The following is a 144,179-nucleotide window of genomic DNA, read 5'->3' on the forward strand; positions in this document are numbered from 1 at the left end:
ATAAAATTAATCATGTAATAAAACATTTTTCGTGATAATTCCCCGGTCTCCGTTTTCTCGTTCGAGTGCTAAATGCAACTTAAAAATCTTAATGCGTGAACTTTTAAAAATACCATGAAATAAATCCTATCATGATATAATAATTTATAAAATGCAAAAAAATAATTAAACGCTTAATTTAAATAAAATCTAGATTGCATGAAGTCAGGTTACGTGAATTCAATTCATGGACCTTACACATATTATTGGAGACGCCTGGAAGCCGGAAATTGTGACTCCACTGACATATACGATGTGAACTACGTGGAACTCCCATGACTTCGGCTCATATTATTGGGAGATATCATGGCGAACGTCCACTAAGGTTCAAAATTGATGGGTCGGGCTCGACACGTGAAGAAAAATGAGATTGAAACATCCACTACTCGTTTTTTAAATGTATTAGAATTTTTTTTACAATGCTTCGGCCAAACACTATACATATGTATATATATATTTTTGACACGATTTAAAATAAACTCATCAACTAATTATTTTAAAATCCAAAAGAAATCAATCAAAAAATGAAATCGTAAATCGTCAACCAAACCTTAATTTAACATTCTCCAAAATAAATCATAAACATCATAATATCTCAAAATCCCTCAAAAGCATAAAAGAACTAAACGTTATAAAATCAGTAAAGTAGTATAAATCATAAACTTAATTTTATTAATGGAAAACTAGCGACGGTCTTCGGGTTGTGTGCACCTTCAGTCCATCCAAATTTTAAATGACACCTTAAAATACACTCATTAATATTTATTAGACGTAAAATTTAGCTCCCCGAATAATTTTCCACTTCGTATTTAAACTTGACGTACATCCCGGTCTTAACCCGAATTGGACTCGAACTTAACAAAATCTTACCAAACTTGAACCATTAACCATACCTTATACAACCCAAATCAAGTCAATTAACACCGTTGAACAATCCTAACAGCCTATTGAATATTTCAGTACCAATTTATCAAAACTTAGCCCTAACCAACCCTCTTGTCCTTAGACCCTTGCCCTCATCCAACCAGCCTACACCCTATGTGGGGACCCGGACGCTAATTCATTTTCTTAATCATTATTAAGATTCAACATAACAATTAAGTAGTGTGGGATATAAATTTTTTTTTAAAATGCAAGTGCGGAAACGTAATGTAATCAATCTGATATACATGTCAACATAAAAGTACAAGTCTTGTACAACATCTGTTTATCTCAAACTAGGGTTCAACAACTCTACATCAAGTGCTGAATCCTATTCTACTTCTGAGACTGGATCTCCACGCTAACCGTAATCTCTCATCCTCTTCCTGATCCTGATCATGTCCCACCTGTTGTCATGCACACATACAGACACAAAAACAGCCGGATAACTCCTGTGAGAAATACATCCCAGTATAAATAATGAATACATGCAATCATATAACAACTATAAAAGCATGAAACAGATATCAATAGCATGTATCAATTCAGAAAGACATGTATCGATATAAAGCTATAAATAAACTCTGGACTCGTTATCTCAGACTCGACTCATTTCTAATCTAGGAATCCCGATTTCTGGACATTGTCTCATATATCGAATCTCAGCAATAGAAGCCGATCTGCTCCTAAGAAAACATTGATATAAACCAAACATCCAGTGTCTTGGCATATCCGCCAAAGACTTGGCATATCCGCAAATGACTAGGCATCTCCGCCCATGACTCAATACATGCTTTGCTATAAATCAATAGACTAAGCATATCAATCTCATTCAATTGCAAACATCAATGCAATAAGGTAAAGTATGTAGTTTTATGGGAAACTCGAGTCCAATCTGACTCGGGTCGATCTCCCGGTTAACATTGATTTATACCTTTTTTTTCGGTTAATCTGACTCTGTCAAAGTCTCTGATTCAAAGCCTGTCAATATCAATCTGGCGATGACAATATCGAGAAGTATAATATCAATATACAACTCCAATCAATATTGGATATAATTAGAACTCTATCAAATTCTGTTTCAACGGCATAACGGTACAATCTCAATATATCAAGCGATACAATATCAGTCAGATATCAATTCCAACATCTAATAATCAATAACAATACAATTATGATATCAAATCGATATAATCACAATCAAATCAACTCTGAAAATTCATAACAATTTCATACGGTATCCATTCTTTGATCCGGTTTCGATTATACGATGTTTACTATGTCAAGAACATTATATATGAATCATATCCGATTCCTTCAATATCATAATTTCAAATCATAACAAAACGTATTAAAACATACGTACAGTTGAAGCTGTCGCCGATATAAATACGGTACTGAAGTCGGATTGAAAATAGGACGGACTCCGCAAACTTCAAATTTCTAAAATAAAAGGCGTAAGAATTTTCTACAACTTTTCTCGTTCCTTTTCTTGCTGCTGATTATTTCTCGTTTCTGCTGAGGAATAAAGGGAAATGAACAAATATATATCTGTCATGCATGCCAAGAAACGTGGCTCACTCCTTTGTGCTGCACGTCTCGCGCATATGCGCGACTGTCCTCGACGCATATGCGCGAAACATTCTGTCTCGGCGCGTAAACCTCACGGAATCTCGCGCATCTGCGCGCCCTCACTCGGCGCATATGCGCGAGGTTCTTCACAACTCTCTGCCATACTCGCGCACATGCGCGGATCCCTGTCACGCATATGCACGAGGTTCTCTGCCTGCCTCGCGCATATGCACCCGGAGGGGTCGCGCATATGCGCGAGGGCTCATCCTCGCACATAAGTCCAATCTTCTTTTCACCTATTCCGGTCTGATCTATTCCGTCTATAATCACATCACAATTATCAATAAATCATTTCCGATTACAATAATCAGAATTCTCGGGCATTACACCCTAGCCTACCCTTCTTGGACCATGACCGACCCATAGAGACCCTACTGGACCAGCCCTAAAGCAGCTAGCACTTGCAGCCACCAAGCCGTCCCCTAAAGCCATGCGCGCGACCTCCCTTGAACCTTACGGCCCCTCCTCCTTGCACCAGCCTCCCTTCCAGCCAACTAGGACCACCATGCGAGCCTTAGGACCCCTGGACATAGTCCTTAACCAAGACCGAGCTGCACCCTTCAAGGAACCACAAGCCAAAAACCCTAGGAATCTAAAATCCCATATTTTCGTTCATCCTCTTGCCCTAACCTTCCAGTCCTTAAACATGCATCTCATGACCCTTAAAAACATGGAAAAATGACCAATCTAGTAACCCTAACATGGTAGCCTCTTAGTGCATCATAGGCAAGAGTTTTAAAAGATGAAAACTCTAGTTTTATCGTGTTTATGCCATGAAAACGAAAATAAAATAAGTGTATCATGTTTTTCATTAAATCATGTATCAAAACATATAATATGGTGTGAAAGATGAGTAAAAGAATATTAAGGCGTACCATTGCATATTTCACGCACGGAAAACAACTTGTGATGCGATGAATGTTGGTGAAGAGACGGGAGAAAAAGCTTGCTGAATTTTTCTTCAATGTTGAGTGACTTTTCTTCCAAATTTTTGTGTGGTTTGTGTTGATGAAGAGTCCAAGTAATCCTAGGTGATGGGCGTGTAGTTTGAAGGAACTAAAAGAGCTTGGAAGCTTAATTAATTGATATAAACACATGGTGCAGAATTAGGCTCATTAACCTAGTATAATAGGCTCACTAAGCCATTAGATAATATTTAAAATATTTTGTTTTGGAAAGTTTGCAAAAATATTAGCCGAGTTCTCAAAAACTCCATATTTTCAACAAAAATCAAACATCGATTTAAAATACGACTCGATGCGTCAAAAAATCTTTGTTTAAAACACAGTTTATGAATTCTAGTAGAAAAAAATAATTTAAACATGTAAACATGCATACCACATTTAATTAATTCAATTAAAATAATTTAATTAAAACACATAAGAAATTAGATAACTTGCAGGCATGTGGCTCATATGGACTTTCAATTTTTTGGGACATTACAGAGATGATATTATTGGGTCCTCCTCTAACGTTAGGCAAAACTACGTGAGGATTTCAAATGGTTGCTACGTGATTTTATCTTTTGAAAATTATGATTGACTGATATTATTCGGGATCATATTTGTCAATTGGGCCTTGTATATATAAACAATAAGGAAATAGGCACTACAAGAAATTTCCTAATCAACAACACACATACGACAACGGTTTTCACTAAAACCGTTGTTAAAAACTTTTATACGTTTTCTTTTGTGGGTCAAAGATAATGGTCTGGGGGTCAAAGACAACGGTTTTTAAGGTCAATGATAACAGTTCTATAAAATCGTTGTCTTTGAGCTTTTATCTTTAATCAGTTTTTTTGGACAATGGACAACGGTTTTCTAAAACCGTTGTCGATTAGCGTGTCTTTTGGACAAACAACAATGATTTGTTGAAACGGTTTCCATATTTAGCGACAATTTTAATAAAATCGTCGCTAAATTTAGCTACGGTTATATCAAACCGTCGCTTAATTTCAAAAATTGCGACTGTTTTGCTTAAAACTGTCGCTAAATTTAGCGACTGATTTGAAACCGTCGCTAAATTTAGCGATGATTTAAAGTAAAACCGGCGCATTGTTTAAATTAGCGACGGTTTAACTAAAATCGACGCTAATTTTATTGACGGTATTAGCACAACCGTCGCTATATTAATAAGCAAAACCGTCGCAAAATTTAAACATGCGACAATTTTGAAATAGCGACGGTTTTAACAATAACCATCGCAGACTTTTTATAAATACCCGTATTTTCTATCCATTTTCTTCCACCCCACTTCAAAACATTTAAAATTTTTCTATCTTACACAATTTTACTACTTCACAACACTTAAAATTTTTATGTCTTACACTATTGTAGTTTCGATACAAGTTTTATTAGATTTATTAAATTATTAAAAATATTTTTTTTATTTTTTACTGAAATTATTAGCGACGGAAATCATAAAAAACTATCGCTAAAATTAGCGACGGACTTTAATAAACCATCGCTAATTTTAGCGACGCTTTATTATTTGTGACGGTTTTTAAAAACCGTTGCAAATTGTAGCGACAACAGCGGTAAAAAACCGTTGTCTTTGAGCAAACCCTTTAACCACTGGGGCTTTAACAACGGTTTTTCAAGACATATGACAACGATTTTTCACCATTGTCATATGGCTTTTTCTTGTAGTGAGGATTTCCTGTTTTCATTAGAGGGTGGTGAAAATGTCAATATAATGGAGACAATTCACAAAATCAAAAGTCCTTTTTTTGTCTTACAGAACAATTTAAAGTAATCAATAACCTTTATTATGTTTCCATTTTAGTATATCTACGATGTCGCGCGAAATCATTTAATGTTATACTAGATCAAAACAAGATAACTGGACTTAACTACAACGATTGGCTGAGAAACTTAAAAATCGTTTTAAACTTTGAGAAAATAGCATATGTGCTCAAGAAATCTCCTCCGAAATAGGCTGCTATCAATGCCTTTTCTGAAGAATTGGACAAGCTTGAGAAATAGTGGGACCATAATCTGCAAGCAAAGAGCAATATGCGGGCTTCTATGTCAAACGAGTTGTAGAGGTGGTTTTAGGAAGTTGTGAATACTGATAGCATTTATGTCCACCTGCAAGAGTTGTATGGTGAACAAACATGTCAACTGAGGCACACTACCATTAAATAGCTCATGACATCATGCTTGTAAGAAAGGGCCTCGGTCCATGAGCATGGTGTGAGGTTGATTGGGCTTATTGAGAAGTTGGTGGGCTTGGACCATGTTATTCTAAATGAGTTGTCCACGAGCATTCCATTGTTGTCGCTTCCATCATCGTTTGATAAGTTTTTGATGAACTTCAATATGAACAAGTTGGATGTCAACATTGAAGAGTTGGTCAATATGCTTACAAGTTATGAAGCCACCATCAAGAAGGAAAAACTTGTTTTCCTCTTGCGCTCTTCGTTAGGGACAAAGAAAAACCCAAAATGGAGGGGGGTGTGGAACTTTCTGCTCCTTCAAAGAAAAACAAACCAAGTAAGAAGTAGACTTCAAGCACTTCTAAAGGGACTATAAATCATGATAAAGTAAAAGATGTTTGCTTCCACTGTAAAATCTTGAACATTCAAATTGCAATTGAGAGGAATATCTTACCCAAAAGGATTTTAGCAACTATATGTTTTATATTGAATTAAACTCAATTAATTAAACCTCTTGTGTATAAGATATTGGATGTAGATCTCATCTATACAATGATTTGTAGGCGATGACAAAAAGTAGATGCCTGAGGAAGGTGAGACATTCTTGAGAATGGGCAATGCAGCAAGATTTTCTACAAAGGCCACATGAGACATTTATTAAATATTAAACAATAATTTAAAGTTGTTTTTAAAGAAGTTTTATATCTTCCAGATTTTTTTAAAAACATTATTTTTATTTATATGTTTGATAAAGATGTATTTTCTTGTTTATTTAGCAAATATATTTGCAATATTTACAAGAATGAATGTTTGATTGAAACAGGAGAAATACAAAGCGAAATATATAACTTAAAAATAAAAGATATTTCAACCAACCAAGTCCAAGTAAACATGATATCAACAACAAAAAATAAAAAAAATCAAGATAGTCTAAATCAAGCACACTTAAGGTACGTTAGGCTAGGACTTATTTACCAAAGAAAGATGCACAAGCTAGTGGGATAGGACACGTGTAATGCCCAAGATTGTAGGTTGATCAAATGAAATTATGAAGTGTTGCATGAGGTATAGACCGCACTCGCACAGCAACACCTATCGCACCCGCGATCATTTACCCTGAATTTTGGAATGTGTTGCTGAAGAGGCACCGCACCCGCGCCTTGATACCGACCGCACCCGCGGTTAATAGGCAGAAAGTTAGAGTTTCGCACACGAACCAACACCGCACCCGCGGTCGTCTCTTTTTGAAATCTGGATGGAATGCCGTGAGCTGAGCGCACCCGCGGTGAAAAGCTACCGCACCCGCGGTGCGACGTGTTGAGTGAAAAATAAAACATGTGTCTTTTCCATGAATTTAACATGTATGTGTCTTCATTTCCTCACTATTCCAGCATAAGAACCGAGAGCAATTCCAGAAAAAGGTGCAAGGTTTCTTCGTAGCTTAAATTGTTGGTTTTGCAAGATCCAACCAACCGTAATTGAATCTGAGCTTAGATTCTTGCTCCTCTTTACAAGGGCTTCCAAAGGGTATATGTTTTAATGTTTTCCAGCATGTTTTGATATTCATGTGTTGAAGAAATTCATATATGCTTGATAGTATATGTTGTTGAGATGATGGAACTCATATATGTGCTACCGGATTGAAAAACGGATAGGATATGAGATTATTGTGAAATTCCAGCAGTTATTGAGTAAAGATTATGCAAATATCAACATGGTAAATTATGTTCTTGAGGAGTATGACTTGTTGAGATTATATTCAAATGGATATGTGAGTTATTGTCATTGATTAATGTTGTTTGAGTTGATCGGTATCGCAAGATTACGCCGTTATGCCGTCGAATCGTATCGAGATTGATTATTGATTCGTATATGTGTTGAATTGAGTTAGAGATTGATAGAATGCATCTTGAATGTATCGCTTCAGAGTTGATATTGACGTATTCGACATCGAAACTTCGACTACGACAAAGACTGTGCAACGAAAGGTATAATTCATGTGAATTCGGGAAGATACAACTCCAATTAGATTTGATTTGAGTTTCCCAAAGTCACATACTAGATTGTTGTTTATATCTTGTTATGTTTATGCTTTGTTTATAGATGTATATTCAAGCATTAAGATAGGAGAGTCATTGGCAGATTTGCCAAATTTCTAGATGTTCGGTGGTATCGACGCACAGGAGCAAATTGACTCCGATTGTGGACATTCGATACAGACAGGACCGAAGTCTAGGAATAAGACGTACCGTCACCCTGATTGGGAGGGTAGGTGGCAGACTGTGACGTCTTATAAACACCGGGATCCTTAGAAATAGATACGAGTCGAGTCCAAGATCTGAATTGATTTCAGTTGCATGCTTTTATTGATTTTGTTTCATAGATTATGGAACCTATTACTATTGATTTTATTCATAATGGTATGTTTCATGATTTATATTGTGTATATGCATGTATACCATGTTTTATACTGGAATTTGTTCTCACCGGAGTTTCCGGCTGTTGTTGTGTCTGTATGTGTGCATAACGACAGGTGGGACAGGATCTGGGTCGCGACAGAGATGAGAGATCGAGATAGCGTGGAGAATACAGGCCAAGAAGAAGGACTAGTGATGTAATGCTAGACATGTATTAGATCGTAAACACTAGTAGTATACTTGTAGTTGAACATGTGAATGTTATTTGGAGTTCAATAATATGACAACATTGTGTATGGTGTATGATTTATATACATTAGTTTATAATGTTTCAAAGAAATTTTTTTATGGCCCACATTTTCTAGCAAAGATCCAATTAATCCCAAAAAAGGAATTGAGTTAGAGCCCGGGTCCTCACAACAGGTGGTATCAGAGCGATAGATCCTTTAGACTGAGATAGAGTAGAATGAGCAGGGTAGATTGAATTTTCTTCCTTGCTTTTGTGGTGCTAGCATGATTTATTGCTTTCCCTATTACATGTTGTCTCGTTATCTGAGTTGATTTATAGCATGTATTTGCAAAGACTGAATCAGAACCGATTCTGGATCAGAGGTATATGATCAGAGGACGGCTGAGACAGATTATATAGATTGTATACTACTCTGTTTGATAATCAGATATGCCACCTCGACGAGTACCGCAACCAGCAGCAGGTCGAGCACCAGAACAGGGCAGTACATCTAATAATCCGACGGATGTGACCGCTACACCGATGGAGACCTTGCTGAAAAGGTTTCAGTCGTTTCGACCACTGACACTGAAGGGCACAGAAAATTCAGTTGAGTGTGAAAGTTGGCTCGATGATATAGAGATGTTATTTGAATCTCTCGACTACCCCGACGAGCGACGAGTGAAATTGGTTGGACATCAACGGCAAGAAGTAGCAAAGAATTGGTGGTTGACTACGAAAAGAGCATCGGAGCACCGTTGCACGCAGATTACTTGGAAGGTGTTCAAGGCTGAGTTTTATCTGCGATTTTTCCCCGTGTCCTACCGAAAAGACAAAGGTGCTGAATTTGCCAATTTGAGACAGGGACAGCTGAACATTGAGGAGTATGTTTCTAAGTTCTCTGCATTGCTCCGATTTGCTCCTCATGTCGCAGAAAATGACGAAGCCGTTGCGGATCAGTTTATCAATGGCCTGAATCCAGAAATCTTTACCTTGGTGAATATCGGTAGGCCCAATAATTTTGCTGAAGCATTGAACCGTGACAAGGGGGCAGATGCTGGATTGCTTAGGCAACGAAGCACTTCCTATGTCGCTCCTACTCCGAGACCGCCACAACCTTCAGTTCAACCCCCTCTTAGATTTGAGAGCGGTGGTAGCAGCAGCGGAAAGAAAGACCAGTTGAAAGCAAAGGGCAAACAGTTTAGGAGATCAAGGAGCAGTTCGTCGAGCTCCAGTGGGTCTCGACAGAGAGGTCCTGGCCAGAGTACAGAGTATACAGGTGTATATTGCAGTTCCTGTGGAGGCCGACATGCCACCGAGCAGTGCAGGGTGTTATGGGTCGCTGCAACATCTGCAAACAGCAGGGACACTTTGCCAGAGTTTGTCCCCAGAGAGGTGTACAGCAGGTTTAGAGTGTAGGAGCATCTGGTTCAGTAGCTCAGCCTGAGAGGCAAGCTTCATCTGTTCATTCCTTTCAGCCCACTCCTACACTGACACAGCCCAGAGCTAGAGGTAGCCAGACTCTGTGAGCCAACCTCCCAGACAGCAGGCTCGAGTATTTGCACTGACTGAAGAACAGGTCCAAGATGCACCAGATGATGTGATTGCAGGTAACTGTTTTCTTTGCGGTTATCCTGCCTATGTATTGATAGACACGGGTGCATCTGATACTTTCATATCTGAGCATTTTTCATTGTTGCATTCATTGCCTGTCGAGTCATTATCTACTGTAGTGTCTATTTTTTCTCCGTTGGGAAGTGCTCTTATATCTGTGTCTTCAGTTAGACATTGTATACTACAGTTTGGGGGTCACGAGATTGATTTAGATTGTATTGTGCTTGGGTTAGCTGATTTTGATTGTATTGTTAGGATTGATATGTTAACCAAGTACCGAGCCACTGTAGACTGTTTCCAGAAGATTGTCAGGTTCAGACCAGAGATGGCTGATGAGTGGAAATTCTACGGTAAGGGTTCCAGATCAGGGATTCCCTTAGTATCTGTTTTGACGATGACTAGATTATTGCAGAAAGGAGCAGAGGGGTTCATTATATATTCAGTAGATATAGTGAAACTGAGTCCGTCATTGGAAGATCTGCCAGTGGTACGTGAGTTTGCGGATGTACTCCCAGACGAGATTCCAGGGTTACCTCCAGCCCGAGGGGTTGATTTCAGCATTGATCTTATACCAGGTACAGTCCCTATATCTCGAGCTCCCTATAGAATGGCGCCTATTGAATTGAATGAATTGAAAGAACAGCTCGAAGATTTATTGGCCAAGTGTTACATCAGACCGAGTATATCTCCTTGGGGTGCTCCGGTATTATTTGTTCGAAAGAAAGACGGTTCGATGAGATTGTGTATTGATTACGGACAACTGAACAAGGCCACAGTGAAGAACAAATATCCATTGCCTCGTATCGACGAATTATTTGATCAGTCGCAGGGATCCTCTGTCTATTCCAAGATCGATCTGAGATCTGGATATCACCAGCTGAGAGTCCGAGATGTTGATATACCAAAGACAGCGTTCCAAACCAGGTATGGACATTACGAATTTATTGTCATGCCCTTTGGTTTAACGAATGCTCCAGCGGTGTTTATGAGTTTGATGAATCGTATCTTTCAGAAGTATCTAGATGAGTTTGTTATTGTTTTTATTGATGATATTTTGGTATATTCCAAGAGTGAGATTGATCATGCCGAGCATTTAAGAATTGTGTTGCAGACATTGAGAACAGAGAAATTGTGTGCTAAACTGTCAAAGTGTGAGTTTTGGTTGAGACATGTTGTCTTTTTGGGTCATATCATCTATGGAGACGGTATTTCTGTGGATCCAAGTAAAGCTGAAGCTGTGATCAGTTGGCCTAGACCGACTTCTGTACCAGAGATACGCAGTTTCATGGGTCTAGCAGGATACTACCGACGATTTATCAGAGATTTCTCCAGTATCGTGAAACCGATTACCCAGTTGACACAGAAGAATGCGCCATTTGTGTGGTCTGAAGCTTGTGAGTCTAGCTTCTTTGAGTTGAAGAGACGACTGACCAGTGCTCCAGTATTGACGATACCTTCAGGTACTGGTGATTTTGTGGTATATTGTGATGCATTTCAGAGAGGGTTAGGATGTGTTCTTATGCAGCGAGGGCATGTGATAGCATATGCTTCGAGACAGCTGAAGCCACACGAGATTCGTTACCCAATTCATGATCTTGAATTGGCGTCCATCGTATTTGCTCTGAAGATATAGCGACACTACCTCTATGGCGAGAAGTTTGAAATCTACTCTGATCACAAAAGCCTGAAGTATCTGTTTTCTCAGTCAGAGTTAAACATGAGACAGCGTAGATGGCTCGATTTGTTAAAGGATTTTGATTGCAAGATCAAATACTATCCAGGAAAGTCGAATGCAGCAGCGGATGCCTTGAGTCAAAAGGTATGTTCCCTATCCATATCGACGATAGGTGTTTCGAATATTGTTGAAGATTGCTGTTTGTCTAGATTAGCGTTTGATGTAGATAGTAGACCACTACGACTTGCTACGATTCAAGTTGAGCCAGATTTGATTTTGAGAATTAAAGCAGCACAAAGAATTGATCAGAATATTCAGAAGTCGATTCAGATGGTCGATCATGACATCAATCAGAATATCAGGTACATGATCATATTCTTCTGTATGTGAATAACCGTCTTGTAGTGCCAGATGTTTCAGATTTGAATCAACTGATATTGTCAGAAGCGCACTCTAGTCGGTTCAGTATTCATCCTGGTGGCAGAAAGATGTATAACGATTTGAAGACACAATTTTGGTGGAAACAGATGAAGTCAGATATTGCAGAGTTTGTGTTTAAGTGCTTGAATTGCCAATAGGTGAAGGCCGAGAGGAAGAAGCCCGGAGGTCTACTTCAGAGTCTATCTATTCCTGAATGGAAATGGGATCACATTTCCATGGATTTCGTTACGAAGTTACCACGATCATCCCGGGGCTGTGATGCGATTTTGGTCATTATTGACAGATTGACCAAATGAGCTTGTTTTATTCCGTACAGAATGACGTACCGACATGATCAGATGTCCGAGATATATATCAGAGAGGTAGTGAGATTGCATGGTGTGCCGAAGTCGATCGTATCATATCGTGATCCCCAATTTACTTCTCATTTCTAGCACAGTCTGCAGCAGGCTTTAGGTACGACATTGCATCTAAACACTGCCTATCATCCCCAGACAGACGGACAGTCAGAGCGGACTATCCAAACATTAGAGGATATGTTAAGAGCTGTAGTGCTAGATTTTGGCACTAGTTGGCAAGATTCACTACCACTTTGTGAATTCTTGTACAACAACAGCTATCAGACGAGCATCGAGATGGCACCGTTAGAGGCGTTATATGGCAAGAAGTGCAGATCTCCTCTGTATTGGGATGATGTATCTGAGGTACCAAAACTTGGGCCTGATATGATTCGTGAAATGACTGAGAAGGTGGAGATCATTAAGAAGAGAATGAAGACGACGCAGGATAGACAAGCCAAGTATGCGAAACATCAGACGTAGACCGTTAATATTTGAACAGAGAGACAGAGTATTCTTGAAGATTTCTCCGTTCAGAGCCGTTGTTAGATTTGGCAAACGCGGGAAGTTATCTCCTAGATACATTGGTCCGTACGAGATTCTTGAGAAGATTGGCGATTGAGCATATCGACTTGCTCTTCCTCCTTCTTTATATGGGATATATGACATTTTTCATGTATCGATGCTGCGTAGATACATGCCTGATGCTTCTCATGTCATTCAGCCTGATGAGGCCGAGCTTGACGATACACTGAGTTATTTTGAGCAACCATTGCAGATTTTGGATCGAAAAGAAAAGCAGCTTAGAACGAAGACTATTCCGCTCGTGAAAGTCCAGTGGAGTCGTCATGGCACAAAAGAAACGACTTGGGAGACAGAATCAGAGATGAGACAGAGATATCCCGAGCTATTTTCATGATGTGAGTATTTATTCAGTTTTGATGATATTGTTTCTGTTATATACTTTGTATTGATTGCCTGCGAGTTCGAGGACAAACTCTTATCTAAGAGGGGGAGAAATGTAATGCCCAAGATTGTAGGTTGATCAAATGAAATTATGAAGTGTTGCATGAGGTATAGACCGCACCCGCACATCAAAACCTATCGCACCCGCGATCATTTACCCTGAAATTTGGAATGTGTTACCGAAGAGGCACTGCACCCGCGCCTTGATACTGACCGCACCCGTGGTTGATAGGCAGAAAGTTAGAGTTTTGCACACGAACCAACACCGCACCCGCGATCGTCTCTTTTTGAAATGTGGATGGAATGCCGTGAGCTGAGCGCACCCGCGGTGAAAAGCTACCGCACCCGCGGTGCGACGTGTTGAGTAAAAAATAAAACATGTGTCCTTGCCATGCATTTAACATGTATGTGTCTTCATTTCCTCACTATTCCAGCATAAGAACCGAGAGCAATTCCAGAAAAAGGTGCAAGGTTTCTTCCTAGCGTAAATTGTTATTTTTGCAAGATCCAACCAACCGAAATTGAATCCGAGCTTAGATTCTTGCTCCTCTTGACAAGGGCTTCCAAAGGGTATATGTTTTAATGTTTTCCAGCATGTTTTGATATTCATGTGTTGAATAAATTCATATATGCTTGATAGTATATGTTGTTGAGATGATGGAACACATATATGTGCTACCGGATTGAAAAACGGATAGGATATGAGATTATTGTGAAATTCCAGCAGGTATTGAATAAAGATTATGCAAATATCAGCATGGTAAATTATGTTCTTGAGGAGTATGACTTGTTGAGATTATATTCAAATGGATATGTGAGTTATTGTCATTGATTAATGTTGTTTGAGTTGATCGGTATCGCAAGATTACGCCGTTATGCCGTCAAATCGTATCGAGATTGATTATTGATTCGTATATGTGTTGAATTGAGTTAGAGATTGATAGAATGCATCTTGAATTTATCATTTCAGAGTTGATATTGACAGATTCGACATCGAGACTTCGACTACGACAAAGACTGTGCAACGAAAGGTATAATTCATGTGATTCGGGAAGATACAACTCGAATTAGATTTGATTTGAGTTTCCAAAATCACATACTAGATTGTTTTTTATATCTTGTTATGTTTATGCTTTGTTTATAGATGTATATTCAAGCATTAAGATAGGAGAGTCATTGGCAGATTTGCCAAATTTCTAGATGTTCGGTGGTATCGACGCACAGGAGCAGATTGACTCCGATTGTAGACATTCGATACAGACAGGACCGAAGTCTAGGAATAAGACGTACCGTCACCCCGATTGGGAGGGTAGGTGGCAGACTGTGACGTCTTATTCACACCGAGATCCCTAGAGTTAGATACGAGTCGAGTCCAAGATCTGAATTGATTTCAGTTGCATGCTTATATTGATTTGGTTTCATAGATTATGGAACCTATTACTATTGATTTTATTCATAATGGTATGTTTCATGATTTATATTGTGTATATGCATGTATACCATGTTTTATACTGGGATTTGTTCTCACCGGAGTTTCCGGCTGTTGTTGTGTCTGTATGTGTGCATAACGACAGGTGGGACAGGATCTGGGTCGCGATAGAGATGAGAGATCGAGATAGCGTGGAGATTACGGGCCAAGAAGAAGGACTAGTGATGTAATACTAGACTTGTATTAGATCCTAAACAATAGTAGAATACTTGTAGTTGAACATGTGAATGTTATTTGGAGTTCAATAATATGATAACATTGTGTATGGTGTATGATTTATATACATTAGTTTATAATGTTTCAAAGAAATTTTTTTATGACCCACATTTTCTAGCAAAGATCCAATTAATTCCAAAAAAAGAATTGAGTTAGAGCCCGGATCCCCACAACACGTTTGACTCGTCGGACATTAACTCAAGTCCTCTCTGAAAGGAAATATGACCAAAACCACTTTCCTAGGGAAAGTGAAATGTGAAAATGATCTGTTGGATTTGATCCATACATATGTGTGAGGCCTGTTAATGGTTAGCACCAGATATGGCCAATCCTACTTCATTACCTTTACTGATGACTACTCGAGGTATGGATATGTATATTTAATGAAATACAAGTCTTAAACATTTGAAAGGTTCAAAGAATATAGAGCTGAAGTAGAGAAACAATTAGGAAAGATTATTAAAACTCTTCGATCTGATCCAGGTAGAGAATACGTAAGTATTGAATTTGAAGACTATCTTAAAGAGAATGAGATTCTCTCACAGTTGATTCCCTTTCCACGTCCAAGTTGAATAGTATGTCAGCACATCGCAATCTAACATTGATGGACATGGTTCGATCTATGATAAGATTCACTGAATTACCACTATCCCTTTGGAGATATGCGCTTGAAACAACGGTAAAGTTGTTGACCAGATCCATACAAAGGCAGTTGAAAAAACTATATATCAGATATGAATGGGAAAACCACCCAAATATTCTTTCTTAAAAGTATGGAGGTGTCCTGCTTATGTGAGGCAGGCAATGAGAGACAAATTGGATAGTAAAGCCAATTTGTGCTATTTTGTAGGATATCCGAAGAATTATGTTGGATATTATTTCTATGATACCAACGAAACAAATGTTTGTTTTCCAAAAATGCCACCTTCTTAGAGAATTAGTTTCTATTGAGTTAAAAAGGTTGTTGGATGATAGAACTCGAAGAGATTTGGGAACCAACCAATTCTGAAATAGTAGAACTCACATCCCAACAGCTAGTTGAAGAAACACAAGCTCTGATCGAGCAAAACTTGCACTGTGAAATCCTCGGTAAAAAGTCAATAGAATTCAAGATCGATATAATCACAAGTGCACGATGTCAAGTAATAATATAGTGTACACGAGTACAAGCATCGTTCCTCCAGAGACTGTATTTCACAATTATTGAAATTAGCAGTGATTATTTAAATGATTGGTGATTATTAGAATGATTAAATATTAACTCAACGAAATGACTCAAGGATTAGATTATGAAAGAAAAAAATTAAATTATAATTAAGAATTCAATGAAAAATGAATTTTTTGGGACTCTTGGTTCACCTACCATTCATGAATTTAATCAATTCAATTCGACAATGATCAATTCTTTTGACAGAATTTCCTAACCGAATGAACATGACCTCTCGAGCTATGCCAAATTAATTCAATACGATGAAGTAATTAAATCACTTTAATTATTTTTCAAAGCTTGAATGCATGTCGATCTATGAAATCTCCTATCTTTTGACCTATTAGACTTTGACTATCAATGTGTATCTGATTTCATAATTTTATGCAAATTGTAAATCCACAGATTATTATACTCGATACCATCACATGATATTCTCTCAAATTCACTCACAATGTAAGGTCTAGAAATTCAAACGACGTGACCTGACTGCATGCAAATATGAGGTATTAGAAAAATGCTTATTTAGTTATTTTAAATGTGTTAAATGCATGGTTATGACACGACTATACTTTTATATTGCATGGTTTACTATATTGCATGTAATAAGGCTTTTAGCGATGTTCGATGCTCAAACGAGGAATGCAGACCGAGGACAATTTAAGAAAATATTTTTTTAAATAATTATTTTTTATTGTTTAATATACTGGTTATTTAATTTGTAATTTTCGAAAATGGGTATTTTATGGAATTTTTACACGTCGAGTCATATTTTAAACAGATAGTCGATTTGTGGCAAAATTGAGGACTTCTGAGGGATCGGGTAATTTTTTTGAAAAAGTATCCAAACAAAATATTTAATGTGCGTGTTATTTGTCCTAATGGGATTATTTTAGTAGATTGTTTGGCCTAGGATTCCATTCCTTTGTATACTAAAATTTGGCTCATTCCTTCAATATTTTATTACCATTCTCAACGCCACAAACCCAAGACCCTCGCCCTTTCACTTAGGCCAGCACCACTCCCACGCCCCACAGCAGGTTTCACATCGGTTTTTGCAAGAAAAATTCAGCAAAGGTTTTCCTCGTCCCTCCAGTGCTCGACCCCGTATCGATTACGTAGTTTCTCGAGCATTTAATCTCAAAGGCCCACCCTATACCTTTGTTTTCTAATCTTTCACATAATAATATGTATTTTTCAATGTTTAGGCACATTATATGAAGGATCTCATGATTTCTTCCCGTTTTTCATTGAATAGCATGAGAAAACTTGACTTTCTTGACATATGGTTCACAATGTTTGTTGTTTGAAGGGGCTGATAGGGTCCAGGTTTAATATGGACGGGAACCAGCAAGGTATAAGTGTCCTAGGAAGGGCTGGAGTCATCGCCTATGTTTCAGGGTAGGGGTTAGGAAGGGAGTAACGGTGCAAGGGTTGTTCCACGCCTTGGGTCAGACCCTAGTGGGTCTGAGACATGGCCCATGGTGGCTCTTTCACAGCTGGTCGTGGTATAGGGGCAGATCGAAGGAGCTAGGGATGGTAAGGGTTCAGTTTTGGCTTGTCTCGGGTTAAACAATGCACGACCGCATGCATGGGGCTATGGACCCGACCCTTGTTTGATCTGTTCAGAAGGATCCAGTTACATCCTAGGGTCTGGTATGTGTCTGGTCCGGGCTGGTTCAGTGTCGGGTTTTGTTTTTGACTTTGGATTGCCACTAGGGTTTCGGCCTTGTAGTGCAGGAAAAATCCAGCAGATGTCCAGTCGAGTTTGAGGGTCTTAAATGGCTGGGACTATGTTGTTTAGGGGCTGGTAGGATGTGGTCAAGTTATGGTTTCAGTTTGAGAAAGTTTTGTTGAGTTCGGGTTGATTCAGGTCAAAACCGGGACTCCAGTGCAAGTTTTTAAATGAATTATAATAGAATTTAATGCATAGGCTCGAGCTTACATCTAAAAAATTATTATAAGTATGTTTAATGTGTTTTAATAAGTTTGGATGGATTCAGGTCAAAGTTTTATGGTCAAGGGGTAAATGGTCAGATTAGGGTTTCATGGGCAAAATGATCATTTTGCACCTCAAATGAGTTAACAGTCCTAAAAGTGTCCTGATAATTGAAAATATATGTTTAAAATGTTTATTTCGAAATGAATATTGAATTTTTACAAAAAATTGTTAAATATACGTTGCATACTTATTTTCAAGAAAATGTATGTATATGCATGAAATTTTATAAGTGATGAATATGATTACATGTTTGAATGAAGTGATTTGGTTGTGACTATACGAACATGAACACGAAACATGTAAGGCCAAGGCTCAGTTGACGGGTGAAAGTGTCGTTAATGTCCTCACCGCATGGTACCATGATTATACATAGATGGATCCATCTACTAACAGCTGATACGAAAGTAACAACTAATGATCTGAATTCAATAAAGGAAAATTTATACGTTTACGATGTCATGATATGAATATGTTTATGTATATGTTCAGGATTTTGAGATCATGAAAGTTATTATAAATACAGTACTTTTCACTGTTGCATGATACATATACGTACTTTGCTAACACCATTGTCATATGGCTTTTTCTTGTAGTGAGGATTTCCTGTTTTCATTAGAGGGTGGTGAAAATGTCAATATAATGGGAGACAATTCACAAAATCAAAAGTCCTTTTTTTGTCTTACAGAACAATTTAAAGTAATCAATAACCTTTATTATGTTTCCATTTTAGTATATCTACGATGTCGCGCGAAATCATTTATATGTTATACTAGATCAAAACAAGATAACTGGACTTAACTACAACGATTGGCTGAGAAACTTAAAAATAGTTTTGAAATTTGAGAAAATAGCATATGTGCTCAAGAAATCTCCTCCGAAATAGGCTGCTATCAATGCCTTTTCTGAAGAATTGGACAAGCTTGAGAAATAGTGGGACCATAATCTGCAAGCAAAGAGCAATATGCGGGCTTCTATGTCAAACGAGTTGTAGAGGTGGTTTTAGGAAGTTGTGAATACTGATAGCATTTATGTCCACCTGCAAGAGTTGTATGGTGAACAAACATGTCAACTGAGGCACACTACCATTAAATAGCTCATGACATCATGCTTGTAAGAAAGGGCCTCGGTCCATGAGCATGGTGTGAGGTTGATTGGGCTTATTGAGAAGTTGGTGGGCTTGGACCATGTTATTCTAAATGAGTTGTCCACGAGCATTCCATTGTTGTCGCTTCCATCATCGTTTGATAAGTTTTTGATGAAATTCAATATGAACAAGTTGGATGTCAACATTGAAGAGTTGGTCAATATGCTTACAAGTTATGAAGCCACCATCAAGAAGGAAAAACTTGTTTTCCTCTTGCGCTCTTCGTTAGGGACAAAGAAAAACCCAAAATGGAGGGGGGGGTGGAACTTTCTGCTCCTTCAAAGAAAAACAAACCAAGTAAGAAGTAGACTTCAAGCACTTCTAAAGGGACTATAAATCATGATAAAGTAAAAGATGTTTGCTTCCACTGTAAAATCTTGAACATTCAAATTGCAATTGAGAGGAATATCTTACCCAAAAGGATTTTAGCAACTATATGTTTTATATTGAATTAAACTCAATTAATTAAACCTCTTGTGTATAAGATATTGGATGTAGATCTCATCTATACAATGATTTGTAGGCGATGACAAAAAGTAGATGCCTGAGGAAGGTGAGACATTCTTGAGAATGGGCAATGCAGCAAGATTTTCTACAAAGGCCACATGAGACGTTTATTAAATATTAAAAAATAATTTAAAGTTGTTTTTAAAGAAGTTTTATATCTTCCAGATTTTTTTAAAAACATTATTTTTATTTATATGTTTGATAAAGATGTATTTTCTTGTTTATTTAGCAAATATATTTGCAATATTTACAAGAATGAATGTTTGATTGAAACAGGAGAAATACAAAGCAAAATATATAACTTAAAAATAAAAGACATTTCAACCAACCAAGTCCAAGTAAACATGATATCAACAACAAAAAATAAAAAAAATCAAGATAGTCTAAATCAAGCACACTTAAGGTACGTTAGGCTAGGACTTATTTACCAAAGAAAGATGCACAAGCTAGTGGGATAGGACACGTGTAATGCCCAAGATTGTAGGTTGATCAAATGAAATTATGAAGTGTTGCATGAGGTATAGACCGCACTCGCACAGCAACACCTATCGCACCCGCGATCATTTACCCTGAATTTTGGAATGTGTTGCTGAAGAGGCACCGCACCCGCGCCTTGATACCGACCGCACCCGCGGTTAATAGGCAGAAAGTTAGAGTTTCGCACACGAACCAACACCGCACCCGCGGTCGTCTCTTTTTGAAATCTGGATGGAATGCCGTGAGCTGAGCGCACCCGCGGTGAAAAGCTACCGCACCCGCGGTGCGACGTGTTGAGTGAAAATTAAAACATGTGTCTTTTCCATGAATTTAACATGTATGTGTCTTCATTTCCTCACTATTCCAGCATAAGAACCGAGAGCAATTCCAGAAAAAGGTGCAAGGTTTCTTCCTAGCTTAAATTGTTGGTTTTGCAAGATCCAACCAACCGTAATTGAATCTGAGCTTAGATTCTTGCTCCTCTTGACAAGGGCTTCGAAAGGGTATATGTTTTAATGTTTTCCAGCATGTTTTTATATTCACGTGTTGAAGAAATTCATGTATGCTTGATAGTATATGTTGTTGAGATGATGGAAATCATATATGTGCTGCCGGATTGAAAAACGGATAGGATATGAGATTATTGTGAAATTCCAGCAGTTATTGAGTAAAGATTATGCAAATATCAACATGGTAAATTATGTTCTTGAGGAGTATGACTTGTTGAGATTATATTCAAATGGATATGTGAGTTATTGTCATTGATTAATGTTGTTTGAGTTGATCGGTATCGCAAGATTACGCCGTTATGCCGTCGAATCGTATCGAGATTGATTATTGATTCGTATATGTTTTGAATTGAGTTAGAGATTGATAGAATGCATCTTGAATGTATCACTTCAGAGTTGATATTGACGTATTCGACATCGAAACTTCGACTACGACAAAGACTATGCAACGAAAGGTATAATTCATGTGAATTCGGGAAGATACAACTCCAATTAGATTTGATTTGAGTTTCCCAAAGTCACATACTAGATTGTTGTTTATATCTTGTTATGTTTATGCTTTGTTTATAGATGTATATTCAAGCATTAAGATAGGAGAGTCATTGGCAGATTTGCCAAATTTCTAGATGTTCGGTGGTATCGACGCACAGGAGCAAATTGACTCCGATTGTGGACATTCGATACAGACAGGACCGAAGTCTAGGAATAAGACGTATCGTCACCCTGATTGGGAGGGTAGGTGGCAGACTGTGACGTCTTATAAACACCGGGATCCTTAGAAATAGATACGAGTCGAGTCCAAGATCTGAATTGATTTCAGTTGCATGCTTTTATTGATTTCGTTTCATAGATTATGGAACCTATTACTATTGATTTTATTCATAATGGTATGTTTCATGATTTATATTGTGTATATGCATGTATACCATGTTTTATACTGGAATTTGTTCTCACCGGAGTTTCCAGCTGTCGTTGTGTCTGTATGTGTGCATAACGACAGGTGGGACAGGATCTGGGTCGCGACAGAGATGAGAGATCGAGATAGCGTGGAGATTACAGGCCAAGAAGAAGGACTAGTGATGTAATACTAGACATGTATTAGATCCTAAACACTAGTAGTATACTTGTAGTTGAACATGTGAATGTTATTTGGAGTTCAATAATATGACAACATTGTGTATGGTGTATGATTTATATACATTAGTTTATAATGTTTCAAAGAAATTTTTTTATGGCCCACATTTTCTAGCAAAGATCCAATTAATCCCAAAAAAGGAATTGAGTTAGAGCCCGGGTCCTCACAACAGGTGGTATCAATGCGATAGATCCTTTAGACTGAGATAGAGTAGAATGAGCGGGGTAGATTGAATTTTCTTCCTTGCTTTTGTGGTGCTAGCATGATTTATTGCTTTCCCTATTACATGTTGTCTCGTTATCTGAGTTGATTTATAGCATGTATTTGCAAAGACTGAATCAGAACCGATTCTGGATCAGAGGTATATGATCAGAGGACGGCTGAGACAGATTATATAGATTGTATACTACTCTGTTTGATAATCAGATATGCCACCTCGACGAGTACCGCAACCAGCAGCAGGTCGAGCACCAGAACAGGGCAGTACATCTAATAATCCGACGGATGTGACCGCTACACCGATGGAGACCTTGCTGAAAAGGTTTCAGTCGTTTCGACCACCGACACTGAAGGGCACAGAAAATTCAGTTGAGTGTGAAAGTTTGCTCGATGATATAGAGATGTTATTTGAATCTCTCGACTACCCCGACGAGCGACGAGTGAAATTAGTTGGACATCAACGGCAAGAAGTAGCAAAGAATTGGTGGTTGACTACGAAAAGAGCATCGGAGCACCGTTGCACGCAGATTACTTGGAAGGTGTTTGTGAAGGGCCTAAAACTCCTTTCTTGAAAATTTGCGAAAAATTTTAAAATTTTCTTTTTAAAAGAACTTAAATGGCCTCATTCATAAAATCACTGGTGAATCAAGTTCAATATTTCAAAATATTGCAGCGGAAGAAAATCAAAGTTTTGCCAACAACAACGATTTAAAAATATCCAACAACTGATAAAAATTGTTTGCGAAGAAAATAACAACTGCTGCTCTGAGGTCCTCGGGTGCCACTACTGCCGACCCAAGCTGGCTCACTGGTCCCCGCCCTCGGCCCTGGCCTCATCAGTACCTACAACAATCAAGTCTAGTGAGCCTAAAGACTCAGCATGCATAAATCGCAGGTAACGAGTAAAAATCTGAATTTAAAATATGCATGTGATAAAATATCCTGTCCTGAGGCATACTGAAAATAATCTGTACTGAGCAATTATAATACGTGCATAACTGAACTGGAAATCACTGTAAAAATATTTGCTCCTTGGAGCCTGTACTGAAATATCTGGTAAAATTTTCTGTTGAGATTATGTTTTACGCCTGTGGCCACTGCACTAAGCTGAACTGATCGGTAACTGGCTACCGGGGAGGCTGAAACTGAACTGAGCTGGCCGGTCACTGGCGACCGGGTGGTACCATACTGAACTGATCGGTCACTGGCGACCGTATAAAATAACACTCCCACATAGTGAATGAACCACAAGCCATATCGCATAAATCTCAAAAATAATCATTTTCTGTTTAATGCACGTAAAATAATTAACTGGCGTAATGAAAATTCCTGTAATTTTACCAACTGGATTGGATTGGATCGTTCCCAGGCTCGCTGCAACCTAACTGTGCCATGAAAAATATGCAATAGCTAAAACATGACCAACTATGCAATTTACGTTCAAAAGATGCGACTATGACGCCTAATGACTTCGCATTTAATCATGACTCAGAGCCAAACTGAACCGACACTGAACTGACGTATAGTCATGATTAAAATACGCTGAAAAATCATAAAATAATGTTCCTATAATGATAGGGTCGAAATCTAGGTGAAATGGAGGCCAAAACACGAAACGCTCTTTCGAGAGTCAATTTGGCACATTGCACCGTAAATTCTCGTACGACCTCAAAAATGATCCAAATGACAAACGGTCAAAAACATGACCTTCCTAACTCAATGAGGCACTGTCCAGTCCAAGGCCACGGGCTAAAAGCCAACCAGGAACTCGAACGAGCCTCTGAACCGACACAGCAACTTGCTGTAATTTCCAGCAGCTGCGACCTAGCTTGCATCGCGTCGTTTGCGAGACTTTTGGCCATTGGGGCTTTAACCACCGACCAAAGCCTCTCCACAACGTCCCAAGGAATGATTTGAACCATGGCTAAGGGCCCTAGGCCAGCCACAATTTGCCTCATTCCAGCAACCACCCGAAAGTTCTCACCGAGGGCCCTCATGCGTGCGTGTGTAGTGTTTATGCTTTGATCGATGTCTTGCGTCGTTCCAGTGGCCATTTGATTGACCATGGCACAATCTAGACATCTAGGAGCATGATATGAACCGTGGCTAAGGGCCATAGGCCAACCAAGATCCACACCAAGCCACAAAAGAAACGAAACCAAATGCTGAAAAATGGAAGGGCCGAATGGGGAAAGGGGCTGTTCTTGTTGATTATTTAAAAACCGATGAGCCATGGACCAAGCCACCAAAAGGGCGACTTAGTCACGTCTTAGACATGCTAGGGAAGTGATCCAACCATGGCTAAAGGCCCTTGAATGGACCAACATGGTCCTAATGCATCCTACTACATGTATACAAGCCGCCTTGGGAGCCTGGAGTCGATCCAATACCTGAAACTCACAAACCAAAAGAAATCGTGAAGCTTGCCATGAAGAGCCGAAATTCTGCATGTGTGTTCCCAAAATATTTTGACATGTATCTCGGTTTTTGCTTGCTAAAACATGATCATGTACTGAAAAATAAATGATAATATGACTTGATTGAGGTTTGAAAGAAATCTAGACATGCCTGGTTTCGTTTCGAAAGAAAACGAAAAGAAGAGACGAGACGGCGCGGAGGAGACGGAGTGGCTTGCTTCTCTACCTTTCTTGGCTCTCGATTTTTCTCCCTTTCTCCCTAGCTGTTATTCACGTTTTTTCTACTGAAAAGGGGTCTTATTTTCGGTGGAGGTGGAGGGGGGAGTGATGGTTATGAAGGTGAGGAGAAGGGTGCACAAAAATAGGATCATATCAAGACCAAGTCTTCATGCATTTGAATTTTGAATTTTGAATTGCTATCAAATGATCTCTTGGGTGGTTCTAGACTATAGTGGCCGATTTTATCATGCCAAACAAGGGTTAGGATAGTGGTCTAGTATTATTTAATTAAGGTGAAAAAATAGCTAAAAGAATTAGCATGCTAATCAACCAAGAATGGGTCAAAGGTGAGTTGGCAAGTCCTAGTTTGTTCTTCTAGGGGTGTGGCCGAAAATGCATGATAAATGGTAGGGGGAAAATTGATTATCTAGTAATTTAATAACCCTTAAAAGCCTTACTAATCCTTTAATTAATTTAGTGAACTAACCCCTTACTTAAGTAACTTAAATGAGCTCATTTCTTAATCACCTCCAATAATTTAAATTAAAATCCTCAACTAACTTAAATAATTCCTTAAACTTCTTTTTTTTTTAACTTAAATGAACTTACTTGCTAGCTAAATTAACTTCTGGAAATATTTCTCAAATCTTAAATTCTATCTCAAAACTCCAACTCCAGTCCGGCCTCACTGAAATAACTGAAATGCTAAAAATCAAACTACTGAACTGAAATAATGAATAATTAACTTCAAATAAATGCATTTAAAATAATCATGCAATGAAGTCAATTAAATTTAAAAATCTAGAATTATACATGGCTTATACGTCTACTGACTTACGGGTTCTACAGTGTTCAAGGCTGAGTTTTATCTGCGATTTTTCCCCGTGTCCTACCGAAAAGACAAAGGTGCTGAATTTGCCAATTTGAGACAGGGACAGCTGAACATTGAGGAGTATGTTTCTAAGTTCTCTGCATTGCTCCGATTTGCTCCTCATGTCGCAGAAAATGACGAAGCCGTTGTGGATCAGTTTATCAATGGCCTGAATCCAGAAATCTTTACCTTGGTGAATATCGGCAGGCCCAATAATTTTGCTGAAGCATTGAACCGTGCCAAGGGGGCAGATGCTGGATTGCTTAGGCAACGAAGCACTTCCTATGTCGCTCCTACTCCGAGACCGCCACAACCTTCAGTTCAACCCCCTCTTAGATTTGAGAGCGGTGGTAGCAGCAGCGGAAGGAAAGACCAGTTGAAAGCAAAGGGCAAACAGTTTAAGAGATCAAGGAGCAGTTCGTCGAGCTCCAGTGGGTCTCGACAGAGAGGTCCTGGCCAGAGTACAGAGTATACAGGTGTATATTGCAGTTCCTGTGGAGGCCGAAATGCCACCGAGCAGTGCAGTGTGTTATGGGTCGCTGCAACATCTGCAAACAGCAGGGACATTTTGCCAGAGTTTGTCCCCAGAGAGCTGTACAGCAGGTTCAGAGTGTAGGAGAATCTGGTTCTGTAGCTCAGCCTGAGAGGCAAGCTTCATCTGTTCATTCCTTTCAGCCCACTCCTACACTGACACAGCCCAGAGCTAGAGGTAGCCAGACTCTGAGCCAACCTCCCAGACAGCAGGCTCGAGTATTTGCACTGACTGAAGAACAGGTTCAAGATGCACCAGATGATGTGATTGCAGGTAACTGTTTCTTTGCGGTTATCCTGCCTATGTATTGATAGACACGGGTGCATCTGATACTTTCATATCTGAGCATTTTTCATTGTTGCATTCATTGCCTGTCGAGTCATTATCTACTGTAGTGTCTATTTTTTCTCCGTTGGAAAGTGCTCTTATATCTGTGTCTTCAGTTAGACATTGTATACTACAGTTTGGGGGTCACGAGATTGATTTAGATTGTATTGTGCTTGGGTTAGCTGATTTTGATTGTATTGTTGGGATTGATATGTTAACCAAGTACCGAGCCACTGTAGACTGTTTCCAGAAGATTGTCAGGTTCAGACCAGAGATGGCTGATGAGTGGAAATTCTACGGTAAGGGTTCCAGATCAGGGATTCCCTTAGTATCTGTTTTGACGATGACTAGATTATTGCAGAAAGGAGCAGAGGGGTTCATTATATATTCAGTAGATATACTGAAACTGAGTCCGTCATTGGAAGATCTGCGAGTGGTACGTGAGTTTGCGGATGTATTCCCAGACGAGATTCCAGGGTTACCTCCAGCCCGAGGGGTTGATTTCAGCATTGATCTTATACCAGGTACAGTCCCTATATCTCGAGCTCCCTATAGAATGGCGCCTATTGAATTGAATGAATTGAAAGAACAGCTCGAAGATTTATTGGCCAAGTGTTACATCAGACCGAGTATATCTCCTTGGGGTGCTCCGGTATTATTTGTTCGAAAGAAAGACGGTTCGATGAGATTGTGTATTGATTACCGACAACTGAACAAGGCCACAGTGAAGAACAAATATCCATTGCCTCGTATCGACGAATTATTTGATCAGTCGCAGGGATCCTCTGTCTATTCCAAGATCGATCTGAGATCTGGATATCACCAGCTGAGAGTCCGAGATGTTGATATACCAAAGACAGCGTTCCAAACCAGGTATGGACATTACGAATTTATTGTCATGCCCTTTGGTTTAACGAATGCTCCAACGATGTTTATGAGTTTATTGAATCGTATCTTTCAGAAGTATCTAGATGAGTTTGTTATTGTTTTTATTGATGATATTTTTGTATATTCCAAGAGTGAGATTGATCATGCCGAGCATTTAAGAATTGTGTTGCAGACATTGAGAACAGAGAAATTGTGTGCTAAACTGTCAAAGTGTGAGTTTTGGTTGAGACATGTTGTCTTTTTGGGTCATATAATCTATGGAGACGGTATTTCTGTGGATCCAAGTAAAGTTGAAGCTGTGATCAGTTGGCCTAGACCGACTTCTGTACCAGAGATACGCAGTTTCATGGGTCTAACAGGATACTACCGACGATTTATCAGAGATTTCTCCAGTATCGTGAAACCGATTACCCAGTTGACACAGAAGAATGCGCCATTTGTGTGGTCTGAAGCTTGTGAGTCTAGCTTCTTTGAGTTGAAGAGACGACTGACCAGTGCTCCAGTATTGACGATACCTTCAGGTACTGGTGATTTTGTGGTATATTGTGATGCATTTCACAGAGGGTTAGGATGTGTTCTTATGCAGCGAGGGCATGTGATAGCATATGCTTCGAGACAGCTGAAGCCACACGAGATTCGTTACCCAATTCATGATCTTGAATTGGCGGCCATCGTATTTGCTCTGAAGATATGGCGACACTACCTCTATGGCGAGAAGTTTGAAATCTACTCTGATCACAAAAGCCTGAAGTATCTGTTTTCTCAGTCAGAGTTAAACATGAGACAGCGTAGATGGCTCGATTTGTTAAAGGATTTTGATTGCAAGATCAAATACTATCCAGGAAAGTCGAATGCAGCAGCGGATGCCTTGAGTCAAAAGGTATGTTCCCTATCCATATCGACGATAGGTGTTTCGAATATTGTTGAAGATTGCTGTTTGTCTAGATTAGGGTTTGATGTAGATAGTAGACCACTACGACTTGCTACCATTCAAGTTGAGCCAGATTTGATTTTGAGAATTAAAGCAGCACAAAGAATTGATCAGAATATTCAGAAGTCGATTCAGATGGTCGATCATGACATCAATCAGAATATCAGGTACATGATCATATTCTTCTGTATGTGAATAACCGTCTTGTAGTGCCAGATGTTTCAGATTTGAATCAACTGATATTGTCAGAAGCGCACTGTAGTCGGTTCAGTATTCATCCTGGTGGCAGAAAGATGTATAACGATTTGAAGACACAATTTTGGTGGAAACAGATGAAGTCAGATATTGCAGAGTTTGTGTTTAAGTGCTTGAATTGCCAATAGGTGAAGGCCGAGAGGAAGAAGCCCGGAGGTCTACTTCAGAGTCTATCTATTCCTGAATGGAAATGGGATCACATTTCCATGGATTTCGTTACGAAGTTACCACGATCATCCCGGGGCTGTGATGCGATTTGGGTCATTATTGACAGATTGACCAAATCAGCTTGTTTTATTCCGTACAGAATGACGTACCGACATGATCAGATGGCCGAGATATATATCAGAGAGGTAGTGAGATTGCATGGTGTGCCGAAGTCGATCGTATCATATCGTGATCCCCAATTTACTTCTCATTTCTAGCACAGTCTGCAGCAGGCTTTAGGTACGACATTGCATCTGAACACTGCCTATCATCCCCAGACAGACGGACAGTCAGAGCGGACTATCCAACATTAGAGGATATGTTAAGAGCTGTAGTGCTAGATTTTGGCACTAGTTGGCAAGATTCACTACCACTTTGTGAATTCTTGTACAACAACAGCTATCAGACGAGCATCGAGATGGCACCGTTAGAGGCGTTATATGGCAAGAAGTGCAGATCTCCTCTGTATTGGGATGATGTATCTGAGGTACCAAAACTTGGGCCTGATATGATTCGTGAAATGACTGAGAAGGTGGAGATCATTAAGAAGAGAATGAAGACGGCGCAGGATAGACAAGCCAAGTATGCAAACATCAGACGTAGACCGTTAATATTTGAACAGGGAGACAGAGTATTCTTGAAGATTTCTCCGTTCAGAGCCGTTGTCAGATTTGGCAAACGCGGGAAGTTATCTCCTAGATACATTGGTCCGTACGAGATTCTTGAGAAGATTGGCGATTGAGCATATCGACTTGCTCTTCCTCCTTCTTTATATTGGATATATGACATTTTTTATGTATCGATGCTGCGTAGATACATGCCTGATGCTTCTCATGTCATTCAGCCTGATGAGGCCGAGCTTGACGATACACTGAGTTATTTTGAGCAACCATTGCAGATTTTGGATCGAAAAGAAAAGCAGCTTAGAACGAAGACTATTCCGCTCGTGAAAGTCCAGTGGAGTCGTCATGGCACAAAAGAAACGACTTGGGAGACAGAATCAGAGATGAGACAAAGATATCCCGAGCTATTTTCATGATGTGAGTATTTATTCAGTTTTGATGATATTGTTTCTGTTATATACTTTGTATTGATTGCCTGCGAGTTCGAGGACAAACTCTTATCTAAGAGGGGGAGAAATGTAATGCCCAAGATTGTAGGTTGATCAAATGAAATTATGAAGTGTTGCATGAGGTATAGACCGCACCCGCACATCAAAACCTATCGCACCCGCGATCATTTACCCTGAAATTTGGAATGTGTTACCGAAGAGGCACTGCACCCGCGCCTTGATACTGACCGCACCCGTGGTTAATAGGCAGAAAGTTAGAGTTTTGCACACGAACCAACACCGCACCCGCGATCGTCTCTTTTTGAAATGTGGATGGAATGCCGTGAGCTGAGCGCACCCACGGTGAAAAGATACCGCACCCGCGGTGCGACGTATTGAGTAAAAAATAAAACATGTGTCCTTGCCATGCATTTAACATGTATGTGTCTTCATTTCCTCACTATTCCAGCATAAGAACCGAGAGCAATTCCAGAAAAAGGTGCAAGGTTTCTTCCTAGCGTAAATTGTTATTTTTGCAAGATCCAACCAACCGAAATTGAATCCGAGCTTAGATTCTTGCTCCTCTTGACAAGGGCTTCCAAAGGGTATATGTTTTAATGTTTTCCAGCATATTTTGATATTCATGTGTTGAATAAATTCATATATGCTTGATAGTATATGTTGTTGAGATGATGGAACACATATATGTGCTACCGGATTGAAAAACGGATAGGATATGAGATTATTGTGAAATTCCAGCAGGTATTGAATAAAGATTATGCAAATATCAACATGGTAAATTATGTTCTTGAGGAGTATGACTTGTTGAGATTATATTCAAATGGATATGTGAGTTATTGTCATTGATTAATGTTGTTTGAGTTGATCGGTATCGCAAGATTACGCCGTTATGCCGTCAAATCGTATCGAGATTGATTATTGATTCGTATATGTGTTGAATTGAGTTAGAGATTGATAGAATGCATCTTGAATTTATCATTTCAGAGTTGATATTGACAGATTCGACATCGAGACTTCGACTACGACAAAGACTGTGCAACGAAAGGTATAATTCATGTGATTCGGGAAGATACAACTCGAATTAGATTTGATTTGAGTTTCCAAAATCACATACTAGATTGTTGTTTATATCTTGTTATGTTTATGCTTTGTTTATAGATGTATATTCAAGCATTAAGATAGGAGAGTCATTGGCAGATTTGCCAAATTTCTAGATGTTCGGTGGTATCGACGCACAGGAGCAGATTGACTCCGATTGTAGACATTCGGTACAGACAGGACCGAAGTCTAGGAATAAGACGTACCGTCACCCCCGATTGGGAGGGTAGGTGGCAGACTGTGACGTCTTATTCACACCGAGATCCCTAGAGTTAGATACGAGTCGAGTCCAAGATCTGAATTGATTTCAGTTGCATGCTTATATTGATTTGGTTTCATAGATTATGGAACCTATTACTATTGATTTTATTCATAATGGTATGTTTCATGATTTATATTGTGTATATGCATGTATACCATGTTTTATACTGGGATTTGTTCTCACCGGAGTTTCCGGCTGTTGTTGTGTCTGTATGTGTGCATAACGACAGGTGGGACAGGATCTGGGTCGCGATAGAGATGAGAGATCAAGATAGCGTGGAGATTACGGGCCAAGAAGAAGGACTAGTGATGTAATACTAGACTTGTATTAGATCCTAAACAATAGTAGAATACTTGTAGTTGAACATGTGAATGTTATTTGGAGTTCAATAATATGACAACATTGTGTATGGTGTATGATTTATATGCATTAGTTTATAATGTTTCAAAGAAATCTTTTTATGACCCACATTTTCTAGCAAAGATCCAATTAATTCCAAAAAAAGAATTGAGTTAGAGTCCGGATCCCCACAACACGTTTGACTCGTCGGACATTAACTCAAGTCCTCTCTGAAAGGAAATATGACCAAAACCACTTTCCTAGGGAAAGTGAAATGTGAAAATGATCTGTTGGATTTTATCCATACATATGTGTGAGGCCTGTTAATTGTTAGCACCAGATATGGCCAATCCTACTTCATTACCTTTACTGATGACTACTCGAGGTATGGATATGTATATTTAATGAAATACAAGTCTTAAACATTTGAAAGGTTCAAAGAATATAGAGCTGAAGTAGAGAAACAATTAGGAAAGATTATTAAAACTCTTCGATCTGATCCAGGTAGAGAATACGTAAGTATTGAATTTGAAGACTACCTTAAAGAGAATGTGATTCTCTCACAGTTGATTCCCCTTCCACGTCCAAGTTGAATAGTATGTCAGCACATCGTAATCTAACATTGATGGACATGGTTCGATCTATGATAAGATTCACTGAATTACCACTATCCCTTTGGAGATATGCGCTTGAAACAACGGTAAAGTTGTTGACCAGATCCATACAAAGGCAGTTGAAAAAACTATATATCAGATATGAATGGGAAAACCACCCAAATATTCTTTCTTAAAAGTATGGAGGTGTCCTGCTTATGTGAGGCAGGCAATGAGAGACAAATTGGATAGTAAAGCCAATTTGTGCTATTTTGTAGGATATCCGAAGAATTATGTTGGATATTATTTCTATGATACCAACGAAACAAATGTTTGTTTTCCAAAAATGCCACCTACTTAGAGAATTAGTTTCTATTGAGTTAAAAAGGTTGGATGATAGAACTCGAAGAGATTTGGGAACCAACCAATTCTGAAATAGTAGAACTCACATCCCAACAGCTAGTTGAAGAAACACAAGCTCTGATCGAGCAAAACTTGCACTGTGAAATCCTCGGTAAAAAGTCAATAGAATTCAAGATCGATATAATCACAAGTGCACGATGTCAAATAATAATATAGTGTACACGAGTACAAGCATCGTTCCTCCAGAGACTGTATTTCACAATTATTGAAATTAGCAGTGATTATTTAAATGATTGGTGATTATTCGAATGATTAAATATTAACTCAACGAAATGACTCAAGGATTAGATTATGAAAGAAAAAAATTAAATTATAATTAAGAATTCAATGAAAAATGAATTTTTTGGGACTCTTGGTTCACCTACCATTCATCAATTTAATCAATTCAATTCGACAATGATCAATTCTTTTGACAGAATTTCCTAACCGAATGAACATGACCTCTCGAGCTATGCCAAATTAATTCAATACGATGAAGTAATTAAATCACTTTAATTATTTTTCAAAGCTTGAATGCATGTCGATCTATGAAATCTCCTATCTTTTGACCTATTAGACTTTGACTATCAATGTGTATCTGATTTCATAATTCTATGCAAATTGTAAATCCACAGATTATTATACTCGATACCATCACATGATATTCTCTCAAATTCACTCACAATGTAAGGTCTAGAAATTCAAACGACGTGACCTGACTGCATGCAAATATGAGGTATTAGAAAAATGCTTATTTAGTTATTTTAAATGTGTTAAATGCATGGTTATGACACGACTATACTTTTATATTGCATGGTTTACTATATTGCATGTAATAAGGCTTTTAGCGATGTTCGATGCTCAAACGAGGAATGCAGACCGAGGACAATTTAAGAAAATATTTTTTTAAATAATTATTTTTTATTGTTTAATATACTGGTTATTTAATTTGTAATTTTCGAAAATGGGTATTTTATGGAATTTTTACACGTCGAGTCATATTTTAAACAGATAGTCGATTTGTGGCAAAATTGAGGACTTCTGAGGGATCGGGTAATTTTTTTGAAAAAGTATCCAAACAAAATATTTAATGTGCGTGTTATTTGTCCTAATGGGATTATTTTAGTAGATTGTTTGGCCTAGGATTCCATTCCTTTGTATACTAAAATTTGGCTCATTCCTTCAATATTTTATTACCATTCTCAACGCCACAAACCCAAGACCCTCGCCCTTTCACTTAGGCCAGCACCACTCCCACGCCCCACAGCAGGTTTCACATCGGTTTTTGCAAGAAAAATTCAGCAAAGGTTTTCCTCGTCCCTCCAATGCTCGACCCCGTATCGATTACGTAGTTTCTCGAGCATTTAATCTCAAAGGCCCACCCTATACCTTTGTTTTCTAATCTTTCACATAATAATATGTATTTTTCAATGTTTAGGCACATTATATGAAGGATCTCATGATTTCTTCCCGTTTTTCATTGAATAGCATGAGAAAACTTGACTTTCTTGACATATGGTTCACAATGTTTGTTGTTTGAAGGGGCTGATAGGGTCCAGGTTTAATATGGACGGGAACCAGCAAGGTATAAGTGTCCTAGGAAGGGCTGGAGTCATCGCCTATGTTTCAGGGTAGGGGTTAGGAAGGGAGTAACGGTGCAAGGGTTGTTCCACGCCTTGGGTCAGACCCTAGTGGGTCTGAGACATGGCCCATGGTGGCTCTTTCACAGCTGGTCGTGGTATAGGGGCAGATCGAAGGAGCTAGGGATGGTAAGGGTTCAGTTTTGGCTTGTCTCGGGTTAAACAATGCACGACCGCATGCATGGGGCTATGGACCCGACCCTTGTTTGATCTGTTCAGAAGGATCCAGTTACATCCTAGGGTCTGGTATGTGTCTGGTCCGGGCTGGTTCAGTGTCGGGTTTTGTTTTTGACTTTGGATTGCCACTAGGGTTTCGGCCTTGTAGTGCAGGAAAAATCCAGCAGATGTCCAGTCGAGTTTGAGGGTCTTAAATGGCTGGGACTATGTTGTTTAGGGGCTGGTAGGATGTGGTCAAGTTATGGTTTCAGTTTGAGAAAGTTTTGTTGAGTTTCGGGTTGATTCAGGTCAAAACCGGGACTCCAGTGCAAGTTTTTAAATGAATTATAATAGAATTTAATGCATAGGCTCGAGCTTACATCTAAAAAATTATTATAAGTATGTTTAATGTGTTTTAATAAGTTTGGATGGATTCAGGTCAAAGTTTTATGGTCAAGGGGTAAATGGTCAGATTAGGGTTTCATGGGCAAAATGATCATTTTGCACCTCAAATGAGTTAACAGTCCTAAAAGTGTCCTGATAATTGAAAATATATGTTTAAAATGTTTATTTCGAAATGAATATTGAATTTTTACAAAAAATTGTTAAATATACGTTGCATACTTATTTTCAAGAAAATGTATGTATATGCATGAAATTTTATAAGTGATGAATATGATTACATGTTTGAATGAAGTGATTTGGTTGTGACTATACGAACATGAACACGAAACATGTAAGGCCAAGGCTCAGTTGACGGGTGAAAGTGTCGTTAATGTCCTCACCGCATGGTACCATGATTATACATAGATGGATCCATCTACTAACAGCTGATACGAAAGTAACAACTAATGATCTGAATTCAATAAAGGAAAATTTATACGTTTACGATGTCATGATATGAATATGTTTATGTATATGTTCAGGATTTTGAGATCATGAAAGTTATTATAAATACAGTACTTTTCACTGTTGCATGATACATATACGTACTTTGCTAACACCATTGTCATATGGCTTTTTCTTGTAGTGAGGATTTCCTGTTTTCATTAGAGGGTGGTGAAAATGTCAATATAATGGGAGACAATTCACAAAATCAAAAGTCCTTTTTTTGTCTTACAGAACAATTTAAAGTAATCAATAACCTTTATTATGTTTCCATTTTAGTATATCTACGATGTCGCGCGAAATCATTTATATGTTATACTAGATCAAAACAAGATAACTGGACTTAACTACAACGATTGGCTGAGAAACTTAAAATAGTTTTGAAATTTGAGAAAATAGCATATGTGCTCAAGAAATCTCCTCCGAAATAGGCTGCTATCAATGCCTTTTCTGAAGAATTGGACAAGCTTGAGAAATAGTGGGACCATAATCTGCAAGCAAAGAGCAATATGCGGGCTTCTATGTCAAACGAGTTGTAGAGGTGGTTTTAGGAAGTTGTGAATACTGATAGCATTTATGTCCACCTGCAAGAGTTGTATGGTGAACAAACATGTCAACTGAGGCACACTACCATTAAATAGCTCATGACATCATGCTTGTAAGAAAGGGCCTCGGTCCATGAGCATGGTGTGAGGTTGATTGGGCTTATTGAGAAGTTGGTGGGCTTGGACCATGTTATTCTAAATGAGTTGTCCACGAGCATTCCATTGTTGTCGCTTCCATCATCGTTTGATAAGTTTTTGATGAAATTCAATATGAACAAGTTGGATGTCAACATTGAAGAGTTGGTCAATATGCTTACAAGTTATGAAGCCACCATCAAGAAGGAAAAACTTGTTTTCCTCTTGCGCTCTTCGTTAGGGACAAAGAAAAACCCAAAATGGAGGGGGGGGTGGAACTTTCTGCTCCTTCAAAGAAAAACAAACCAAGTAAGAAGTAGACTTCAAGCACTTCTAAAGGGACTATAAATCATGATAAAGTAAAAGATGTTTGCTTCCACTGTAAAATCTTGAACATTCAAATTGCAATTGAGAGGAATATCTTACCCAAAAGGATTTTAGCAACTATATGTTTTATATTGAATTAAACTCAATTAATTAAACCTCTTGTGTATAAGATATTGGATGTAGATCTCATCTATACAATGATTTGTAGGCGATGACAAAAAGTAGATGCCTGAGGAAGGTGAGACATTCTTGAGAATGGGCAATGCAGCAAGATTTTCTACAAAGGCCACATGAGACGTTTATTAAATATTAAAAAATAATTTAAAGTTGTTTTTAAAGAAGTTTTATATCTTCCAGATTTTTTTAAAAACATTATTTTTATTTATATGTTTGATAAAGATGTATTTTCTTGTTTATTTAGCAAATATATTTGCAATATTTACAAGAATGAATGTTTGATTGAAACAGGAGAAATACAAAGCAAAATATATAACTTAAAAATAAAAGACATTTCAACCAACCAAGTCCAAGTAAACATGATATCAACAACAAAAAATAAAAAAAATCAAGATAGTCTAAATCAAGCACACTTAAGGTACGTTAGGCTAGGACTTATTTACCAAAGAAAGATGCACAAGCTAGTGGGATAGGACACGTGTAATGCCCAAGATTGTAGGTTGATCAAATGAAATTATGAAGTGTTGCATGAGGTATAGACCGCACTCGCACAGCAACACCTATCGCACCCAGCGATCATTACCCTGAATTTTGGAATGTGTTGCTGAAGAGGCACCGCACCCGCGCCTTGATACCGACCGCACCCGCGGTTAATAGGCAGAAAGTTAGAGTTTCGCACACGAACCAACACCGCACCCGCGGTCGTCTCTTTTTGAAATCTGGATGGAATGCCGTGAGCTGAGCGCACCCGCGGTGAAAAGCTACCGCACCCGCGGTGCGACGTGTTGAGTGAAAATTAAAACATGTGTCTTTTCCATGAATTTAACATGTATGTGTCTTCATTTCCTCACTATTCCAGCATAAGAACCGAGAGCAATTCCAGAAAAAGGTGCAAGGTTTCTTCCTAGCTTAAATTGTTGGTTTTGCAAGATCCAACCAACCGTAATTGAATCTGAGCTTAGATTCTTGCTCCTCTTGACAAGGGCTTCGAAAGGGTATATGTTTTAATGTTTTCCAGCATGTTTTTATATTCACGTGTTGAAGAAATTCATGTATGCTTGATAGTATATGTTGTTGAGATGATGGAAATCATATATGTGCTGCCGGATTGAAAAACGGATAGGATATGAGATTATTGTGAAATTCCAGCAGTTATTGAGTAAAGATTATGCAAATATCAACATGGTAAATTATGTTCTTGAGGAGTATGACTTGTTGAGATTATATTCAAATGGATATGTGAGTTATTGTCATTGATTAATGTTGTTTGAGTTGATCGGTATCGCAAGATTACGCCGTTATGCCGTCGAATCGTATCGAGATTGATTATTGATTCGTATATGTTTTGAATTGAGTTAGAGATTGATAGAATGCATCTTGAATGTATCACTTCAGAGTTGATATTGACGTATTCGACATCGAAACTTCGACTACGACAAAGACTATGCAACGAAAGGTATAATTCATGTGAATTCGGGAAGATACAACTCCAATTAGATTTGATTTGAGTTTCCCAAAGTCACATACTAGATTGTTGTTTATATCTTGTTATGTTTATGCTTTGTTTATAGATGTATATTCAAGCATTAAGATAGGAGAGTCATTGGCAGATTTGCCAAATTTCTAGATGTTCGGTGGTATCGACGCACAGGAGCAAATTGACTCCGATTGTGGACATTCGATACAGACAGGACCGAAGTCTAGGAATAAGACGTATCGTCACCCCTGATTGGGAGGGTAGGTGGCAGACTGTGACGTCTTATAAACACCGGGATCCTTAGAAATAGATACGAGTCGAGTCCAAGATCTGAATTGATTTCAGTTGCATGCTTTTATTGATTTCGTTTCATAGATTATGGAACCTATTACTATTGATTTTATTCATAATGGTATGTTTCATGATTTATATTGTGTATATGCATGTATACCATGTTTTATACTGGAATTTGTTCTCACCGGAGTTTCCAGCTGTCGTTGTGTCTGTATGTGTGCATAACGACAGGTGGGACAGGATCTGGGTCGCGACAGAGATGAGAGATCGAGATAGCGTGGAGATTACAGGCCAAGAAGAAGGACTAGTGATGTAATACTAGACATGTATTAGATCCTAAACACTAGTAGTATACTTGTAGTTGAACATGTGAATGTTATTTGGAGTTCAATAATATGACAACATTGTGTATGGTGTATGATTTATATACATTAGTTTATAATGTTTCAAAGAAATTTTTTTATGGCCCACATTTTCTAGCAAAGATCCAATTAATCCCAAAAAAGGAATTGAGTTAGAGCCCGGGTCCTCACAACAGGTGGTATCAATGCGATAGATCCTTTAGACTGAGATAGAGTAGAATGAGCGGGGTAGATTGAATTTTCTTCCTTGCTTTTGTGGTGCTAGCATGATTTATTGCTTTCCCTATTACATGTTGTCTCGTTATCTGAGTTGATTTATAGCATGTATTTGCAAAGACTGAATCAGAACCGATTCTGGATCAGAGGTATATGATCAGAGGACGGCTGAGACAGATTATATAGATTGTATACTACTCTGTTTGATAATCAGATATGCCACCTCGACGAGTACCGCAACCAGCAGCAGGTCGAGCACCAGAACAGGGCAAGTACATCTAATAATCCGACGGATGTGACCGCTACACCGATGGAGACCTTGCTGAAAAGGTTTCAGTCGTTTCGACCACCGACACTGAAGGGCACAGAAAATTCAGTTGAGTGTGAAAGTTTGCTCGATGATATAGAGATGTTATTTGAATCTCTCGACTACCCCGACGAGCGACGAGTGAAATTAGTTGGACATCAACGGCAAGAAGTAGCAAAGAATTGGTGGTTGACTACGAAAAGAGCATCGGAGCACCGTTGCACGCAGATTACTTGGAAGGTGTTTGTGAAGGGCCTAAAACTCCTTTCTTGAAAATTTGCGAAAAATTTTAAAATTTTCTTTTTAAAAGAACTTAAATGGCCTCATTCATAAAATCACTGGTGAATCAAGTTCAATATTTCAAAATATTGCAGCGGAAGAAAATCAAAGTTTTGCCAACAACAACGATTTAAAAATATCCAACAACTGATAAAAATTGTTTGCGAAGAAAATAACAACTGCTGCTCTGAGGTCCTCGGGTGCCACTACTGCCGACCCAAGCTGGCTCACTGGTCCCCGCCCTCGGCCCTGGCCTCATCAGTACCTACAACAATCAAGTCTAGTGAGCCTAAAGACTCAGCATGCATAAATCGCAGGTAACGAGTAAAAATCTGAATTTAAAATATGCATGTGATAAAATATCCTGTCCTGAGGCATACTGAAAATAATCTGTACTGAGCAATTATAATACGTGCATAACTGAACTGGAAATCACTGTAAAAATATTTGCTCCTTGGAGCCTGTACTGAAATATCTGGTAAAATTTTCTGTTGAGATTATGTTTTACGCCTGTGGCCACTGCACTAAGCTGAACTGATCGGTAACTGGCTACCGGGGAGGCTGAAACTGAACTGAGCTGGCCGGTCACTGGCGACCGGGTGGTACCATACTGAACTGATCGGTCACTGGCGACCGTATAAAATAACACTCCCACATAGTGAATGAACCACAAGCCATATCGCATAAATCTCAAAATAATCATTTTCTGTTTAATGCACGTAAAATAATTAACTGGCATAATGAAAATTCCTGTAATTTTACCAACTGGATTGGATTGGATCGTTCCCAGGCTCGCTGCAACCTAACTGTGCCATGAAAAATATGCAATAGCTAAAACATGACCAACTATGCAATTTACGTTCAAAAGATGCGACTATGACGCCTAATGACTTCGCATTAATCATGACTCAGAGCCAAACTGAACCGACACTGAACTGACGTATAGTCATGATTAAAATACGCTGAAAAATCATAAAATAATGTTCCTATAATGATAGGGTCGAAATCTAGGTGAAATGGAGGCCAAAACACGAAACGCTCTTTCGAGAGTCAATTGGCACATTGCACCGTAAATTCTCGTACGACCTCAAAAATGATCCAAATGACAAACGGTCAAAAACATGACCTTCCTAACTCAATGAGGCACTGTCCAGTCCAAGGCCACGGGCTAAAAGCCAACCAGGAACTCGAACGAGCCTCTGAACCGACACAGCAACTTGCTGTAATTTCCAGCAGCTGCGACCTAGCTTGCATCGCGTCGTTTGCGAGACTTTTGGCCATTGGGGCTTTAACCACCGACCAAAGCCTCTCCACAACGTCCCAAGGAATGATTTGAACCATGGCTAAGGGCCCTAGGCCAGCCACAATTTGCCTCATTCCAGCAACCACCCGAAAGTTCTCACCGAGGGCCCTCATGCGTGCGTGTGTAGTGTTTATGCTTTGATCGATGTCTTGCGTCGTTCCAGTGGCCATTTGATTGACCATGGCACAATCTAGACATCTAGGAGCATGATATGAACCGTGGCTAAGGGCCATAGGCCAACCAAGATCCACACCAAGCCACAAAAGAAACGAAACCAAATGCTGAAAAATGGAAGGGCCGAATGGGGAAAGGGGCTGTTCTTGTTGATTATTTAAAAACCGATGAGCCATGGACCAAGCCACCAAAAGGGCGACTTAGTCACGTCTTAGACATGCTAGGGAAGTGATCCAACCATGGCTAAAGGCCCTTGAATGGACCAACATGGTCCTAATGCATCCTACTACATGTATACAAGCCGCCTTGGGAGCCTGGAGTCGATCCAATACCTGAAACTCACAAACCAAAAGAAATCGTGAAGCTTGCCATGAAGAGCCGAAATTCTGCATGTGTGTTCCCAAAATATTTTGACATGTATCTCGGTTTTTGCTTGCTAAAACATGATCATGTACTGAAAAATAAATGATAATATGACTTGATTGAGGTTTGAAAGAAATCTAGACATGCCTGGTTTCGTTTCGAAAGAAAACGAAAAGAAGAGACGAGACGGCGCGGAGGAGACGGAGTGGCTTGCTTCTCTACCTTTCTTGGCTCTCGATTTTTCTCCCTTTCTCCCTAGCTGTTATTCACGTTTTTTTCTACTGAAAAGGGGTCTTATTTTCGGTGGAGGTGGAGGGGGGAGTGATGGTTATGAAGGTGAGGAGAAGGGTGCACAAAAATAGGATCATATCAAGACCAAGTCTTCATGCATTTGAATTTTGAATTTTGAATTGCTATCAAATGATCTCTTGGGTGGTTCTAGACTATAGTGGCCGATTTTATCATGCCAAACAAGGGTTAGGATAGTGGTCTAGTATTATTTAATTAAGGTGAAAAAATAGCTAAAAGAATTAGCATGCTAATCAACCAAGAATGGGTCAAAGGTGAGTTGGCAAGTCCTAGTTTGTTCTTCTAGGGGTGTGGCCGAAAATGCATGATAAATGGTAGGGGGAAAATTGATTATCTAGTAATTTAATAACCCTTAAAAGCCTTACTAATCCTTTAATTAATTTAGTGAACTAACCCCTTACTTAAGTAACTTAAATGAGCTCATTTCTTAATCACCTCCAATAATTTAAATTAAAATCCTCAACTAACTTAAATAATTCCTTAAACTTCTTTTTTTTTTAACTTAAATGAACTTACTTGCTAGCTAAATTAACTTCTGGAAATATTTCTCAAATCTTAAATTCTATCTCAAAACTCCAACTCCAGTCCGGCCTCACTGAAATAACTGAAATGCTAAAAATCAAACTACTGAACTGAAATAATGAATAATTAACTTCAAATAAATGCATTTAAAATAATCATGCAATGAAGTCAATTAAATTTAAAAATCTAGAATTATACATGGCTTATACGTCTACTGACTTACGGGTTCTACAGTGTTCAAGGCTGAGTTTTATCTGCGATTTTTCCCCGTGTCCTACCGAAAAGACAAAGGTGCTGAATTTGCCAATTTGAGACAGGGACAGCTGAACATTGAGGAGTATGTTTCTAAGTTCTCTGCATTGCTCCGATTTGCTCCTCATGTCGCAGAAAATGACGAAGCCGTTGTGGATCAGTTTATCAATGGCCTGAATCCAGAAATCTTTACCTTGGTGAATATCGGCAGGCCCAATAATTTTGCTGAAGCATTGAACCGTGCCAAGGGGGCAGATGCTGGATTGCTTAGGCAACGAAGCACTTCCTATGTCGCTCCTACTCCGAGACCGCCACAACCTTCAGTTCAACCCCCTCTTAGATTTGAGAGCGGTGGTAGCAGCAGCGGAAGGAAAGACCAGTTGAAAGCAAAGGGCAAACAGTTTAAGAGATCAAGGAGCAGTTCGTCGAGCTCCAGTGGGTCTCGACAGAGAGGTCCTGGCCAGAGTACAGAGTATACAGGTGTATATTGCAGTTCCTGTGGAGGCCGAAATGCCACCGAGCAGTGCAGTGTGTTATGGGTCGCTGCAACATCTGCAAACAGCAGGGACATTTTGCCAGAGTTTGTCCCCAGAGAGCTGTACAGCAGGTTCAGAGTGTAGGAGAATCTGGTTCTGTAGCTCAGCCTGAGAGGCAAGCTTCATCTGTTCATTCCTTTCAGCCCACTCCTACACTGACACAGCCCAGAGCTAGAGGTAGCCAGACTCTGAGCCAACCTCCCAGACAGCAGGCTCGAGTATTTGCACTGACTGAAGAACAGGTTCAAGATGCACCAGATGATGTGATTGCAGGTAACTGTTTTCTTTGCGGTTATCCTGCCTATGTATTGATAGACACGGGTGCATCTGATACTTTCATATCTGAGCATTTTTCATTGTTGCATTCATTGCCTGTCGAGTCATTATCTACTGTAGTGTCTATTTTTTCTCCGTTGGAAAGTGCTCTTATATCTGTGTCTTCAGTTAGACATTGTATACTACAGTTTGGGGGTCACGAGATTGATTTAGATTGTATTGTGCTTGGGTTAGCTGATTTTGATTGTATTGTTGGGATTGATATGTTAACCAAGTACCGAGCCACTGTAGACTGTTTCCAGAAGATTGTCAGGTTCAGACCAGAGATGGCTGATGAGTGGAAATTCTACGGTAAGGGTTCCAGATCAGGGATTCCCTTAGTATCTGTTTTGACGATGACTAGATTATTGCAGAAAGGAGCAGAGGGGTTCATTATATATTCAGTAGATATACTGAAACTGAGTCCGTCATTGGAAGATCTGCGAGTGGTACGTGAGTTTGCGGATGTATTCCCAGACGAGATTCCAGGGTTACCTCCAGCCCGAGGGGTTGATTTCAGCATTGATCTTATACCAGGTACAGTCCCTATATCTCGAGCTCCCTATAGAATGGCGCCTATTGAATTGAATGAATTGAAAGAACAGCTCGAAGATTTATTGGCCAAGTGTTACATCAGACCGAGTATATCTCCTTGGGGTGCTCCGGTATTATTTGTTCGAAAGAAAGACGGTTCGATGAGATTGTGTATTGATTACCGACAACTGAACAAGGCCACAGTGAAGAACAAATATCCATTGCCTCGTATCGACGAATTATTTGATCAGTCGCAGGGATCCTCTGTCTATTCCAAGATCGATCTGAGATCTGGATATCACCAGCTGAGAGTCCGAGATGTTGATATACCAAAGACAGCGTTCCAAACCAGGTATGGACATTACGAATTTATTGTCATGCCCTTTGGTTTAACGAATGCTCCAACGATGTTTATGAGTTTATTGAATCGTATCTTTCAGAAGTATCTAGATGAGTTTGTTATTGTTTTTATTGATGATATTTTTGTATATTCCAAGAGTGAGATTGATCATGCCGAGCATTTAAGAATTGTGTTGCAGACATTGAGAACAGAGAAATTGTGTGCTAAACTGTCAAAGTGTGAGTTTTGGTTGAGACATGTTGTCTTTTTGGGTCATATAATCTATGGAGACGGTATTTCTGTGGATCCAAGTAAAGTTGAAGCTGTGATCAGTTGGCCTAGACCGACTTCTGTACCAGAGATACGCAGTTTCATGGGTCTAACAGGATACTACCGACGATTTATCAGAGATTTCTCCAGTATCGTGAAACCGATTACCCAGTTGACACAGAAGAATGCGCCATTTGTGTGGTCTGAAGCTTGTGAGTCTAGCTTCTTTGAGTTGAAGAGACGACTGACCAGTGCTCCAGTATTGACGATACCTTCAGGTACTGGTGATTTTGTGGTATATTGTGATGCATTTCACAGAGGGTTAGGATGTGTTCTTATGCAGCGAGGGCATGTGATAGCATATGCTTCGAGACAGCTGAAGCCACACGAGATTCGTTACCCAATTCATGATCTTGAATTGGCGGCCATCGTATTTGCTCTGAAGATATGGCGACACTACCTCTATGGCGAGAAGTTTGAAATCTACTCTGATCACAAAAGCCTGAAGTATCTGTTTTCTCAGTCAGAGTTAAACATGAGACAGCGTAGATGGCTCGATTTGTTAAAGGATTTTGATTGCAAGATCAAATACTATCCAGGAAAGTCGAATGCAGCAGCGGATGCCTTGAGTCAAAAGGTATGTTCCCTATCCATATCGACGATAGGTGTTTCGAATATTGTTGAAGATTGCTGTTTGTCTAGATTAGGGTTTGATGTAGATAGTAGACCACTACGACTTGCTACCATTCAAGTTGAGCCAGATTTGATTTTGAGAATTAAAGCAGCACAAAGAATTGATCAGAATATTCAGAAGTCGATTCAGATGGTCGATCATGACATCAATCAGAATATCAGGTACATGATCATATTCTTCTGTATGTGAATAACCGTCTTGTAGTGCCAGATGTTTCAGATTTGAATCAACTGATATTGTCAGAAGCGCACTGTAGTCGGTTCAGTATTCATCCTGGTGGCAGAAAGATGTATAACGATTTGAAGACACAATTTTGGTGGAAACAGATGAAGTCAGATATTGCAGAGTTTGTGTTTAAGTGCTTGAATTGCCAATAGGTGAAGGCCGAGAGGAAGAAGCCCGGAGGTCTACTTCAGAGTCTATCTATTCCTGAATGGAAATGGGATCACATTTCCATGGATTTCGTTACGAAGTTACCACGATCATCCCGGGGCTGTGATGCGATTTGGGTCATTATTGACAGATTGACCAAATCAGCTTGTTTTATTCCGTACAGAATGACGTACCGACATGATCAGATGGCCGAGATATATATCAGAGAGGTAGTGAGATTGCATGGTGTGCCGAAGTCGATCGTATCATATCGTGATCCCCAATTTACTTCTCATTTCTAGCACAGTCTGCAGCAGGCTTTAGGTACGACATTGCATCTGAACACTGCCTATCATCCCCAGACAGACGGACAGTCAGAGCGGACTATCCAAACATTAGAGGATATGTTAAGAGCTGTAGTGCTAGATTTTGGCACTAGTTGGCAAGATTCACTACCACTTTGTGAATTCTTGTACAACAACAGCTATCAGACGAGCATCGAGATGGCACCGTTAGAGGCGTTATATGGCAAGAAGTGCAGATCTCCTCTGTATTGGGATGATGTATCTGAGGTACCAAAACTTGGGCCTGATATGATTCGTGAAATGACTGAGAAGGTGGAGATCATTAAGAAGAGAATGAAGACGGCGCAGGATAGACAAGCCAAGTATGCAAACATCAGACGTAGACCGTTAATATTTGAACAGGGAGACAGAGTATTCTTGAAGATTTCTCCGTTCAGAGCCGTTGTCAGATTTGGCAAACGCGGGAAGTTATCTCCTAGATACATTGGTCCGTACGAGATTCTTGAGAAGATTGGCGATTGAGCATATCGACTTGCTCTTCCTCCTTCTTTATATTGGATATATGACATTTTTTATGTATCGATGCTGCGTAGATACATGCCTGATGCTTCTCATGTCATTCAGCCTGATGAGGCCGAGCTTGACGATACACTGAGTTATTTTGAGCAACCATTGCAGATTTTGGATCGAAAAGAAAAGCAGCTTAGAACGAAGACTATTCCGCTCGTGAAAGTCCAGTGGAGTCGTCATGGCACAAAAGAAACGACTTGGGAGACAGAATCAGAGATGAGACAAAGATATCCCGAGCTATTTTCATGATGTGAGTATTTATTCAGTTTTGATGATATTGTTTCTGTTATATACTTTGTATTGATTGCCTGCGAGTTCGAGGACAAACTCTTATCTAAGAGGGGGAGAAATGTAATGCCCAAGATTGTAGGTTGATCAAATGAAATTATGAAGTGTTGCATGAGGTATAGACCGCACCCGCACATCAAAACCTATCGCACCCGCGATCATTTACCCTGAAATTTGGAATGTGTTACCGAAGAGGCACTGCACCCGCGCCTTGATACTGACCGCACCCGTGGTTAATAGGCAGAAAGTTAGAGTTTTGCACACGAACCAACACCGCACCCGCGATCGTCTCTTTTTGAAATGTGGATGGAATGCCGTGAGCTGAGCGCACCCACGGTGAAAAGATACCGCACCCGCGGTGCGACGTATTGAGTAAAAAATAAAACATGTGTCCTTGCCATGCATTTAACATGTATGTGTCTTCATTTCCTCACTATTCCAGCATAAGAACCGAGAGCAATTCCAGAAAAAGGTGCAAGGTTTCTTCCTAGCGTAAATTGTTATTTTTGCAAGATCCAACCAACCGAAATTGAATCCGAGCTTAGATTCTTGCTCCTCTTGACAAGGGCTTCCAAAGGGTATATGTTTTAATGTTTCCAGCATATTTTGATATTCATGTGTTGAATAAATTCATATATGCTTGATAGTATATGTTGTTGAGATGATGGAACACATATATGTGCTACCGGATTGAAAAACGGATAGGATATGAGATTATTGTGAAATTCCAGCAGGTATTGAATAAAGATTATGCAAATATCAACATGGTAAATTATGTTCTTGAGGAGTATGACTTGTTGAGATTATATTCAAATGGATATGTGAGTTATTGTCATTGATTAATGTTGTTTGAGTTGATCGGTATCGCAAGATTACGCCGTTATGCCGTCAAATCGTATCGAGATTGATTATTGATTCGTATATGTGTTGAATTGAGTTAGAGATTGATAGAATGCATCTTGAATTTATCATTTCAGAGTTGATATTGACAGATTCGACATCGAGACTTCGACTACGACAAAGACTGTGCAACGAAAGGTATAATTCATGTGATTCGGGAAGATACAACTCGAATTAGATTTGATTTGAGTTTCCAAAATCACATACTAGATTGTTGTTTATATCTTGTTATGTTTATGCTTTGTTTATAGATGTATATTCAAGCATTAAGATAGGAGAGTCATTGGCAGATTTGCCAAATTTCTAGATGTTCGGTGGTATCGACGCACAGGAGCAGATTGACTCCGATTGTAGACATTCGGTACAGACAGGACCGAAGTCTAGGAATAAGACGTACCGTCACCCCGATTGGGAGGGTAGGTGGCAGACTGTGACGTCTTATTCACACCGAGATCCCTAGAGTTAGATACGAGTCGAGTCCAAGATCTGAATTGATTTCAGTTGCATGCTTATATTGATTTGGTTTCATAGATTATGGAACCTATTACTATTGATTTTATTCATAATGGTATGTTTCATGATTTATATTGTGTATATGCATGTATACCATGTTTTATACTGGGATTTGTTCTCACCGGAGTTTCCGGCTGTTGTTGTGTCTGTATGTGTGCATAACGACAGGTGGGACAGGATCTGGGTCGCGATAGAGATGAGAGATCAAGATAGCGTGGAGATTACGGGCCAAGAAGAAGGACTAGTGATGTAATACTAGACTTGTATTAGATCCTAAACAATAGTAGAATACTTGTAGTTGAACATGTGAATGTTATTTGGAGTTCAATAATATGACAACATTGTGTATGGTGTATGATTTATATGCATTAGTTTATAATGTTTCAAAGAAATCTTTTTATGACCCACATTTTCTAGCAAAGATCCAATTAATTCCAAAAAAAGAATTGAGTTAGAGTCCGGATCCCCACAACACGTTTGACTCGTCGGACATTAACTCAAGTCCTCTCTGAAAGGAAATATGACCAAAACCACTTTCCTAGGGAAAGTGAAATGTGAAAATGATCTGTTGGATTTTATCCATACATATGTGTGAGGCCTGTTAATTGTTAGCACCAGATATGGCCAATCCTACTTCATTACCTTTACTGATGACTACTCGAGGTATGGATATGTATATTTAATGAAATACAAGTCTTAAACATTTGAAAGGTTCAAAGAATATAGAGCTGAAGTAGAGAAACAATTAGGAAAGATTATTAAAACTCTTCGATCTGATCCAGGTAGAGAATACGTAAGTATTGAATTTGAAGACTACCTTAAAGAGAATGTGATTCTCTCACAGTTGATTCCCCTTCCACGTCCAAGTTGAATAGTATGTCAGCACATCGTAATCTAACATTGATGGACATGGTTCGATCTATGATAAGATTCACTGAATTACCACTATCCCTTTGGAGATATGCGCTTGAAACAACGGTAAAGTTGTTGACCAGATCCATACAAAGGCAGTTGAAAAAACTATATATCAGATATGAATGGGAAAACCACCCAAATATTCTTTCTTAAAAGTATGGAGGTGTCCTGCTTATGTGAGGCAGGCAATGAGAGACAAATTGGATAGTAAAGCCAATTTGTGCTATTTTGTAGGATATCCGAAGAATTATGTTGGATATTATTTCTATGATACCAACGAAACAAATGTTTGTTTTCCAAAAATGCCACCTACTTAGAGAATTAGTTTCTATTGAGTTAAAAAGGTTGGATGATAGAACTCGAAGAGATTTGGGAACCAACCAATTCTGAAATAGTAGAACTCACATCCCAACAGCTAGTTGAAGAAACACAAGCTCTGATCGAGCAAAACTTGCACTGTGAAATCCTCGGTAAAAAGTCAATAGAATTCAAGATCGATATAATCACAAGTGCACGATGTCAAATAATAATATAGTGTACACGAGTACAAGCATCGTTCCTCCAGAGACTGTATTTCACAATTATTGAAATTAGCAGTGATTATTTAAATGATTGGTGATTATTCGAATGATTAAATATTAACTCAACGAAATGACTCAAGGATTAGATTATGAAAGAAAAAAATTAAATTATAATTAAGAATTCAATGAAAAATGAATTTTTGGGACTCTTGGTTCACCTACCATTCATCAATTTAATCAATTCAATTCGACAATGATCAATTCTTTTGACAGAATTTCCTAACCGAATGAACATGACCTCTCGAGCTATGCCAAATTAATTCAATACGATGAAGTAATTAAATCACTTTAATTATTTTTCAAAGCTTGAATGCATGTCGATCTATGAAATCTCCTATCTTTTGACCTATTAGACTTTGACTATCAATGTGTATCTGATTTCATAATTCTATGCAAATTGTAAATCCACAGATTATTATACTCGATACCATCACATGATATTCTCTCAAATTCACTCACAATGTAAGGTCTAGAAATTCAAACGACGTGACCTGACTGCATGCAAATATGAGGTATTAGAAAAATGCTTATTTAGTTATTTTAAATGTGTTAAATGCATGGTTATGACACGACTATACTTTTATATTGCATGGTTTACTATATTGCATGTAATAAGGCTTTTAGCGATGTTCGATGCTCAAACGAGGAATGCAGACCGAGGACAATTTAAGAAAATATTTTTTTAAATAATTATTTTTTATTGTTTAATATACTGGTTATTTAATTTGTAATTTTCGAAAATGGGTATTTTATGGAATTTTTACACGTCGAGTCATATTTTAAACAGATAGTCGATTTGTGGCAAAATTGAGGACTTCTGAGGGATCGGGTAATTTTTTTGAAAAAGTATCCAAACAAAATATTTAATGTGCGTGTTATTTGTCCTAATGGGATTATTTTAGTAGATTGTTTGGCCTAGGATTCCATTCCTTTGTATACTAAAATTTGGCTCATTCCTTCAATATTTTATTACCATTCTCAACGCCACAAACCCAAGACCCTCGCCCTTTCACTTAGGCCAGCACCACTCCCACGCCCCACAGCAGGTTTCACATCGGTTTTTGCAAGAAAAATTCAGCAAAGGTTTTCCTCGTCCCTCCAATGCTCGACCCCGTATCGATTACGTAGTTTCTCGAGCATTTAATCTCAAAGGCCCACCCTATACCTTTGTTTTCTAATCTTTCACATAATAATATGTATTTTTCAATGTTTAGGCACATTATATGAAGGATCTCATGATTTCTTCCCGTTTTTCATTGAATAGCATGAGAAAACTTGACTTTCTTGACATATGGTTCACAATGTTTGTTGTTTGAAGGGGCTGATAGGGTCCAGGTTTAATATGGACGGGAACCAGCAAGGTATAAGTGTCCTAGGAAGGGCTGGAGTCATCGCCTATGTTTCAGGGTAGGGGTTAGGAAGGGAGTAACGGTGCAAGGGTTGTTCCACGCCTTGGGTCAGACCCTAGTGGGTCTGAGACATGGCCCATGGTGGCTCTTTCACAGCTGGTCGTGGTATAGGGGCAGATCGAAGGAGCTAGGGATGGTAAGGGTTCAGTTTTGGCTTGTCTCGGGTTAAACAATGCACGACCGCATGCATGGGGCTATGGACCCGACCCTTGTTTGATCTGTTCAGAAGGATCCAGTTACATCCTAGGGTCTGGTTTGTGTCTGGTCTGGGCTGGTTCAGTGTCGGGTTTTGTTTTTGACTTTGGATTGCCACTAGGGTTTCGGCCTTGTAGTGCAGGAAAAATCCAGCAGATGTCCAGTCGAGTTTGAGGGTCTTAAATGGCTGGGACTATGTTGTTTAGGGGCTGGTAGGATGTGGTCAAGTTATGGTTTCAGTTTGAGAAAGTTTGGTTGAGTTTCGGGTTGATTCAGGTCAAAACCGGGACTCCAGTGCAAGTTTTTAAATGAATTATAATAGAATTTAATGCATAGGCTCGAGCTTACATCTAAAAAATTATTATAAGTATGTTTAATGTGTTTTAATAAGTTTGGATGGATTCAGGTCAAAGTTTTATGGTCAAGGGGTAAATGGTCAGATTAGGGTTTAATGGGCAAAATGATCATTTTGCACCTCAAATGAGTTAACAGTCCTAAAAGTGTCCTGATAATTGAAAATGTATGTTTAAAATGTTTATTTCGAAATGAATATTGAATTTTTACAAAAAATTGTTAAATATACGTTGCATACTTATTTTCAAGAAAATGTATGTATATGCATGAAATTTTATAAGTGATGAATATGATGACATGTTTGAATGAAGTGATTTGGTTGTGACTATACGAACATGAACACGAAACATGTAAGGCCAAGGCTCAGTTGACGGGTGAAAGTGTCGTTAATGTCCTCACCGCATGGTACCATGGTTATACATAGATGGATCCATCTACTAACAGCTGATACGAAAGTAACAACTAATGATCTGAATTCAATAAAGGAAAATTTATACGTTTACGATGTCATGATATGAATATGTTTATGTATATGTTCAGGATTTTGAGATCATGAAAGTTATTATAAATACAGTACTTTTCACTGTTGCATGATACATATACGTACTTTGCTAACACCATTGTCATATGGCTTTTTCTTGTAGTGAGGATTTCCTGTTTTCATTAGAGGGTGGTGAAAATGTCAATATAATGGGAGACAATTCACAAAATCAAAAGTCCTTTTTTTGTCTTACAGAACAATTTAAAGTAATCAATAACCTTTATTATGTTTCCATTTTAGTATATCTACGATGTCGCGCGAAATCATTTATATATTATACTAGATCAAAACAAGATAACTGGACTTAACTACAACGATTGGCTGAGAAACTTAAAAATCGTTTTAAAACTTTGAGAAAATAGCATATGTGCTCAAGAAATCTCCTCCTAAATAGGCTGCTATCAATGCCTTTTCTGAAGAATTGGACAAGCTTGAGAAATAGTGGGACCATAATCTGCAAGCAAAGAGCAATATGCGGGCTTCTATGTCAAACGAGTTGTAGAGGTGGTTTTAGGAAGTTGTGAATACTGATAGCATTTATGTCCACCTGCAAGAGTTGTATGGTGAACAAACATGTCAACTGAGGCACACTACCATTAAATAGCTCATGACATCATGCTTGTAAGAAAGGGCCTCGGTCCATGAGCATGGTGTGAGGTTGATTGGGCTTATTGAGAAGTTGGTGGGCTTGGACCATGTTATTCTAAATGAGTTGTCCACGAGCATTCCATTGTTGTCGCTTCCATCATCGTTTGATAAGTTTTTGATGAACTTCAATATGAACAAGTTGGATGTCAACATTGAAGAGTTGGTCAATATGCTTACAAGTTATGAAGCCACCATCAAGAAGGAAAAACTTGTTTTCTTCTTGCGCTCTTCGTTAGGGACAAAGAAAAACCCAAAATGGAGGGGGGGGGTGGAACTTTCTGCTCCTTCAAAGAAAAACAAACCAAGTAAGAAGTAGACTTCAAGCACTTCTAAAGGGACTATAAATCATGATAAAGTAAAAGATGTTTGCTTCCACTGTAAATCTTGAACATTCAAATTGCAATTGAGAGGAATATCTTACCCAAAAGGATTTTAGCAACTATATGTTTTATATTGAATTAAACTCAATTAATTAAACCTCTTGTGTATAAGATATTGGATGTAGATCTCATCTATACAATGATTTGTAGGCGATGACAAAAAGTAGATGCCTGAGGAAGGTGAGACATTCTTGAGAATGGGCAATGCAGCAAGATTTTCTACAAAGGCCACATGAGACGTTTATTAAATATTAAACAATAATTTAAAGTTGTTTTTAAAGAAGTTTTATATCTTCCAGATTTTTTTAAAAACATTATTTTTATTTATATGTTTGATAAAGATGTATTTTCTTGTTTATTTAGCAAATATATTTGCAATATTTACAAGAATGAATGTTTGATTGAAACAGGAGAAATACAAAGCGAAATATATAACTTAAAAATAAAAGATATTTCAACCAACCAAGTCCAAGTAAACATGATATCAACAACAAAAAATAAAAAAAATCAAGATAGTCTAAATCAAGCACACTTAAGGTACGTTAGGCTAGGACTTATTTACCAAAGAAAGATGCACAAGCTAGTGGGATAGGACACGTGTAATGCCCAAGATTGTAGGTTGATCAAATGAAATTATGAAGTGTTGCATGAGGTATAGACCGCACTCGCACAGCAACACCTATCGCACCCGCGATCATTTACCCTGAATTTTGGAATGTGTTGCTGAAGAGGCACCGCACCCGCGCCTTGATACCGACCGCACCCGCGGTTAATAGGCAGAAAGTTAGAGTTTCGCACACGAACCAACACCGCACCCGCGGTCGTCTCTTTTTGAAATCTGGATGGAATGCCGTGAGCTGAGCGCACCCGCGGTGAAAAGCTACCGCACCCGCGGTGCGACGTGTTGAGTGAAAATAAAACATGTGTCTTTTCCATGAATTTAACATGTATGTGTCTTCATTTCCTCACTATTCCAGCATAAGAACCGAGAGCAATTCCAGAAAAAGGTGCAAGGTTTCTTCCTAGCTTAAATTGTTGGTTTTGCAAGATCCAACCAACCGTAATTGAATCTGAGCTTAGATTCTTGCTCCTCTTGACAAGGGCTTCGAAAGGGTATATGTTTTAATGTTTTCCAGCATGTTTTTATATTCACGTGTTGAAGAAATTCATGTATGCTTGATAGTATATGTTGTTGAGATGATGGAACTCATATATGTGCTGCCGGATTGAAAAACGGATAGGATATGAGATTATTGTGAAATTCCAGCAGTTATTGAGTAAAGATTATGCAAATATCAACATGGTAAATTATGTTCTTGAGGAGTATGACTTGTTGAGATTATATTCAAATTGATATGTGAGTTATTGTCATTGATTAATGTTGTTTGAGTTGATCGGTATCGCAAGATTACGCCGTTATGCCGTCGAATCGTATCGAGATTGATTATTGATTCGTATATGTGTTGAATTGAGTTAGAGATTGATAGAATGCATCTTGAATGTATCACTTCAGAGTTGATATTGACGTATTCGACATCGAAACTTCGACTACGACAAAGACTATGCAACGAAAGGTATAATTCATGTGAATTCGGGAAGATACAACTCCAATTAGATTTGATTTGAGTTTCCCAAAGTCACATACTAGATTGTTGTTTATATCTTGTTATGTTTATGCTTTGTTTATAGATGTATATTCAAGCATTAAGATAGGAGAGTCATTGGCAGATTTGCCAAATTTCTAGATGTTCGGTGGTATCGACGCACAGGAGCAAATTGACTCCGATTGTGGACATTCGATACAGACAGGACCGAAGTCTAGGAATAAGACGTACCGTCACCCTGATTGGGAGGGTAGGTGGCAGACTGTGACGTCTTATAAACACCGGGATCCTTAGAAATAGATACGAGTCGAGTCCAAGATCTGAATTGATTTCAGTTGCATGCTTTTATTGATTTCGTTTCATAGATTATGGAACCTATTACTATTGATTTATTCATAATGGTATGTTTCATGATTTATATTGTGTATATGCATGTATACCATGTTTTATACTGGAATTTGTTCTCACCGGAGTTTCCGGCTGTCGTTGTGTCTGTATGTGTGCATAACGACAGGTGGGACAGGATCTGGGTCGCGACAGAGATGAGAGATCGAGATAGCGTGGAGATTACAGGCCAAGAAGAAGGACTAGTGATGTAATACTAGACATGTATTAGATCCTAAACACTAGTAGTATACTTGTAGTTGAACATGTGAATGTTATTTGGAGTTCAATAATATGACAACATTGTGTATGGTGTATGATTTATATACATTAGTTTATAATGTTTCAAAGAAATTTTTTTATGGCCCACATTTTCTAGCAAAGATCCAATTAATCCCAAAAAAGGAATTGAGTTAGAGCCCGGGTCCTCACAACAGGTGGTATCAGAGCGATAGATCCTTCAGACTGAGATAGAGTAGAATGAGCGGGGTAGATTGAATTTTCTTCCTTGCTTTTGTGGTGCTAGCATGATTTATTGCTTTCCCTATTACATGTTGTCTCGTTATCTGAGTTGATTTATAGCATGTATTTGCAAAGACTGAATCAGAACCGATTCTGGATCAGAGGTATATGATCAGAGGACGGCTGAGACAGATTATATAGATTGTATACTAATCTGTTTGATAATCAGATATGCCACCTCGACGAGTACCGCAACCAGCAGCAGGTCGAGCACCAGAACAGGGCAGTACATCTAATAATCCGACGGATGTGACCGCTACACCGATGGAGACCTTGCTGAAAAGGTTTCAGTCGTTTCGACCACCGACACTGAAGGGCACAGAAAATTCAGTTGAGTGTGAAAGTTTGCTCGATGATATAGAGATGTTATTTGAATCTCTCGACTACCCCGACGAGCGACGAGTGAAATTGGTTGGACATCAACGGCAAGAAGTAGCAAAGAATTGGTGGTTGACTACGAAAAGAGCATCGGAGCACCGTTGCACGCAGATTACTTGGAAGGTGTTCAAGGCTGAGTTTTATCTACGATTTTTCCCCGTGTCCTACCGAAAAGACAAAGGTGCTGAATTTGCCAATTTGAGACAGGGACAGCTGAACATTGAGGAGTATGTTTCTAAGTTCTCTGCATTGCTCCGATTTGCTCCTCATGTCGCAGAAAATGACGAAGCCGTTGTGGATCAGTTTATCAATGGCCTGAATCCAGAAATCTTTACCTTGGTGAATATCGGTAGGCCCAATAATTTTGCTGAAGCATTGAACCGTGCCAAGGGGGCAGATGCTGGATTGCTTAGGCAACGAAGCACTTCCTATGTCGCTCCTACTCCGAGACCGCCACAACCTTCAGTTCAACCCCCTCTTAGATTTGAGAGCGGTGGTAGCAGCAGCGGAAGGAAAGACCAGTTGAAAGCAAAGGGCAAACAGTTTAAGAGATCAAGGAGCAGTTCGTCGAGCTCCAGTGGGTCTCGACAGAGAGGTCCTGGCCAGAGTACAGAGTATACAGGTGTATATTGCAGTTCCTGTGGAGGCCGACATGCCACCGAGCAGTGCAGTGTGTTATGGGTCGCTGCAATATCTGCAAACAGCAGGACACTTTGCCAGAGTTTGTCCCCAGAGAGGTGTACAGCAGGTTCAGAGTGTAGGAGCATCTGGTTCAGTAGCTCAGCCTGAGAGGCAAGCTTCATCTGTTCATTCCTTTCAGCCCACTCCTACACTGACACAGCCCAGAGCTAGAGGTAGCCAGACTCTGAGCCAACCTCCCAGACAGCAGGCTCGAGTATTTGCACTGACTGAAGAACAGGTTCAAGATGCACCAGATGATGTGATTGCAGGTAACTGTTTTCTTTGCGGTTATCCTGCCTATGTATTGATAGACACGGGTGCATCTGATACTTTCATATCTGAGCATTTTTCATTGTTGCATTCATTGCCTGTCGAGTCATTATCTACTGTAGTGTCTATTTTTTCTCCGTTGGGAAGTGCTCTTATATCTGTGTCTTCAGTTAGACTTTGTATACTACAGTTTGGGGGTCACGAGATTGATTTAGATTGTATTGTGCTTGGGTTAGCTGATTTTGATTGTATTGTTGGGATTGATATGTTAACCAAGTACCGAGCCACTGTAGACTGTTTCCAGAAGATTGTCAGGTTCAGACCAGAGATGGCTGATGAGTGGAAATTCTACGGTAAGGGTTCCAGATCAGGGATTCCCTTAGTATCTGTTTTGACGATGACTAGATTATTGCAAGAAAGGAGCAGAGGGGTTCATTATATATTCAGTAGATATACTGAAACTGAGTCCGTCATTGGAAGATCTGCCAGTGGTACGTGAGTTTGCGGATGTATTCCCAGACGAGATTCCAGGGTTACCTCCAGCCCGAGGGGTTGATTTCAGCATTGATCTTATACCAGGTATAGTCCCTATATCTCGAGCTCCCTATAGAATGGCGCCTATTGAATTGAATGAATTGAAAGAACAGCTCGAAGATTTATTGGCCAAGTGTTACATCAGACCGAGTATATCTCCTTGGGGTGCTCCGGTATTATTTGTTCGAAAGAAAGACGGTTCGATGAGATTGTGTATTGATTACCGACAACTGAACAAGGCCACAGTGAAGAACAAATATCCATTGCCTCGTATCGACGAATTATTTGATCAGTCGCAGGGATCCTCTGTCTATTCCAAGATCGATCTGAGATCTGGATATCACCATCTGAGAGTCCGAGATGTTGATATACCAAAGACAGCGTTCCAAACCAGGTATGGACATTACGAATTTATTGTCTTGCCCTTTGGTTTAACGAATGCTCCAGCGATGTTTATGAGTTTGATGAATCGTATCTTTCAGAAGTATCTAGATGAGTTTGTTATTGTTTTATTGATGATATTTTGGTATATTCCAAGAGTGAGATTGATCATGCCGAGCATTTAAGAATTATGTTGCAGACATTGAGAACAGAGAAATTGTGTGCTAAACTGTCAAAGTGTGAGTTTTGGTTGAGACATGTTGTCTTTTTGGGTCATATCATCTATGGAGACGGTATTTCTATGGATCCAAGTAAAGTTGAAGCTGTGATCAGTTGGCCTAGACCGACTTCTGTACCAGAGATACGCAGTTTCATGGGTCTAGCAGGATACTACCGATGATTTATCAAAGATTTCTCCAGTATCGTGAAACCGATTACCCAGTTGACACAGAAGAATGCGCCATTTGTGTGGTCTGAAGCTTGTGAGTCTAGCTTCTTGGAGTTGAAGAGACGACTGACCAGTGCTCCAGTATTGATGATACCTTCAGGTACTGGTGATTTTGTGGTATATTGTGATGCATTTCACAGAGGGTTAGGATGTGTTCTTATGCAGCGAGGGCATGTGATAGCATATGCTTCGAGACAGCTGAAGCCACACGAGATTCGTTACCCAATTCATGATCTTGAATTGGCGGCCATCGTATTTGCTCTGAAGATATGGCGACACTACCTCTATGGCGAGAAGTTTGAAATCTACTCTGATCACAAAAGCCTGAAGTATCTGTTTTCTCAGTCAGAGTTAAACATGAGACAGCGTAGATGGCTCGATTTGTTAAAGGATTTTGATTGCAAGATCAAATACTATCCAGGAAAGTCGAATGCAGCAGCGGATGCCTTGAGTCAAAAGGTATGTTCCCTATCCATATCGACGATAGGTGTTTCGAATATTGTTGAAGATTGCTGTTTGTCTAGATTAGGGTTTGATGTAGATAGTAGACCACTACGACTTGCTACGATTCAAGTTGAGCCAGATTTGATTTTGAGAATTAAAGCAGCACAAAGAATTGATCAGAATATTCAGAAGTCGATTCAGATGGTCGATCATGACATCAATCAGAATATCAGGTACATGATCATATTCTTCTTTATGTGAATAACCGTCTTGTAGTGCCAGATGTTTCAGATTTGAATCAACTGATATTGTCAGAAGCGCACTGTAGTCGGTTCAGTATTCATCCTGGTGGCAGAAAGATGTATAACGATTTGAAGACACAATTTTGGTGGAAACAGATGAAGTCAGATATTGCAGAGTTTGTGTTTAAGTGCTTGAATTGCCAATAGGTGAAGGCCGAGAGGAAGAAGCCCGGAGGTCTACTTCAGAGTCTATCTATTCCTGAATGGAAATGGGATCACATTTCCATGGATTTCGTTACGAAGTTACCACGATCGTCCCGGGGCTGTGATGCGATTTGGGTCATTATTGACAGATTGACCAAATCAGCTTGTTTTATTCCGTACAGAATGACGTACCGACATGATCAGATGGCCGAGATATATATCAGAGAGGTAGTGAGATTGCATGGTGTGCCGAAGTCGATCGTATCATATCGTGATCCCCAATTTACTTCTCATTTCTAGCACAGTCTGCAGCAGGCTTTAGGTACGACATTGCATCTGAACACTGCCTATCATCCCCAGACAGACGGACAGTCAGAGCGGACTATCCAAACATTAGAGGATATGTTAAGAGCTGTAGTGCTAGATTTTGGCACTAGTTGGCAAGATTCACTACCACTTTGTGAATTCTTGTACAACAACAGCTATCAGACGAGCATCGAGATGGCACCGTTAGAGGCGTTATATGGCAAGAAGTGCAGATCTCCTCTGTATTGGGATGATGTATCTGAGGTACCAAAACTTGGGCCTGATATGATTCGTGAAATGACTGAGAAGGTGGAGATCATTAAGAAGAGAATGAAGACGGCGCAGGATAGACAAGCCAAGTATGCAAACATCAGACGTAGACCGTTAATATTTGAACAGGGAGACAGAGTATTCTTGAAGATTTCTCCGTTCAGAGCCGTTGTCAGATTTGGCAAACGCGGGAAGTTATCTCCTAGATACATTGGTCCGTACGAGATTCTTGAGAAGATTGGCGATTGAGCATATCGACTTGCTCTTTCTCCTTCTTTATATGGGATATATGACATTTTTCATGTATCGATGCTGCGTAGATACATGCCTGATGCTTCTCATGTCATTCAGCCTGATGAGGCCGAGCTTGACGATACACTGAGTTATTTTGAGCAACCATTGCAGATTTTGGATCGAAAAGAAAGACAGCTTAGAACGAAGACTATTCCGCTCGTGAAAGTCCAGTGGAGTCGTCATGGCACAAAAGAAACGACTTGGGAGACAGAATCAGAGATGAGACAGAGATATCCCGAGCTATTTTCATGATGTGAGTATTTATTCAGTTTTGATGATATTGTTTCTGTTATATACTTTGTATTGATTGCCTGCGAGTTCGAGGACAAACTCTTATCTAAGAGGGGGAGAAATGTAATGCCCAAGATTGTAGGTTGATCAAATGAAATTATGAAGTGTTGCATGAGGTATAGACCGCACCCGCACATCAAAACCTATCGCACCCGCGATCATTTACCCTGAAATTTGGAATGTGTTACCGAAGAGGCACTGCACCCGCGCCTTGATACTGACCGCACCCGTGGTTAATAGGCAGAAAGTTAGAGTTTTGCACACGAACCAACACCGCACCCGCGATCGTCTCTTTTTGAAATGTGGATGGAATGCCGTGAGCTGAGCGCACCCGCGGTGAAAAGCTACCGCACCCGCGGTGCGACGTGTTGAGTAAAAAATAAAACATGTGTCCTTGCCATGCATTTAACATGTATGTGTCTTCATTTCCTCACTATTCCAGCATAAGAACCGAGAGCAATTCCAGAAAAAGGTGCAAGGTTTCTTCCTAGCGTAAATTGTTATTTTTGCAAGATCCAACCAACCGAAATTGAATCCGAGCTTAGATTCTTGCTCCTCTTGACAAGGGCTTCCAAAGGGTATATGTTTTAATGTTTTCCTGCATGTTTTGATATTCATGTGTTGAATAAATTCATATATGCTTGATAGTATATGTTGTTGAGATGATGGAACACATATATGTGCTACCGGATTGAAAAACGGATAGGATATGAGATTATTGTGAAATTCCAGCAGGTATTGAATAAAGATTATGCAAATATCAGCATGGTAAATTATGTTCTTGAGGAGTATGACTTGTTGAGATTATATTCAAATGGATATGTGAGTTATTGTCATTGATTAATGTTGTTTGAGTTGATCGGTATCGCAAGATTACGCCGTTATGCCGTCAAATCGTATCGAGATTGATTATTGATTCGTATATGTGTTGAATTGAGTTAGAGATTGATAGAATGCATCTTGAATTTATCATTTCAGAGTTGATATTGACAGATTCGACATCGAGACTTCGACTACGACAAAGACTGTGCAACGAAAGGTATAATTCATGTGATTCGGGAAGATACAACTCGAATTAGATTTGATTTGAGTTTCCAAAATCACATACTAGATTGTTGTTTATATCTTGTTATGTTTATGCTTTGTTTATAGATATATATTCAAGCATTAAGATAGGAGAGTCATTGGCAGATTTGCCAAATTTCTAGATGTTCGGTGGTATCGACGCACAGGAGCAGATTGACTCCGATTGTAGACATTCGGTACAGACAGGACCGAAGTCTAGGAATAAGACGTACCGTCACCCCGATTGGGAGGGTAGGTGGCAGACTGTGACGTCTTATTCACACCGAGATCCCTAGAGTTAGATACGAGTCGAGTCCAAGATCTGAATTGATTTCAGTTGCATGCTTATATTGATTTGGTTTCATAGATTATGGAACCTATTACTATTGATTTTATTCATAATGGTATGTTTCATGATTTATATTGTGTATATGCATGTATACCATGTTTTATACTGGGATTTGTTCTCACCGGAGTTTCCGGCTGTTGTTGTGTCTGTATGTGTGCATAACGACAGGTGGGACAGGATCTGGGTCGCGATAGAGATGAGAGATCGAGATAGCGTGGAGATTACGGGCCAAGAAGAAGGACTAGTGATGTAATACTAGACTTGTATTAGATCCTAAACAATAGTAGAATACTTGGAGTTCAATAATATGACAACATTGTGTATGGTGTATGATTTATATACATTAGTTTATAATGTTTCAAAGAAATTTTTTATGACCCACATTTTCTAGCAAAGATCCAATTAATTCCAAAAAAAGAATTGAGTTAGAGCCTGGATCCCCACAACACGTTTGACTCGTCGGACATTAACTCAAGTCCTCTCTGAAAGGAAATATGACCAAAACCACTTTCCTAGGGAAAGTGAAATGTGAAAATGATCTGTTGGATTTGATCCATACATATGTGTGAGGCCTGTTAATTGTTAGCATCAGATATGGCCAATCCTACTTCATTACCTTTACTGATAACTACTCGAGGTATGGATATGTATATTTAATGAAATACAAGTCTTAAACATTTGAAAGGTTCAAAGAATATAGAGCTGAAGTAGAGAAACAATTAGGAAAGATTATTAAAACTCTTCGATCTGATCCAGGTAGAGAATACGTAAGTATTGAATTTGAAGACTATCTTAAAGAGAATGAGATTCTCTCACAGTTGATTCCCCTTCCACGTCCAAGTTGAATAGTATGTCAGCACATCGCAATCTAACATTGATGGACATGGTTCGATTTATGATAAGATTCACTGAATTACCACTATCCCTTTGGAGATATGCGCTTGAAACAACGGTAAATTTGTTGACCAGATCAATACAAAGGCAGTTGAAAAAACTATATATCAGATATGAATGGGAAAACCACCCAAATATTCTTTCTTAAAAGTATGGAGGTGTCCTGCTTATGTGAGGCAGGCAATGAGAGACAAATTGGATAGTAAAGCCAATTTGTGCTATTTTGTAGGATATCCGAAGAATTATGTTTGATATTATTTCTATGATACCAACGAAACAAATGTTTGTTTTCCAAAAATGCCACCTTCTTAGAGAATTAGTTTCTATTGAGTTAAAAAGGTTGGATGATAGAACTCGAAGAGATTTGGGAACCAACCAATTCTGAAATAGTAGAACTCACATCCCAACAGCTAGTTGAAGAAACACAAGCTCTGATCGAGCAAAACTTGCAATGTGAAATCCTCGGTAAAAAGTCAATAGAATTCAAGATCGATATAATCACAAGTGCACGATGTCAAGTAATAATATAGTTTACACGAGTACAAGCATCGTTCCTCCAGAGACTGTATTTCACAATTATTGAAATTAGCAGTGATTATTTAAATGATTGGTGATTATTAGAATGATTAAATATTAACTCAACGAAATGACTCAAGGATTAGATTATGAAAGAAAAAAATTAAATTATAATTAAGAATTCAATGAAAAATGAATTTGTGGGACTCTTGGTTCACCTACCATTCATTAATTTAATCAATTCAATTCGACAATGATCAATTCTTTTGACAGAATTTCCTAACCGAATGAACATGACCTCTCGAGCTATGCCAAATTAATTCAATACGATGAAGTAATTAAATCACTTTAATTATTTTTCAAAGCTTGAATGCATGTCGATCTATGACCCCGTATCGATTACGTAGTTTCTCGAGCATTTAATCTCAAAGGCCCACCCTATACCTTTGTTTTCTAATCTTTCACATAATAATATGTATTTTTCAATGTTTAGGCACATTATATGAAGGATCTCATGATTTCTTCCCGTTTTCATTGAATAGCATGAGAAAACTTGACTTTCTTGACATATGGTTCACAATGTTTGTTGTTTGAAGTGGCTGATAGGGTCCAGGTTTAATATGGACGGGAACCAGCAAGGTATAAGTGTCCTAGGAAGGGCTGGAGTCATCGCCTATGTTTCAGGGTAGGGGTTAGGAAGGGAGTAACGGTGCAAGGGTTGTTCCACGCCTTGGGTCAGACCCTAGTGGGTCTGAGACATGGCCCATGGTGGCTCTTTCACAGCTGGTCGTGGTATAGGGGCAGATCGAAGGAGCTAGGGATGGTAAGGGTTCAGTTTTGGCTTGTCTCGGGTTAAACAATGCACGACCGCAGTGCATGGGGCTATGGACCCCTTGTTTGATCTGTTCAGAAGGATCCAGTTACATCCTAGGGTTTGGTTTGTGTCTGGTCTGGGCTGGTTCAGTGTCGGGTTTTGTTTTTGACTTTGGATTGCCACTAGGGTTTCGGCCTTGTAGTGCAGGAAAAATCCAGCAGATGTCCAGTCGAGTTTGAGGGTCTTAAATTGCTGGGACTATGTTGTTTAGGGGCTGGTAGGATGTGGTCAAGTTATGGTTTCAGTTTGAGAAAGTTTGGTTGAGTTTCGGGTTGATTCAGGTCAAAACCGGGACTCCAGTGCAAGTTTTTAAATGAATTATAATAGAATTTAATGCATAGGCTCGAGCTTACATCTAAAAAATTATTATAAGTATGTTTAATGTGTTTTAATAAGTTTGGATGGATTCAGGTCAAAGTTTTATGGTCAAGGGGTAAATGGTCAAATTAGGGTTTCATGGGCAAAATGATCATTTTGCACCTCAAATGAGTTAACAGTCCTAAAAGTGTCCTGATAATTGAAAATGTATGTTTAAAATGTTTATTTCGAAATGAATATTGAATTTTTACAAAAAATTGTTAAATATACGTTGCATACTTATTTTCAAGAAAATGTATGTATATGCATGAAATTTTATAAGTGATGAATATGATGACATGTTTGAATGAAGTGATTTGGTTGTGACTATACGAACATGAACACGAAACATGTAAGGCCAAGGCTCAGTTGACGGGTGAAAGTGTCGTTAATGTCCTCAGCATGGTACCATGGTTATACATAGATGGATCCATCTACTAACAGCTGATACGAAAGTAACAACTAATGATCTGAATTCAATAAAGGAAAATTTATACGTTTACGATGTCATGATATGAATATGTTTATGTATATGTTCAGGATTTTGAGATCATGAAAGTTTTTATAAATACAGTACTTTTCACTGTTGCATGATACATATACGTACTTTGCTAACACGATTCAGGTGAGTCGATTCTTTAGACTGACTAGGTGTGATTGATGTAGGTGGTCATGTTGATGACGAGACTAGAGGTGCTGAGGACTGAGTGTACTGAGCTGGAGGTGCACGGAAAGCTCGAGGACCTTGTATATTTCTGCAATACATGATTTTTGGAGGACATGTTTAAACACATTTTAAAGGTTGATGATTTTACTGTGTTGAGGGTTTTTGGAAAATTTTATTATTCTTGGTATTTTATGTTTAACAGTAAACGTTTCATTCGATTATACTTATAAGGTTTTTAACTGCAATTATTTTATTCATTAGTTGGATTTTTTTTATAAAATGCATGTTTCAAAAATTATACATACTTTTGTGTACATATATTAGGCCGAGACTTAGTGATTTTAAAAAAAATTCCAGTAGTTTAGTGATAGACGTTTCTATTGGTATCAGAGCAAGGTTTCTTGTAGAGGGTTGTGTCACCGCCAGCTTCAGGAGCTCAGTCGTCAAGCCTCAAGTCTGTAATTTTTAAATGTTTTATTTCTATCACATGCATGTTTACTTGATTATTATGTTTAAGTACATAATGATATGTTTATTTGTTTCGAGGTTAAATGATATAAAAGCTAGATTGAATTGCATGTTGGTTACGTTTAGAATTTGGACTTTATTCAGATAATATGCCTCCTAGACGAACTCCTATTACTGACAGGCAGGATGGCACTTCTGGAGTTGACAGATCTTTTCCGCCACCACCACCAGGAGATCCTACTACCTGAGTTTTGGAAGGGTTAGCACAGCTGATGGAGCGATCTCAACAGGCTCCTACACACCATCATAATCTATATGAACAGCTCAGGAGGCTGAATCCGAAGGAGTTCAGTGCCACCACCGACCCTTTTTTGGCCGAAGGTTGGATCAGGTCTCAAGAGCTGCACTTTCGATATTTATACATTGGGGATGTTGACAGTGTAAGATGTGCCACCTAAATGCTGCAAGACGGCGCATCCTTGTGGTGGGAAGGAGAAGCCCACGTGGTGAATCTAGCTACTCTAATATGGAACCAGTTCAAGGGCCTATTCTATGTCAAATATTGTACTACAGACATCAGGGGGCGTCTGACTATAGAGTTCATGAGCCTCCAACAGGAGGACTCTTCTATTGTAGAGTTCATCCGAATGTTTTATAGGGGTTGTCACTTTGTGCCCCTTATTGCGAGAGACGCTATGGAGAAGCTGAAGCACTTTAAGGATAGCCTCAGACCCATAATCCACAGGGATGTTATGCAAATGAGACCGATAGATTACAAGGCTACCACTGGTTGCACCTATCAGGCTGAGCAAGTACTGAGGGACATTGATGTAGAAATGCAGAGGAAGAGACATCAGACTCAGCAGAGTTCAAAGCCCAACAAGAAACAGTTCACTGGGCCTCCTAGAAATTTGGGGCAGCAGTAGCCCCAAGGTCAGTTAAAGAGGAAGAGGCAGCAGAAGCCCCCTCAAAATTCAGGTACCTCCAAGCCTGAGGAGTGACAGCCATGCAAATAATGCAACCGTTTTCATTACGATAAATGCATGTGGGGAACATTTAAGTGCTTCATCTAAAAAGAAGAGGGTCACAAGGCTGCTGAATGCCCAAAGAACAAGGAACCCACTATTGGCATGGGCTATGTGATGCATGTGATGCAGGCTAAAGAATCAAAAGCGGAGCCAGAAACGACATTAATTACTGATAAACTATTTTCTTAAAATTTTTATATTGCTTGAATTGCATGAAATGTTGAGTTATTTAGTAGAATTGCTTTGGGAACCATGAACTTTGAAGAAAATTGGTTGCATATTCCAATAATATGGATTTAAGGGACGATATTGAATTAAGTTATGATTTTTGAGGTGGAAACCAAAATTTTTAAGGACTTAAACGCATAAAGCCGAGAATTTTGGGGTTATACTGTAATTTTAGTTAGTTCACGGACTGAATTTGAGGAAAGCGGAATTTATTAATGGCCTTAAAGCAATAATTAAAAATTTTGGGGTGAAAATTTGATAAATTTGAGAACATTGGGACCAAAATGCAATTTCTTATACTTTATGTGGACAAAGTGTGTAATTTTGGACTTTTCAAAATAAATTTGAGTAACTTTCCGAGAAGTATGGGTTATTTTTTTTAGAATTTCTTGAATTTATTATGCTCGAATGGTTTTGATGGTATTTTTGTCGCAGGAAAGATATGTAATTCAAGTGTAGCTACCTATGCACTGCTAGAATCAGGAGCTACACATTCATTTATATCCGAGATGTTTGTAAAGCAACTGAGAATTATACCAGAGGACATGGATTTGGGCTTTAGAGTTTCGATTCCTTCTAATTATTAGATGTTTGCTTCGAAGATAGTTAAAAGTTTGGAGCTTCGATTGCAGAAGAACGTTGTACAAGCAGATTTGATTGTACACCCGATGCCTGAGTTCGGCATAACTCTTGGCTTGGGTTGGCTATCTTCGGATGGAGCTTCGATAGATTTCCGGCAGAGATCAGTGTCTGTTCGACCACCCAACAGGAAATCTTTTGTTTTTGAGGTAGCGAGGAACAAGCGATGCAGCATATTATTTCCTGCATTTGTGCAAGAAAACTTATGACGAAAGGCTGCCAAGCATTTCTGGCGAGCTTTGTGTTAGTATCTGAGGCATTCGGTCAGAGACTAGAGGATGTCGATGATTTCATAGACTTTCCTAGCATCTTTCCTGAGGACGGTTCTGGCATTCCACCAGACGGGAGGTGGATTTATCTATTGAGTTTATGCTAGGTACATTGTGTATCTCTAAGGCACCCTATCTTCTAGCACCTACAGAGATGAAAGAATTGAAAGATGAGATTCAAGAGTTGCTAGACAAGGGTTTTATTCGCTCGAGTTTTTCTCCACGGGGCGTACATGTATTATTTGTGAAGTAGAAGGACAATAATATGCGACTCTGCGTTGATTATTGAGAGCTGAACATAGTCACTGTCAAGAATAAGAATTCCCTGCCAAGAATCGAAGACTTATTTGATCAGCTTCAGAAAGCATCAATGTTTTCGAAGATAGATCTTCGTTTAAGATATCACCAGCTGAAAGTGAGAGAGGAAGATGTTCGCAATATGGCTTTCAAGACTCGATATGGCATTACGAGTTTATGGTGATGCCTTTCGGTTTGACTAACACGCCAGCGATCATCATAGGTCCCATTAATTGCGTATTTCAGCCGTATTGGATCAGTTCGTCATAGTCTTTATAGATGATATACTGATCTACTCGAAGAGCATGGAGAAGGGCAGTCAGCAATTGAGAACAACACTGAGTTATATGCAAAGTTCAGCAAGTGCGAGTTCTAGCTTGAGAGAGTGGAGTTCTTAGGCCACATTATTTCTAGAGATGGAGTTGATGTCTATCCCAGCAAGGTCGAGGAAGTCATAGATTGGCCAGTGCCTAAGAGTGTGACAGAGATCCGCTGTTTCTTGGGTCTAGCTGGGTAGTACAAGGAGTTTATTTATTGCTTCTGGACTATTGCGGTACCCATGACCGCCTTGACGAAGAAAAATGTCAAGTTCATTTGGGAATCATAGTGTTAGGAGAGTTTTGAGAAGCTGAAGCAAGCTTTGAGTTCAGCGCAAGTTCTAGCGATTCCATCAGGACAAGGAGAGTATGTGCTATATATAGATGCTTAGAAACTTGGTTTGAGCGCATTTCTGATGCAGCGTGACATAGTGATATCATCTGCGTCCATACAGTAGAAGGTATATGAGAATAACTATCCTACTCATGACCTTAATCTTGCAGCAATAGTTTTTCTGCTGAAGATCTGGAGGAACTAATTATTTGGGGAGAAGTTCAAAATTTGCAGAGATCATAAAATTTTGAAGTACTTCTTCACCCAAAAAGATCTGAATATGAGGCAACAGATATGTTTAGAGCTGGTTAAGGATTATGACTGCGACATTAGCTACCACTTGGTGAAAAACAGTTGTCGTAGACGTCAAAGACGACGGTGAAAAACCGTGGCAAAAGCGACGGTTTTTATATTATTTCCGTTGCTACTTAGCGACGGTTGTATATATCATTTCTGTCGCTACTTTGCGATGGTTATTCACATGGTTTTCACATGATTTCCGTCGCTAATGTTTTGCATAAAATAAAAAAAAATTGCTTTTATAATTTAATAAATCATGAAACAGAGAAAAATTAACACTCTCTTTTATAATTTAATAACTTACAATTTTACTAAAAATTAATATTTATAATCTTAACACTTAAAATGGAAGCGAAAGTTAAATCATGGAAGAGAGAAACTTTCCTTCAAAAAAAGAAGAGAGAAACTGTTGGATCGGTTGACTACTTGAATAAGTGTTTAGAAGGGGGGAGGGGTGTTGAATAAACACTTTCGATTATGTAGCTTTTGAAAAATATAGTGTCAGTTTTGTAAGAAACTGAAACTGGAAATCTTGTCAGTCAATGACAATCAGTTTAACTGGGAAAACAGTTGCGAAAGTAAACTGACTGAAAGATAGAATATGTAATTGAAATAAAATGACACACATGAGTTTATGGATGTTCGGAGATTGAATCCCTCCTACGTCACGCCTTCTATCACAAAGATATGATATTTAGTAAAAGAATTTGATCAATACAAGTTTGTATAGACCCACTTCAATTTTGGACTTAACACCGCCAAAACTGAAACTCTTAGTATACAATTTTCTTACAGTTCGTAAACTGATCTTAGCACAACTTGAATGAATATACAACAAATGACTTGTGCTATTTAAGCTCGAAATTTAGCCTTGAATGATACTGGTATTTCTGATAACTGTGAGCTTGTGAATTTTTTTGAGCAGCGTAACAGCAAGATGAATAGAAGCTTTTCGTCATTTTTCCAACTGCTCTTCTCACCTATTTATAGGCATCTCTTCAATGGTAACAATAAATACAATTTGATTCTTATAGCCGTTGATTGCCACGTAAACATTCTTCTGACATTTGTACACTATAGACTCTGAAATGTGGCATTGCACTACGAGTTGCAGTCTGTTTGTACTATTTTTCGGTTGTCATTCTCAAGTGATGACGTGTACAGCTGAGAGATCAGCTGAAAAACACTCTGCTGGAAAACTCATAACTGATTGATTCAACCGATCAGTTTCCAACTGATCAGTCAGTTTGATTCTGCTGAACTGATAAGTTTTCAACTGATCCGTTCGACGTAGATAAGATTCAGCTGGCTTCAGTTGCTGTTGATAATGTACGCATTAATCTTTAGCTAATGGCAACTATAAGTTGTATGATTTTAGTCAGTTAAGCTCATTCTCTTTTGATCAGTTATTCCAATAGGTATAAACTCTTAGTTTGTCAAACCACCAAAACTTAGTTTCCAACAATTTCCCCCTTTTTGGTGTTTGACAAAACTTGTAATGTATGAACTGATCAGCTGAACTAAAGATTGAACTCTGATTTTATTGTAGATAAAATAACTATTCTAATGTATAGATTCGTATAAAGAATAAAGAAACAAGAATCTTCAACAATTGAACTGAGATCAGTTGATCTTCATGCATTCTTCTTCTTCACTTTTTCTTCTTCTGTTTCTCTCAAAACTTCACCCTTTTTGTCAATCACATCGACTTTTCTTGTTAAAATGCGGACATCTGCTGCAATATTTGATACGGCATTCAACATAATGATTTGCAGCAGGTCAATCCTTTTAGTGACTTTTACTTCAAGAAAGTCAAATCTCCTGCCGACTAGTGCTTGAGTTTGGAAGTGAGATTCAGTCGACAGCCTGTCTTTCTTGATATTATCCATCTAAAGGTAGAGATTGGTCACACTTTTGTTAACCTTATCCAGTCTTTCTGTTGTAAATTCATAGTTTGAATTTAGCTTTAGGGTATGTGCAAGCTGAGTAGATTGTATAGCAGAAATAGCATTCATCATACTGACGAGATTTGATTGAAAGATTGATGAACTGAATATCATAACTGATAAAAGACTAACTGGTATCAGTTGATCAACATCTAATGAATAATCCGATAAGCCACTTAACTGAAACCAGTTGATAAATATTTAAATGAAAGATAGCATACTGAATAATTAATAAACTGATGAAAACAACCATAAGATTGATTAAGATAAATCAATTAAACTAAGTATATTGCGAAAATGAGAAAACTCAGTCTCTTGTAATGGTTTGGTGAAGATATCAGCAGCTTGTTGTTCAGTTGACACATATTCCAGTCTGATAGCTTTCTTCAAAACATGATCTCTGATGAAATGATGCCTGACATCAATGTGCTTGGTCCTTGAGTGAAGAATTGGGTTATATGTAATCGCAATTGTGCTCGTATTATCACAGAATATGGGAGATTCTTTAGCGTCAACTCCATAATCTTTCAGTTGTTGCTAAATCCATAGCAATTGAGCACAACAGCTTCCAGCAGCAAGGTATTTTGTTTCAGTTGTGGAAGTTGCTATGGATGTTTGCTTCTTACTGAACCAAGGGATCAATCTGTGTCCAAAAACTGACATGATCCACTGGTGATTTTACGATCTAGCTTACATCCAGCATAATCTACATTTGCATATCCAACTAAATTGAAAGATGAGTCTTTAGAGTACCATAATCCCACATTTTGTGTGCCATTAAGATATTTTAAAATTTTTTTAGCGGCTGTAAAATGTGATTGCTTAGGATTTGCTTGAAATCGAGCACACATGCAAACAACAAATACAATATCAGGACGACTAGCAGTTAGGTACTGTAATGAACCTATTAAACCTCTATATAGTGTCGCCTCAATTGATATTACCCCTTGATCATTGTTTAGTTTGACTGATGAACTCATGGGTATACTTGCAGCCGAGCATGTTTCCATACCAAATTTCTTGAGTAATTCCTTAGTGTATTTTTTTTGACTGATGAAAGTACCAGTTTCCAGTTGCTTTACTTGCAGATCGAGAAAAAATATCAGTTTACCCATCATACTCATCTCGAATTTTTCCTGCATCAACCTAGCAAACTTCTTGCATAATTTGGGGTTAGTTGACCCAAAAATAATATTATCAACATAAATTTGCACAAATAAATTATGATCATCGTTAGAAAATTTGAACAAAGTCTTATCAACTGATCCCACAATAAAGTCGTGATAAGTTAAGAATTTTGAAAGAGTTTCATACCAAGTTCTTGGAGCTTGTTTAAGACCATACAATGCTTTGTTCAAATAGTAAACATGATCAGGAAATGAGTGATTGATAAAACCTGGAGGTTGTTCAACGTAGACTTCTTGTTGCAACTGACCATTCAAAAAGACACTTTTCACATCCATTTGATAGAATTTAAAGTTCTTGAAGGATGCATAGGCGAGAAATATTCTGATTGCTTTCAGTCTGGCAACTGGTGCATATGTTTCATCATAGTCAATTCTTTCTTCCTGCCTATACCCTTGTGCTAAAAGTCTTGCCTTGTTGCGTGCAACTGAACGATCTTCATTCAGTTTATTCCTGAATACCCACTTTGTACCAATAATAGTTTTGCAAACTGGTCTTGGAACTAAGTCCAAGACTTTGTTATGGGTAAACTGATTTAGCTCTTTTTGCATTGCATTTATTCAGTTAGGATCAGCAAGAGCTTCATCAGTTTTCTTAGGATCAAATTGCGATACAAAAGCGGAATGAATGAACAAATTAAGCATTTGATTCCTTGTCCTTACCGGGTCAGATGGATTACCTATTACCAAATCTGGTGGGTGAGATTTTTTCCATCTGAGTTCACCATTTGTTGTATCAGCAATTGCTTTTGTTGGAAACTGAACAATTTCAGTTGTGGGAGGCAACTGAACTGTTTCAGTTTCAGTTTCAGTTGGAGTTGTTTCAGTTGGTAACTGAATATTATTTGTTCGCTCTACCAACTGACTTTCAGGAACGACTTCCTGTTCAACTGATTGATCCACAATTTCAGGTTTTGGTGTTTGAAGGATGTTACGATTGATATGATTTTCTTCTTCATGATCATCCTCCAAACAGATATCTGTAAATCGATCAACTAGCTCAACTGGATCAGTTGGCTTATCAGTTAGTACAGTTTCATAAAAAACATTTATAAACTCTTGAACATTTAATGTGCTCTTGTTAAAAACTCTATAAGCTTTGCTGACTGAATAATATCCCAAAAATATTCCCTCTGCAGATTTAGCATCAAAGGCTTTTAAATGATTTCTGCCATTTTCAAGAATAAAACATCTGCAGTCGAATATTTTAAAGTAAGAAACCACACTTTTTCATCAATGCCAGATCTCATATGGTGTTTTCAAATGATTCTTATTAATCATTGATCTTTTCTGAGTATAACATGCAGTGTTTACTGCTTCTGCCCAAAACCTTTGAGAAATACCAGAATCAGCACGCATTGTTCTAGCAGCTTTTTTTATGGTCCGGTTTCTTCTCTCAACTATACCATTTTGCTGAGGAGTTCTTGTTGCTGAGAGCTCATGCTTAATTCCAGTATTTTCTAAAAAATTTGAAAGAGTTTGATTGATAAATTCAGTCCCTCGATCAGACCTTATTCGATCAATCCCAACTAATTTTTCATTTGATAATCTTTTGAAAAGCTTGATCAGTTGTGCAGCAGTTTGGTCTTTAGATTTGAGAAATATGACCCAAGTAAATCTTGAAAAATCATCCACAACCACCAGAGTGTATTTCATTCACCATAAACTCATGACTTTTAATGCCCGAATTTTGATATAATATGGCAGTAGTTGTGATGGTTATTGGCTTTACGATATGGTATGAATGGTAATGTTGTTATAGAATGGAATAGATAATGGATGGGTAGAATCAAAGGTGATATTTGAGCTAAATAGGTAATGGAAGTGCAGAAACGGTATGAAAAATGTGGCAGTAGTTGTGGTTTTTAGCATAATGTTTTGTATATTGATCCAATTGATGTGATGCTACTTTCATTAGAAAGATAAGACATAAGGCTATAACTTTCCAGTTTTGAGTTTTGTTCAAATCCTTAGGAAAGATGAGCCAAAAGCTCCCCGAAGTGTGTCGTGCGTATCGTCGTTCCTACAATGACACATGTTGGGAGATTGAGCATAACTTTTTACTCAGACCTCCAAATGACATGAGACCAATTGGAGATGCAAGCCAAGATATAGGGCTACAACTTTCTAGTTTACACTTTTCCTAACTTTGAAGGGAAGAGGCGTTTCGGAAGCGATCTTTGTAGTGGATGTGCGCAGAGTGCGCGCCCGGGCGGGAATTAATGTGCGCCCGGGCGGGTCTTGTTCGGGAAAAATGGTGTTTTGGCCGAGAGTTCAGCGCCCGGGGGGAAAAAGATGTCTGCCCAGGCGGCCAGCGATTTTTAAAACGCGTGTTTTCGAGATTTAAGTGATATAATAGAAGAGTTGGTTCACTTTTCCCTCATTTCTCTCCTCACTTCTCGATTATTCACTCCAAGAGAAGCTATGGTTCTCTTTTTCCTTCATTTTTCCCTTCGATTCTAGCTACTTGTTGGGTTTTTTGAGTAAGAGCAAGAGCATTTTGGGTTCAAGGAACTAAGGTAAGCTTGTGAGTTTAGTTATTGTTGGATTTTGGTGTTGAGGAATTTTGGAGATTGTGATTGTGTTGGTTTGAATTTAAAATGGAATTGAAGCCAATGGCAAAGTAAAGGAGCTAACTCTTTAGCACGCATGTTATGTGTTTGATAAAATGATTCAATAAATGTTTTTATGGCATATTACGGTTAAGAAATTTACGGATCTTGGTTCGAAGCAGTATTGAATTAATTATGAATTTTGTACAGAAACAGCTCTGTTTTGATAAGTGATCCGAGTTCTTGAGTTATAGTAGATTTCAGAGGTTCAAGACTTCTCACCTACACATTTCGATCTTCTTTTGGTAATATTTGAAGGTATGTTACGGTCGGTAACATACGAGGTAAAAGTATCATTTTTATTTTAAATTGAAAACTCTATGGCTCGATGAATTATTGGTGATTTGATGATGATTGTTGTATTGAGATGAGTTTATTATGATATCGAAATGGTGATATTGATTTGCATCATTACATTGCATATTGAGCCACTTGTCGATTCAGATTTGATACTGGCGGAGGTCGCCTTGATTTATTGATTTGTTGGACGTATGGGGCTATAATTGTGGGGCCCTTAGCTCCTAATCGTTATTACAATGCAATCTGATTAGGGTTAATTAATTACAGCGGAAAGAGAGTTTAAAATTTCTTTACAATGAGCCCAAATTATTTTATTTGAATACTAAAAATAGTATTTCATCTCACGTCATAAACATGCCCACACGTAATCAAAATTAATCATATACAAACAACTCATATCCTCGGGACATGCCCCGGTATATAGATACATATACGTATATACCGGGAACAAGACAAAAACATAAAACCTCAGCCCAAGCTGTGACTCCCTCCAGAAGTACCCTCTCCGGTCTCCTGATATCCTGGAGTACCTGCCATTGTCCACACACAAAGACAACAACAGCCCCCCTTGGGGGTGAGCAAAGCTCCGTATGGAACAACCAATCATATATACCACAGATATCTAAACAATGATATATGGTATGCAATGCATGTATGTCGTGGAGGTATCAGGTCAAATGCCCATCCACTGAGCACATGTCAGAATCAATCGAATCGCTATCAAATCAATGCTCGAGCTGGCACATCGGCCAATATGGGATACTCGTATGATAGCGTCGGCAAAGCGCAATCAAATCCCAAATCTTATATCCAATCATATGGGGCCACAATTGTCTATGCTTTACGGGTCATATAATACCGGCATAGCGATTGTGTTCACAAACCCCGGAATCCAATCAAATCATATCAGGGTATCCAAGGATCATAGCTCAACGTGCATGTCATGTATCGATGTATGCATAAAATGATTGTGTTAACAAAACATTTATTTTATACATCGATATCTCAATCTCAATGTCATGTATGCCACATAAATCAACAAATAAGGCATATAGACACATAATCTCATTCCAATCAATCAAATCAATCCGACATATATTATATAATACAGATACATGTCGTATGTTACCCGGTCGCAACATACCCCAATTCTTCGTTTCCAGTTGATGTAGCCTGAAGATATTGATATTACACTTTATCTACATCAATAACATACTCATTCCAATCACTAACATACTCCAAAATCATTAATATGAGTTTCAAATATCATTTGAAACTTCAAAATATCATATCAAATCAAATTCATATCATAATTCAATTCCGACTTCCATTATGAGTTTATTGTCGGTTATTCTACTACATATCAGAAATTCAACTTCAAATACATGATGTTCCAGTACTTTAATATTTAGAGCTGCTGGAACTAGAAAAAATTACCTCAGTCAGAAGCCCTCGACGCGAAGATCACAAATACATAATTTGTTTCGCGTTTAGACAGCGTTTCGAAGTCGATTCGGATAAAAGAAATCACTTTCTCTCGTATTCTCTCGAAGTTGTCGAAGGATAAATGAAGAAAACGAACAAAAGAACTTATTCTTATCCTCTACCGCTTCGGCGCTCGGGCGGTAGAATTCTCGCGCCCTAGCGCGAGAGGTTCTGCCCCCGAGTTTCAAATGCACCGCGCTTGGGCGGTCAAAAATTACCGCTCGGGCGCGGCATGTTCTGTCCAAATGCCACTTGCTCCGCGCTCGGGCGTTCACAAACTACCGCTCGGGCGCGAATTGTTCTGCCCGAACACTCAAAATTTCTACCTTGGCGCTCGGGCGGTCATTTTCTACCGCCCGGGCGCCACTCGTTCTGTACAATTATTTATGTTTGTACTAAATTGGCGTCCGGCCTCTTCAATCGAGCTCTTACAACGTCAATTCATATTCAATATTCATTTTCTCAATTTCCTTGTCATAATATACATCAAATACATAATCACATATCAATTTCTTGAATTATCGATAATCACACAGGATTTACGATAACACGATACACGGTCCTTACATTTCTCCCCCTCTTAAAAGATTTCGTCCTCGTAATCTCAAACATCTCTATATACATAACCTTGGCAAACATACATATGTCACCAGTTATAGTACATATCAAAGCTAAAATCAGTAAAAGGATCAGAATACATCGAATATAATGGAACAGATGTCATAGAATCAAACAAATGCAAATACGAATCTCGCATCTTGCTCTCCAATTCCCACGTTGATTCTTCAACACCATGTCGTGTCCATTGCACTCGTACTAAAGGAATCGATTTATTTCTCAATATCTTTTCCTTTCGATCCATAATTCGAACAGGTTGTTCGGCATAGGAAAGAGAAGGATCAAGTTCCACCTCATCAGGTGCAAGTACATGTGATGGATCCGGTTCATATTTCCTCAGCATAGAAAACATGAAACACATCGTGAATAGCAGATAGAGCTGGTGGCAATGCCAATCGATACGCAAGATCACCAACTCGATCCAGAATCTCATATGGCCCAACATAACGAGGAGATAACTTCCCTCGCATGCCAAATCGATCAGTGCCTCTAAAGGGAGATATTTTCAAAAACACTCTGTCACCTTTCTGGAATTTCAAGGGTCGTCTTCATTTATTCGCATAACTCGTTTGACGATCCTGAGCAGCTTTCATTCGCTGCCGAATCAACTGAACCTTATCATTAATTTCCTGTATCATTTCAGGTCCAGTCAATTGTCTCTCACCAATCTCATCCCAGAATAACGGTGATCTACATCCTCTCCCATATAGAGCTTCAAACGGTGCCAAACCAATACTCGTCTGAAAGCTATTATTATAAGAAAATTCAACCAATAGTAAGGCATCTTGCCATCCCATTCTGAAGTCCATCACAGTCGCACGCAACATATCCTCTAACGTTTGAATCGTACGCTCGGTCTGGCCATCAGTTTGAGGATGATAAGCAGTACTCATAGCCAAACGCGTACCCATCGCTTCCTGAAAACTACCCCAGAATTTAGAAGCAAATCTGGGATCACGATCAGATACAATCGAGACTGGCACACCATGCAGTCTCACAACATTCTCAATGTATAAACGGGCCATTTTCTTATAAGGATAAGTCCGTTCATAGGGAATAAAATGCGCAGATTTCGAAAGCCGATCAATAATCACCCAAATAGCATCACAGCCCTTGGGAGAACAAGGTAAATGAGTCACAAAATCCATAGCGATATGTTCCCAATTCCATTTCGGGATTTCAAGACTATGGAGCAATCCTCCCAGTTTCATTCTCTCGGCTTTCACTTGCTGGCAGACCAAACATTTTGAAATAAACTCAGCAATGTCCTTCTTCATACGTTTCCACCAAAATTGAGGTCTCAATGTCAAATACATCTTTCGACCTCCAGGGTGAATACTGTATTTGCTACAATGTGCTTCTCGAAGAAGGGCATATTTCAAATCAGAATCATCAAGAACTACCAGCCGACCATTAAATTGTAAAGAACCATCAGAAAAAATTTGAAATCCATACTGATGTCCAGCAGATACCAGTTCTTTTGACTTTTGGATCTGAGCATCGCTTCGTTGGGCCTTTCGTATCTTCGATATCAAATTCGGCTCAATTTGCAATGCGGAGACAGTGACAGAATTCCAATTCGAGTGAATAGTCCAGCCAGAAGTACATATATCCTCGTGTACTTTGGCGACACTGACAGAAGCTAAAACAGAATCATAAACTTTACGGCTCAGGGCATCCGCGGTAACATTCACCGATCCAGGTTGATATTGAATCTCACAATCAAAGTCCTTCAAGAGATCCATCCACCTGCGTTGCCTCATATTCAGATCAGATTGAGAAAAGAGATATTTCAGACTTTTATGGTCCGAGTAAATAACGAACTTTTCTCCGTACAAATAATGGCGCCAAATCTTCAATGCAAACACAATGGCAGCAAATTCGAGATCATGAACAGGATAACGTGTTTCATGAGATTTCAATTGACGAGATGTATAAGCAACCACTTTGCCATGTTGCATCAGAACACAGCCCAAACCTTTACCAGACGCATCTGTACAAACCACAAATCCTCCGGTTCCTGAGGGAATAGTAAGCACAGGTGCTGTGGTCAATCTCGTCTTCAATTCAAGAAAACTAGCTTCACATTCTTCTGACCAAATGAATCGCTGATTCTTCTGTGTCAGTTGAGTAATAGGTTTAGCTATCTTCGAAAATCCTTCAATAAAACGTCGATAATATCCAGCTAAACCCATGAAGCTACGGATCTCAGGAACATTCGTAGGTCTTGGCCAATTCAATACAGCTTCGACCTTCGCAGGATCTACAGATATGCCATGTCTCGAAATGACGTGGCCCGGAAATACCACTTTGTCCATCCAGAACTCGCATTTGGACAATTTAGCATATAAGTGACTAGTACGAAGAGTTTGAAGTACCAGTCTTAGATGTTCAGCATGCTCGTTTTTCGATTTCGAATACACAAGAATATCATCAATAAATACAATAACGAATCGGTCAAGATAATCTCGGAAGACACGATTCATTAGATCCATAAAAATAGCAGGAGCATTCGTGAGACCAAAAGGCATAACCAGAAATTCATAGTGGCCATTCCTCGTACGAAAAGCAGTTTTGGGCACATCTTCGTCTCGAACACATACTTGATGATACCCAGAACGAAGATCAATCTTCGAGTATACAGAAGTACCCTGAAGCTAATCAAATAAATCATCAATACGAGGAAGTGGGTAATTGTTCTTCACAGTAGCCCGATTCAGTTGCCTATAATCAATATACATTCGCATAGTACCATCTTTCTTTCGAACAAATAAAGCTGGAGCTCCCCAAGGTGATACACTCGGTCGAATATATCCCTTATCGAGAAGATCCTGCAATTGTTCTTTCAGTTCTTTCAGTTCCAATGGTGCCATGCGATAGGGAGCTTTCGAAATAGGTGCAGTCCCCGGCACAAGAGCAATACTAAACTCGACTGCTCGATGAGGAGGAAAATCAGGAATCTCATCAGGAAATACATCCGGGAATTCTTTCGCAACAGGAATCTCAGATAAAGAAGACTCCTTCTTCAAAATATCAATAGCGTAGATAAGATAACCCTCATCTCCGCTAATCTAAAATCGGGACATTTCCAAAGAAGATACCAATGGAATTTTGGCTTGGGAACCCTTGCCATAAAAATTCCCCTTGGGTCCATCAATCGGTCGAAATCGAACCACTCCATGACAAAAATCAACAGTAGCTCGATTCGTCGTCAAGATATCCATGCCAACAATACAATCAAAGTCGTGCATTAGGAGGACAATCAAATTCAGAAATACCACATTATCCTCATATATCAATACACAATTATGCACAACTTTCTCAGACAAAATAATCTTCCCTGCTGGCGTGGCAATCAATAGGGTATCGTACAACGGGGTACACTCAATATCGTGAGATGCAACAAATGCGTGAGATATGAATGAATGAGATGCTCCTGTATCAAATAAAACACGTGCAGGATAATCGCAAAGCGTGCAAATACCTGCAATCACGCCTCCAGGAGCTTCTCTCGCCTGATCCTCAGTCATGGCATACACTCTCACTTGAGGAGGAACTTGGGCACTCTGACCACCCGGTCCTCGATATCGTGGGACACTCGACTGCTGAAAAGATAGAACAGGAACAGCAGGTCTCATCATACCAGGGCCACCTCTAAATCCTGGCTGGGGTTGAGCAGAAGTCGTACCCCTGTTCGGACACACTCGAGAGAAATGGCCTTCCTGCCCACACTGATAACAAGTACCAAACATACCTCGACACTGCTCGATAGTATGTTTACCTCCACAATGACTACAGTACGGTGCAATCACAGGACTCTCTCTCTGTGATCCGCTAGAGTTCGAAGAAGACGAAGAAACAGAACCAGTCTTCTTGAACTTCTTACCTCTCGGCCTCAAAGTAGGCTGCTGAGCTGACACCAAAGGTGGAGGGGTATACTGTGGACCTCCTCTCCTAAGTCCAGTCTCGGCTGCCTTGGCTCGTTCAACTGCCTCTGCGTAGCTGGTAGGCAATCCAGAAACAACATAAGTATACAAAGTAGAATGTAAACCATTTACAAACCTGTTATATTTTGCCCTCGCATTCCCAGCTACGTGAGGTGCATACTTCAGTAAAGTAGAAAACTTCGAAGCATACTCTGCAACAGACATCGTTCCCTGCTGCAGATTATTAAATTCATTCTCTTGAGCAGTATAATAGGAAGGAGGGGAATACTGCTCCAAAAACTGGGCCTTGAAGACATCCCAAGTGACTTCAATCCCGGCCTATTTCAATCCAATCTCAGCGGCTTCCCACCAAGATTTGGCTCGGTCTTTCAGCTGATACAAAGCAAGTTTCAGTCTCCGAGCCTTGGAATATTCCACAATATTAAACAAGTGCTCGATATCCTTCAGCCAGGCCTCAGCTCTTTCAGCACTCTAAGTGCCAAAGAACCTCGGTGGTTTCAGATCCTGGAATCGAGCCATCACTACATCCATGGACAATCCTTCAAATTGCCCAACAATCCTCTCAGTACTACTACTCGCAGTCTCATTTGTGTGATCCATCTACAAATCAATTGATGAATATCACAAATCAATATCAATCTCATAATCTCATCATCTCATATCATCAATCTCATCAAATACTTACTCGAATCAAATCACATAAGAGCAAGTAATACAAATAATTCAATCACATACGCACAATTCATTTGTGCCTATTAAAGTGTACACAAGACTCAATCGAGCATTCCCAGCTATGCTCTGATACCATACTATGTGGGGCCCTTAGCTCCTAATCGTTATTACAATGCAATCTGATTAGGGTTAATTAATTACAGCGGAAAGCGAGTTTAAAATTTCTTTACAATGAGCCCAAATCATTTTATTTGAATACTAAAAATAGTATTTCATCTCACGTCATAAACATGCCCACACGTAATCAAAATCAATCATATACAAACAACTCATATCCTCGGGACATGCCCCGGTATATAGATACATATACATATATACTGGGAACAAGACAAAAACATAAAACCTCAGCCCAAGCTGTGACTCCTTCCAGAAGTACCCTCTCCGGTCTCCTGATATCCTGGAGTACCTGCCATTGTCCACATACAAAGACAACAACAGCCCCCCTTGGGGGTGAGCAAAGCTCCGTATGGAACAATCAATCATATATACCACAGATATCTAAACAATGATATATGGTATGCAATGCATGTATGTCGTGGAGGTATCAGGTCAAATGCCCATCCACTGAGCATAGGTCAGAATCAATCGAATCGCTATCAAATCAATGCTCGAGCTGGCACACCGGCAAATATGGGATACTCGTATGATAGCGTCGGCAAAGCGCTATCAAATCCCAAATCTCATATCCAATCATATGGGGCCACAATTGTCTATGCTTTACGGGTCATATAATACCGTCATAGCGATTGTGTTCACAAACCCCGGAATCCAATCAAATCATATCAGGGTATCCAAGGATCATAGCTCAACGTGCATGTCATTTATCGATGTATGCATAAAATGATTGTGTTAACAAAACATTTATTTTATACATCGATATCTCAATCTCAATGTCATGTATGCCACATCAATCAACAAATATGGCATATAGACACATAATCTCATTCCAATCAATCAAATCAATCCGACATATATCATATAATACAGATACCTGTCGTATGTTACCCGGTCGCAACATACCTCAATTCTTCGTTTCCAGTTGATGTAGCCTGAAGATATTGATATTACACTTTATCTACATCAATAACATACTCATTCCAATCACTAACATACTCCAAAATCATTAATATGAGTTTCAAATATTATTTGAAACTTCAAAAATTCATATCAAATCAAATTCATATCATAATTCAATTCCGACTTCCATTATGAGTTTATTGTCTGTTATTCTACTACATATCAGAAATTCAACTTCAAATACATTCTGTTCCAGCACTTTAATATTTAGAGCTGCTGGAACTAGAAGGAAATTACCTCAGTCAGAAGCCCTCGACGCGAAGATAACAAATACATAATTTGTTTCGCGTTTAGACAGTGTTTCGAAGTCGATTCGGATAAAAGAAATCACTTTCTCTCGTATTCTCTCGAAGTTGTCGAAGGATAAATGAAGAAAACGAACAAAAGAACTTATTTTTATCCTCCACCGCTTCGGCGCTGGGGCGGTAGAATTCTCGCGCCCGAGCGCGAGAGGTTCTGCCCCCGAGTTTCAAATGCACCGCGCTCGGGCGGTCAAAAATTACCGTTCGGGCGCGGCATGTTCTGTCCAAATTCCACTTGCTCCGCGCTCGAGCGGTCACAAACTACCACTCGGGCACGAAGTGTTCTGCCCGAACACTCAAAATTTCTACCTTGGCGCTCGGGCGGTCATTTTCTACCGCCCGGGCTCCACTCGTTCTGTACTATTATTTATGTTTGTACTAAATTGGCGTCCGGCCTCTCCAATCGAGCTCTTACAACGTCAATTCATATTCAATACATTTTCTCAATTTCCTTTTCATAATATACATCAAATACATAATCACATATCAATTTCATGAATTATCGATAATCACATAGGATTTACGATAACACGATACACGGTCCTTACAATAGTTGAGTTGGCATAGTGTATGTGGAGGTCGCTGCTATGGCCTGAACACTCTCTATAGGCGCACCATAGTCCTGGGATTGTAGAACACATCAACCTACCTCGAGCGGATGAGTCGGTGGATATTGCTGGGAGATTCTCTATCCTTGGGTACCCTATGACCAGATGATTCACTTGATCTTGAGATTTATTGATAGCCCACAGCTTCTGATTAGGCATTGCATTATATTGCATCTTTATGAATCTCATATGAACTATTTGAAATGTTAATTCTCATATGTTATTGATTGTATCATACTGGATTTATACTCACCGGCATGTCGGCTACCTCTTGTTTTCATGTGCTTGACGGTAGGTGAGGCGAGGCTTGGGATGCCAGAGTCCAGCTCCAGGCGAGGAGACACGATTTAAGAGTGGGATTCTCGGGTCTTAGGAGCTATGTGATGATGTTTGGATTTCTTTGGTTCACTAGTTTATTTTGGCATGTTGAAACTTATATTCAAATATTTGAGACATTTAAATTATTTTGAAAATGTTATGTGGATTTGTGAACTACAAATTATGTATTTTACTAAATCGTTTGGTTTGTTACATTTATAATTATTGGTATTAGATATCTTACCCAGGCCGCCACAATAGGTGGTATCAGAGCGTAAGATATTTGGGAACAGGGTAGATCGAGTCAGTTTGAATTGCTTGATCATGTGATATATTTGTTAGCATTTCATTGTGCTATGATGTGAAATACATGATTTAAATTGAGATATTATATTGTTGAGTTTTATTCGATATTTTTGAGATTGTTGAGTCTCGAGAGCCAGAGATGATTGATACAAGATTGAGATGATTTTGATATTGTGATTTTAAATGTATTGATCTATTGTATATCAGACATGGCTACTCGAGGTAGAGGTCGTGGTAGACCTAGACAGAACATACCAGTGGCACAAGATCAAGGCAGTGCTACTCATACTCAGATGGATATAACTCCGACTCCGATGGAGATATTGTTAGCCAGATTTCAGTCTTTGCACCCACCGATGTTGAAGGGTACCGAGAATGCATTAGAGTGTGAGAATTGGTTGGAGAATATGGATCAATTATTTGAATCTCTTGAGTATCCAGATGATCGTAGAATCAAATTAGTTGTTCATCAGTTATTGGATGTTGCTAAGAGTTGGTGGATCATGACAAAGAAAGCTTTAGAGGATCGAGGTACGATTGTTACCTGGGATATTTTTAAATCTGAATTTTATCAGCGTTTATTTCCTACCTCTTACAGGAAAGATAGGGAGCCGAGTTTGCAAATTTAAAATAGGGAAATCTAAATATTGAGGACTATGTTGCTAAGTTCTCGAATTTACTGAGATTTGCTCCTCATGTAGCATCCGATGAAGAAGCTAAGGCCGATCACTTCATAAATGGTCTTAACCCAGATATATTTACTTCGATTAATACCGGAAGGCCTAACACTTTTGCTGAGGCTCTTGATCGAGCAAAGGGAGCTGAAATTGGAATCATTAGGCAGAGAGGTTTTCAGTATTCGCAACGACCCCAACAGCCACAGTTCCGACAGCATTTCAGACAGGGTAATAGTGGCGGTAATAGTGGAAACATAAGAGAGCAGTTCAAGGCTAGAGGGAAGCAATTTAAGAGACATGGCAGTAGATTTTCGAGGTCTAGTGGATCGAGACAGTCTGGTTCAGTTCAGAGTACTAGTTATTCAGCCTCGACTTGTGGTCAGTGTGGTGGTAGACATTATACCGATCAGTGTAGAGGAATCTCGGGAGCTTGCCACTTGTGTAACCAGGTGGGACACTATGCTCGAGTGTGTCCTAACCGTGGCAGTGAAATATCTCAGAGTGGGGGATCATCGAGACAGACACCTCATCAGAATCGTCAGACCCCTTCAGTTCTTTCTTATCAGCAATCAAACCGGACATATCAGAACAAACAGAGTGGTAGCCACAGGGTAGGACAGACACCAAGACAGCTGGCTCGAGTTTTTGCACTCACGGAGGATGAGGCACATAATGCTCCAGATAATGTCATTGCAGGTAATTGTTTTCTCTCAGGTTATCCTGCTAATGTTTTGATGGATACTGGTGCATCACATACTTTCATAGCTGAGCACTTTGTCACATTGCATTCGTTGCATGATATGCCATTATCATCTACATTATCTATTTCTACTCCACTGGCAAAGTGATGAGGTCAGCTGAAATGATAAGTGGTTGTAAATTTCGTTATGAGGATAATGTCATTGAGGTTGATTGTATTGTATTGGAGATGTCAGATTTTTACTGCATAGTTGGTATTGACATGTTGACAAGATACAAGGCTACTGTAGACTGTTTTCAGAATGTTGTTAAGTTTAGGCCTGATATGACAGATCACTGGACATTCTATGGTAAGGGTTCTCGAGCTAAGATTCCTTTGATATCTGTTTTGTCCATGACTCGTTTGTTGCAGAAAGGAGCCGAATGTTTCTTGGTTTATGCAATTGATATTTCAAGGTCAGTACCTAAATTGACAGATATTCCAATTGTTAGTGAATTTTCAGATGTATTTCCAGATGAAATTCCAGGATTTCCTCCAGTCCGAGAGATTGATTTCAACATTGAGTTGATGCCAGCTACACAACCTATTTCTAGAGCTCCTTATAGGATAGCGCCAATTGAACTGAAGGAACTAAAGGAACAACTTGAGGATCTATTGGTTAAAGGATATATAAGACCAAGTGTTTTACCTTGGGGTGCTCCGGTTTTATTCGTGAAGAAGAAAGATGGGTCTATGAGGCTTTGTGTCGATTATAGACAGTTGAAAAAAGCCACAGTAAAGAATAAGTATCCTTTGCCAAGGATTGATGATCTCTTTGACCAATTGCAGGGTTCTTCAGTATATTCTAAGATTGATTTGAGAAATATGACCCAAGTAAATCTTGAAAAATCATCCACAACCACCAGAGTGTATTTTATTCCCCATAAACTCATGACTGGTATTGGACCAAAAAGATCCATATGCAGCAGTTCTAAGCATCGGGAAGATGATTTACAACCTCTGTTTTTAAACGAGGATCTTACTTGTTTACCAAACTGACATGCTGAACAAATTTTCTCTTTTGAAAATTCTATTTTGGGCAAGCCAGTTACAAGATTGTTGTTACTAAGATAGGCAATAGATTTAAAGTTTAAGTGGTTCAATCTCTTATGCCATAACCAGTTTTTAGAAGATTTAGAAGCTACGAAACAAACTGGTGCATAAGAATGTTCAATCCAGCTAACTTTGTATGTATTTCCATATCAATTGCCAGTTAGAATGACTTCATCATTTGAGTTTATAACTGAACAAGTGTGTTTATCAAATTGTACTGAGAAATTACTGTCGTATAACTGACTGATGCTTATCAGGTTATACTTCAAATTATCAACTAGCAATACATCTTTAATTGTAAAGTTACCATGGATAAACTTACCCTTACCCACAGTTTTACCTTTGGAGTTGTCTCCAAAACTGATGTTTGGTCCATTGTATTTAATCAGTTTGGATAACATCTTTGCATCTCCTGTCATATGTCTTGAACATCCACTGTCTAGATACCATGTAGATTCTTTGATTATACCTGTTTCCTGCAATCACACAAAGAATATAATTTTGGTACCCTTATTTATTTGGGTCCTAAATTGATTAGTCCTTTAGGAACCCAGACTCGGATTAGTATAACTGACCTTCCAGTTGCAGTGTTCCAGATAACTTTTTTAGGCTTTTGGTTGTTGGGTGTGTGAAATGAGGAAGAAACAATATGATTTTTGTCCTTTTTCAACTTACTGTTCATTTGATATCATTTCTGAACTGGGTTTTGGTTGTAGTAATTGTATTAGCCATTCCAAGAGTACTGTCTTTTGTAACTGAATCGTTTAACTTACCAGTTACTTGAGACATTTGAACTCTCATAGCCATATCCAATTCCATACCTTTTGCCTTTGTTCATACTTTCGATCTTTTGAACAGCCGGTTTACTTGGCTCTGAAAATTCATTTTTCACAGTTGATTTTACAAAGGTAATATATTTTCCTTTGCCTTCATTCAACTTTGGCTGAGCATCATTTGCAGAATAATCAATTTGACTGTTAAATCCCAAACCAATTTTATCATCAACTGATTTTTGAGCATTATGCATTTTAGTTAAATTAATTGACGACTTGTTCCAAACTTGTATCAGTTCAGAATGTTTTAAAATTTTGATTTTCAACTCACATAACAAGGCTTGATTCTCATTCAGTTCAACTTTCTTCTTTGCGATCTCCTCTGTTAGATTAAATACTTCAACTGATTCTTCAGTTTCAGTTTTATTTTCTTTGGGATCATTTCGCTCAGCTTTGACTTTCTCGAATGAGCGAGCAAGTTTTTGATACTCATTTACCATGTCATGTAGGGTGGTAATGAGTTCCTCTCGTGTAAAATCAGTTGAGCTAAAATAAAATACATGTTCTATAGCTGATTCCAGTTGGACATCATCTACCATTAGACATTTTACCTCTTCTTCATCTTCAGTTGAGATTCTTGAGCTATCTGGTTCTGATTCATCACTATCGATTTCAGCCCATTTGGATTTTCTCACTTCAGCTAAGAGCAGTTCATGCTTCTATCTGAATGATTTCTTCTCATCCTTAGTCCTTCTTCTGTGATCATAGGACTTCTTCCCTTTATCAGTTGACCCTCGACTGTCCTTCTTTGGTTTAGGACAGTCAGCTATGAAGTGACTAGGTTTACCACAGTTGTAACACACATAAGATTCTTCTTTGGTCTAGTTCCTCTGGAATTGCTTCTGAAAATTTCCTTGATTCTTTCTCATGAATCTTCCAATTTGCTTGATAAACAATGACATTGTATCATTGTTCAATTGATCAGCAGTTTTGTTAGCTGAACCAGTTGGCTCTAGTCTGATTGCAGTTAAAGCTGTTGTTGCAGATGGTGTAGAAGGCTCTCCTTCTCTGGTATGCAATTAAAATTCGTAAGTTTTAAGATCGGCAAACAAATCGTGGAGTTCTATCTTGTTGAGATCCTTCGACTCCCTCATAGCCATAGTCTTGACATCCCATTCCTTGGGAAGAACTCTAGTAACCTTCAGTGCTACTTCTTTGTTTAAATACACTTTTCCTAGTGCATTCAGCTTATTGATGATTCCACTGATCCTTTCATCATAGTCATGCATAGATTCACCAAATTTTATCTTTATGTTGTCAAACTTCTGAACGGCAACTAATAATTTGTTTTTGTTTGTCTGCTCATTGCCTTCGCATAACTGGATCAACTTTTCCCATATTTATTTGCTGGTTTTACACGTCTTGATTTTATTGAATGTGACTTTATCCAGCGTTTTGTATAATATATCCTTGGCCACGTTGTCCAAATTTGCTTTTCTTTTATCCTCAGCAGTCCATTCATCTCTGAGCTTTTCAATTCTATGTGGTGCCCCATCGGTGATGGCAACTGCTGTGTTGACTTTCAATATTTTCATCGGACCTTCAGTGATGACATACCACATGTCATCATCTTGTGCAGCTAAGTGAGCCTGTATCCTGATTTTCCAATCATCGAAGTATTCGCTGGAAAACATAGGGATTTTATTGAAAAATGCCATGGTAATCAGTTTAATGAATGAAAGTATTCTTAGACAAGATTTAACAGCGCTCTGATACCACTTGTTGGATCGGTTGACTACTGGAATAAGTGTTTAGAAGGGGGGAGGGGGCTTGAATAAACACTTTCGATTATGTAGCTTTTGAAAAATATAGTGTCAATTTTGTAAGAAACTTAAACTAGAAATCTTGTCAGTCGATGACAATCAATTTAACTGGAAAAACGGTTGCGGAAGTAAAATGACTGAAAGATGGAATATGTAACTGAAATAAAATGACACACAAGAGTTTATAAATGTTCGGAGATTGAATCCTTCCTACGTCACCCCTTCTATAACAAAGATAAGATATTTACTAAAAGAATTTGATCAATTCAAGTTTGTATAGACCCACTTCAGTTTTGGACTTAACACTGCCAAAACTGAAACTCTTAATATACAATTTTCTTACAGTTCGTAAACTGATCTTAGCACAACTTGAATGAATTTACAAAAAATGACTTGTGCTATTTAAGCTCAAAATTTAGCCTTGAATGCTACTGATATTTCTGATAATCGTGAGCTTGTGAATGTTTTTAGCAGCGTAACAGCAAGATGAATAGAAGCTTTTCGTCATTTTTCCAACTGTTCTTCTCGCCTATTTATAGGCATCTCTTCAATGGTAACAATAAATACAATTTGATTCTTATAGCCGTTGATTGCTATGTCAACATTCTTCTGACATTTGTACATTGTAGACTCTGAAATGCGGCGTTCCACTACGAGTTGCAGTTTGTTTGTACTATTTTTCGGTTGTCATTCTCAAGTGATGAGGTGTACAGCTGAGAGATTAGCTGAAAAACACTCTGTTGGAAAGCTCATAACTGATTGATTCAACTGATCAGTTTCCAACTGATCAGTCAGTTTTATTTTGTTCAACTGATCAGTTTCCAACTGATCAGTCAGTTTTATTCTGTTCAAATGATCAGTTCGACGTAGATAAGATTCAGCTGGCTTCAGTTGTTGTCGATAATGTACGCATCAATCTTTAGCTATTGGCAACTATCAGTTGTATGATTTTAGTCAGTTAAGCTCATTCTCCTTTGATCAGTTATTCCAATAAGTATAAACTCTTAGTTTGTCAAACAACCAAAACTTAGTTTCCAACAGAAACTTATTGTGTGAAGAAAATGATTGAGGATGCGGGTATTTATAGACAATTTGGCGATGGTGTTTGTGTACACCGTCGCTATTAGCGATGGTTTTGGCTTGAACCATCGCTATTAGCGACGGTTAAGCTTCATTCGTCGGTAATAGCGACAATAAAACTTAAGCCGTCGCTATTAGCGAAACGTCGCAATTTTTAAATTAGCGACAATTGTTACCATCGCTAATTAAAAAGTTCGACAGTTTTATTGAAAATGTCGCTAAATATAGCGACGGTTGTTTCAAATCGTCGCTAATTTGAAAAATGCAATACTTGTATAAAACCGCGCTATATTTAGCGACGGTTTTTATCGTCGCTAATTTAAATTCGCGACACTTTTACTTAACCATTGTCGTAGCCAAAAAAAACACGCTCATAGATAACGGTGTTTAAAAATCGTTGTCGTAGACACATCAAAGACAACTGTTTTTAAAAACCGTTGTCGTAGACACATCAAAGACAACGATTTTTTAAAAATTGTTGTCGTAGACACATCAAAGACAACGGTTTTAATAAAAACCGTTGTCTTTGGTGTGTTGTTGAATGTGTATTTTCTTGTAGTGTTAAATTTGTTCCTGCATGGTTAAGGGCCGAGTTGGCAAATTTTAAACTCCAGTATTCTATTGATCGATTGTTTACGATTATTTTTAAATGACATATTTTCAGTAGGGTTGCATGCATTCAAATTAATAAAATGTTTATTTTCGAAAAATGAGCTTGTAAAAAAATAAAATAATTTACAACATTTTAGATAAGTAGACGTCACATTCGGAGTACGCAGTCTCAACATACAAATCGCTTGTGATTTCTAATGCAATCCAAGAGAGGAACAAAGCCTATGATCGTGGACCTAATTAGGTGATCAAAGGAGACAGTCGTTCGTAGAGAGTTACAAGAATGGCTATTTCTGCATAACACCGGAATAGTTTGGTATCCAGCGTTTAATACGCGAAGGTATAAACTTAAACAACCTATGTATGGTTTTAAACACACGAATCTCAAGAACAAAAGTTTTGAACTTCCGATGCGTCTTGGGTGCGAGAAGGCAATGACACAACAATTAAAAATGATGGTTGACAAGTTCAATCTTGTGCTCTTCATAATGACAGTCATGATTTGAAACTTCTCCAATGTGAGGGAAGCGAAGGAACCAGCTTTAGCGAGAACGTCCTTTGCAACGATGTTAGCCAGCAGCTGAATTTCTGGCTTCAGTTCCCTATAGGGGTCGAAGTTGGATTTCTTCCCATCAGAAGATAGCAGAGTTTGAATCTCTTCAATTTCAGCTATTTCGACCACAAAGAAATGAGACAAGCCTTCAATTGGAAGTTGGAAGAGGTCTTCATCCACAGTCAGCGTCTGGTTGTTTTTTGTCATGGTTATCTTGCCATCATCAGAAACAGTGCTTTTAGCATAGACCGCTTGAATCTCCGTTGGGTAGATGAATTGGGTTGCCAATCCCAAAAATTTCTTGAGCCAGTCGAGCTTCAAAAATAAGCTCTTTATAGCTTCATTTGAAACAGTTAGAACAGAATCGAAGTCGATGGCCATTGTGTTGAGAATGAAGGATGGGGTTTGGCTTGCCATTTGCTTAGATTTTCTAAAAAGTATTCTATGACTATTTGAATGCTCGAGAGTTTAGAACAAAATATAGTGAACTGAATGTATGGGACACGAATAACGAATATATATATGTTTGTGACTATTCAAATTCGGACACGTGGTAGTCCGAGATTAATTTGAATAAATAGCATTTACTTCATATGTAAATATAGAAAGTAAGTCGATTGAACTACCTGTACCCGAATTTCAAATAATATTCAATGAATAAAATAATCAATGACGTAATCTTGAAAGTCACAAAACTTATTGTGGAATCTTAACTGAATCGATAATCAGTTAACATAAATGATAAGATCAGTTGGGTCGAGAACTGAATGATCAGTTGGAAACGAAATTAGATCAGTTCAAGAATAACTGATAATTTTCTAATCAGTTAACTAACTATATCTAATTTGACGTTCCCCCTAAATTAAGCATTAACATAAATAAGTAATCCCTAAAATGTTTCTAAAGTAAGAAAACTTAGTATCGGGTAGTGGCTTTGTGAAGATATATGTTGCTTGTTGTTAAGTTGAAATGTATTCCTTTCTGATCTCCTTCTCGAGAGCTTGATCTCTGATGAAGTGATGTCTGAGCTCAATATTCTTCGTGCTGGAGAGAAAAACTAGATTATATCTAATTGCAATTGTGCTAGTGTTGTCACAAAATATTGGTGAATCCTCTGCGATGACACCATAATCTGTCAGTTGTTGCTGAATCCATAGCAGTTGTAGCAGCTTCTAGCAGCTAGATATTCTGCTTCAGTTGTGGAAAATGTTATGGATGTTGATTCTTGCTGAACCAAGAAATCAGTCTATCTCCCACATCCACTAGTTTTTTTTCTATCAACTTTACATCCTGCATAATCTGCATCTGAATAGCCAACTATATTGAAAGATGAGTCTCTAGCATACCATAAGCCCACATTTTGTGTACATTTAAGATATTTCAATATATGTTTGGTAGCTGAAAAATGCGATTGTTTAATATTTTCTTGAAATCTAGCACACATGCAGACATCAAACACAATATCAGGACGGACATAAGTAAGGTAAATTAAAGAACCTATTAAACCTCTGAAAATTGACATCTCAACTAATAATCCCCCTTCATCTTTATATGATTTAATTGATGAGCTAATGGGAGTATTTGCAGATGAACATGTTTTCATGCCAAACTTCTTAAGCAGTTCCTTCGTGTATTTGGTTTGACTGATAAAAATGTATCAGTTTCTAATTGCTTAACTTGCAGACTAAGAAAGAATGTCAGTTCACCCATCATACTCATCTTTATTTTGCATCAACTTAGCAAATTTCTCTCATAATTTGGGGATAGTTGACCCAAAAATAATGTCATCAACATAAATTTGTACATGTAAAGTATGATATTTCTTAGTAAATTTGAACAGTGTTTTATCAACTTTTCCAACAGTAAAATCATGATCAGTTAATAATTGTGATAATGTCTCATACCAAGCTCGGGGAGCTTGTTTGAGGCCATACAATGCTTTGTTGAGATGATAAACATGACCATATAATGAGTGATTTACAAAACATGGTGGTTATTCAACATAAACTTATTCATGTATCTGACAATTTAGGAATATACTTTTGACATCCATCAGGTAGACTTTGAAGTTCTTGAAAGAGATGTAGGCTTGAAATATTCGTATTGCTTCAAGTTGAGCAGCTGGTGCGTAAGTTTTATCATAATCAATTCCTTCCTCTTGTCTGTATCCTTGTGCAACCAACCTAGATTTGTTGCCCACAACTGAACCATCTTCGTTCAGTTTGTTTCTATAAACCCATTTTATACCTATAATTGATTTTGAAAGAGGTCTTGGAACTAATTTCCAGACATTGTTATGGGTAAACTGATTTAGCTCCTCTTGCATAGCATTTATTCAGCTTGGATCAACTAGAGCTTCATCGGTTTTCTTTGGTTCAAATTTAGAAACAAATGTAGAGTATACAAATAAATTGAACTTTTGATTTCTAGTTCTTACCAGATCAAATGGATTACCTATCACCAAGCCTTGTGGGTGTGATTTACTCCATTTGTAGTTGAAATGGTTGGATCAATTTGTGTCACTGTTTCAATTTGTAAGTGAACATTTCTTTCAGTTTCAGTTGCGGCAATTTCAGTTGGTATTTGAATATCATCATGTTGTTTTACCAACTGATTGTTAGGAACAGCTTCCTGTTAAACTTTTTGATCCACCGCTTCAGGTTATGGTGTTTGAAGGATGTTTCGATTGATGTGAACTTCTTCTTCACTATCATCCTCCAAGCTAATTTCTGTTAAGCGATCAGTGAGCTCAACTGGATCAGTTAGAGTAGATTCATCAAATACAACATGAATTGATTCTTTTACATTTAAAGTACGCTTATTAAACACTCTGTAAGCCTTGTTGACTGATGAATATCCATGAAAAAATCCTTCATCTGATTTAGCATCAAATGTTGTTAAATGATTTTTACCATTATTATGAACAAAGCATTTGCAACCAAATATTTTGAAATAAGATACCATACTTTTCTTTCTATGACAGATCTCATATGGCGTTTTTAAATGATTTTTATTAATCATTATTTGTTCTGAGTATAACATGTAGTGTTTACTGCTTCTGCCCAAAATCTATGAGATATACCAGAATCAGCAAGCATTGTTCTAGTTGCTTCTTTAAGAGTTCAATTTTTTCTTTCAGCTACACCATTTTTCTGAGGTGTTCTAGCTGCTAAGAACTCATGCTTAATTCCAATATTTCTAAAAATTGGGAAAGATTTTGATTGAAAAATTGAGTCACTCGATCAGACCTTATTCTGTCAATTCCAACTGATTTTTCATTTAAAAGTCTTTTGAAAAGCTTAATCAGTTGTACAACATTTTGGTCTTTTTATTTGAGAAAAACTCGACAATTGCCAGGGTGTATTTCATTCCCCCTAAACTCATGATTGATATAGGACCAAACAGATCCATATGAATCAGTTCTAAGCATCTGGAGGAAGATTTACTTCCCTTATTTTTAAAAGAAGATCTTACTTGTTTATCAAACTGACATTCTAAAAAAAATTTCTCTTTTGAAATATCAATCTTAAATTAGCAATGGATTTGAAATTCAAGTGGTTCAACTTTTTATGCCATAACTAGTTCTTAAATGAATTGGAAGCTACAAAACAAATTGGTTCATTTGGTTGAATAGTCCTACTTACTTTGTAAGTATTACCACATCGATTTTCTATCATGATTATATTATCAGTTGAGTTCTTGACTGTGCAGGTGTGCTTGTAGAACTGAACTGAAAAATTATTATCACGCAACTGACTAATGCTAATCAAGTTGTATTTTAAATTATCAACTAGTAGAACATCATCAATAATAATCTTACCATGGATAAGCTTACCCTTACCCATAGTTTTACCTTTTGAGTCATCTCCAAATATGATTTTTAGACCAGAATATTTGACCAGTTGTGATAACAAATTATCATCCCCTGTCATGTGTCTTGAGCATCCACTGTCAGGTACAAAATTGAATCTTTTGTTGATGATGCAATAACACACAACGAATAACTTTGGTACCCACATCTATTTAGGTCCTAAACTGATTAGTCCTTTAGGAGCCTAGACTTGGACCAATCTAACTGACTTTCCAGTTGTTGTGTTCCATATAGTTTTTCTCGGCTTGTGTGCGCTTGATGTGTTGTGTGCAGATTAAACAACATGAGTTTTAACCTTGTTCAACTGGTTGTTCATCCAATATCTTTTCTGAACAGGCTTACTATTATAATAATTGAAATAGCCACTCTTAGAGTTCTGGTTTTTATAGCTGAACCGTTTTGGTGACCAGCTTAGCGAATCATTTAAACTCATAGGGTTGTATTCGATTCCATACTTCTTAGCCTTGTTCTTCTTTTCAATTCGTTGCTCAACTGGTTTACTTGCTTCTGAAAGTTCATGTACCATAGTTGATTTTTCAAAGTGAATATACTGCCTTTTGCACATATTCAGTTTTGGCTTAGTATCATTGGTAGAAGATTCATCTTTACTGTTAAAGCCTAAACCAATTTTATCAGTAACTAATTTATATAAATCTTGTATTTCAGTCAATGCGACTAATGACTTATTCTAAGGTTGAATCAAATCAGTTTGTCTTGAATTTTCATGTTTTAACTACTGAATCAAATATTGGTTCTCACTCATTTCAGCTTTCAGCTCATCAATCTCCCTTTTAAGACTCAACAATTCAACTGATTTATCAGTTTCAGTTTTATTGTCATGAGGATCAGTTTTATTTGCTTTGGCCTTCTCAAATGAGAGAATAATCTTGTGATACTAATTGACCATGTCGTTTAACGTGGAAATAAGTTTTTCCCGTGTGAAGTCAGTTGAACTGAAATCAAATACCTGCTCACAATTTGATTCCAGTTTTGTATCATCAGCCATCAGGCACTTTACTTGTTCTTCATCACTGGAGCTGCTCGAGCTCTCAGATTCTGATTCATCACTATCAGTTTCTGCCCACTTGGATTTGATTTCTTCATCTAAGAGGACTAGCTTCTTTTTGAATGATCTCTTATCATTCTTAGCTCTCCTCCCATTTTCAAACGACTTTTTTCCCTTAACATCTGAATGTCGACTACCCTTCTTTGGCTTAGGATAGTCAGCAATGAAGTGTCCAGTTTTGTCACAGTTGTAGCAAGCATTTGGTTCTTCCTTGGATATGTTCTTGTTAGATTGTCTTTGGAATGAACTTTGGTTCTTTCCCATGAATCTCCCAAACTTCTTGATTACAATGACATGGAATCATTGCTCAGTTGTTCTATAAATTTTCAACTGAACTAGTTGATTCAAGTTTCATTGCACTGAGGGCAGTTGTGACTTGTGGAGTTGATGGTTTTCCCTCTCTTGTCTGTAGTTCAAACTCGTAGGCTTTGAGATCAGCAAATAAATCGTGTAGTTCTACCTTGTTCAGGTCTTTGGATTCTCTCATTACCATTGTCTTAACATCCATCTTTGGGAAGACCATGAATAACTTTCAATGCAATTTCCTTATTTGTACACTCCCCCAAGTGTGTTCAGTTCATTGATGATGCTGTTAACTAGTTCATCTAATTCATTCATTGACTCTCCAGTCTTCATCTCGATATTGTCAAACTTTTGTGCAGCAAATAAAAGTTTGTTTTCTTTTTTTGCTCATTGCCTTCACACAACTGAATTAACTTTCCTCATATCTCTTTGGTTGTTTTGCACATCTTAATTTTGCTAAATGTGATTTTATCCAGTGTTTTGTATAGATTTTCCTTCTCTACATTGTCCAAATTTGCTTTTCTCTTGTCTTCAGTTGTCCATTCCTCACGTGGTTTTTAAACGCGTCAGGTACTCCATCAGTTATATCAATAGTTGTATTAGCTTTCATTATCTTCATGGATCCGTTAACGTACCACATATCGTCATCTTGTGCAGCTAAGTGAGCCTGCATTATTATTTTCCAATCGTCAAATTATTCTCTTGAGAACATAAGGATTTGTTAAAAGAAGGCATGGTCATCATGCGTATGAATAGAAAGTATTCATAAACAAGATTGAAAACTGCTCTAACACCAATTGTAGGATCAAGCACTTGCCGCTTTACCAAAAGCTATAGCTGCTGATAATGGTGCAACTCAAATCCTTTAAATCGCACAGCAGCTCATGCACCACGGTTCGATTGCTCTACCAAGAAGGGACAATTATTGCACCCAACAATCTCCCCTGCAATAATTTCACTCTTTGCAATCAATGGGAATCGAACTAGTGAAATTGGCTCTGATACCACTTGTTAGGATCGATTTGAAGGGTCTAAGTGTTTAGAAAGAGGGTTGAATAAAGACTTTGAGATTTTGACTCTTTTTCGAAATAATGAATCAGTTTAGTGACAAACTGATTCCAATAATCTTGTTGTCGATATCAGTCAATTAGCTAGTTTAAGTGTGGAAATAAACTAACTGATGGATTAAATACTTAAACAATAACTGAAATGATGAACACGGAGATTTTATGGATGTTCAGAGACTTCAACTGCTCCTACGTCACCCCTTCTATCAAAAGGAAAAGTTTTTTTACTAAAAGTCTTTTATTAATTACAGAAGCTGTAATAACACACTTCAGTTTGGACTTAAACACTGCCGAACTGAAACTCTTAGTTCATTTACAATTTATTAGGGTACAACTGATTTTCTTTCTTAGCACAACCGATCTTAGAAGATCGAATGCAACATTGTAAGGTGATAGTACTTTAACTCAGATGATAGCATGAAAGTTGTGAATGTTTTTGTGAAGTGTGAGCTTTTTTGTGTGAATATCTTAATTGATCGTGTATAACTGAATTCAAAAATTAATCAAAGTAATGATCCAAAATCCTTTTCTCAACTGAACACCTCGGTTATTTATAGGCTTTGCTTTCAGTGGTAACATTGAATGCATTAATTAATAATTATTGGTCCGGATGTGATTGAAGAGAATGCCGCGCTTGTAGTTAAAATTCGTGAGAGGATGAAGACTGCACAAAGCCGACAAAAGAGTTATGCGGACAAAAGACGAAGGGACTTAGAGTTTGTAGTGGGCGACCATGTATTCAAGAAAATAGCACCCATGAAGGGTATTATGCGCTTTGGCAAGAAGGGCAAGCTAAGTCCAAGACTTATCGGTCCATTCGATATTTTGGAGAGAATTGGGACACTAGCCTATAGAGTGGCGTTGCCACCAGCGCTTTCAGGAGTTCATAATGTGTTCCATATTTCAATGCCGTGGAAGTACATGTCGAATCCGTCACATGTGCTTAATTATGAACCACTCCAAATAACTCCAAACATGACTTATGAGGAAAGACCTGTCCAGATCTTAGCAAGGAAAGAAAGAAGATTGCGAAACAAAGTCATTCCAATGGTCAAGGTCAAGTGGCTGAATCACCCGGAAGAGGAAGCTACTTGGGAAACCGGGAGGGACTTGAAGAGTCGCTATCCTGATCTATTCGATAAGTTCTAATTTCAAGGAAAAAATTTTATTTAAGGGGAGAGGAATTGTAAGGTCCAAAATTAAGACGATGTAATCCACTGCATGCAAATCTAGGAAATAATGGAAAATGAGTAATTAACTGATTTTAATTGCTTTTTTATTATGTGACATACATGCTTACATGTTAAACATGATTTTATTATCATCATGCATAAAAAGGTATTTTTAAAGGTTATTCGAGTTGCGATCGAGGAACGGAGACCAATGGCTGAAAAATAGAAAATGTTTTTATTTGTTGATTGTTTTTAGTTATTCAAATTTAGGGTGATTCTTTTTCTTATTTTTAAAAATAAGGGGTTTTGAGGTGATTTTATACGCCGGGACGTAAATTTTATCGGTGTCGATTTTGCAATAAAAACACGAGCTTTTTGGCAACCCGGCTAATAAATTCACAAATTTATTTAAACGAAAACTTTGTTAATATTTTATTTAAATCCTAATTAAACTAATGGGCTTAATTAGGACGCTTAATAGGCCTAAAGCCTAGTTAGTAAATTTATTAGTATTTATTAAGCTAAAACCCTACTCTTTGCAAAGAAAACTCACGCCTCTCTCATTAAAATATTCAGAAACTCTCCCCGCCCTAGACACGACACACACGAAATTAGGAAGGAGAAATCAAGCAAGGTTTGGAAGATAAGCATCATAAGGTCTCCTACGTCAAAGTTCCTCGTATCGCCAACGTTTAACCGTGCGTATATAACGCAAAGGCACGCCATACATCTCCTTTTCTCATCCATCATATCATATTATTGTTTTACTTATTGTATGCATGAATAACATGATTTATTTTTCAGAAATTTCGGATTATTGCATGCACTTGTGAAAACATGATATTTTGATGCAAATTCTTGAAGTTTTATGAAAAAGGAGGCTGCCATGAACTTAGGTTGGAACCAGTGGTGTCTATACACGAATTAAGGCCCTAACGTACGCACCATAATCACCAAAGTTGAAGCAAGAACAAGCAAGACAAGCAACTCATCAAGAAAGCCGATTTTTTGCTTTCAAAAGCTTGGGGTGATCGGGTTCCTTGGTGGGAGGGCAGGGGAGCCACGGCTTGGGGCCAGGTCTCGATCAGGGGATGGTTGAGTCCGGGAAAGGGTCCTAACCACGTAAGGGTTCGAGTCTAGAAGGCTGGAAGCAAGGACTCCTACCCGAGAAGTTGCATAATTCTGTACAGACTTTGGGTTTGGAGCGCCGGCTAGGTCCACAAGTCCACAAACATGGAGTCCATGCACAAGAGAACTCTCGGCCAGCTTAGGGGTTGATTGGGGGCTCACGTTTTTGAGTATGGCTTGGGTTTCTTAGTGGTCTAAGGGTCCAGTAGGGTACTTTAGGATGTTGGTCAAGTTTTGGATAAACATGGTTCGGGGGGTAATTCGTGAAAATCGAAAGTTGGATCGGGGTCGAAGTTTAGGTGTCAATTTAGGGTTTTTAAACTAAGAAAAAAATGGAAAACGGCTCACGGGGGTCGAGTCGTGGTTAATAAGGGCTAAAATAATATAAAAAGACTAAATTTAGAATTTAGGAATTTTATATTAAAGTTTGGGATTTTTCGGGATTAAAACACCTTCAAAACAGTTAATTAAAGATAAATGAAAAAGTCTAATATTAAGCTAAATAAAATTATGGAAAAATTAATTTAAGCTTAAATAATTATTTGGGACATGTTAGAGTAAATGAATTCAAGAAAATGTCAAAAACGAGGAATTTTACGTCCAGGAATTAAACGGTCTTTTTACACCTAAAAATTAGTAAACGTCATGGCAGTGCCCTAAATGCTGTTTTTATGATATTATGATTATTTTTAAATGTTTATGAAATTTTCATGATTAAATTATGATTTTTAAATGTCTATGGGATTTTTATTATTTAAGGAAGACATTTAAAAGACATGTTGCATGCTTGGTTTCAAAAAACGAAAATGTTATGTTATGCATGATTTTATAAAGTGATGAGAATGTTAAATGTTGAAGGAAGTGAAGTAATTGTGACTAATTCGTTAATGTTGGAGATATCGTGAGGGTGACGGTCCCAGTGGGGCCCGACGATCGTATTTTCATCATTACGAATATGTGGTAACGGTATATGGTAACGGTTTGTGGTAACGGTAAGAATGGAATATCGTGAGGGGAAAAGGCCCCAGAGGGAGCCCATTTATGGAAAAAGGCCCTAGAGGGAGCCCCGACGATCGTATTCTATTCGAAAGAGAATAGACAAGGGCCAGTTGACCGGTGAGAGTGTTGCGGGTGTCCCCCGCCGCCCAGTTTTGCGGTTTCATGTAGATGGATCCATCTACCTTTTAAGGTTAAGGAAAGTCACAATTAAAGATCTGAATTCAAAAAAGGAAAAGAAAAAATTTTTATGATCATGAAAAATGTTTTATGTCATGTCATGTTGAGGGAAAAAAAAGAAAAGGTTAAAGTTTATGCTATGCATGTCATGAAAAAGTTTATGCTTAAAGTTGATGCATCATTACGAAAATGTTTCTATTTAAAATTCATGCATCATATAAAGGATTATGAAAATGTTCATGTTTGAAGTTTATGCATCTTCATGAAAACGATATTTTAAGTACAAGTATTTTTCACTGTTATATGTTGACTGTATTACGTATTACTTGTTACCAAGATTATGGTGTGTTGAGTCTTTAGACTCACTAGGTGTGATGGATGCAAGTGAGGTTGAGGGAGGGTTTGACGGATGATTTGACTGGACTGAAGGCGCACACAACCCGAGGACCAGCGCTTCTACTTTTTTTCCGCATTTACGACTTATGACTCATGACTTATGTTAAAGATTTTAGACTATTTATTTATGCTTTTTGAGAGATTTTTTAGAGGTTTAGTACGGGCTATACTTTTCAAACTTATTGCTTTTAGGGTTTGTAAAGCAGTTGACGATTTCATTTTATGATTATTGCACTTGATTTTTAAAATGCTAGTTGGTTGAGATTTTATTTTAACATGCTAATTATATTTAAATGAAGAAATAAAAGAAAAACAAAGAGAGAAATATTATGAAATCAAAGGTTTGTTCATAAAATGAGGGATATCTCAATACATTAAAATGCACCCCTATTTATAGTCAAATTTGGGGAGACAACCACAAATAAAATATTATTTTTTACACATAAGTCTTCATTTGTGTTCCAAGAAATTAATATTTTAATACACATCACTTTTGAAAATCTTCTCATCCGAATTTTATTCTCCATATAAAACAAAACATATAGATATCTGAGTTGTTTTAATTGTGGTTTTTTTTTCCATTTGACCAAGTAATTTGAGAGATATGGTCAAAATACTATAGTATGGTAAAACTGCCACTTCTTTGGTTACTTTATTTGTTGCTTAATTTGATCCCACTTATGAGAAGATTTTTATCTCATGCTTGCCACCAATATTGTAGATATTAAAATCAACTTTCTACAGGTCAAAGAATCATCTTAATCAAATTTGCAACGCCGAGGTTATTCTTGTTTTATCGAATCTGCAAAAAATAGTAAAAACTTATAATTACATAACAACTTATATTTTATACAATTTATTATAAAACATATAATATTTAAACATTTAATAAAACAAAAACTATAAATTTATATTATAAAACATTTAATTATTATACAATTTTTTATTTTTATCACACTCCCCAACCAGCTTATTGCTAGTCCCTAGCAATTTAAGCGTTAATAGCAACACAAAACATATTGATTAATTTAAATAGAAATGTAATCAGAAGTATCCAAGTGTTTAAATTAAATTTGAAAACTGTCAAAGTTATATCAAGATCATTATAATTATAATTTATGAAATAATCTGAACTGATCAATTCAAAGCTTATTTTCAGGTAGTTAAATTTACATGGCCTTCAGAAATTCCTAGTAAGAGTCTCAAGTCCATATCCTTACAGGTTAATAAGTGTTTCAATTTATGGGAATGATTTCTCTCATGGAGTTGGAATACAGATAAATGATAAGAAAAATGGTTTACAGAATGCAGACAGACAAACGAGCCAAACTAATCAAAAGATAGGAAATCCATTGATTCAAAATCCAGATGTTCTTATTATATATTTTTTCCTGATCTTTTTTTTTTTACATCATGGAATCAGATTAAGTTATGCTTCCTGACCACATATTTATTTAATTTGTACAATATATTTATCTCTTTCTTTCTTTTTTTTTTCTTTTTTTATTTTTATTTTTATGAGAGATAAATGGGTCGCAGCATATAACTTAAAAATTACATAGATCTTCAACATCTTTATTTTTTTTTTCTTTTTCTTTTTTTTCCCAGGAAATATCATTTATTTTTTCAAAACAAGAACTCAAGATCTAAATAATAGATAGCCTCTCTGATGATCAATAAAGGCTGGCAAGCTGTTTTCTCAATCTTCTCCACTCACTCACAAAATATGTGTGAGTTTAAAAATTTTAGGCACTCTTATCAGGTATATCTTGGGCCATATACTTTAATAACTAATTTTATCACAATGGTTAATCATTCAAAAATATTTCATAAATCATATTTTTATAGTGATCAAAATATTAAAATTGACTTTTTTTTCATATAAAAATTTAAATATCCTTAGATAGATTATTAAAATTTTTAATCTAAACCTTTCAAACATGTTTTTATTTTAAAATATTTTTTTAAATTTTTTTTTATTTTAAGTTTGTTCTCCCTTCAATCAAAATATGACGTTGTCCCTAATGTCAAAATAACTATTAATAAAGAGTACATAATGAAAGAGATATCACCTGAAATTTTATTGAAGATAACAAACTGAAACAAACGCAAACCAATACAAGATTTTTGAATCAATGATCCAACTTTCTTTTCTTACTGCTTGATTGCGACCAGTTGATATTTGTAATCATCGGATCAGGCTTATGAACAAAAGCTTCCAAATCATCAATTAATTGGTCGGCAGTCGAAGCACAGATGAGCATACGTCGTGAATTTTCTGAAATGAAATTCTGTTCCACAGCTTTATCAAGAAATGTCAACAAACTGTCATAATAATTATTGATATTCAACAAGCCCACAGATTTATTATGGATATTAAGTTGTGCACAACAAACAGTGTGAAAAATTTCTTCTAATGTAGCAAAACAACCTGGTAGTGCGATAAAAGCATCAGAATTTTCAATCATTTTGGTGATTCTTTCATACATAGAAGAAACTTTTAATTATTCCCCAATCATAACACCTGTAATATTTCCTTCACCTAAAGCTGTAGGAATAATACCAAAAACCTGAATACCTCCATGATGAGCAGATGTTGAAACATATCTCATTAACCCAATATTACCTCCCCCATATACAAAATGAATTTTTTTCTCAGCCAATATCTTTCAAAGATTTTTCGCTGCTTCTAAAAATACTTCATTTTTTTCAGGACTCGACCCACAAAATACACAAATATTTTTCAATGTTTGTGCAGAGGATCCAACCATGTTTTTACTTTCTTTTTGGACTGCGAAAATAGAGAGAAAGATGAGAGATTTTATAGGGGTAATATGTTATCATGACAAAACTATGGGTCATAGCTGTAAGCAAAATAAAGAGTAAAAATAATAATGACACACATGCATATAAACAGTAGTGTGATTGTGGCTCACAATTTTCTCTGGTTTTACGTCCAGAAACGGCTTCAACGCATTCTGTGAGTCGAGGATATGCTTCTCATCCAATTTTCATATAAATTGGCAAAAAAGATCTTTTTTAGTCGGATTCCCAAGACTATGACGCTTATCTTGAAATTATTTCCATAAACAGAGAAGTTCAATATGCACATGTCCACTAGAATGCGTCCCAAGAGTCAATAAGATATTATCTAAAGACTCCTTACTCAGCCCATTCTTAATGAAACAAATTTTGTCTTCTCTGTTATTGGAAACACATCCCAAAGATCTGCATCGTTCGTCACAAGTCCATCTTGCACACTTATGACAAACCCCTAACCTTTTGGCCATTCGTTTTTTCGCATAAGTGATTTTTCCTAATCCAGGCAAATACCGAATGAGCAATGATTGCGGAACTTCTCCTCCTAATCGGACCTTAGCTTCTATTACAAAACGAATATCTTCTGGAAGTCTTTCAATCTTTCACACCTACCTGCATAAATTTTTCTTAGAACATTTTCAGAAACAGAGGGAAAATATTTACAAATTTTTGAGAGATTTTCATCCATTTTGAAAAGAAAAAAATGATTTTTTTATTATTTTTGTATCAGCAAGTGGGAAACTGATTTAACCGACTACTTAATTTCTTTTAAATTGATTTAGCTCTTCTTGCATTGCTTCAATCCAGCTGGGATCCAGAAGAGCTTCTTCAATTTTCTTTGATTCATCCTGAGAAATCAAAGTAGCATGCATATATTCATTAAGCATTTTTCTTCTAGTTCTCAATGGAGCTGCTGGATTTCCAATAACCAAGGATGGAGGGTTTCTCCAAATAAAAGGGCTTAAAGAAATTTTTTCCTGATTTAAAGAGTTTTGATCATGTTCAGTCAAAGCAGTAGTAGGTTCTGAAATATCAACTACTGGTTCTGGCACATCCTGTGTCTGTTCTACTGGTTCCACCACAGGGATGTCTGGTTCTGGATTTTGAGTATCCTTAACTCTTGGTTCTGTGTCATCTTCACTGTCCAATTCCAGATGAATCCTGTCTAACCTGTTGCTCAGATTTGATTTGTTAGAAATTTCAGGAGCACTACTATCTTCATCGAATATAACATGAATAGATTCTTCAACTTTGAGAGTTCTGTTATTGAAAATCCTAAATGCTTTGCTTACTGCTGAATATCCAAGAAATAGTCCAGCATCTGATTTTGAATCAAATGCACACATGTAATTTTTACCATTATTGTGCACAAAGCATCTGCAACCAAATACATGAAAATAAGATAAATCAGGCTTACTCCCTTTACATATTTCATATGGAGTCTGATTATGTCTTTTGTTGATCATAGTCCTATTTTGAGTATAGCAAGCTGTAGTGATTGCTTCTGCCCAGAAGCGCTGAGAGATGTCTGCATCTGCTAGCATTATTCTAGCTGTTTCTTTAAGAGTTCTGTTTCTCCTCTCCGCGACTCCATTTTGTTGAGGCGTTCTGGCAGCTGAATATTCATGATGTATTCCCTGTTCATCCAAGTATGACTCAAGAGATTTGTTAGTAAACTCAGTGTCCCGATCACTTCTGATTTTAATGACGGAAACTGATTTTTCATTTTGAATCTTTTTCAGAAGCTTGATCAGAAGGCTACTGGTTTGATCTTTTCCAGCAAGAAATATTACCCAAGAAAATCTAGAAAAGTCATCGACAACAACAAGAGCATACTTCATTCCCCCTAAGCTCATGATAGGGATTGGACCGAATAAATCCATATGCAATAATTCCAAACATCTTGAAGTTGATTTACTACCTTTATTCTTGAAGCTAGATCTTACTTGTTTACCAAGTTGACATGCAGTGCAAACATGATTCTTAACAAAGCTAATGTCAGGTAAACCATTAACTAAATTTTGTTTCTTAAGATTACAATCGACTTGAAATTTAGATGATTTAATCTTTTGTGCCATAACCATTGTTTATCACTGAGAGATGCAACTAAACATGTGGGAACATTGACATGATTTATATTCCATGATACTCTGTAGGTCTTGCCTTCCCTATTCCCAGTTAATACCATAGAGTCATTAGCATCTTTAACTGTGCAAGTGTGCTTCTGAAAAGCTACTAAATAACCATTGTCACACAGTTGACTGATGCTAATCAGGTTATAACAAAGATTTTCAACTAAGAGCACATCATTTATGATAATGTTACCATGGACAATCTTACCTTTACCCACGGTTTTACCTTTTGAGCTGTCCCCAAAGGTTATTTTTGGTCCAGTACAACTCATTACTTCTGATAGTAGATTCTTCTGTTCAGTCATATGTCTGGCACATCCACTGTCCAGATACAATATGGAGCTGCTGATCTTTCTTTTCTTCTTATCTTCCTGCAAACACAAATTTTAGTAACTGGTACTTAGTCTATTTGGGTCCAAGCCTTATCAGTCCCTTAGGAATCCACACTTGTACAATTCTTGGAGATTTTGTACTTCGAGTATCCACAGGGGTGTGTGCTATAGAAGGTCTGTTATTTCTAACAGAATGCATTTTAGAATGTTGTTCTTCCCTTCTGCTTTTGTTGTCTGGTCTGTATCTCTTCTGAACAGGTCTACAATTACAGTACTGGTAGTTTCTAACCTTCATAGAGGGTTGTTCTCCTGAGTTGAATCCTCTACTGGATCCAGCACTCCGGTGAATTCTGCTCTTAGGTTCAACGTAGCCCATACCATAATGGTTCCTTCTGTTCGTCTGATTTACAGGCTTTTCAACTCTAACATTTGGTACTTCTGGTTCATATACCACACTGGACTTAACAAAGTGAATGAATTTCCCTTTGCCTTTATCCAGTTCTGGCTTAGTACTCATTTCAGAAGTGCATTCATTGTTACTGAAACCGAGACCACTCTTGTCTCCAGATAATCTTTGTAACTCATGCATCTTCTCCAAGGAAATAGAAGACTTGTTCCATGCATTTACTAGCAGTGAAAGCTTTTGATTCTCAGACCTCATAGTCTGGTATTCTGCATTTACTCTTTTATTCTCGGGTAGATCATTACAACTGTTTTCTTGCAAGCAAGTAAACTTATTGATCTGATCTTTTAAGTTTTGATTTTCAGTATTAACTTCCTTGAATGATTGAGAAAGTCTCGAGTACTCTTCCACCATGTCATGCAGTGCATTAACCAAATCAGTTCGTGTAAATTCATTAGAGTCAAAGTCAAACACCTTTCCAAATGTCGAGGTTGATTCAGTATCTGCCATGAGACATTTAGTCTCTTCTTCATCGCTGTCACTGGATTGACTTTCTGATTCAGAGCTAGATTCCGCCCACTAGGACTTGCTTTCCTCAGCGACCATAGCTTTACGATCTCTTCTAGACTTCTTATCATTTCGCTTGTGGTCCTTCTTCTTTTGATCATCTTTCTTGGGCTTCGAGCAATCAGCAATGAAGTGCCCAATCTTTCCGCAGTTAAAGCACGCCATATCACAAGATGGTGATTCCTTTCTAAAATTCCGATTAGGATTCTGGTAGGCTCTGTGATTCTTCTTCATGAATCTTGAGAATTTCTTCACAAATAATGACAATGCATCGTTGCTAAGTTGTTCAGCAGTTCTGTCAGAGGTACTTTCAACAGCAATAGTAGGTGATGCACTTGGAATAACTGTAATAGGAGTAGCAGCAAGAGCCTTGGTAGGTTGATTTAATGAGGACTCTTCTACGCTTCTCACTTCTAGTTCAAACTCATACGCCTTTAAATCAGCAAACAAGTCATGTAACTCCAGCTTGTTCAAGTCTTTAGAGACTCTCATGGCTATAGTCTTTACATCCCATTCTCTGGGTAAAGCTCTCATCACTTTGAGTGCTATTTCTCTGTTGCTATGCTCTTTTCCAAGAGCCGCCAGCTCATTGACCAAGCTGCTGAAATGTTCATCAAACTCATATAGAGTTTCACCAGCTTTCGTTTTTAAATTCTCAAACTTCTGCATTTCTACAGGCAGTTTATTTTCTTTTTTCTGGTCATTTCCTTCACATATCTGAATGAGCTTCTCCCAGATTTCTTTTGCAGTAGAACACATCTTGATCTTGCTAAAGGTGTTCTTATCAAGAGTTTTATACAGCAACAGCTGTGTTAGATTTTTCAACCATCTGTGGTGCACCGTCGGTAACAGCAACAGCTGTGTTAGATTTTAATATTTTCAATGGACCATCTGTGATGACATACCACATGTCATCATCATGCACTACAAGGTGAGCTTGCATTCTAATCTTCCAGTCGTCAAAGTCTTCTTTAGAGAACATAGGGACCTTGCTAAAGTGTGCCATCTGTTGTAGATTTTCTCGAACAAGACTATCCTGCTCTGATACCAATTATTGGGAATCGATGTAGAGTTTAGAAGGAGGGGGTAAATAAACTTAACTCCTTTTCTTCTAACTTTTTCACGTAAAGGAGATGCTAAAATCCTGCTAGAGATAATAGCTTATCTTGATTTGTATACTTCCAGTAGATTACAATAATGAGTGCGGAAACAATCCAATGGAGTAAGTGAAAACAGTAAATGACAGTAGGCAGTAGACAGTAGTTGTTTATGGAAGTTCGAAGATGAAATCTTCTACGTCTCCCCTTCTTCTATTTCCAGAAGGTATTACTAAAAGACTTTGGATATTACAGTACAACACTTGTACATACCCACTTCAGCAGGGCTTACCTTTTGCCTATTGAAACTCTTAGATTCTCAACACAATTGAAATACAATACAGTAATGTTCTGAAAAAGATTCTTTCCAGATTACAAACTCTTCTCAACAAGATATAAATAATTGAGTGATTTTAAAGAGTGTGAGAAACAGTAGCACAAGATAATCTCAATCAATTGGATATATGCTATGAAGCGTGTGCTGCTTTTCTCAATAGTTGAGCTAGAAGATATTTAAAGATTCGCGATTTGCTCAAAAAGGTCGGATATATAGGATTGAAAATTATTCAGCTCTATATTTTCTATATGGGTTTGTTCCATATATAGAGGTAACTGAGCCCAACGTCTATAATCAGAGATTGTCTCCTGTTTTCTAATACAATCAGCTTTAATACCGAAATGGGTTCCTGTAGAAAAGGTACATAACAATCAGTCCTGTTTTATACTAAAATCGGTAAAGCGTATTAAATGACTTCGTACAGTAATTAATGCTGCAATTAATACTGGTACTAGGTAAAGTAACGATAACATTTAAGGCTGATTTCGTTAAGACGTTAAGTCCCGTTAAGTCCTATCTTCTGCTTCTGATTCTATATCCATCTTTGATAAACTTAGTACTCCTACTGATTTTATTCTTTTAAAACTGAGTACTGCTTCTGGTTTATCAATAAATAAATTCTGCTTTTCATTTGTCTGCTGTTTTTAACGTAAGATTTGCTGGTTTTGATTTTCATCGCCACAATAAATTTAGATCTATCATAATAAATCAAGGCATCCACTTTAAATGGTTCCAAGAATTAAGTGTAACATATAGCAACAATAAATCAAAACTCCCACTTATAAGTAGGGTATAATAATACTTAAAAAAATAAATATAGCGTAAACATTAATGAATAATGATTAAATAATATAAAACATAGATTTTTACCTTTTAATAACCTTACTATCATGCCAAGAGTTTCAACTTTTCATCTCAACTTTGGGAAGTTAGCTACTCATTATTCAAAGTGTAAAACTTTGAATATGAATTTAACATGCTAATTATATTTAAATGATGAAATAAAGGAAAAACAAAAAGATAAATATTATGAACTCAAAGGTTTGTTCATAAAATGAGGGATATCTCAATACATTACAATGCACCCCTATTTATAGCCAAATTTGGGGAGACAACCAAAAATAAAATATTATTTTTTACACATAAGTCTTCATTGGTGTTCCAAGAAATTAATATTTTAATACCCATCACTTTTGAAAATCTTCCCATCCGAATTTTCTTCTTCATATAAAACAAAACATGTAGATATCTGAGTTGTTTGAATTGTGGTTTTTTTTTTTTACCATTTGACCAAGTAATTTGAGAGATATGGTCAAAATGCTAGAGCATAGTAAAACTGCCACTTCTTTGGTAACTTTATTTGTTGCTTAATTTGATCCCACTTGTGAGAAGATTTTTATCTAATGCTTGCCACCAATATTGTAGATATTAACATAAACTTTCTACAGGTCCAAGAATCATCTTAATCCCATTTGCAACGCCAATGTTATTCTTGTTTTATCGAACCTGTAAAAAATAGTAAAAACTTATAATTACATAACAAATTATATTTTATGCAATTTATTATAAAACATATAATATTTAAACATTTAATAAAACAAAAACTATAAATTTATATTATAAAACATTTAATTAATATACTATTTTTTATCTTTATCATAGTGCAACTCTGTAAGCTGGTGTTACAATTCTCTCGAGAATCTCAAATGGTCCTATGAACCTAGGACAGAGTTTGTCATTCTTTCCAAATCTCATTACACCCTTCATAAGTGCAACTTTCACAAAAACAAGGTCACCCACTACAAACTCTAAATCTTTCCGTCGTTTATCCGCTTAACTTTTTTGACGGCTCTGAGCAGTCTTCATCCTATCTCGGATCTTGACTACTAGCTATGCAGTTTTTCTGACAATATAAATGAAACATCCACTACTCATTTTCTTAAAAGTACTAATATATATTTATAAAATATTTTTGACATTATTTTAGAATGAAACAAGCAACTAACATTTAAATATCAAAGGAAATAGTTTGAATCATAAAATCGTCACTCGTTTTCAACTTCTACTTACCAAAATTGCTAAAACTAACTACCTCTAAAAAACCCCTAAAACGCATAAATAAAAGTCTTAAAATATCTTTAACATAAATCATAAACGTAAATACGGAAAACTAGAAGCGCTGGTCCTCGGGTTATGTGCACCTTCAGTCTAGTCAGATCATCCATCAAGACTTCCACTACCATCAACATCAAACTCAACTGCATCGATCACACCTAGTGAGTCTAAAGAATCAACACTCCATAATCTTGATAAAAACATAATACATATTCAAATCACATGCAATAGTGAAATACTTGTAAGTAAAATAACATTTTCATGAAGATGCATAAACTTAAACAAAAACATTTTCATATCAACATATTCATATTTATATTCATCATAAATGTATTCATATTCATATTCATGTTCGTTGAATTCAGATCGTTGATTGTGACTTTCGTATTCGTATTCGTGTTGGGGCGATGGATCAATCTACATGTAACCACAGTACTGGGCGGGGGAGCCATCAGCGACACTCTCACCTGTCAAATGAGCCTTGACTTTATGTATTAACATATTATCCCATCATCTTATTCGTATTAGTCATAATCCCTTCACATCCTTCAACATTTCGTATTTCCATCACTTCATAAAAGCATGCATAATAATATGATTTTACCTTTAAACCAATCATGCAACATATCTTTTAAATGTTCATATTAAATCATAACATCCATAAACATTTAAAATAAACATTTTAACTTATAAAACAGCAATCAGAGCACTGTCGTGAGGTTTACTATTTTCTAGGTGTAAAATTACCGTTTTCCCCCTAGACGTAAAAATCCTCGAATTTGACTTTTTCTTAATTTCATTGACTCTGACATATCCCAAATAATTATTTAAGCTTAAATTAAATTTACGACAATTTTATTTAGCTTAAATTATAGACTTTTCAATTATTACTTAATTATTCATTTTTATGTATTTTAATCCGATTTATTTCAAAATTTAATTATTCATTTTAATGTTTTTAATCCCGATTTATTTCAAAATTTAATATGAAATTCCTAAATTAAAAACTTAGAGTTTTTATAATATTTTAGCTTTCGTGAACCATTACTCGACCCCCGTGATCTATGTTTCGAATTTATGAACCAAAAGAAAACCCTAATCGATCCATGCTAGACCTTTACGAGCCATGTTCAATTTTCATTGAGCCAAGCTTGGACTATCTCAAACCGAACCCTTCCCACCCCCTCTAGGAACCCTCATGGACCCTTAAAACCTTAGGACTCGACCCTAGGCTTGAAACCCAAGCCCCCAACCCAGCAACAAAACTGGCCGATAACTCCTCCTAGCCTAGGACCCCTCGAACTCGCCCCTAGGACTCTAGCCACTGGACCAGCCCCTAAACAAGACCCTTGTGCAACCTTTTAGGACCTTAAAGCCTTGAACTAGCCCAGCCCAGAGCCCCCCTGGCCGAGCCCCGTCCCCTGCGCGCTGCACTTGTGCGCCTCGGGTGGAGTCCTAGCTTGCTAGGACTCCTCCCCTGCCGTGACCCTCGAGTTCTAGCATGACTAGGACTCCTTCCCTGACCTGAGCCAAGCCCCAGCCGTGACCCAAGCCAAGCCATGCAACCTAACCCTCTTCAACTGAGCCCCATGATCCCAAAACCTTGAGTTCGGTTCCAACTTGTTGTTCCTTTGAGTGCAACGTGTTTGGGGTGGCTTAGAACTCCCTAACTCGTGTAAAAACATCCTTGATCAATACCCTAGTCATTCCAGCCCCTTAACAACATAATATACATTTTTTTGGATAAAAAATCAAGAGTTTAACATATGTATATCCATAGTTACGAAAATAATAAGATGTGTGGCTTGTTTTCATTCAAAACATGATTGAACAAATACTATGGTGTGATGGATGAGTAAAAGGGACAACATGGCGTGCCTTTGAATTTTTAACGCACGATCATACGTTGACGATTCAAGAATGACGACGAGGAGAACCTTGGCTTGAATATCCTAGAAAATTTCGATGCATTTCCCTTCAAACCTTTGTGTGTGTGTCGTGTATTGAGAGAAAAGGAGTTTGTATGATTTAGGGGAGTAGGGCGTGAGTTTAATGATGTGGGGAAGGGTTTTGTGTACTTTAAATAGTTAATTAACACACTAACAAAAGCCTTGGCCCATTAACAAAGTTAATTAGGTCCAATTATCCCATTAATGCTTAAGTTAAATATTTTGTTTAATAAGTTTGTGAGATTATCAGCCGGGTAGCCAAAACCTTCATATTTTTGTTGAAAATCCAACACCGATAAAATTACATCTCGGCGTATAAAATCACCTCAAAATTCTTTATTTTAAAAAATAATAAAAGCATCAATCATACTTTAAATAATTAAAAAAATTATTTAATAAAATCTTTTTATTTTTTTCAACCCTCGGTCTCCGTTACTCGATCGCAACTCGAATAACCCTTAAAAATACATTTTAATGCCTGTAAGTAGAAAAATTAATAAAACATCATATAAACATATCACATAATCAATTTAGCAATTAAAATAAATTAATTAATTATTTTCCATATTTCTTAGATTCGCATGCATTTGGATTACGTCGTATTAATTTTGGACCTTACAATAAGGACCCAAATCTGATCTCTCTCCCACCTCATCCCAATAAATAGGTGATCAAAATTTCTACCATAAAGTGCCTCGTATGGAGACATACCTATAGATGTCTGATAGCTGTTGTTGTATGTGAATTCCACTAAAGGTAATTTTGGTTCCCAGCTGCTCTTGAAATCGATCACACAAGCTCGGAGTAAATCCTCCAGAATCTTAATCAATCGCTCAGACTGACTGTCGGTTTGGGGATGAAAAGATGTATTGAACAACAGTTTGGTACCCATAGCTTGATGTAGTCTCTTCCAAAAAGAAAATGTAAACCTCGGTTCTCTGTCTGAAACGATAGACACTGGTATCCCATGAAATCTGACTATCTCTCTCATGTACAGCTCTGCGTTCTGAGTCATGGTGAAAGTCCTCTTAATAGGCAGAAAATATGCTGACGTCGTAAGCCGATCGACTTTCACCCAAATGGCGTTAAATCCTCCAACCGTCCTCGGTAGCCCTACCACAAAATCCATTGTGACATTCTCCTATTTTCACTCGGGAATAGGGAGAGGCTTAAGCTTCCCTGCAGGTCTCTGATACTCTGCCTTAACCTGATGGCATGTCAAACACTCAGACAAAAAGCGCAAAATATCTCGTTTCATGCATGGCCACCAATACAAGGAGAGCAAATCCTTATACATCTTCGTACTCCCTGGGTAAATAGAGTATAGGGTACTGTGAGCTTCTTTCATAACATCTTACCTCAGAGAATCACCACTAGGAACCCACGGTCGATCACGATAACGAACAATGCCATCCTCAATAGAATACAACTTCAGAACCTTGGACTCGTCCCTCGGTCTCAAATTCTGTAACTGCTCATTAGAAGACTAACATGCTCGAAACCTGTCTCTCATAGTTTACTGAACTATCAAGGTAGAAAGATTAGGAGCGTCACCCCTGGCATACACCGTAAGCTATAATCTTTGTCTACAGTGGTCTTTGGACAGACAACTGAGCAATCACTGCATTATTCCTACTCAATGCATCTGCGACCACAATAGCCTTTCTCGGGTGGTAGCTAATCTCGCAGTCATTATCCTTAACCAGCTCTAACCATCTCTGTTGACTCATATTCAACTCTTTCTGGGTAAATAAGTACTTAAAAATTTTGTGATTAGTAATAATCTTGCGCTTCTCCCCATACAAGTAATGAATCCAAATTTTTAGAGCGAATATTACTCTTTCAAGCTCGAGGTCATGAGTGGGATAATTCTTCTCATGCACCTTCAACTGTCTGGATGCATAAGCTACCACTCAATCATTCTCCAAAAGAACCGCACCCAAACCGAGCTTCGAAGAATTTGTATAAAGAAAAAACTGTCCTTGCCCTGATGGGATCGCCAAAACTGGCTTTGAAGCGAAAGCTTGCTTCAGCCTCTCAAAGCTCTCTTGGAACTTTGATCCCCACACAAACTTTGTATTTTTCTTTTTCATGGCGGTCATGGGTACCGCAATAGTAGAGAAGCCCTGAATAAACTTCATGTAGTAGCCAGCTAGACCCAAGCAAGTGCGGATCTCTGTCACACTCTTAGGCTCTGGCCAACCTCTAACTGCCTCGACTTTGATGGTATCCCGAACGAAGGTCTATCTTTGAGAAAATTGAAGCTCCTTGCAACTGATCAAACAAATCTTCGATTCTAGGCAAGGGATACTTATTCCTGATGGTGACCCTGTTATGCTCCCTATAGTCAATGCAAAGTTGCATACTGCCATCCTTCTCTTTGACAAATAAAACCAATGTGCCACAAGGAGAAAAGATAGGGCTGGTGTGCCCCAAGGAGAAAAGCTCGAGCGAATAAAACCCTTGTCCATCAACTTCTGAATCTGCTCCCTCAGTTATTTCATCTCCACAGGTGCTAAAAGATAGGGTTCCTTAGAAATTGGCCCAGTCCCAAGCATCAACACGATGGAGAATCCAACTCTCGATCTGGTGGGATGCCAGAAATGTCCTCAGAAAAAACGCTAGGAAAGTCTTTGACAACCTCGTTATCCTCTAGCCTCTGACTGACTTGCTAAGATACTGACACAAGGCTTGCTAGAAAAGCTTGACAGCCTCTCTTCATAAGTTTCCTTGCACAGATACAAGAAATAATGTGCGGCATCTGCTTGTTCCTTGCTGCCTAAAAGATAAACGATTTCTCATTGGTGGCCAAACAAACACTGGCCTCTGCCAGAAATCTATCGAAGCCTCATTCGAAGATAGCTAGTCCATGCCAAGAATGATGTCAAACTCATGCATCGGAAGTACAATCAGATCTGCATGTACAAAATTCTTCTTTAAATGAAGCTCCAGATTCTTCACTATTTTTGTAGTAACCATCTAATCACCAGAAGGGATAGAAACTCTAAAGCCCAAATCCAAGACCTCTGGTATAATTTTTAGCCGCTTGAAAAATGTCTCGGATATGAATGAGTGTATAGTTCCTGAATTTAGCAATGCATAAGTGGTTACATCTGAGATAAATATCCTCCTTGTGACAAATATACCATCAAAACCATTTATGCCTAATAAATTCATAAACTTCTATCGTTAATAAATTATAAAAAATTACATTGAATGATCCTTTGAATAGTCTCGAAATTACCCAATTTGGCCAACATGAATGTTAAAAATCGCAAATAAGTCCTTACTTTTCCTCGAATTTATCATTTGGCCCTCAAAGTTTCAAAAATTATCAATTAAGTTCACATTTTTTTTTTATTTTTGGTTCAATAGCCACTTCATAATTTTAAGTTGATCAAATTCAATCCTATACATTATAAAGTTTACATTCCAAGCCCAGATTTCTCAAAGTACAATGGCGTCCCTTAAATCCATCTAATTTATATCAGGCAACCTAGTTTCCTCTAATTTCCTTATCTCTAAAGCAGCTCTACTAACCAAATTAACATTTCATGCAATCAAATCAATATAAACACATTAAGTAAATAGTTTACTAGTAATCAAAGTCATGTCTGGCTCCGTCTCAGCCTCCTCAGCGTGCATCACATATGCTCTACAAGTAGTAGGTCATTTACTCCTCGGGCAATCCGCTTTATGGCCTTCCTCCTTGCAGATGAAGCAATTGAACGATCCCCACATGAATTTTACCATAGTGCAGATGGTTGCATTGATTTCACGGTTGCCTCTCCTTAGTCTTTGAGGCACCTGAATTCTGCGGTTGCTTCTGCTGCCCAAGCTTCTTGAACTGACTTTGGGGCATCTGCTGCCCTAGAGCTCTAGAAGGTCAAGAAAAATGCAGGCTGAGAACTCTGCTTAGTCTGCTGTCTCTTGCGCTATAGCTCAAAGTCAATGTCCCTCAAATATTTCTCAGCCTGATAGGCACAAGCAGTAGCATCCTCGTAATCTATCGGCCTCATCAACATCACTTCCCTACAAATAGTGGGTCTGAGGCCATCGTAAAATGCCTCAGTTTCTCGATAACATCTCTAGAAATGAGGGACATGAAGTGGGAACCCCTATCATACTTTCTGATGAACAGCAATAGACGTGTCCCCCTATCGGAGACTCATCTCTATTCATATTGCCATAATACATATTCTTGAACTGATTCCAAGTAAGGGTAATTAGATTAACCCCATGCTCTGCTCCTTACCACCATAGAGACGCATCGTCTCGCATCATATAGGTGGCACATCAAACCCTGTTAGTGTCACCCATTTTAAGATATCGAAAGTGTAGCTCGAGGGACCTGCTCCAACCCTCAGCAACAAACGGGTTGTTCGTGCTAGAAAACTGCTTATGATTTAGCCTCCTAAACTTCTCATAGGCATCCTGCTGCGGTCTTGGAGCCTGCTAAGGTTGCTCCATAAACTGTGTTATGCCCTCAAGGACCCTGGTAGCATGATCTCTCGATGGTGGCGGTGGAAACCTATTACCCTCATGAATACACTCCTGTCTATCATCACTGGCTGCTCGTCTCGGAGATAATTCATGAACACAGTCAAATTCTAAACGTATCCAACATGCAATTCAATCTAGCCTTTAAACCATTTAGCTTCAAAACATATAAACATGTATTCAAACGTATAAATCATGTAAACGTGCAGGTAATAACATTAAAATATTTAAAAATAAAGACTTGAGGCTTGACGACTAAGCTTCTGAAGCTGGCGATGGCACAACACTTTACAAGAAACCTTGCTCTGATACCAACTGAAACGACACTAAACATCTACTGAAAGTTTTTTTTAAATCTAGCCAACGACCGAAGCATATACATACACCCATACGTATAAAATTTTGAAATATTCTATTAAAATAAGTTTAACTGTTGAATAAATTAATGTAGTTAAAATCATAAAAATGAACTACCCTATGCGTCTACTGTGTAAAAAAAAAGAAGCATCAAGTAAGACGTCAAAATATGTCAAATCATCAGCACAATGAAATCATGAACCGTTTAAAAATGCAGTTTAAACATATTTTCAAAGATCATATTTGCAGCAAATAACTCAAGGTCCTAAGGTTATCGTGCACCACCAGTTTCGCCAGATCAGTCTTCTGCACTTCCTGTCTCCTCAAACTCATGCTTACATGCATCAATCACACCTAGTGAGTATAAAAACTCAACACACCTTAACCATGACAACAAAATATATATATAACATAACTTTCATTACCTTTCATAAGTATAAACCTATTTATTTCCTGTCAACAAATACATATACGTTTTCCCTTAAACGAGTTCAGATAATTAATTGTGACTTTCGTATCAGCTGTTTGTTGATTGATCAATACGTAGTACCAACCAGGCGGCGGAGACATCAGCGACAATCTCACCCGTATACTGAGCCTTGGCCTTACATATCATCGTATCATTTCGCATTCGTATTAGGCACAATCAAATCACCTCCTTGAAAATATTTTATCATATCCATCACTTATAAAAATTCATGCACATAACATTTTTTGAAACCAAGAATGCAACATATTTTTTAATATTTTACATAAAAATCCATATTCATTCAAAATAACATTTTTAACCAAAACGTTTCAGTTATCAGAACACTGCCATAACCTCTAACCTTATTCAGGTGCAAAATGAACAATTTGCCCCTGAAGTTCTAACTTGACCATTTTACCCCTGAACCTTAAACTTCGACCGAATTCATTAAAACTTACCAAAACACCTTAAAACATATTTTAAATCATTTTTTAGACATAAACACAAGCCCATTGGCTAAATTTCATAATTTGTTTTAAAACTCGGACCAAGTCCCGATTTTAATCTGAATCAACTCAAAACTCAACCAAACCTTCCCAAAATTTAACCATGGCTTAAAAGTACCTTACCAGACTTTAAACAACCTAAAATATACCACAACCTAAAACAGACCACTTAAGACCCTTGGAAGCCTCCGAAACTGTAACGCCTCGAAAATTTGAAGGTCCACGTAAACCACATGCATGCAAGATATTAAATTCCTTGTGTATTTCAATTAATCGGTTTAATTGCATAAATTAATTATGTTGTATATGTTGACATGTTTAAAATATACTTTTCTACATGGTTGTATTAAAATGTAATTTTTTTAAAAGGTTATTCAAGTTGGGATTGAGAAACGGAGATCGATGGCTGAAAAATGGAAAATCTTTTTAATAAATAATTGTTTTTAATTATTTAAATCAAGGGGGATTCTTTTCTTATTTTTGAAAATTAGTAGTTTTGAGGTGATTTTATACCCCGAGACGTAATTTTTAGCGGTGTTGGATTTTCAACAAAAAATACAAACGTTTTGGCAACCCGGCTAATAAATTCACGAACTTTATTAAACAAAATAAGTTTTAAATACACTAAGGGGCTTAATGGGCCTAATTAACTCCCCTAATGGGGCTAAGCTTTGTTAGTGTTATTAATTAAATATTTAAAGTGCAAAACCCTTCCCCACACCTTCAATTGTCACGCCCGACACCCATGCACACAAGAAACTCTTTTATGTCAACCTACCACACGGCACACACAAAGTTGAAGGAGTAAAGATTTGAAAGTTTGCAAGGAAATTCAGCCATCGTCCTCGTCGTTGTTTTTCGATTTGTCAACGTTAATTCGTGCGTTAAATACTAAAACGCACGTCATTTTCTTCCCTTTTACTCACCCATCACACCATAGTATTTTTTTAAACATGTTTTTCATGAAAAACAAGGGACACTTTGTTATATTTTCGTACATGCATCAAGGGTGGTTTTAAAAACATGTATTTTCATCCAAAAATTTGGTTTAACATGTACCTAAGGGGCTGCCATGATTAGGAAGTATTATGGGTTGTTTTTACACGAGTTTAAGGGGCCTAGAACATACACAAATTTGATGTACAACACGAAGAAACACGCTGGAAACCAATAACATGTGGTTGTGTCTTGTGGACTCGGGTTGTAAGGGTTGGTGGCTGGGCTTGGTCTCGGCTGGGACTAGGGCTAGCTAGGGTCCGTGAGGGGTCGGGGAAGGAGTTCTAGCCATTCTAGGACTCGGGCACCAGGGCTGGGAAGGAATCCTAGCAACTCGAGAAGGGTCATGCAGCGCGCTTGTGTGCAGCAACGCGCTTGGAGTAAGGGGCTCGGCCAGGGGGATTTGGGCCGGGATAGGTCAACTCAATATGGTTCTAATATGGTGCACGAGGGGTTGGTTCAGGGTCTAGTCCTGTGGCTATGTCCTAGGCGCTTGGTCGAGAAGTTCTTGCCACAAGGGAGTCTCGGTCGTGGCTTGCAGCAGGGGTTGTGGCTTGCGGTTGGGGCTAGGGTCAGGTTCTTTGGGTGCTTAGGGTCCAGGGGAGGGCTAGCTTGATGTTAGCTCAGGCCGGCTTGGGCATGGCTCATGGAAAGATGAAGATGGCTCGTGGGTTAGTGCTTAGGTTCAAAAATAGGGCTTGACTGGAAAATAAAATGAAACATGGCTCACGGGGGCCGAGTCATGGTTCATGAGGGCTAAAATAATACCAAAAGTCTAATTTTTTAATTTAGAAATTTTATATTAAAGTTTGAATTGATTTGGGATTAAAACACTTTAAAACGAATAATTAAGGATTAATTGAAAAGTCCAGAATTTAAACTAAATAAAGATGTGATTTAAGCTTAAATAATTATTTGGGACATGTTAGAGTTAATGTAATTAAGAAAAAGTCAAATTCAAGGAATTTACGTCTAGAGGTAAAACGATAATTTTACACTTAGAAATTAGTAAACGTCATGGCAGTGCTCTGATTGCTGTTTTATTTGATAAATTTTTTATTTTAAATGTTTATGAATTTTTATGATTTAATATGGACATTTAAAAGATATGTTGCATGCTTAGTTTAAAAAAAACGTTATTTATATGCATGTTTTTATAAAGTGATGGAAATACGAAATGTTGAAGGATGTGAAGGGATTGTGACTAATAAAAACACGTGATGCGATGATATGTTAATACGTAAGGCCAAGGATCAGTTGACGGGTGAGAGTGTCGCTGATGTCCCTGCCGCCCAGTACTATGGTTACATGTAGATGTATCCATCGTCCAGTACGAATACGAATACGAAAGTCACAATCAACAATCTGAATTCAACGAAGATGAATATGAATATGAGTATGTTCATGATGAATATGAATATGAATATGAATATGAATATCTTGATATGAAAATGTTTACGAAAATGTTTATGTTTAAGTTTATGGAGTGTTGAGTCTTTAGACTCACTAGGTGTGATTGATGCAGGTGAGTTTAATGTTGATGGTAGTGGAGGTCTTGATGGATGATTTAACTGGACCGAAGGTGCACATAACTCGAGGACCAGCGCTTCTAGTTTTCCGCATTTACGTTTATGATTTATGTTAAAATATTTTACGACTATTTGTTTATGCTTTGAGAGTTTTTGAGAGGTTGATAGTATGGGCTATATTTTTCAAATATTGTTTTTAGGTTTGGTAAATGTGTGACGATTTTATGATTTAAACTATTTCCTTTGATTTTTATAGTTGGTAGTTTTATATTAAAATGATGACAAAAATATTTTATAAATATATATATATATATATGTATTTCAGCCGATTAGTAGAAGGATATTAAAAAAATTCTAGTACTTTTTAAGAAAACGAATAGTGGACGTTTCAGTTGGTATCAAAACAATGGTTCTGTAAAGGGTTGTGCCACCATCAGTGCCGGGAAGCTCAATCGTCAAACCTCAATCTGTAAGTTTACATAATTTATATGATATATATTATGTTACCTACATGTTTACATGATCTTATACGTTTAAGCTACATGTGCATGAACGTTATGATGTGAAATGACATTTATGTTTAAGGTTGCATGATAAATGATTGTTATCCTGCATGGTTGCATGACTTTGTTATGCTAAAGATAAGATGCATAATGATTTTTTATGTGAGTTACGATGTGGATTAAGGAATTATATGATTTTCATGCATGCTGGCTTTGTAGTGGAATTGGACATGTTTAAGAATTTTGTTATTTGGGTGTTAGGAAAAGTTGATGTTGATTTGACTATATTCATTTTTGGGCCTTGGTATTGATATTTTACTTTTGGGGTCATAAGCTAATCATGAATGTCATAAATGCTTTTGAGACACGTAGATTTTTCTAAAAAAATACTGATGACTTGTGGGTACTAGTTGAGTTAATTTTTGAATTAACCTAAGGAATAATGATTCGAGGATTGTAACGACTTTAGAAGTAAGAAAATTTATCAATTGAGATTTTAGGTTTTGATGAAAATGTAAGATTGATTATGAGAATTGATTTTTGGGTGAATAAGTTTAAAATGTGAGAAATTTTGTTATGGGAAACATGTATAAGGAAATTAAAAATACCAAAAACTTAGAGGTTAATTGTAGGATTTTCGAAATTAAGAACAAATGGGATAATTTTTGTGGAAATTAAGAATTAATTTTGCAATTGTTAAGTAAATTGGAGACTATTTCAGCAATAAGCGATAATTGAATGATTTAAATAATAGGAAATTTTGATGATTTAGGCTCGAAAAGATATTTAGAACCTTGGGATATCTTGGGTTATAATGTTATAAGGAATTTTATCAAGGGTATTTTAGGATGAATCGATATTAGGTTGAAAATCTAAGAATTTGTAGGTGTGTTTGTGATTTTAAGGTTGAAATATGAAAGGTTGATGAATATTTTGGGTATATTATAAGGAAAATAATATACGATAAGGGTGGTAATCCATTTTAAATATTGGGAATTGTAAGAAAAGTTGAAAGTCGAGGTTATAGGAAAATGGAACTAGGTCGTCATGGGTTGTTGTAAGTTGAGTTTCACAAACGAGGATCTAGAAAGTAAATTTAATTGGGACCAATGAGACGTAAGGACATACTAAAACTTAATTTTTATCAGAGTAGCGCAGCGGAAGCGTGGATTATTGGGATACTAGAACTAATTCTAAAATTTTGACTATCAAGGATAAACGAATTTCGAAGGACGAAATTCAATTTAAGGGGGAAGATTGTAACGCCCCGAAAATTTGAAGGTTCACGTAAACCACATGCATGCAATTTATTAAATTCCTTGTGCATTTCAATTAATCATTTTAATTGCATAAATTAATTATGTTGTTCATGTTAACATGTTTAAAATATACTTTTCTACATGGTTGCATTAAAATATAATTTTTTTAAAAGGTTATTCGAGTTGCGATCGAGGAACGTAGACCGATGGCTGAAAATTGAAAAATGTTTTTATTAAATAATTGTTTTAAATTATTTAAATAAAGGGATGCTTTTCTTATTTTTGAAAATAAAGAGTTTTGAGGTGATTTTAAATGCTGAGACATAATTTTTTGCGGTGTCCGATTTTCAACAAAAAATATGAACATTTTGGCAACCAAACTAATAAATTCACGAACTTTATTAAACAAAATAATTTTTATTTGCAGAAGGGGCTTAATGGGCCTAATTAACTCCCAAATTGGCCTAAGAATTGTTAGTATTTTTAATTAAATATTTAAAGTGCAAAACCCTTCCCCACACCTTCAATTGTCACGCCCCACACCCCTGCACACACAAAAATCTTTTCTCTCAACCTACCACATGGCACACACAAAGCTGAAGGAGTAAAGCTTTGAAAGTTTGCGAGGAACTTGAGCCATCGTAATCGTTGTTGTTTTCGATTCGTCGACGTTAATTCGTGCGTTAAATACGCAAAGGCACGCCATATTCTTCCCTTTTACTCATCCATCACACCATACTATTTGTTCAAACATGTTTTACATGAAAAACAATGGACACTTTATTATATTTTTGTACATGCATCAAGGGTGGTTTTTAAAACATGTGTTTTGATCCAAAAATTATGTTTAACATGTACCTAAGGGGCTGCCATGATTAGTGTGGAGACCCGGACGCTAATTCATTTTTTAATCATTCTTGGGAATAATTTACTCAATTAAGATAAACAGGATCTAATTTTTTTTTTAAAACACAAATGCGGAAATGTAATATAATCAATCTGATATACATATCAAACATAAAGTACATGTCTTGTACTCCATACATTAAAATCACACTAAGGTTCAACTACTATATATCAAGTGCTGAAGCCTATCTACGTCTGATCCGAATCTCCACGCTAACTTGTCCTCTCTCATTCTATTCTTGACCCTGATCTTGTCCCACCTGTTGTCATGCACACATACAAACAAGACAACAGCCGGATAACTCCGGTGAGAGTATAATCCCAGTATAAATAATGAATACATGCAATCATATAACAAATATAAAAGCATGAAACAGATATCAATAACATGTATCAAATCAGAAGGACATTTATCGATATAAAGCTGTAAATAAAACTCTGGACTCGTCATCTCAGACTCGACTCCTCTCTAATCTAGGGATCCCGGTTCTTGGATATTTGCATATATATATCGAATCTCAGCGATATGAATAAATCAACTCCTAAGCAAACATCGATATAAACCAAACATCCAGTGTCTTGGCATATCCGCCAATGAATAGGCATCTCCGCCCATGACTCAATACACGCTTTTCTATAAATCAATAGACTAAGCATAACAATTTCATTCTATTAAAAACATCAATGCAATAAATTAAAGTATGTGATTTTATGGGAAACTCGAGTCTAATCTGACTCGGGTCGATTTTTCGGTTAACATCGATTTATACCTTTCTTTCTGTTCATCTGACTCTGTCGAAGTCTTGAATTCGAATCTGTCAATTACTCAATCTGTAAATGACAATATCGAGGGTATCGTATCAATACACCATTCAATTCAATACTTGATATAATCAGAACTCAATCAAATTCTGTTTAAACGGCATATCGGTACAATCTCAATATACCCAACAATACAAATCAACAGATATCAATTCCCACAACTCATAATCGATAACAATACAATCTGATATCAAATCTCAATCAAATCAACTCTGAAAAATCATAACAATTTCATACGGTATCCGTTCTTCGATCCGGTTTCGATTATACGATGTTTATTATGTCAAGAGCACCATATATGAATCATATCTGATTCCTTCAATATCATATTTTAAAAAACATAACAAAACGTAGAAAAACTTACGTCCAGTTGAAGCTCTCGTCGATAGAAACACGGTACCGAAGTCGGATTAAAATTCTGACGGACGGATCTTGCACAATCACAAATCTAACATATGAAAAGGCGTAAGGATTTTTCGTAACTTTATTTCGTTCCTAAGGATTTTTCGTAACTTTATTTCGTTCCTTTCTTCAACTTTCTTATGGAATGAATGAAGGTTGCATATATATATACATCTCGTGCATGTCCAAGCCATGTGGCTTCATCTTTGCAAAGCACGTCTCACGTATATGCGCGACCTCAATTGGCGCATGTGCGCAACACTCTCTGGAAATGACATCTTGGCTACTGGAAACCTCGCGCATATGCGCGCCTTCACTCGGCGCACATGCGCCAACTTCTCTGGACTCGGCAATTACCAATACATCTCCTCGCGCATATGCGCGCCCTGTCTCGCGCATATGCACGAGGTCCTCGACTGTGACCAGGGCTAGCTACAGTCCATTTGGGGGTCAAGGAAGAGTCATAGCCACACTAGAACTCGAGCACCAGGGATGGGAAGGAGTCCTAGCCAACCCAAGAAGGGTCATGTAGCGCGCTTGTGTGCAGCAACGCGCAGGGAGTAAGGGGCTTGGCCAGGGGGATTTGGACTGGGCTAGGTCGACTCACTAGGGTGCACAAGGGGTTGGTTCAAGGTCTGGTCCGGTGGCTAGGTCCTCGACGCTTGATAGAGGAGTTCTTGTCACAAGGGAGTCTCGACTGTGGCTTGCAGCAGGGGTTGTAGCTTGCTGTTTGGGCTAGGGTCAGGTTCTATGGGTGCTTAGGGTCCAGTAGGGTCCAGGGGAGGGCTGGCTTGATGTTGGATCAGGCCGGCTCAGGCATGGCTCATAGAAAGATGAACATGGCTCGAGGGTCAGTTCTTAGGTTCGAAAATAGGGCTTGAGTGGAAAATAAATTGAAACATGGCTCACGGGGGTCGAGTCATGGTTCACGAGGGAAAAAATAATTTAAAAAGTATAATTTTATTATTTAGGAATTTTATATTAAAGTTTGAATTAATTCTGGATTAAAACGCTTTAAAAACGAATAATTAAGGATTAATTTAAAATTCTATTATTTAAGCTAATTAAAATTGTGATAAATTTAATTTAAGCTTAAATAATTATTTGAGACATTTTAGAGTTAATGAAATTAAGAAAAAGTCAAATTCAAAGATTTTTACGTCTAGGGGTAAAACAATAATTTTACACCTAGAAATTATTAAACGTCATGGCAGTGCTCTTACTGATGTTTTATATGTTAAAATGTTTATTTTATATGTTTATGGATTTTTATGATTTCATATGGACATTTAAAATATATGTTGCATGCATGGTTTAAAAGAAAAACGATAAAGTGTTTATTTTAAATGTTTATGGATTTTTATGATTTAATATGGACATTTAAAAGATATGTTGCATGCTTTATTTAAAAGAAAAACATTATTTATATGCATGTGTTTTATAAAGTGATGTGAAAGGATCGGTTAGTAGGTGGAAATTTTTTAGAAGGGGGGTTGAATAAACACTCACGGATTATAAATTCTTTTCAAAGGTTGTGTTCAGTTTAGTGATAAACTGACACTCGGTATCTCGTCAGTCAATAACAATCAGTTTAACTGAAAAACAGTTGCGGAAATAAACTGACTGAAAGATAGAATAACTGATAGTAACTGAAATAAAAAGCACGCGATTTGTTTCTGGATGTTCGGAGAATAGAATAACTCCTACGTCATCCCTTCTATCACGAAGATAGGATTTTCACTAAAAGACTTTGATTAAATACAAACGTTGTACTGATGTAAGGCCCGAGATTTTATTTACAGTAATCTGAGATTAATCTGAAATGATTTGGCAATAATTAATACGAATTATGGGTATGGAGAGGGGATTAAAGACGGAACAGATCAGACCGGGACAGACGAGAAAAGACACGAATTAGGTGCGAGGGAGGTGCCACTCGCGCACATGCGCGACGTGATGCGCGAGCTGTGCGCGAGTTGGGCAGAAGATCCCGCGCATATGCGCGGAGTGATGGCGCGCATATGCGCGAGCTGTAGTATGCTTTGTCCAGAGAACCTCGCGCATATGCGCCGTGGTGAGGGGCGCATATGCGCGAGAGATGCCGAGACACACGCGCCGAGAAATGGTGTCTCGCGCATATGCGCCGATTGATGTCGCGCATATGCGCGAGACGTGTTTCTTAAAGGAACGAGCCACGTTTCCTTGAGCATGCATGGGATATATATATATAAGTATTACTTCGATTATTCCTTCAGAAATTGATAAAAGGAGCACCGAGGAACTTCGTGAAAATCCTTACGCCTTTTTTCACTCAGATTGTGATTTATGAACGATCCGTCCGTCTGATTTCTAATACGACTTCAGTACTGTGTTCCTATCAATGCAGGCTACAACTGGACGTAAGTTTTGTTACGTTTAGATACGATTTGAAATTAAGATGTTGTCAGAATTGAATAGGAATCATATATGGTGTTTCTGATACAGTAGACATCGTATATTTGAATCCAGAATGAAAAACAGACTGTTTATGTAATTTTTATGAATTTTGGAGTCGATTTGATTGAGAATCGATATCAGATTTATATCCTTCTATTACTGGTGATCGATACTATACCGATGTGGATAGAATCCGAGCTTCTTCTATTACTGGTGATCGATATCATATCGACGTGGATAGAACTGGAGTCTTTTCTATTACTGTTGGTCGATATGGGAATACCCACATCTTGGAACCGGGATCCCTAGACTAGGATTGAGTCTAGTCTAAAATGTAGAGTCATGAGTCTAATTGACAGTTTATATTGAGTTATGTTGATTATGTTCCTGAATATCATACATAATGAATTATGTTCCTGATAATGGTACATGTTTAGAATAAGATTTATTCCTGATATAAATTTATATTCTGATTTGAATACATGTTAGAAATATCTGTTATATGCTTTTATATTGTTTTTATGATTGCATGTATACATGATTTATACTGAGAATGTAATTCTCACCGGAGTTATCCGGCTGTTGTCTTGTTTGTATGTGTGCATGGCAACAGGTGAGATAGGATCAGGGTCAAGAAAAGAACGAGGCTGGACTAGATAGCGTGGAGATCCGGTCTCTGAGGCAACTTAGGATTCAGCACTGTCATATAGTTGAACCTAGTTGAATTCTTGTATACAATACAAGATTTGAATGTTTATGTTTAATATGTAATTTGAATTGAATTACATTACGTTTCGCTTTGTATTTTAAAAAAAAAATTTAGTCCCTGTTTATTATAATTGTTTGAATTATTCCTAAAGATGATTAAGGAATGAATTAGCGTCCGGGTCCCCACAACAGGTGGTATCAGAACATTAGGTTCCAGAACAGTAGGTTCTAGAACTGTAAGTTCCTTAGATTGAGATAGAGGAGAATGAGCGGGGTAGATTGAGTTTTCTTTCCTGCTTTTGATTACTAGCATGTGATTTATTATAATGTTGACTTACATTGTGTATGCTAGCATGATATTATGTTTTATTGCTTCTAAATACATGTTACCTGAATATCTGAGTTGATTTGGTAATGTGTTTGATTTGAAAATGAATCAGAACCAATTCTTGATCAGAAGGTAAGCTGATCAGAAAGGGACTGAGATTGATGTATCTCATGTGATACTAACCCTTGTGGTAATCAGATATACCTCCAAGAAGAATTCGAGAATTGGGTAGTACTTCGACTGATCAGATGGATGTGTCAGAAACTCTGATTGAAACACAAATGAAGAGGTTTCAATCATTTCAACCGCCGATTCTGAAGGGTAATGAGACGTCAGTGGAGTGTGAGAATTGGTTAGATGATATAGAGATAATGTTTGATTCACTTGATTATCCAAATGAACAGAGAACTAAACTGGTGCCCAATCAGTTACACGAGGTCGCTAGGAGTTGGTGGATTACAACCAAAAGAGTATTAGAACAGCGGGGTACGGTGATTACGTGAGAAGTCTTTAAAGCTGAATTTTATCGAAGATTCTTCTCAGGATCGTACCGAGAGGACAAGAGAGCAGAGTTTGAGAATTTGAAACAGGGCCAACTGAATATTGAAGAATATGTTGCTAAATTCTCTACTTTACTGCGTTTTGTTCCTCGAATAGCTGGGAATGATGAAGCTGTAGCTGATCAGTTCATCAATGGATTAAATTCTGAGATAATTGCCTTGATAAAGGTAGAACGACCCCATCAGTTTGTTGATGCTTTGAATAAAGCAAAAAGAGCTGAGGCGAGTCTGATTAGACAACAAGAAAGGTTGTGTGCAATGCAACCCCAGACACAACAATTCCCTCTCCGATTGGATAGTGGCAGTACGAGTGGGAAGCAAGATTTGCTGAAAGCTCGAAAGAAACAATTCAAGAAGTTAGGGAGCGGTTCATCTATCTCCAGTGGTTCTAGCTCGAGTTACACCGGAGTTTATTGTAGAACCTATGGAGGAAGGCATCCCACAGAACAATGCCGAGGTGTACTTGGTAGTTGTCATGTTTGTCGACAACCAAGACACTTTGGTAAAGTCTGTCCACAGAGAGGTTCCCGAAGATTTCAGGGAGCAGAATCATCTGGTGGTAGTGATCGAGGAACAGACCCAGGACACACGTGATGATATAGTGGCAGGTAATAATCTTTCATGATTATGTTGCATATGTATTGATATATACTAATGTATTCCCTACTATTATCTTTGACTGAGTTGTATTGATATATGTTGTACCTGCTGGGACTGTATTACTGTAGTATTGATCTTTTACCTTTTGGGGAGAGGAATTGATATCAGTGAATTCTGTGATATATTGTGTACTGCAGTAAAAAGAGAATGAGATTGAATTAGATTGTATTGTACTTGTGTTATCTGATTCTGACTACATTATTGATATTAATATGCTAACAAGTACAGAACTATTATAGATTCTTTCCAGGAGATGGTAAGATTCGGACCTGAAATGGCCGATGAACGAATGATATACGGTAAGGATTCTCGATTTTGAATTCCTTGATATCCGTATTATGTATGATTCGATGATTATCGAAAAGAATGTAGTAATTCCTTATGTATTCAGTTGATTACTGAAGTTGAGCCTATCTGGGAATAATTTGTCAGTAGCAGGAGAGTTGCTATAGTCGTTCCAGATGAAATTCCGGGTTTGTCTTATATCAGGGAGAGCGACTTCAGCCTTGATTTGATATCAGGTATGGATTTCATTTTAGACTTCTGTACAGAATGATATTGATTGAATTGAAAGAATTGAAATGTCAGTGAGAAGATTTACTGCCTGAGAGTTATAGTTACATCTGATTATGTGTTTCTCTGGGAAATACTTCAGTTCTGTGTATGGGTTGATAAATCCTGTGTTCCGAAGTGTTCTGATGACCTTATGCTCGTTTTATCTATGATATTTTGATATATTCGCAGCGTATGATTGATTGAATCGAACAGTTGAAATTTGTATTGAATATTCTGGGACCTGAGATTGTTGTATACAGAATTGTTCGGCTATGAATCCAGATTGCAACAGATTGTATTCAGAGTCTGTGATATCTGAAGATAGTATACTGATTGATTGTAGCACAGTTGAGACAGTGATCAGTGGCTGAAAACGACATTGATAATGGCAGAACTTCAGAACGTTCAAGCCGGCCCAGAGTTGATGTTGAAAATTACAGCAGTTCCGAAGTTTGATCAGATTGTTCAGAACTTGATTTCGATAGTTAGAACAGTGTGTCAATCAGAATACCAGATAGGTAATGCTTTATTTTATATAATTAGCTGATTTGTTTGTGCCAGATATTTCGAATTTGAAATAACAGGTATTGTCAGAGGCACACAGTAGTAGATTCAGTATTATTCTAATAACAGGAAATGTGTGATAATTCGAACGGATAGTTTTGATGTAAATAAACGAAATCAGTTATGTCAAAATTTGTATTGAAATGTCTAAATCGCTGACAGATGAGGACAGGAAGATAGAAACCAGGAGATTGAATATACAGATTATCGATTCCTGAATAGAAATAGGAGTATAATTCTATGGATCTGGTGATAGACTTACCGAAATCGTGCCAAGAATGTACCAGGATATGGTAATGATTGAACGATTGTTCAAATCTGCATATGTATATTGTACAGGATGACGTACAGATATGACAAGACGACTGAGAGGTATGTCAGAAAAGGGGTCAGATTGTATTGAATGCCAGAGTTGATTATATCATACCATGATTTTTGGTTGATTTCGTACCTTTAACAGAATGTATAGCATGATTTTTCATCTATGGTTTATAGATTGACGGATAGTCGGAGTGAACTATCTAGATACTTGAGGATATCCAGGAACTGTAGTGCTGGATTTTAGCACTAGTGACCTGAGATCTTGTCACCTTATGAATTATTGTACAATAATAGCTATTAGATGAATATCGAAATAGCTTTAGTCGAGGTATTGTACAGTGACAACTGCGGATTTCCTTCGCATGGGGATGATATTGCGGTGATGCCTGAGATTGGATTGATAGGATCAAATATCTGATAAAGAAAATGAAACTGATTCAGAAGCAAATGAAGATAGCTCAGAAGTTGATATGAAATATGCCAACGTCAGGTGATGACTGTTGGTATTTGAAGCCGAGATTGAGTTATTAAGAGCTATTGATTGATATATACGGATGTTGTATAGCCAGCATTTGCAATTGATTCTATCAGAATAATCTTAAGTAGTATGATGATATTATACTTCTTGAATTCTTCATCAGATTGAAATCAAGGATGCGGTGAAAGAATGGAAAATTCAGAATGAAGACTACGCTGCTGTTGGAAATACAGTAAAGTTAGCAGGGCATTGAAAGAAACTACCTGAGAAACAGAATCGGTTATGAGATTAAGATTTCAAAATGATTTTATAGAAAGAGTTTCCTGAATTAACCTCTATTATACATTTCTTCTTAATCTAAATTGATTGTATGTGATTTCGAGGACGAAATCATATCTTAGAGGGGGAGAAATGTAAGGCCAGAGATTTTATTTACCGTAATCTGAGATTAATCTGAAATGATTTGGCAATAATTAATACGAATTATAGGTAAGTGAGAGGGGATTAAAGACGGAACAGATCAGACCGGGACAGACGAGAAAAGACACGAATTAGGTGCGAGGGAGGTGCCACTCGCGCACATGCGCGACGTGATGCGCGAGCTGTGCGCGAGTTGGGCAGAAGATCCCGCGCATTTGCGCGGAGTGATGGCGCGCATATGCGCGAGCTGTAGTATGCTTTGTCCAGAGAACCTCGCGCATATGCGCCGAGGTGAGGCGCGCATATGCGCGAGAGATGCCGAGACACACGCGCCGAGAAATGGTGTCTCGCGCATATGCGCCGAGTGATGTCGCGCATATGCGCGAGACGTGTTTCTTAAAGAAACGAGCCATGTTTCCTTGAGCATGCATGGGATATATATATATATAAGTATTACTTCGATTATTCCTTCAGAAATTGATAAAAGGAGCACCGAGGAACTTCGTGAAAATCCTTACGCCTTTTCCCACTCAGATTTTGATTTATGAACGATCCGTCCGTCTGATTTCTAATCCGACTTCAGTACTGTGTTCCTATCTACGCAGGCTACACCTGGACGTAAGTTTTGTTACGTTTAGATACGATTTGAAATTAAGATGTCAGAATTGAATATGAATCATAAATGGTGTTTCTGATACAGTAGACATCGTATATTTGAAGTCAGAATGAAAAAAAGACTGTTTATGTAATTGTTATGAATTTTGGAGTCGATATGATTGAGAATCGATATCAGATTTATATCATCGTTGAGATTCTGATTTCTACCGATATTAATCATGAGTTCTGGTATTATATCTGCGATGATTGAAATTGACAGGGTTATCGAGATTGTATTATTATGCCGTCGAAACATCAGTTGATTGATATTGATCAGATTCGGTATTGATTTAGATGGTATTGTGGTATCATATGTCGATTGGCATTGATCCGATTATGTTTTGATTTGAGTATTGATCAGAACAGGTTTTGAACTGAGTTATGTACTGATATTGTATCAGTTCGATTGTCATTATCAGGTTGGGTATGGACAGAGTTGAATTTTGGACTTCGTCTTCGTCGGACCGAGAAGATAAAGGTATAAATTATTGTTGAGTTGGGATTGTACAACTCGAGTAAGGTTTGGCTCGAGTTTCCATAAATCACATACTTTACCTTATTGCATTGATTTGATTGATGTACTTGTTCTCTTGATTTATAGATAGCAGGTATTAGACGAGTAATCTTGTGACAGAAGTGCCTGATAGTGGCGAGATCGCCACGGGCACATTGCACGATGTCACAAGATAGTGTATTGGCGATAGTGCCAAAGTCTGTCACCAGATGTTTTGTGAGGCCCGGGGCCGAAGAGGGCGGGGGGTGATCGCCGGTGCCATCAGTTGCACGGACAATGAGCGGCTCCTGGCAGGCTTCTAGGTGAAGGGAACATGAATGAACCGAACCCACACGGGAATGAGAGGGATTCCGAGACTGTTCAATGTAATGGACTGTACAGTTGAAGAGGGCTTAAAAGATTTGATTTGTACTACTCATATCACGAAGGTGCATCTTCTTTTCGGTAGCTCATCACATAAGAACTCCAAAGTTAAGCGTGCTTGACTTGGGGCAATTTTGGGATGGGTGACCTCCTGGGAAGTTTCCTAGGGTGCGTGTGAGTGAGGACATAAGCACGCTGGAAAGACTCGTCTTGATACAGTGAGGACAGTCGTCGAATCTGGGGCGTTACAAGTGGTATCAGAGCCGACCTCTCTTAGTACGGTGTGGTTCGGGGACGAACCAAGCGGAAGCTGGTGGGCATGTGAGGCCCGGGGCCGAAGAGGGCGGGGGGTGATCGCCGGTGCCATCAGTTGCACGGACAATGAGCGGCTCCTGGCAGGCTTCTAGGTGAAGGGAACATGAATGAACCGAACCCACACGGGAATGAGAGGGATTCCGAGACTGTTCAATGTAATGGACTGTACAGTTGAAGAGGACTTAAAAGATTTGATTTGTACTACTCATATCACGAAGGTGCATCTTCTTTTCGGTAGCTCATCACATAAGAACTCCAAAGTTAAGCGTGCTTGACTTGGGGCAATTTTGGGATGGGTGACCTCCTGGGAAGTTTCCTAGGGTGCGTGTGAGTGAGGACATAAGCACGCTGGAAAGACTCGTCTTGATACAGTGAGGACAGTCGTCGAATCTGGGGCGTTACATGTTTGGCTATCGATGTGGATAGAATTGTAGCTTCTTCTATTACTGGTGACGGTACCGTATCGATGTGGATAGAATCATAACTTCTTCTATTACTGATGGTCGATATCCTATCGATGTGGATAGAATCGGAGTTCCTTCTATTCCTGGTGATCGATACTATACCGATGTGGATAGAATCCGAGCTTCTTCTATTACTGGTGATCGATATCATATCGACGTGGATAGAACTGGAGTCTTTTCTATTACTGTTGGTCGATATGGGAATACCCACATCTGGGGACCGGGATCCCTAGACTAGGATTGAGTCTAGTCTAAAATGTAGAGTCATGAGTCTAATTGACAGTTTATATTGAGTTATGTTGATTATGTTCCTGAATATGGTACATGATGAATTATGTTCCTGATGATGGTACATGTTTAGAATAGGATTTATTCTTTATATGGATTTATATTCTGATTTGGATACATGCTAGAAATATCTGTTATATGCTTTTATATTGTTTTTATGATTGCATGTATACATGATTTATACTGAGAATGTAATTCTCACAGGAGTTATCCGGCTGTTGTCTTGTTTGTATGTGTGCATGGCAACAGGTGGGATAGGATCAGGGTCAAGAAAAGAACGAGGCTGGACTAGATAGCGTGGAGATCCGGGCTCTGAAGCAACTTAGGATTCAGCACTGTCATATAGTTGAATTCTTGTAGACAATACAAGATTTGTATGTTTATGTTTAATATGTAATTTGAATTGAATTACATTACGTTCCTCTTTGTATTTTAAAAAAAAAAATTTAGACCCTGTTTATTATAATTGTTTGAATTATTCCTAAAGACATTTAAGAAATGAATTAGCATCCGGGTCCCCACAACTGACCCACTTCATTTTGGACTTAACACTGCCAAAACTGAAACTCTTAGTTCACAGTAACTTTTACAGTATGTAACTGAATATAACACAACTGAATGAATCTAACAAAAATTTTCAATGTGCTAACAAGCTCTGAAACATAGCCTTGATTGCTACTGATATATCTGATAAGATTGACTTCTTTGATATTTGAATACGAGTTGTTATTTTAGCAGAGTAACAGCAAGCTTGAATAGAATAGTAGTCGTGTTTTTTTTCTCAGCTGCTTTCTTCACCTATTTATAGGCTTCCCTCTCAACGGTAATATTAAATAACGTTTGAATCCATGTATCAGTTGACTGCCACATCAATATTCTCTGACATTCGTACACTGAAATCTCTGAAATGCGGTGTTCCACTACTAGTTGCAGTCTGTTGTGTACTATTTGTCGGTTTTCGTTCTCAACTGATGACATGTACAACTGAGAGATCAGCTGAAAGATATATTGCTGAAAACTCATAACTGATTGTTTTAACTGATCGGTTCCCAACTGATCAGTCAGTTATATTATGCTTCAAATGATCAGTTTCCAACTGATCAGTTTGACGTAGATAGGATTGAGCTGGTACGCATTAATCTTCAGCTAATGACAACTATCAGTTGTAGGATTTAATTAGTTAAGCTCGTTTGCCTTTGATCATTATTCCAATAAGTTCGAAGCTTAGTTTGTCAAATCACTGAAATTTAGTTTCCAACAATTTCCCCCTTTTTGGTGATTGACAAAACTCAGAATATAATAAACTAATCAGTTAGATGTATAGGAATGCTTTGAATCATTGTAGATAAAATAATTTTTCTATTATACAGATTCGTACAAAGAAATCAAATATTCTTCAACTAATGACTAACAAAGATTATCTTTTCAGTTTCATCCTCTCTTCTTTAGTTTCATCCTCTCTTACTCCTTCATTAATCTATCTGCTTCCCCCTTTTTGTCAAGCACGTCGACTTTGAGAGATAGAATCTTGATATCAGCTGCAATATCTTTGACAACATTCAAGACAGTGGTTTGCAGCAAATCGATTTTCTTGTATACAGATGTCTCCATAGATTCTACTCGCTTGCTGATCGAGTCTTGAGTAAGCGAGAGACTCTCAGCTATTCCTTTATCTTTTTAAGCTCATCTAGCACAAAGGAGATGGAGGTCACAGCTGAGTGAATAGATTTCAGTTTCCCTGAGGTGAATTCATTGGAGGAGTTTAATTTCAGTGAGTGAGCAAGCTGAGTGCTTTGAATCTCCTTTATTTCTTGCATAATCTTTGACATATTTTGTTGAATGTCCTGAATTTCTTCAAGGACTAAATCCATGTCAGATGGATGAGGATAAACATGTCCAGACGGCCCTGGTTCTTGTTCCTTGGTAGATTGATCAAATATCACCAAAGTCCGATCAGAAACCTCTGTGTCAGCATGCATCAGCTCTTGCTGATCCAGTGGAGGAGGAGATGTAATAGGAGGATCCATCAAAGAAGATGGTACTTCAGTTTGCATATGTTTAGTCGAAGCAGAAGTTAGTTGAGCCTCTTTTGGAGGACTAAGAGCTGTCTGTTCAGTCACAACTTCCCACTGAACTGGTTCAACAAGGACTTCAAAATTAGCCATCTCGGCTTGTTCTTCAGTGGCTGCAGTGGGAACAACTGCTATTTCTTCATTTATATCCACGTCTTCATCTATTCTGACTGATGCCAGTAGAATGTCATTCGACACCGACTCGATGACTTTGTATTTGATTCGTAAATGTCAGTTCAGCTTCAGAGTAAAGCTGTGGAGTTTTAGTAAGAGGTTTAGAGATTTGGGATGGTGGATCATCTGAAGATGAAGGAACAGTTGCTTGTTGAGAGGAAGGAACATCGTCCTTAGGAGACTCTTGACCTGAAACGTCAGTTGAGAATACTTGAGTGGCTGCTGGAATGATTAACTCCTGATCCATCTCCAAGTGTTTGATTTCAGTCTGTAGTTTGATAAGATCAGTTTCCATTTGAGCATACACTGCTTTATCATTGAATGCTATAGGACTGGTTGGATCAAAGTTTGTCCGTAGCTTAGCAACCAACTGCTGGAGTCTCTGTACTCTCATAAGATCGAAGAAATACTTCTTCCTCTCAAGAACTTGAGTAACTGTCGATGCCTTCACCGTCTTCATCACCACTTTTTCAAGATGAATAAACCTCCTCAGTTTAGATTGCTTATGAAGTTCTTTGGCGAAAACATGAGTCCTGAATTTGACCCATTCATCATAGATTTTAACCTTGTCTGCTGCAAATTCATTAATCTCTTGCCATATGAGATCAATGTGTGTTTGAATAGCATTCGTGGGTCTGGGCTCTTCTTGTATCTTGCCTTGGCCCTTTGGATCCGACAGGACATGCGGAATGCTTAATCCTGACGTGGTTGCATCGATACTTTCTCTGATTACGACACTTTTCGGTCGGGCAAAAGGTAGAGGATTATATGCAGAGATGGTGATCAGTGGAGCCGCAACTCCAACGAGCTTCTTCTTGTCACTAGATTCAGTGACTTTCTTCTTAGGTAGAAACTCGGAAAGGAGTAACTGGTCCTCGGTTGAGGATTTAGTTGGGATAGCTTTTAAAGAAACAACCTCAATAGGTTTTTGAGCGTCTGATACGGTTACCCTATCAGTAGGGAAAACGTCAACTATTTCAGCAGGCTTTGTCTTTAGAGTCCTTGGCTTCTTGATGATTTTTGGAGATGGAGTCTCCTCAGAATCTGATTGAGATACAATCAACTTTCGTTTGATTGTCTTCACTTGAGCCATAGTTCTTCCCTTTTTGACTGACTTGGGAGCATCTTGCTGCATCCCAATCTCCTTTTTTATCTTAACAAAGTGGTCAGGAGAGATGTCCAGTTTAGTTTTTGGTTGCTGAACATTTTTGGCGTGAAAGATTTTGAATTTCGATGATCTCTCTGAATCATCAGCCACTACTCCTTTGATTTTCATCAGATAGCTTAGTTGCACGGCGAATTCTTTAGACTGTTTGGAGGATTGAAACATGTTCTTCAATATATTGAAGATAAGGTGCTTCCAGTTTAGCCTCTGACCAGCCATAATAACGGTGATGGCTTGAAATTTCTCTAAAGTTAATGCAGCAAAAGACCATGCTTTTGCTAATAGCCCCTTGGCTACTATATCAGCCAATAACTAAACTTCATGCTTTAGTTCCTTCTTTGGATTAGAAACTTTGATTTTCCGTCCATCAGCAGAGAGAAGGGTTTGCATCTCTTCAATATCAGATTCTTTAACCTCAGCGAGGTTGGCCAGCCCATCAGAAGGTAATAAGAACGTGTCTCCAAATGATTCTTCAGAGATGATCAACGACTTACCGTTGACAGTAGTGATGATGCTTCCATCAGAATTGATGATTCCATTATAGTAGAAATCCTGAAGTTCCGTTGGGTAGATCTCTTGTGAAGATTGTCTCAAAAATGTTCTCAACCCAGCTGATTCCAGTTTCAGAAAGACGTTCTTGACATCGGCTTCGCCGACTGATAGAACGGATTCAAAATTGATAGCCATTGCATTTAACATGTGAGCGAGAATTTAATTTGCCATTTGAGCTGAATGATTTCCTGCGAAAAAGAGGGTTTGAATTTGCTTTTGCTCTGAAAGTTTTAGGTAAGCGTAAGGAAGAAAAACTGTAATGGAGCGGGCAAAGTACTTATGTACGTGACTGTTCAAATTATTGGACACCTGTTAGTCCAGGAAATTTTGAAAAAAACGTGTGTTCGTGTGAGAAAAGCGTGTGCTGAAATACATGGATTACAAGGGTCCACGTTACAACCTGTCATTTGATGAAAGATAGCATTTAATGCTATGATAAATCAGTCACGTCACTTAATTTGGAAAAAAATGGTTAAATTGTTAATTTATGTGAGAAGATTAGTGAAATAATCAGTTGAACGATCAGTTGTAAAACTGAGTCAGTTCAGTTGAAGATTTACTAACTGCTGGCTTCTCAGTTAACCTTTTAAACCAATATTCCCCATTAATAAATGTATATAAAGATTATGAGAATTTAAGCAAGACGAATTAAATAAAATCTTATGCTTAGAGAGTTAATCGTCTCCCGTAAAGACTTTGTCCTTTCATCTTTCTTGACCCTGGGCTATAAATAAGAGTAGCTCGGTTAGTCTTAATCATATAAGCAAATATCAATTAAAGCTAAGATGGCAGATGCAGGTAACTCGAAATCTCCAGATATGGCTAAAGCGTTTATGGACGCGGCTCTGGAGAAGAGAAAGATTGCAATGGAAGATGAAGTCTTCCACAAAATCATTCGATACTTGGAGAAGCTACAAAGGCTCCAGTTTCTTTATGAGTGTGGAGAAGCTACCACCCCAAGACTGTTGGCAAAAATCAGAAAATATCGAGAGCGCTTGCGCGTTGGTGATACGGTGGACATCTTTGAGGATGAATATTTTCTCGAGCTAATGCTCCATAAGGAAAGGAGAATCCTTGAGCGTATAGCGGACTCAGATAGCTTCCTGAAGACTTCCACCGGAGATATATCCCGATGGTTGACCAAGTGGAGGTCTACTGTGGAAGAAAAATATTATGATGTACTCCGTACGAATTTCTTTCGATGAATAAAAGTTTATCAGTTTATCTTTGTCTTATATCTTCTTGCAAGGTTAATCTCAACAGTTGATAAATGAATCACGAATAAGCATAATAACTGAAAAATAACAAACTGACATCAGTTAGAAATTAAGAACTGATATATAACACAAGTTAATCGATAACTGACATATTAGCAGTAAAGCTGATTAAGATAAATCAATTAATCCAAGTATATTGCGAAAGTAAGAAAACATAGTCTCGGGCAACGGTTTGGTGAAGATGTCAGCTGCTTGTTGTTCAGTTGAGACATATTCCAGTCTTATGTCCTTCTTCAAGGCATGATCTCTGATGAAGTGGTGCCTGACATCTATGTTCTTGGTCCTGGAGTGAAGAACAGGATTGTAGGTAATAGAAATCGTGCTTGTATTGTCGCAAAATATGGGCGATTCTTTGGCAATAACTCCATGGTCTCTCAGTTGTTGCTGAATCCAGAGCAGTTGAGCACAGCAACTGCCAGCAGCAAGATATTCTGCTTCAGTTGTGGAGGTAGCAATGGATGTCTGCTTCTTGCTGAACCAAGAGATCAGTCTGTCTCCTAGAAACTGACATGATCCAATTGTAGTTTTTCGATCAAGCTTACAGCCTGCATAATCTGCATCTGAATAGCCAACTAGATTGACAGAAGAGTCTTTAGAATACCATAACCCAACATTTTGAGTGCCTTTCAAATATTTTAAAATACGTTTGGCAGCTGAAAAATGTGATTGCTTAGGGTTTGATTGAAATCTGGCACACATACAGACAGCAAATACAATATCAGGGCGACTAGCAGTTAGGTATAATAATGAACCTATTAAGCCTCTGTAAGGGTAGCCTCAACTGATATTCCTCCTTGATCAGTGTCTAGTTTAACTGGTGAGCTCATGGGAGTACTTGCAGCTGAACACGATTTCATGCCAAATTTCTTCATCAACTCCTTTGTATATTTAGTCTGACTGATAAAGGTGCCTGTCTCCAGTTGCTTCACTTGCAGTCCAAGAAAAAATGTCAGCTCACCCATCATGCTCATTTCAAATTTCTCCTGCATCAACTTAGCAAATTTTTCGCATAATTTGGGGTTAGTTGACCCAAATATGATGTCATCAACATAAATTTGAACGAGTAAAATATGATCATTCTTTGAAAATTTTAACAATGTCTTATCAACTGATCCAACAGAAAAATCGTGATCAGTTATAAATTTTGAAAGAGTTTCATACCAAGCTCTTGGAGCTTGTTTAAGACCATATAAGGCTTTGTATAAATGGTAGACATGATCAGGAAGAAGGTGATTGATGAAACCTGGAGGTTGTTCAACGTAGACTTCCTCTTGCAACTGACCATTTAGGAAAGCACTATTTACATCCATCTGGTAGACTTTGAAATTCTTGAATGAAGCATAGGCAAGGAATATTCTTATAGCTTCCAGTCTTGCAACTGGTGCATATGTTTCATCATAGTCAATTCCTTCTTCTTGCCTATATCCTTGTGCTACCAGTCTCACCTTGTTGCGCACAACTGAACCATCTTCGTTCAGTTTTTTCCTATACACCCATTTTGTACCTATAACAGTTTTTTAGATTGGTCTTGGAACTAGGTTCTAGACATTGTTATGGGTAAACTGATTCAGCTCCTCTTGCATAGCATTTGTCCAGTTTGGATCAGCAAAGGCTTCATCAGTTTTCTTCGGTTCCAATTGTGATACAAAAGCTGAATTAATAAATAAGTTGAGCATTTGATCTCTAGTTCTTACCGAATCAGATGGATTACCTATCACCAATTCTGGAGGATGTGATTTCTTCCATCTGAGTTCAGCGTTTGTTGTGTCCAAGTCAGCAACTGCTTCAGTTTGTAACTTATTGTTTTCTTAAGTTTTAGTTGCTGCATTAGTTGGTAGTTGAATGTTCTCAATATACTCATCCAACTGATTATCAGGAACAGCTTCCTGTTCAACTGATTGATCCACAATTTCAGGTTCTGGTGTTTGAAGAATGTTTTGATTGATATGGCTTTCTTCTTCATGATCATCCTCCAAACTGATATCTGTAAATCTATCAACTAGCTCAACTGGATCAGTTGGCTTATCAGTTAGTACAGTTTCATCAAAAACAATATGTATAGACTCTTCAACATTTAGTGTGCTCTTGTTGAAGACTTTATAAGCTTTGCTTACTGATGAATATCCTAGAAATATTCTTTCTGCAGATTTAGCATTAAAGGCTTTTAAATGATTTTTGCCATTGTCAAGAATAAAACATCTGCAGCCGAATATTTTGAAGTAGGAAACCACATTTTTTCGTCCATGCCAGATCTCATAAGGTGTTTTCAAATGATTCTTATTAATCATTAATCTGTTCTGAGTATAACACGCAGTGTTTACTGCCTCTGCCCAAAACCTTTGAGAAATACCAGAATCAGCAAGCATTGTTCTAGAAGCTTCTTTAAGGGTCCGATTTCTCCTCTCAGCTACACCATTTTGCTGAGGAGTTCTAGCTGCTGAGAGCTCATGCCTAATTCCAGCATTTTCTAAAAAGTTTGAAAGAATTTGATTGATAAATTATGTTCCTCGATCGGATCTGATTCTATCAATTCCAATTGATTTCTCATTTAATAGTCTTTTGAAAAGCTTGATCAGTTGAGCGGCATTTGGTCTTTGGATTTGAGAAATATAACCCAAGTAAATCTTGAAAAATAATCTACAACCACCAAGGTGTATTTCATTCCCCCTAAGCTCATGACTGGTATTGGACCAAATAGATCCATGTGCAACAGCTCTAAGCAACGGGAAGAAGATTTACTGCCCTTGTTCTTAAAAGAAGATTTAACTTATTTACCAAACTGACATGCTAGCAAATTTTATCTTTGGTAAAATCCATTTTGGGCAAACCAGTGACAAGATCGTGATTACTCAGGTATGCAATAGATTTAAAGTTCTGGTGGTTTAATCTCTTATGCCACAACCAGTTTTTATAAGATTTTGAAGCAATAAACATACTGGTGCATAAGTTTGATCATTCCAACTGACTTTGTAAGTGTTTCCACACCATTTGCCAGTTAGTATGACCTCATTAGTTGCATCTTTGAATGAACAAGAATGTTTGTCAAACTGAACTGAGAATCCATTATCGCATAACTGACTAATGCTAATCAGATTATACTTGAGATTCTCAACTAATAAAACATCATTAATGATAAAGTTACCATGGATAAGCTTACCCTTACCCACAGTTTTACCTTTGGAATTATCTCCAAAACTGATGTTTGGTCCAGTGTAATTGATCAGTTGAGATAGCAAATTTGCATCTCCTGTCATGTGTCGTGAGCATCCACTATCTAAGTACCAGATTGATTCCTTGCATGTATCTGTTACCTGCAATCACACACAAGATATAACTTTGGTACCCTTGTTCATTTGGGTCCTACACTGATTAGTCCTTTAGAAATTCAGACT

The sequence above is a fragment of the Primulina tabacum genome, chromosome 13 (assembly GCF_025594145.1).
Source record: "Primulina tabacum isolate GXHZ01 chromosome 13, ASM2559414v2, whole genome shotgun sequence".
In the NCBI taxonomy this organism is placed as follows: domain Eukaryota; kingdom Viridiplantae; phylum Streptophyta; class Magnoliopsida; order Lamiales; family Gesneriaceae; genus Primulina; species Primulina tabacum.